Here is a 121896-nt window from a genome sequence, read left to right as displayed (position 1 = left end):
GGTAATTATAGACCGGTTAGTCTTACTTTGGTGGTTGGTAAATTGATGGAAAGGGTCCTTAGGGATGGGATTTACGACCATTTAGAAAGATGCGGATTAATCCGAGATAGTCAGCACGGATTCGTGAAGGGCAAGTCATGCCTCACAAATTTGATAGAATTTTTTGAGGAGGTAACTAAGTGTGTTGATGAAGGTAGGGCAGTTGATGTCATATACATGGATTTTAGTAAGGCGTTTGATAAGGTCCCCCATGGTCGGCTTATGATGAAAGTGAGGAGGTGTGGGATAGAGGGAAAGTTGGCCGATTGGATAGGTAACTGGCTGTCTGACCGAAAACAGAGGGTGGTGGTCGATGGAAAATTTTCGGATTGGAGGCAGGTTGCTAGCGGTGTGCCGCAGGGATCAGTGCTTGGTCCTCTGCTCTTTGTGATTTTTATTAATGACTTAGAGGAGGGGGCTGAAGGGTGGATCAGTAAATTTGCTGATGACACCAAGATTGGTGGAGTAGTGGATGAGGTGGAGGGGTGTTGTAGGCTGCAAAGAGACATAGATAGGATGCAAAGCTGGGCTGAAAAATGGCAAATGGAGTTTAACCCTGATAAATGTGAGGTGATTCATTTTGGTAGGACAAATTTAAATGTGGATTACAGGGTCAAAGGTAGGGTTCTGAAGACTGTGGAGGAACAGAGAGATCTTGGGGTCCATATCCACAGATCTCTAAAGGTTGCCACTCAAGTGGATAGAGCTGTGAAGAAGGCCTATAGTGTGTTAGCTTTTATTAACTGGGGGTTGGAGTTTAAGAGCCGTGGGGTTATGCTGCAACTGTACAGGACCTTGGTGAGACCACATTTGGAATATTGTGTGCAGTTCTGGTCACCTCACTATAAGAAGGATGTGGAAGCTCTGGAAAGAGTGCAGAGGAGATTTACCAGGATGCTGCCTGGTTTGGAGGGTAGGTCATATGAGGAAAGGTTGAGGGAGCTAGGGCTGTTCTCTCTGGAGCGGAGGAGGCTGAGGGGAGACTTAATAGAGGTGTATAAAATGATGAAGGGGATAGATAGAGTGAACGTTCAAAGACTATTTCCTCGGGTGGATGGAGCTATTACAAGGGGGCATAACTATAGGGTTCGTGGTGGGAGATACAGGACGGATATCAGAGGTAGGTTCTTTACGCAGAGAGTGGTTGGGGTGTGGAATGGACTGCCTGCAGTGATAGTGGAGTCAGACACTTTAGAAACATTTAAGCGGTTATTGGATAGGCACATGGAGCACACCAGGATGATAGGGAGTGGGATAGCTTGATCTTGGTTTCAGATAAAGCTCGGCACAACATCGTGGGCCGAAGGGCCTGTTCTGTGCTGTACTGTTCTATGTTCTCATTTCTCCTATTCCTATCCTCACTAGCAAGTGGCACTGGGAATAATCCTGAGACTATTGCTTTTGAAGTCCTGCTTTTTAATTTCTTTCCTAATTTCCTAAAATGTGCTTTCAGGACCACATCCCTTTTCCTACCTGTGTCTTTGGTACCAATGTGGACCATGACTTCCAGCTGTTCACCCTCTCCCAGAAGAATGTCCTGAGGCTCCTCTGTGACGTTCTTAACCCTGGCACCAGTGATCATGTCTCTGGAAAGAAAATGCCTATCTGTAACTAACCAATCTCCCATTCCTGTTCCTCTCTTCTTCCCTCTCCCATGCAGCTGATGCACCTGTGATGTCACAAACATGGCTCTGGCTGCACTCTGCTGAGGAATCATCACCCTCATCAGTGTCCAAATTGGAAAACTGGTTAACAAACAAGATCAACTTAAGGGACTCCTGTCACCTTTTAGATCAGCCCTTGCTCAAAATCTATTACATCTCTATCTGTCCCCAGTTCTGATGAAACATCCCAGATCGCAAACATTAATGGGTAAAACAATTAAAGAACAGTGGAGGATATTTAAAGAAACATTTAATGCAATACAGAACCAGATTATACCCCTGAGAAGGAAAACCTTCTCTTCATAGAAAAAAACACTTCTGGACAACTAAAGAGATAAGGTTCAGCAATAAACTAAAAGAAAGGGCTTACAAAAATGCAAAAAACAACACAGATGCTACAGAATGGGAAAGATACAAAGACCAGCAAAAGACCATTAAGCAGCTCATAAAAGTTACTAAAGGGATTACGCAAGGAGACTCGCAATGGACATCAAGATCAGTGAGACAGAATGTTACAGTTACATAAGAGTTAAGTGGGTGGTCAGGGGATATTTTGGTCCACTGAAGACTGAAAGTGGGGATATTGTCAATGACTATGGAAAATGGCCAACATGTTCGTTACTTTGCATCAGTAATTACAGCATAAAAGAAGGATAGCTTGCTGGAAGTCCTGAGGAAATTAATAGTGAATCGAGGACAGGAATTAAATACAATTCACTTCAAAGTAAAACATTGATCATGAGGGAATTAATGGATCCAAAGAGTGACAAATCCCCAGGACCTGTCACTCTGCTTTTTTAAGAAGGATGAAAGAGGAAAACCAGGCAATTACAGACCAGTTATCCTAACATCTGTGGTGGGGAAATTATTGGAGTCTATAATCAAGATAGAGTAATTGAACACCTCAAAAACGTTCAGTTAATCAGAGACAGCCAGCATGGATTCATGACAGGTAGGTCATGCCTAACAAATCTCACGGAATTTTTTAAAGAAGTGACCAAGGCAGTGAACAGGGGAATGTCTATGGATGCTGTTTATGTGGACTTCCAGGAGGCTTTTGCTAAAGTCCCACAACAAAGATTGTTAGCTAAAGTGGAAGCCCATGGAATTGAGAGAAATTACTGACAAGGCTGGGAAATTGGTTGAGTGACAGGCAACAGAATGTAGGGATAATGGGTAGGTACTCGAATTGAGGGATGTGACCAGCGCTGTGCCACAAAGATCTGTGTTAGGGCCTCAATTATTCACATTATTTATTAACAACTTAGATAATGGCATAGAGTCATATATCCAGATTTGCTGATGACACAAAGTTAGGCGGCATTGTGAACGGTGTAGATAATGGCATAAAATTACAAAAGAATATTGACAGACTCGGTGAATGAGCAAAACTGTGGCAGATGGATTTCAATCTAAGTGTGAGGTTATTGAATTTGGACCAAGAAAGGACAGGTCAGAGTACTTTTTGGATGGTATGAAGTTAAATCCATTAGATGTCCAAAGAGATTTGGGGGTTCAGGTGCATAGATCCTTAAAATGCTATGAACAGGTGCAGAAAATAATCAGGAAGGCTAATGGAATGCTGGCCTTTATATCCAGAGGACTGGAGTGTAAGGATGCAGAAATTATGCTCGTTAGACCCCACTTGGAGCACTGTGAGCAAATCTGGGCACCACAACCTAGGAAGGACATATTGGCCTTGGACGGAATGCATCAGAGGTTTACAAGAGTGCATCAGAGGTTTACAAGATTAGTTAAGAGGAGAGATTATACAAATTAGACTTGTTTTCTCTAGAATTTAGAAGGTTAAGGGGTGATCTGATCCATGTCTTCAAGATACTAACAGGAAAAGACAGGGTAGATAAAGATAAACTATTTTCTTTGTTGGAGATTCTAGAACTGAGGACTATAGTCTAAAAATTAGGGGCAGACAGTTCAGGAGAGATGTTAAGAAGCACTTCTACACACAAAGGGTGGTAGAGGTTTGGAACTCTTTTCCACAAAAGGCAGTTGATGCCAGATCAGTTGCTATCTTTAAATCTGTTTGTTAAGCAAAGGTATTAAGGGGTATGGGCTAAAGGCAGGTACATGAAGTTAGGCCACAGATCAGCCATGATCGTAAAGAATGGCAGAGCAGGCTCGAAGGGCCAAATGGCCTCCTCCTATCTTCTATGTTTCTATATGGGCTAAAGGCAGCTACATGGAGTTAGGCCACAGATCAACCATGATCTCATTAAATGGCACAACAGGCTCAATGGCCTTCTCCTGTTCTAATATTCTATGTTTTATAATGGACTTTAACATTTTCTCAATGACAGAAGTTAAGATGATTGGCCTATAACTACCTGTCTTTTGTTTCTCTCCCTTTTTGAATAAGGCAATTTGTTCTGGGACTTTTCCAGAATTTTAAGATTCTTGAAAGAAAGGTACGTGGCACAGTGGTTAGCACTGCTGCCTCACAGCGCCAGGACCTGGGTTCAGTTCCGGCCTCGGGTTGCTGACTGTGCGGAGTTTGCACGTTCTCTGTGTCTGCGTGGGTTTCCTCCGGGTGCTCCGGTTTCCTCCCACAGTCCAAAGATGTGCGAGTTAGGTGGATTGGCCATGATAAATTGTCCATTAGTGTCAGGGGGATCAGCAGGGTGAATATATGGGGTTACAGGGATTGGGCCTGGGTGGGATTGTTGTCAGTGCTGGCTCGATGGGCCGAATGGCCTCCTTCTGCACTGTAGGGATTCTATGATTACTACCAGTGCATTATCTCTGTAGCTACTTCCTTCCTTCAATATCTTAGGATGCAACCCATCAGGTCCAGAGGACTTACTGGCCTTTAGTTGCCCGAGTACTTTTTCTCTACTGATAGTTATTGCCTAACGTTCATTTTCAAATCCTCTCTGACCACAGGAGAGGTACCAGAGGACTGGAGGACAGCTAATGTGGTACCGTTATTCAAGAAGGGAAGTAAGGATAAACCGGGTAATTACCGGCCAGTGAGTTTAACATCAGTGGTAGGGAAATTATTGGAAAAATTCTGAGGGACAGAATCAATCTCCACTTGGAGAGACAAGGATATCAAGGATTGTCAGCATGCATTTATCAGGCAGAGATCACGTCTAACGAACTTAATTGAATTCTTTGAGGGGGTGACTAGGTGTATAGGTGAGGGCAATACATGGAGTTCATGCATTGATATGGACCCACATGGGAGACTGATCAAGAAGGTGAGAGCCCAGGGGATCCAGGGCAACTTGGCAAATTGGATTAAAATTGGTTTAGTGACAGGAGGCAGAGGGTGATGGTAGAAGGCTGTTTTTGTGACTGGAAGCCTGTGTCTAGTGGTGTATCATGATGTGGAGATGCCGGCGTTGGACTGGGGTAAACGCAGTAAGAAGTTTAACAACACCAGGTTAAAGTCCAACAGGTTTATTTGCTAGCAAAAGCCACTAGCTTTCGGAACCGGCTGTTCCTTCGTCAGGTGGGTGGGAGTTCTGATCACAAACAGGGCACAAAGACACAAACTCAATTTACATGAATAATGATTGGAATGTGAGTCTTTACAGCTAATCAAGTCTTAAAGGTACAGACATTGTGAGTGGAGGAGCATTAAGCACAGGTTAAAGAGATGTGTATTGTCTCCAGACAGGACAGCTAGTGAGATTTTGCACATCCAGGCAAGTTGTGGGAGTTACAGATAGTGTGACATGAACCCAAGATCCCGGTTGAGGCCGTCCTCATGTGTGCGGAACTTGGCTATCAGTTTCTGCTCAGCGACTCTGCGCTGTCGTGTATCGTGAAGGCCGCCTTGGAGAACGCTTACCTGAAGATCCATGGCTGAATGCCCGTGACTGCTGAAGTGCTCCCCCACAGGAAGAGAACAGTCTTGCCTGGTGATTGTCGAGCGGTGTTCATTCATCCGTTTGTCATAGTGTCTGCATGGTTTCCCCAATGTACCATGCCTTGGGACATCCTTTCCTGCAGCGTATCAGGTAGACAATGTTGGCCGAGTTGCAAGGGTAGGTACCGTGTACCTGGTAGATGGTGTTCTGACGTGAGATGATGGCATTCGTGTCGATGATCCGGCACGTCTTGCAGAGGTTGCTGTGGCAGGGTTGTGTGGTGTCGTGGTCACTGTTCTCCTGAAGGCTGGGTAGTTTGCTGCGGACAATGGTCTGTTTGAGGTTGTGCGGTTGTTTGAAGGCAAGAAGTGGGGGTGTGGGGATGGCCTTGGCGAGATGTTCGTCTTCATCAATGACATGTTGAAGGCTCCGGAGGAGATGCCGTAGCTTCTCCGCTCCGGGGAAGTACTGGACGACGAAGGGTACTCTGTCCGCCGTGTCCCGTGTTTGTCTTCTGAGGAGGTCGGTGCGGTTTTTCGCTGTGGCGCGTTGGAACTGTTGATCGATGAGTCGAGCGCCATATCCTGTTCTTGTGAGGGTATCTTTCAGCGTCTGGAGGTGTCTGTTGCGATCCTCCTCATCTGAGCAGATCCTGTGTATTCGGAGGGCTTGTCCGTAGGGGATGGCTTCTTTAACGCGTTTAGGGTGTATCTTCTAGTGGTGTATTGCAGAGATCGGTGCTGAGTCCCTTGCTGTTTGATTTGATTTGATTTGATTTATTATTGTCACATGTATTAACATACAGTGAAAAGTATTGTTTCTTGAGCGCTATACAGATAAAACATACCGTTCATAGAGAAGGAAACGAGAGAGTGCAGAATGTAGTGTAGAACGAGAGTAAAACATAGAATTAGATGGAATGCTGGGCACAGCTTGCAAGAAGTCGCCTCGCACCGGCGCCATCTTGGAATAATTTGCAGTGTACATTAACGATCTAGATGTGAATGTGGCGGTTATGATCAGTAAGTTCACAGATGACACAAAACTTGATGGTGTGGTAAATCGCGAGGCGGAAAGTCTTTGATTTCAGGATAGAAACATAGAAACTAGAAGCAGGAGGAGGCCATTCGGCCCTTCGAGCCTGCTCCGCCATTCATCTTGATCATGGCTGATCATCCAATTCAATATCCTGATCCCCCCTTACCCCATATCCCTTGATCCCTTTAGCCCCAAGAGCTATATCTAATTTATTTTTGAAATCAGACAATGTTTTGGCCTCAACTGCTTTCTATGGGAGTGAATTCCACACATTCACCACCCTCTGGGTGAAGAAATTTCTCCTCACCTCAGTTCTAAAAGGTTTACCCCTTATCCTCAAAATAAGACCCCTAGTTCTGGACTCCACCACCATTGGGAACATTCTTTCTGAATCTACCCTGTCTAACCCTGAGTGAGAGATCCCCTCTCATTCTTCTAAACTCCAGTGAATTTAATCCTAACTGATTTAGTCTCTCTTCATATAACAGACCAGCCATCCCAGGTATCATCCTGGTAAACCTTCGCCGCACTCCCTGTATAGCAAGGACATCCTTCCTCAGATAAGGACACCAAAACTGCACACAATGCTCCAGGTGTGGCCTCACGAACTCCCTTTACAATTGCAGCAAAACATCCCTATCCCTATACTCAAATCCTCTCGCTATGAAGGCCAACATACCATTTGCCTTCTTTACTGCCTGCTGCACCTGCATGCTTACTTTCAGCAGCTGATGCACGAGGACTCCAAGATCTCATTGAGTATCCACCTCTCTCAATTTACACCCATTCAAGTAATAATCTGTCTTCCTATTATTGCTACCAAAGTGGATAACCTCACATTTATCCACATTATACTGCATCTGCCATGCAGATGCCCACACACTCAGCCTGTCCAAATCATGCTGAAGCATCTCTGCATCCTCCTCACAACTCACCCTCCCACCCAACTTTGTATCATCTACAAATCTGGAGATAATACATTCAGTTCCCTCTTCCAAATCATTAATATATAATGTGAACATGTGAAGAATGATGTAGATAGTCTGGTCAGATGGGCAGAACAGGGACAAATGGAATTTAACCCTGAAAAGTATGAGGCGATGCATTTTGGGAGGACTAACAAGGCAAGGGAATACACAATGAATGGTGGGACACTAGGAAGTACAGAGGGACCTTGGTGTGCATGTCCAAATTTCATTGAAGGCAGCAAGACAGGTAGATAAGGTGGTTAAGAAGTGTTAACTCCAAGGTGTTTTGTGAAGTTAAGTCTAGACCCTCAGTTTTACATTTGATTTTGGGGTTGGTGAGCAGAAGGTGTTTCACTCCAGGTATGATTCAAGTGACCCACTAGGAAGCTTTTATCAAACAAAGTTTATTTAAGAACACAGTTAGAATATAACAAAAAGAATTAGCATAACTTTTACCAATTACAAGACTTAAACATGACAATACCATTCTTAACAGCTAGCTTTCTCTGTTATTCCAATTTAAAAGCAATACCCCTTAGGCATAAACCCTTCTTCAGGATTAGTTGACATTAAAACAAGTCTGCACACGTGATACTAGATTTCCAGCTGTTAACGTCTATGGACAGAGATCCAAACAGTTGTTTTCAAGAAAAGGATATATCCTCAAGACAGCAAAATAGAGACGTAAACCAAGTATCTAGCAGCTTCCAGTCTTCAGAGACAGGAAAGGATAAGTCTCTTTCTGCAGCTTCCAAAGCTGCATCTGAAAAACTAAGCTGGAATTCTATGAAAACATAACTGTCCCCAGTCATATGACCTGACCTGTTAACTATCCCAATCAAGCTCTACTCTGCAATCCCAGGGGAACATTAAAACAACAGTACACAAATGTCAGGCAATGACCATCACCAATAAGAGATGCTGTAACCATCGCCCCTTGATACTATCATTGAATCCCCCACTGTCAACATCCTCGGGGTTACCATTGACCAGAAACTGAACTGGACTCACCACATAAACACAGGGGCTATAAGAACAGGTCAGAGGCTAGGAATATTGTGGCAAGTAGCTCACCTCCTGACTCCCCAAAGCCTGTCCACCATCTACAAGGCACAAGCCAGAAGTGTGATGGAATATTTGTCACTTGCCAGGATGGGTGCAGCTCCAACAACACTCAAGAAGCTTGACACCATCCAGGACAAAGCAGCCCGCTTGATTGGCCCCACACTTACAAACATTCAATCCCTCCACCACCGACGCTCAGTGGCAGCAGTGTGTACTCTCTACAAGATGCACTAAAGCAATTCACCAAAGATCCTTAGACAGCACCTTCCAAACCCATGACCACTTCCATCTAGAAGGACAAGGACAGGAGATAGATGGGAACACCACAACCTGCAAGTTGCCATCTAAGCTACTCACCATCCTGACTTGGAAATATATCGCTGTTCCTTCACAGTGGCTGGGTCAAAATCCTGGAATTCCCTCCCTAATGGCATTATGGGTCAACCCACAGAACATGGACTGCGATTCAAGAAGGAACTCACCACTGCCTTGTCAAGGGAAACTAGGGATGGCAATAATTGCCCCTGCCAGTGATGCCCATGTCTCACGAATGAATAAAAAGAAAGAATGCTGCATTAGTTCAGATTAAAACAAACATGATGTCAATTATAGAGCTTCAGTAACAATAGAGGACACCGGCTGCAGACAAGACAGCTCCGACAAAACATCCTGCAAAGAAACATGATTAAAATACATTTCTTAAAGGCAAGTAACTTCACAGATGGCAAATCGGATACCTGGCTTTATTAGCTGAGGCATAGAATATAAGAACAGACAGGTATGTTGGGGCTGTATAAAACGCTCGTTGGGCCACAGCTGGAGTACTATATGGTCGCCACACTATAGGAAGGATGTGATTAAATTAGAAAGGATGCAGAGGAGATTCACCAGGATGTTGCCTGGGCTGCAGATGCTCAGCTTTGAAGAGAGGCTGGTTAGGCTGGGGTTGTCTTTCTTAGAGTAAGAAGGCTGAGGGGGGACTTGATTGAGGTGAACAAAATTATGAAGGACACAGATAGGGTAGATAGGAAGAAACTTTTCCCCTTAGAAGAGGTGTCAATAACCAGAGGCCATAGATTAAAAGTAAAGGAGCAGGAAATTTAAAGGGTATTTGAGGAAAATCTTTTTCACCCGAGGGTGGTGGGAATCTGCAACTCACTGCCTGAGGGGGTGCGAGAGGCGGGAACCCTCACAACATTTAAGATGCATTTAGATGAGTATCTGAAACACTGTCGCACATAAGACTACAAGCCAGGTGCTGACAAATGGAATTAATATAGATCAGTGCTCAATGGCTGGTACAGATTTGATGGACCGAACGGCCTCTTTCTGTGCTGTAAAGCTCTGAGCTGAGAGAACCCGAAACCTGTTGGACAATTGCAGAGGCCAACACTGCCACCCCCTGGGTCCAGCACCCCCTGAGCTGCAGTGACCACCCCCTGGGTCCCAGCACCCCCTGAGCTGCAGTGACCACCCCCTGGGTCCCAGCACCCCCTGAGCTGCAGTGACCACCCCCTGGGTCCCAGCACCCCCTGAGCTGCAGTGACCACCCCCTGGGTCCCAGCACCGGCCTGAGCTGCAGTGACCACCCCCTGGGTCCCAGCACCCCCTGAGCTGCAGTGACCACCCACTGGGTCCCAGCACCGGCCCGAGCTGCAGTGACCACCCCCTGGGTCCATCACCGGCCCGAACTGCAGTGACCACCCCCTGGGTCCCAGCACCCACTGAGCTGCAGTGACCACCCCCTGGGTCCCAGCACCCCCTGAGCTGCAGTGACCACCCACTGGGTCCATCACCGGCCCGAGCTGCAGTGACCACACCCTGGGTCCCAGCACCCCCTGAGCTGCAGTGACCACCCACTGGGTCCATCACCGGCCCGAGCTGCAGTGACCACACCCTGGGTCCCAGCACCGGCCCGAGCTGCAGTGACCACACCCTGGGTCCCAGCACCCACTGAGCTGCAGTGACCACACCCTGGGTCCCAGCACCGGCCTGAGCTGCAGTGACCACACCCTGGGTCCCAGCACCGGCCCGAGCTGCAGTGACCACACCCTGGGTCCCAGCACCCACTGAGCTGCAGTGACCACACCCTGGGTCCCAGCACCGGCCTGAGCTGCAGTGACCACACCCTGGGTCCCAGCACCGGCCTGAGCTGCAGTGACCACACCCTGGGTCCCAGCACCTCTGGGTCACACTGTCTTCAGTGGTTTGGTTTTGGGACAGACTGAGTCTCTCCCTCAGGATTGAAGAGATTGGGACTGGTTTGTTAAGCTGCTGCAGCCACAATGCACTCCCACAGCAAGGAGGCAGCAGCTCCTCCTGGCCGCATGGGGCGCTGATCCTGGTTCCCAGGGAAACGCTGAAGACCCGCCCACCCCGCTCCGATTGGCTATTCACTCCAACAGTCGATTGGTCCGTTTCCCTCGCTGTTTGGTGTTGGTCTCACTAATTGGTTACTCTGGGTCAGTTCCTCGCCCTTCTATTGGTCAGTTTTGCTGCGGTTTAGCTGTTTTCTCTTCCTCATTGGTCAGCCTGACTGCCTGTCAGCGGCTGGCACTCTGATTGGTTACTGTGACAGCGGTGCTCTCTGTGATTGGCCGGTTAGACTGTCGCTCAGCTCCTCTCTCTATCTGATTGGTCAATGGGAGCGGAGGGCGGGCTCTGCTTCAGAGCGGTTGGAGCGGGAACCGGAGCCGGGCCTTTGCTGTGGTTTCTCGGCCGGGGATGTGGGCGAGGCCGAGGCCGAGGCCCAGGTCGCAGGTGTGTGTGTCAGGCCCAAGCCGCCGCTGGTTGCTCGTCGCCATGTCGTGCCCCAGCTCTGGAGCCTCGGTGTCGGTATGAGCGGCTGAGCCTCTGCCCCATGGCCCAGGAGAAGATGGAGCTGGAGCTGTCGCTCCCCTCGGCTCCCAGCGACGGCGGTGGGCTCAGGAGGTCCAACAGCGCGCCCATGATCAACGGCCTGAGGTAGGCCCAGGGCCCGGGTCCTGCTGCTGTCGTTATGGAAACAGGGTAGCTCGGGTGCACAGCAAGATCCCACTCCATTGCTGAATCCAGGAGGACAATTGGAAAAGAGCGGGGGGGCTTCTCCCCTTTCCCCAGACCAATGTCAATCCCTCAACCAGTTGCACTAACATTAATGATCACATCCCTGTTTGTTGGTTCTTTCTGTGCACAAATTGGCTGCTGCATTTCCCACATTAAACAGTGACTGCACCTCAGATAATTCAGTTGCTGTGAAGTCAGGAGCGTCCAGGAGGGTTTCTTGAAACAGAATGTAAATAGGCCAACTGAGGAAGGAGCCATATTAGGCCTGGTATTGGGGAATGAGCCCGGCCAGGTGATTGAAGTTTCAGTAGGAGAGGATTTTGGGAACAGTGATCATAATTCCGTAAGTTTTAAGGTGCTTGTGGATAAGGACAAGAGTGGTCGTCGGGCGAAGGTGTTAAATTGGGGGAAGACTAACTACAACAACATTAGGCAAGATCTGGAGAGTGTAGATTGGGGGAGGCTGTTTGAGGGTAAATCAACATCTGACATGTGGGAGTCTTTGAAATATCATTTGATTGAAATTCAGGACTGGCATGTACCTGTGAAGATGAAGGATAAGTGTAGCAAGTATTGGGAATCCTGGATACCGAGGGATATTATGAGCCTTGTCAAAAAGAAAAAAGCATTTGTAAGGTCTAAAAGGCTTAGGACAGGTGAAGCTCTTGAAGAATATAAAGAACGAAGGAAGAAACTTAAGGAAGGAGTTAGGAGGACTAAAAGGAGTCATGAAAAGTCCTTGGCAAACAGGATTAAGGAAAATCCTAAGGCATTTTATAAGTATGTAAAGAGCAAGAAGGTAGCCAGGGAAAGGGCTGGTTCACTCAAAGTTAGTGGAGGGAACTTATGCTTGGAACCAGAGGAAATGGTCGAGATACTAAATGAATACTTTGCCTCAGTATTCACCAAAGAGAAGGGCTTGGTGGATGAGGAGTCTAGGGTAGTGTGTGTCGATATTCTGGGTCATGTCGATATTACAAAATAGGAGGTGTTGGGCATCTTAAAAAGCTTTAAAGTAGATAAGTCCCCAGGGCCTGATGAGATCTACCCCAGAGGGAGGCAAGGGCAGAAATTGCTGGGGCCTTGACAGAAATCTTTGTATCCTCATTGCCTACAGATGAAGTTCCAGAAGACTGGAGAATAGCCAATGTTGTTCCATTGTTTAAGAAGGGTCGCAGGGATAATCCAGGAAATTATAGTCCGGTGATCCTTGTGTCAGTGATAGGGAAATTATTGGAAAAGATTCTTAGGAACAGGATTTACTCACATTTGGAAACAAATGGACTTATTTGTGATAGACAGCATGGTTTTATGAAGGGGGGGGGGGGTCGTGCCTCACTAACTTGATCAAATTTTTCGAGGAAGTGAGGAAGATGATAGATGAGGGAAAGGCAGTGGATGTTGTATACATGGACTTCAGTAAAGCCTTTGACAAGGTACCTCATGGTAGACTGGGATGAAAGGTGAAGTCACACAGGATCAGAGGAGAGCTGGCAAGATGGATACAGAACTGGCTTGGCCATAGATGAGAGAGGGTAGCAGTAGAGGGGTGCTTTTCTGAATGGAAGGCTGTGACAAGTGGTGTTCCACAGGGATCAATTCTGGGACCTTTGTTGTTTGTAGTATATATAAATGATTTGAGGAAAATGTAGCTGGTCTGATTAGTAAGTTCGCAGACAACACAAAATTTGGTGGCGTTGCGGATAATGAAGAGGACTGTCAGAGGACACAGCAAGATATAGACCGGTTGGAGACTTGGGCAGAGAAATGGCAGATGGAGTTTAATTCGGACAAATGTGAGGTATTGCATTTTGGAAGGTCCAATGCATGCAGGAATTATACAGTAAAGGTAAAACCCTTAGGAGTATTGACATGCAGAGAGATCTGGGCGTACATGTCCACTGATCACTGAAAGTGGCAATGTAGGTGGATAAGGTAGTCAAGAAGGCATACGGCATGTTCGACTTCATCGGTTGGGGCATTGAGTACAAAAATTGGCAGGTCATGCTGCAGCTGTACAGAACCTTAGTTAGGCCTCATTTGGAATATTGTGTACAATTCTGGTCGCCACATGACCGGAAAGATGTGGATACTTTGGAGAGGGTATAGAAGAAATTTACCAGGATGTTGCCTGGTTTGGAGGGTGTTAGCTATGAGGAGAGGTTGGATAAACTTGGTTTGTTCTCACAACGGTGACGGAGGTTGAGGGGCGACCTGATAGAGGTCTACAAGATTATGAGTGGCATGGGACAGAGTGGATAGTCAGATGCTCTTTCCTAGAGTAGGAAAGTCAAGCACTAGGGGGCATAAATTTAAGGTGCGTGGGAAAAAGTTTAGAGGAGATGTGTGAGGCAAGGTTTTTACACAGAAGGTGGTGAATGTCTGGAACGCGCTGCCCGGGGAGGGGGTGGGAGCAGGTACGATAGTGGCATTTAAGGGGCAACTCGACAAATACATGAATAGGATGGGAATGGAAGGATATGGACTCCATAGGTGCATATGGTTTAGTTTAGGCAGGCATCATGATCGGTGCAGGCTTGGAGGGCTGAAGGGCCTGTTCCTGTGCTATATCGTTCTTTGTTATTCTAGAGATTGTGAAATATGCTTCTTATTTTCTCGATCTGATGGTTAACTTTTGTTTTACATAGAAACATAGAAAATAGAAACAAGAGTAGGTCCTTCGGCCCTTCAAACCTGCTCCGCCATTCATTATGATCATGGCTGATCATCAAATTCAATACCCTGATCCTGTCTTCCCCTTTGCTTTTGAACTTATCATGACCAACAGAAGGATAGATAATAAACCAACTGACCGTGGTCTTTGTGCACCTACCAATTACCCTAGTGGGGAGAGCCCAGAACAAGGGGGGGGGGGGTATTGCTTTCTTCAGTGTTCACTCCAGGGAGTTCACAGGGGATGGAAGTCTGAAACTCCTCCCTCAAAATGCTGGAGGTTAATTGAAAATTTCTAGCCTGTAATTTTTGTTTATTAAAAATATTAACCTGCTTCACATAACAGTAATTAGAAACAAATGACAAGGTTAACTTTAAAGAGGGGGTTAAAGGAGGAAGGAATTGGTGGAGAGGTTCAGGAAAAGAATTCCAAAGTATAGTGCCCTGGTTGTTGAAGGCAAGGTGGCCAATGTTGAAAAAGAGTTTGGTATGCACAAGAGGTCAAAATTGGAGGAGCACAAAAGTCTTGAAGTATTGTAGGTGTTGTCCAAATTGTGGAATTGTATCTAATGTTGGACATTATGTAAGTGCAAACTGGTTGGGTACAGCCAAAGGAAGACGCTGTTTGATATGATTCGCCATTCATTGAGACGTATGGTCTATATACCTGGCATCACAACAGCACTGAAGTTCATGCACCACATTACTCATTTGTGTGATAGACAGAACATCTCCTCCCATGCAGTATAGATTGTTGTTCCTTTTACTATTTGCATTCTTGCAAATTCTGTTCTGTTGCGTGCAAGGCAAATAGCTTCAATAGCATGTCTTGTTTCAGCATTCTAGTTTCAATTAATTTTTAAGGTTTTAAAGGGCGGCATTATGGCCCAGTGGTTAGCACTGCTGCCTCACAGCGCCAGGGATCCAGGTTCGATTCCCGGCTTGGGTCACTGTGGGGAGTTTGCACGTTCTCCCCGTGTCTGCGCGTTTCCTCCAGGTGCTCCGGTTTCCTCCCACAGTCTGAAAGGCGTGCTGGTTAGGGTGCATTGACCCAAACAGGCGCCGGAGTGTGGTGACTAGGGGAATTTCACACTAACTTCAGTAACTTCATTGCAGTGTTAATGTATCAGGTCCAGATAAAAGCTGGAAGAAGGACACTTTGCCTGAATGCACAAAGCATTCGGAACAAAGTAAATGAGTTGATGGCACGAATCAGCACAAATTGGTATGATCTAGTGGCCATTACAGAAACGTGGCGACAGGGTGACCAGGACTGGGAAATGAATATCCAGGGGTATCAGGCATTTAGGAAGGATAGACAGGATGGAAAAGGTGGTGGGGTAGCTCTGTTAATAAAGGATAATATCAGGGTAGTAGTGAGGGACGGCATAGGCTCTAAGGAGCAAAACGTGGAATCATTATGGGTGGAGATAAGGAATAATAGGGGGAGAAAGACACTAGTAGGCGTGGTCTATAGGCCCCCAAATAATAATGTTGAGGTGGGGAGGGTTATAAACAAACAAATAATGGATGCGTGCAAAAACGGAACGGCAATAATCATAGGGGATTTTAACCTGCATATTGATTGGCTGACTCAAGTTGGACGTGGTAGGATGGAGGAAGAGTTCTTAGAATGCTGTCGGGATAGTTTCCTTGAACAGTATGTTACAGAACCTACGAGGGAACGAGTTATCTTAGATCTGGTAATGTGTAACGAGACAGGTAGAATTAAGGATGTTCTTGTGAAGGACCCTCTTGGGTTGAGTGATCACAATATGGTCGAATTTCTGGTGCAGATGGAGGGGGAGAAAGTAGGGTCCCAAACCAATGTCCTCTGCTTGAACAGAGGGGAGTACGATAGGATGAGGGCTGAATTGGCGAGGGTGGACTGGGAGAGCAGACTGGTAGGTAGGACAGCTGAGGAACAATGGAGGATTTTGAAGGAGATCTTTTTCAGTACTCAGTAAAAATATATTCCGGTGATAAAGAAGGACTGTAAGAAAAGGGAGAGCCAGCCGTGGATAACAAAGGAAATAAAGGAGAGTATTAAATTAAAAACCGATGCGTACAGAGTGGCCAAAAATAGTGGAGACTTAGAAGATTGGGAAAGCTTTAAAAAACAACAAAGAACGACTAAGAAAGCGATAAAGAAAGGAAAGATAGATTATGAAACTAAACTTGCTCTAAACATAAAAAATAATAGTAAAAGTTTTTACAAATATATAAAAAGGAATAGAGTGGCTCGAGTGAATGTTGGACCCTTGGAGGGCGAGAGGGGGGATTTAATAGTGGAAAACGAGGAAATGGCTGAGACTTTAAATAGGTTTTTTGTGTCGGTCTTCACAGTGGAAAACACAAATAGTTTACCGAATATTAACGATCGAGTGTTGGTAAGAGGAGAGGTACTCAATACAATTATTGTTACTAGAGAGACAGTGCTTGGTAGACTAACGGGACTGAAGGTGGACAAGTCCCCTGGGCCCGGATGGAATGCATCCCAGGGTACTGAAAGAAATGTCAGACAGAGGTAATAGCGGATATGTTAGTGGTTATTTATCAAAATTCACTGGACTCTAGGGTAGTGCCAGCTGATTGGAAAACGGCTAATATTACGCCGCTGTTTAAAAAAGGAAGTAGACAAAAGGCGGGTAACTACAGGCTGGTTAGCTTAAGGTCTGTAGTTGGGAAAATGATGGAATCCATCATTAAAGAAGAAATAGCAGGCCATCTGGATAAGAATGGTTCGATCAAGCAGACGCAGCATGGATTCACGAGAGGAAAGTCGTGTTTGACGAACTTACTGAATTTTTATGAAGATGTGACTAGTGCGGTTGACGGAGGGGAACCGGTAGATGTGGTGTTTTTGGATTTCCAAAAGGCACTCGATAAGGTAGCACAGTGGTTAGCACTGCTGCTTCACAGCTCCAGGGACCTGGGTTCGAATCCCGGCTCGGGTCACTGTCTGTGTGGAGTTTGCACATTCTCCTCGTGCCTGCGTGGGTTTCCTCCGGGTGCTCCGGTTTCCTCCCACAGTCCAAAGATGTGCGGGTTAGGTTGATTGGCCATGCTAAAATTGCCCCTTAGTGTCCTGGGATGTGTAGATTGGAGGGATTAGTGGGTAAAATATGTAGGGATATGGGGGTAGGGCCTGGGTGGGACTGTGGTAGGTGCAGACTCGATGGGCCGAATGGCCTCTTTCTGTACTGTAGGGTTTCTATGAGGTGCCTCACAAAATGTTGCTGCGGAAGATTGGGGCACACGGAGTTGGGGGTAGGTGTTCGCGTGGATTGGGGACTGGCTATCCAACAGGAAGCAGAGAGTTGGAATAAATGGGTGCTTTTCTGGTTGGCAGATGGTGACTAGTGGCGTGCCGCAGGGATCGGTGCTGGGGCCTCAACTGTTCACTATTTACATAGATGATCTGGAGGAGGGGACTGAGTGTAGGGTAACAAAGTTTGCTGACGACACGAAGATAAGTGGGAAAGTGAATTGCGTGGAGGAAGTGGAAGGTCTGCAGTGAGATTTGAATAGGCTGAGTGAGTGGGCGAGGATCTGGCAGATGGAATATAACGTTGGCAAATGCGAGGTTATTCACTTTGGAAGAAATAATAGCAAATTGGATTATTATTTAAATGGAAAAAAATTACAACATGCTACTGTGCAAAGGGACCTGGGGGTCCTTGTGCATGAACAAAGAACAAAGAACAATACAGCACAGGAACAGGCCCTTCGGCCCTCCAAGCCCGCGCCGCTCCCTGGTCCAAACTAGACCATTCTTTTGTATCCCTCCATTCCCACTCTGTTCATGTGGCTATCTAGATAAGTCTTAAACGTTCCCAGTGTGTCCGCCTCCACCACCTTGCCCGGCAGCGCATTCCAGGCCCCCACCACCCTCTGTGTAAAATATGTCCTTATGATATCCGTGTTAAACCTCCCCCTCCTTGCCTTGAACCTATGACCCCTCGTGAACGTCACCACCGATCTGGAAAAAGCTTCCCACCGTTCACCCTATCTATGCCTTTCATAATTTTATACACCTCTATTAGGTCACCCCTCATCCTCCGTCTTTCCAGTGAGAACAACCCCAGTTTACCCAATCTCTCCTCATAACTAAGCCCTTCCATACCAGGCAACATCCTGGTAAACCTCCTCTGCACTCTCTCTAAAGCCTCCACGTCCTTCTGGTAGTGTGGCGACCAGAACTGGGCGCAGTATTCCAAATGTGGCCGAACCAACGTTCTATACAACTGCAACATCAGACCCCAACTTTTATACTCTGTGCCCCGTCCTATAAAGGCAAGCGTGCCATATGCCTTCTTCACCACCTTCTCCACCTGTGATGTCACCTTCAAGGATCTGTGGACTTGCACACCCAAGTCCCTCTGCGTATCTACACCCTTTATGGTTCTGCCATTTATCGTATAGCTCCCCCCTATGTTAGTTCTACCAAAATGCATCACTTCACATTTATCTGGATTGAACTCCATCTGCCATTTCTTTGCCCAAATTTCCAGCCTATCTATATCCTTCTGTAGCCTCTGACAATGTTCCTCACTACCTGCAAGTCCAGCCATTTTCGTGTTGTCCGCAAACTTACTGATCACCCCAATTACACCTTCTTCCAGATCGTTTATATAAATCACAAACAGCAGAGGTCCCACTACAGAGCCCTGCGGAACACCACTAGTCACAGGCATCCAGCCGGAAAAAGACCCTTCCACTACCATCCTCTGTCTTCTGTGACCAAGACAGTTCTCCACCCATCTAGCCACCTCCCCCTTTATCCCATGAGATCCAACCTTTTGCACCAACCTACCATGAGGGACGTTGTCAAACGCTTTACTAAAGTCCATATCGATGACATCCACGGCCCTTCCATCGCCAACCATTCTAGTCACTTCTTCAAAAAACTCCACCAGGTTAGTGAGGCAGGACCTCCCTCTCACAAAACCATGCTGACTATCGTTAATGAGTTTATTCCTTTCTAAATTCGCACACATCCTATCTCTAAGAATCCTCTCCAACAACTTCCCTACCACGGACGTCAAGCTCACTGGCCTATAATTACCCGGGTTATCCTTCCTACCATTCTTAAATAACGGGACCACATTTAGCTATCCTCCAATCCTCTGGGACCTCACCTGTGTCCAGTGACGAGACAAAGATTTGCGTCAGAGGCCCAGCGATTTCATCTCTCGTCTCCCTGAGCAGCCTGGGATAGATTCCATCAGGCCCTGGGGATTTGTCAGTCTTTATATTCCCTAAAAAACCTAACACTTCCTCCCTTGTAATGGAGATTTTCTCTAACGGGTCATCACTCCCCTCTGAGACACTCCCAGTCAACTCATCCCTCTCCTTTGTGAATACTGACGCAAAGTATTCATTTAGGATCTCCCCTACTTCTTTGGACTCTAAGCATAATTCCCCACTTTTGTCTCTGAGAGGTCCGATTTTTTCCTGACAACCCTTTTGTTCCTAACGTATGAATAAAATGCCTTGGGATTCTCCTTAATCCTGTCTGCCAAGGACATTTCGTGACCCCTTTTTGCCCTTCTAATTCCTCATTTGAGTTCTTTCCTACTTTCTTTGTACTCCTCCAGAGCTCCCTCCGTTTTTAGCTGCCTGGACCTAACGTACGCCACTCTTTTATTTTTGACCAATCCCTCAATTTCCCTGGTTATCCACGGTTCTCGAATCCTCCCCTTCCTATCCTTTTTTACAGGCACATGCCTATCCTGCAGCCCTAACAACTGTTCCTTAAAAGACTCCCTCATGCCAGATGTGGATTTACCCTCAAACAGCCTCTCCCAATCAACAGCTGCCAATTTCTGCCTAATCCCACTAAAGTTAGCCTTCCCCCAATCCAACACCTTACCCTTGGGACACCACTCATCCTTTTCCATCACTATCCTGAAGCTAACAGAATTGTGGTCACTATTTGCCACATGTTCCCCTACCGAAACTTTGAAGACCTGACCGGGCTCATTCCCCAGTACTAGGTCCAGTATAGCCCCCTCTCTAGTCGGGCTATCTACATATTGTTCCAAAGAACCTTCCTGTACGCATTTTACAAATGCCTCCCCTTTCAGACTCCCAGCCCCACGCGATTTCCAGTCTATACCAGGGAAATTGAAGTTTCCCACTACAACAACCCCATTATCTCCTGACATATCCGTTCTTCCACTTCCCTTGGGCTGTTGGGGGGCCTGTAGTATACCCCCAACATAGTGACTGCGCCCTTCCTGTTTCTGAGCTCCACCCACAGTGACTCGTTACACGACCCCTCTGAATTGTCCTCCCTCTGCACCGCTGTAATATGCTCTCTAACTAATACTGCTACTCCCCCACCTCTTTTGGCCCCTCCTCTGTCTCGCCTAAAACACTTGTACCCCGGAATATTCAGCTGCCAGTCCTGTCCCTCTTTCAACCAAGTCTCTCTCACCGCAACCACATCCAAATTCCTCGTGAGCATTAAGCCCCTAAGTTCGTCTGTCTTACCTGCTACGCTCCTTGCATTGGAGTAGATGTACTCCAGACCTCCAGGCCCAGTGAGGTCATCCTCCCCCAAAAACTCAGTCTGCAAGTACAACAGGTGATCAAGAAGGCAAATGGGATGTTGGCATTTATCGCGAGGGAGATAGAATATAAAAGCAGAGAAGTCTTGCTACATCTGTACAGGGCATTGGTGAGGCCGCAGCTGGAATACTGTGTGCAGTTTTGGTCCCCTTACTTGCGAAAGGATATATTGGCCTTGGAGGGAGTGCAAAGAAGGCTCACCAGGTTGATACCGGAGATGAGGGGTGTAGATTACGAGGGGAGATTGAGCAGATTAGGTTTGTACTCGTTAGAGTTTAGAAGGCTGAGGGGTGATCTTATAGAGGCATATAAGATAATGAAGGGGCTGGATAGGGTAGAAGTGGAGAGATTCTTTCTACTTAGAAAGGAAACCAGAACTAGAGGGCACAGCCTCAAAATAAAGGGGGGTCAGTTTAGGACAGAGTTGAGGAGGAACTTCTTCTCTCCGAGGGTGGTGAATCTCTGGAATTCTCTGCCCACTGAAGTGGTGGAGGCTACCTCATTGAATATGTTTAAGTCACGGATAGATGGATTCCTGATTGGTAGGGGAATTAAGGGTTATGGGGAGCAGGCGGGTAAGTGGAACTGATTCACTTCAGATCAGCCATGATCTTATTGAATGGCGGGGCAGGCTCGAGGGGCTAGATGGCCTACTCCTGCTCCTATTTCTTATGTTCTTATGTTCTTACTTGTGACAAATATGCTTCGACTTTATTATTATCATCACAAGTAGGTTTACATTAACACTGCAATGAAGTTACTGTGACAATCCCCTAGTCACCACACTCTGGCACCTGTTCGGGTACACTGAGGGAGAACTTAGTAGGGCCAATGCTCCTAACGTATTTCAGAATTTTCAAACTGCATCCTAATTCAATACTTTGTTCATTCATGAGGGTGGGTGAATTTTGGACTATTTCACTCCTCTCACTCTCTGGCTATTATTTGGTTGTGAGCAGTATGTGGATAAACTGGATTATTCTTGTAGCAGAGAAGATTAAAAGGAGAATTGGCAAAGGTGTTCAAATTCATAAAGGATTTTTATAAAGTAAATGAGCAGAAACTTTCGACTGGTAGGAGATGAAACAGATTTAAGTTAATTGGGGAAAAAAACAAAGGGATTTTGTTTTCTGCAGTGAGTTGTAATTTGGAATGTGGTGGAAGCAGATTCGAAAGGAACTTCAAAAGGTAATTATATAAATATTTGAAAGAGAATTTCAGGGCTGTGGGGAAAAAGTAGTCGAGCTGCACAGGCTCAGTGGGCCAAATGGCCTCTTAATGCTTTATAATTCTATGGATCCATATTTTGCAGTGCTGTGTGAGGGAGCAAAGTGCAAATGATTGTTTGTGGGATGATCATCTTCATTGCTTTCATTTTCAGTTCATCCATTTGATGTTTTAAAGTTCATGTCAAGTGTAGTTAAGAATAATGTGTGATTTTAAGGCAGTTTTTGAACTTTTGCATCTGATGTTTGTAACGAGCAGTGCATCATATGCTGTTTGTGATGTCAGAACTGCCAAATTGCTGTATTGTTATGCAGCACCAATCTGCTTGAATATAGTTTCACGTCTTTCACTGGAGGAAGATTCTGCGAAGTGCTTCAAATAATTGACTGCAAAATGAAAGCTGAACTCCAAAGGGAGTGAGTTACTGATAGTTTTGTCATAGCAGTGGGCTTAGGATTGGTTTTGAATGAGTGATGTGGAAGGGGTTTGAGGGCGGAGGGTTTTGGGAGGGTATTGCAGAAATGTAAAGGGAGTTTCGGGTGGCTGAGCCTAGAGCAGAGGATCAGGAGGTATTCAGGGCTGAGTAGACAAAGAGGTTTATGGTGAAGGAGTTTGGGACAGAGGGTGTTTAGGTGTAGCAGAGTTGAGGGGATGGGGGTTTAGGAAGGTAAACGGAGAAACCAGAAGCAGGAGTAGGCTGTTCGGCCCTTCGAGCTTGCTCCGCCATTCATTTTGAGCATGGCTGATCATCGAATTCAATATCCTGGTTTTCCCCCTTCCCTCCCCATATCCTTTGATCCCTTTAGCCTCAAGAGCTATATCTAATTTCTTCTTGAAATCAGACAACGTTTTGGCCTCAACTACATTCTGTGGTAGTGAATTCCACACATTCACCACCCTCCAGGTGAAGAAATTTCTCCTCACCTCAGTTCTAAAATGTTTACCCCTTATCCGCAAACTTTGACCTCTAGTTCTGGAGTCCCCCCACCATTGGGAACATTTTTTCTGAATCTACCCTCTCTAACCCTGTTGGAATTTTATAAGTTTCTATGTGATCCCCTTTCACTCTTCTAAACTCCAGTGAATATAATTCTAACCAATTTAGACTCTCCTATGACAGGCCTGCCATCCCAGAGATCAGCCTGGTAAACCTTCGCTGCACTCCCTGTATAGCAAGGACATCCTTCCTCAGATAAGGACACCAAAACTGCACACAATGCTCCAGGTATGGCTTCACCAACTCCCTATAGAATTGCAGTAAAACATCCTTATTCCTAAACTCAAATCATCTCGCTATGAAGGCTAACATACCATTTACCTTCTTGACTGCCTGCTGTACCTGCGCGCTTACTTTCAGCGACTGATGCATGAGGACACCAAGATCTCGCTGAGTATTTACTTCTCTAAGTTTACACCCATTCAAGTAATAATCTGTCTTCCTATTATTGCTACCAAAGTGGATAAACTCACATTTATCCCTGCGGAACTCCACTAGTCACTGACTGCCAATCAAAGAACAAAGAACAGTACAGCACAGGAAACAGGCCCTTCGGCCCTCCAAGCCTGTGCCGCTCCTTGGTCCAACTAGACCAATCGTTTGTATCCCTCCATTCCCAGGCTGCTCATGTGACTATCCAGGTAAGTCTTAAACGATGTCAGCGTGCCTGCCTCCACCACCCTACTTGGCAGCGCATTCCAGGCCCCCAACACCCTCTGTGTAAAAAACATCCCTCTAATATCTGAGTTATACTTCGCTCCTCTCACCTTGAGCCCGTGACCCCTCGTGAACGTCACTTCTGATCTGGGAAAAAGCTTCCCACCGTTCACTCTATCTATCCCCTTCATGATCTTGTACGCCTCTATTAGATCTCCCCTCATTCTCCGTCTTTCCAGGGAGAACAAGCCCAGTTTACCCAATCTCTCCTCATAGCTAAGACCCTCCATACCAGGCAACATCCTGGTAGACCTTCTCTGCACTCTCTCTAACGCCTCCACGTCCTTCTGGTAGTGCGGCGACCAGAACTGGACGCAGTACTCCAAATGTGGCCTAACCAGCGTTCTATACAGCTGCATCATCAGACTCCAGCTTTTATACTCTATACCCCGTCCTATAAAGGCAAGCATACCATATGCCTTCTTCACCACCTTCTCCACCTGTGTTGCCACCTTCAAGGATTTGTGGACTTGCACACCTAGGTCCCTCTGTGTTTCTATACTCCTGATGACTCTGCCATTTATTGTATAATTCCTCCCTCCATTATTTCTTCCAAAATGCATCACTTCGCATTTATCCGGATTAAACTCCATCTGCCACCTCTCCGCCCAATTTTCCAGCCTATCTATATCCTGCTGTATTGCCCGACAATGCTCTTCGCTATCCCCAAGTCCAGCCATCTTCGTGTCATCTGCAAACTTGCTGATTACACCAGTTACACCTTCTTCCAAATCATTTATATATATCACAAATAGCAGAGGTCCCAGTACAGAGCCCTGCGGAATACCACTGGTGACAGACCTCCAGCCGGAAAAAGACCCTTCGACCACTACCCTCTGTCTCCTATGGCCAAGCCAGTTCTCCACCCATCTAGCCACTTCTCCTTGTATCCCATGAGCCTTAACCTTCTTAACCAACCTGCCATGTGGGACTTTGTCAAATGCCTTACTGAAATCCATATAGACGACATCCACGGCCCTTCCTTCATCAACCGTTTTTGTCACTTCCTCAAAAAACTCCACCAAATTTGTAAGGCACGACCTCCCTCTTACAAAACCATGCTGTCTGTCACTAATGAGATTGTTCCGTTCTAAATGCACATACATCCTGTCTCTAAGAATACTCTCCAATAACCTCCCTCCCACGGACGTCAAGCTCACCGGCCTATAATTTCCTGGATTATCCTTGCTACCCTTCTTAAACAACGGGACCACATTTGCTATCCTCCAATCCTCAGGGACCTCATCCGTGTCCAAAGAAGCGACAAAGATTTCCGTCAGAGGCCCAGCAATTTCATCTCTCGTCTCCCTGAGCAGTCGAGGATAGATACCATCAGGCCCTGGGGCTTTGTCAGTTTTAATGTTCCCTAAAAAACCTAACATTTCCTCTCTTGTAATGGAGATTTTCTCTAACGGGTCAACACCTCCCTCCGAGACACTCCCGGTCAACACGTCCCTCTCCTTCGTGAATACCGATGCAAAGTATTCATTTAGGATCTCCCCTATTCCCTTGGGTTCTAAGCATAATTCCCCTCCTTTGTCCCTGAGAGGTCCGATTTTCTTCCTGACAACTCTTTTGTTCCTAACGTATGAATAGAATGCCTTAGGATTCTCCTTAATCCTGCCTGCCAAGAACATCTCGTGACCTCTTTTTGCCCTTCTAACTCCCCGTTTGAGTTCTTTCCTACTCTCTCTGTATTCCTCCAGAGCTCCATCTGTTTTCAGTTGCCTGGACTTAACGTACGTCTCCCTTTTCATTTTAATCAGATCCTCAATTTCCCTGGTTATCCACGGCTCTCGAATCCTACCTTTCCTATCTTTCCTTTTTACAGGCACATGCCTATCCTGCAGCCTTATCAATAGTTCCTTAAAAGACTCCCACATGCCAGACGCGGACTTACCCTCGAACATCCTCTCCCAATCAACATCCACCAATTCCTGCCTAAAAATCCGGCTATAGTTAGCCTTCCCCCAATTTAGCACCCTGCCCGTAGGACAGCACTCATCCTTGTCCATTACTATCCTAAAGTTAACAGAGTTGTGGTCACTATTTGCCACATGTTCCCCTACCGAAACTTTGACGACCTGACCGGGCTCATTTCCCAGAACTAGGTCCAGTATAGCCCCCTCTCTAGTCAGGCTATCTACATACTGTTCCAAAGAACCTTCCAGTACGCATTTTACAAATTCCTCCCCGTCCGGACCCCTAGCTCTAAGCACTTTCCAGTCTGTGCCAGGGAAATTAAAGTCCCCCACTACAACAACCCTATTTTTTCTGCACCTATCCAGAATCTCCTGACATATCCTTTCCTCCACTTCCCGTGGGCTGTTGGGTGGTCTGTAGTACACCCCCAGCATAGTGACTGCACCCTTCCTGTTTCTGAGTTCCACCCACAGCGACTCAGTACATGACCCCTCTAAGTTGTCTACCCTCTGCACCGCGGTAATATGCTCCTTAACTAATATCGCTACTCCCCCACCTTTTTTAGCCCCTCCTCTGTCTTGCCTAAAACACTTATACCCCGGAATATTCAGCTGCCAGTCCTGTCCTTTTAACCAAGTTTCTGTCACCGCAACCACATCCAAATTCCGCATAAGCATTAAGGCCCTAAGTTCGTCTGTTTTACCCATTACGCTCCTCGCATTGAAGCAGATGCACTCCAGACCTCCAGGCCCACTCAGGTCATCCTCCTCCAGAGTGCTCCTCTTCTTAGCTAGCCTTGCCCTGGCCCCCAGCTCAACCCCAGCCTCAGTATTTACTGACCTACTGTTTTGTTCCCCACCCCCCTGCCACACTAGTTTAAATCCTTTAAGTTTTAGTTTAAATCAGAACAAGACCCACTTATGCCAACTCTTTGCTTCCTATCTGCTAACCAGCTTTCTCTCCATCTCAAGACATTACCTGCAATCCCATGTGCTTTAACTTTACATAGTAGCCCGTAATGTGAGACCTTGTCGAAAGTCTAAATAAACCACATCCACAGGTTCTCCTCGGTCAACTCTACTAATTACATCCTCAAAGAATTCCAATAGATTCTTCAAGCATGATTTTCCCTTTGTAAATCCAGGCTTTGTCTGATTAAACCACTGCCTTCCAAATGCTGAGTTATGAAATCCTTTATCAAAGAGCGTTTGGACTGGCCTGCCTGAAGGTGCAGCTTCTGATGGCATGGGCATGGTGGGAGGGCACGTGCAAAAGTGGCTTTCGTCAAAGGAAGTGTTTCGGACGATAGTGCTGGAGACAGTTACAAAAATAATAAGAATTCAAACATGAGGTTGGGATTTTAAATTTGTCCCTTGCCAACTGAGGTTCATGAGGCTGGTTGGTGGGTGAATGTAACTTGGTCCTAAACAGAGGGAAGGCACATTGAGCAGGGGATGGTACTTTGCACAGGTTGGTATGGAACTGGTGATTTGGAAAGTTGATTCACATTCACATCTCTGGCTCAGGTTCTCTAAATAATTCAGCATAGTGGGGAAAATTCTATCTTTTTTTGGCATTTGATAAGGTACCTCAAAGATTATTGCAGAAGATATTTGATTTCATTTATTATTATTGTCACATGTATTAACATACAGTGAAAAGTATTGTTTCTTGCACGGTATACAGACAAAACGTACCGTTCATAGAGAAGGAAATGAGAGAGTGCAGAATGTAGTGTTACAGTCATAGCTAGGGTGTAGAGAAAGATCAACTTAATGCAATTAAGTCCATTCAAAAGTCTGACAGCAGCACGGAAGAAGCTGTTCTTGAGTTGGTTGGTACGTGATCTTAAACTTTTGTATCTTTTTCCCAAAGGAAGAAGGTAGAAGAGAGAATGTCCGGGGTACTTGGGGTCCTTAATTATGCTGGCTGCTTTGCTGAGGCAGTGGGAAGTGTAGACAGAGTCAATGGATGGGAGGATGGAATTGGAACTCAGTACGGGATAACATATTGGCATGGATAGAAGATTGGCTAGCTATTAGAAAACAGACAGTAGACAGAAATGAGTCATTTTCTGGTTGGCAGGATGTGGCAAGTTGTGTGCCACAGGGAACAGTGCTGGGACCTCAACATTTTACAATTGTGGGGTTATGGGGATAAGGCCTGGGTAAGATGCTCTGTCAGAGTCGGTGCAGGCTTGATGGGCTGAATGGCCTCCTTCTGCATTGTAGGGATTTTGATGAAGGGACCAAAATATGGTTTCTAAATTTACTGAATGCACAAAGATAGGGAGGAAAATAAAGTTGTGAGGAGGCCAACAAAGGGACATAGATCATTGGCCAGCAGGATTAAGGAAAATCCCAAGACTTTTTATACATGTATAAAGAGCAAGAGGGTAGCCAGGGAGAGGGTTGGCCCACTCAAGGACAGGGGAGGGAATCTGTTTGTGGAGCTGGAGGAAATTGGCACGGTATTAAATGAGTACTTTGCGTCAGTATTCACCAAAGGGAAGGACTTGATGAATGATGTGTCAGGGAAAGGGTGTGTAGATACTTTGAGTCATGTTGAGATCAAAAAGGAGGAGACATTAGGGGCCTTGAAAAGCATTAAGGTTGACAAGTCCCCAGGGCCTGATGGGATATACCCCAAAATACTGAGAACATAGAACATAGAACATAGAAAGCCACAGCACAAACAGGCCCTTCGGCCCACAAGTTGCGCCGATCACATCCCCACCTCTAGGCCTATCTATAGCCCTCAATCCCATTAAATCCCATGTACTCATCCAGAAGTCTCTTAAAAGACCCCAACGAGTTTGCCTCCACCACCACCGACGTCAGCCGATTCCACTCACCCACCACCCTCTGAGTGAAAAACTTACCCCTGACATCCCCCCTGTACCTACCCCCCAGCACCTTAAACCTGTGTCCTCTCGTAGCAACCATTTCAGCCCTTGGAAATAGCCTCTGAGAGTCCACCCTATCCAGACCCCTCAACATCTTGTAAACCTCTATCAGGTCACCTCTCATCCTTCGTCTCTCCAGGGAGAAGAGACCAAGCTCCCTCAACCTATCCTCATAAGGCATGCCCCCCAATCCAGGCAACATCCTTGTAAATCTCCTCTGCACCCTTTCAATGGCTTCAACATCTTTCCTGTAATGAGGTGACCAGAACTGCGCGCAGTACTCCAAGTGGGGTCTAACCAGGGTCCTATAAAGCTGCAGCATTATCTCCCGACTCCTAAACTCAATCCCTCGATTAATGAAGGCTAGTACGCCATACGCCTTCTTGACCGCATCCTCCACCTGCGAGGCCGATTTAAGAGTCCTATGGACCCGGACCCCAAGGTCCTTCTGATCCTCTACACTGCTAAGAATGGTACCCTTCATTTTATACTGCTGCTCCATCCCATTGGATCTGCCAAAATGGATCACTACACACTTATCCGGGTTGAAGTCCATCTGCCACTTCTCCGCCCAGTCTTGCATTCTATCTATGTCTCGCTGCAACTTCTGACATCCCTCCAAACTATCCACAACACCACCTACCTTGGTGTCGTCAGCAAACTTACCAACCCATCCCTCCACTTCCTCATCCAGGTCATTTATGAAAATGACAAACAGCAAGGGTCCCAGAACAGATCCCTGGGGCACTCCACTGGTCACTGACCTCCATGCAGAGAAAGACCCCTCCACAGCCACTCTCTGCCTTCTGCAGGCAAGCCAGTTCTGGATCCACAAGGCAACAGCCCCTTGGATCCCATGCCCTCTCACTTTCTCAAGAAGTCTTGCATGGGGGACCTTATCGAACGCTTTGCTGAAGTCCATATAGACCACATCCACCGCTCTTCCTTCGTCAATGTGCTTGGTCACATTTTCAAAGAACTCAACCAGGCTCGTAAGGCACGACCTGCCCCTGACAAAGCCGTGCTGACTACTTTTGATCATACTAAACTTCTCTAGATGATCATAAATCCTGTCTCTCAGGATCCTCTCCATCAACTTACCAACCACTGAGGTTAGACTCACCGGTCGGTAATTTCCCGGGCTGTCCCTGTTCCCTTTCTTGAATATAGGGACCACATCCGCAATCCTCCAATCCTCCGGAACCTCTCCCGTCTCCATCGACGATGCAAAGATCATCGCCAAAGGCTCCGCAATCTCCTCCCTCGCCTCCCACAGTAACCTGGGGTACATCCCATCCGGTCCCGGCGACTTACCAACCTTGATGCCATTCATTAGTTCCAACACATCCTCTTTCTTTATGTCCACATGCTCGATCCTTTCTGTCCACCGCAATCCAGCAGTACAACCACCCAGATCCCTTTCCACCGTGAATACCGAGGTAAAGTATTCATTAAGCAGCTCCGCCATTTCTAACGGTTCCGCACAAACTTTTCCCCCTTCACCTTTTAAGGGTCCTATGCCTTCACATCTCATCCTTTTACTCTTGACATATTTGTAGAAAGCCTTGGGATTCTCCTTAATCTTACCCGCCAAGGTCTTCTCATGACCCCTTCTCGCTCTCCTAATTTCCTTCTTAAGCTCCTTCCTACATCGCGTATACTCCTCTAAATCCTTAACACCTCCTAGCTCTCTGAACCTTCTGTACGCCTCTCTTTTCTTATTCACCAGGTTCATCACAACCTTCGTGCACCACGGTTCCCGTACCCTACCAACACCCCCCTGTCTCATCGGAACGTTGTCATGCAGAGCTCCAGACAAACATTCCTTGAAAATCCTCCACTTTCCTTCGGTACTTTTCCCCAAGAATGCCTCCTTCCAATTTACCCGTCTAATTTCCTCCCTGATGACACTGTATTTCCCTTTACTCCAGAGAAACACTTTCCTAGCCTGCCTGACCCTATCTCTTTCCAATGCTATCGTGAAGGAGATAGAATTATGATCGCTATCCCCAAGATGCTCACCCACCGAGAGATCCTCCACCTGTCCAGGTTCATTAGCCAGCACCAGATCAAGAACAGCCTCTCCTCTAGTAGGCTTATCCACATACTGTGTCAGGAAACTCTCCTGGACACACCTAACAAACTCCTCTCCATCCAAACCCCTAGAGAGGCAAGGGAGGAAATTGCTGGGGCCTTGAGAGAAATCTTTGTATCCTCATTGGCTACAGAGGAGGTCCCAGAGAATTGGAGAATAGCCAATGTTGTTCCTTTGTTTAAGAAGGGTAGCAAGGATAATCCAGGTAATTACTGAGCCTTAAATCAGTGGTAGGGAAACTATTGGAGAGCATTTTTTGAGACAGGATTTACTCCCACTTGGAAATAAGTGGACATATCAGTGAGAGGCATAGTGAGTATAATCAAGGACCCCATGCACCCTGGGCATACTCCCTTCCACCTCCTTCTGCCGGGAAAAAGACGCAAAAGCCTGAGGTCACGTAGCAACCGACTCAAGAACAGCTTCTTCCCTGCTGCCATCAGATTTTTGAATGAACCTACCTCGCACTAAGTTGATCTTTCTCTACATCCTAGCTATGACTGTAACACTACATTCTGCACCCTTTCCTTTCGTTCTCCCCGATGTACTCTATGAAACAGTGTGTTTTGTCTGCATAGTGCATAAGAAACAATACTGTATGCTAATACATGTGACAATAATAAATCAAATCAAAATGTTGATTTGGCTGTTGTGCTGACAGGTGATTGTGGTTCCATCCTGTTACGTGCAGGGTGGACGAACGTGCTCAGGATACTCTTTCTTGTTTAAGCTCTCGGAACTTGTAGATCTGTATAATTTACAGCATTGGTGGTCTTGACATCTGCCGCATTGAGGAGATTCAGGGCTGCACAGGCGTCTCTTATCAAGTGAGAAAAAGACTGGGTTACAGATGACGTAAATTAGCGCGAAGATTTGTTTTCCATCATTCCAAAGTAGTTCCAAAATCATGCCTATCACCGGAAGTCAGATTCCTCTCCGCCCATAGAGTGGTACATCTGTTGTTCGAAGCCAGATGTCTCTCAGCCATGGCACTTTGTGTGCCAAGGTCGTAACACTGACTCCTGTGTCTCATTCCAAAGCGAAATCCAAGATCTTTAATAATACCCAAGAAGCATGGCTTTCTGTTGCTTTGGTGTGCAGTCTCGGCCTCATGAATCATCTTTGGGTACTTTGTGTGTTGAGATGTCTTGGCCTTGCACAGTTTGCCGAAGGGACCATTCTGTTACGTTGAAAGTATTAGTGAAATTGCAGGACCTTGATGTCCACAACACTGGCGTGGTTGCTCTATGGGTCAGTTAGGTATTGCTTCCTTTGGCCTGGAGTGTCCCTGTTTCTGTGCTGACAACTAATTGGATTGTGGGGTTTCCTTTGTACTATGGTTTACTTTTGCCTCTTAAAGTACGCCCGTGCTGTACTGTTCAAACTGCCAAACTATCTGGATAGCTTTTTTGAGGATTGGATATTTTCAATTGCAGCATGTCTGAGTGTGTCATCTGCTGTCCCTGTGACTATTTAACCTTAATAACAGATTTTAGATCTTTTATTCACACTCTTCAGCCATCCATTCACACTCTTCAGCCATCCTGTACAGATTATTAGTAAATGAGACAACAGGTTCTCCTGGCTGCTGGATGTGTTTATTAAATTTAGCTCTTTCGAGGATTTTGTTACTCCTTATGTTCAAATAAACATCAAATGATTTTAGTACTTCACATTTAGCAGATGAGTCATTGATTTGCTGTCCAGCAATAATGTCACTTGCTGTAATGTGTTGAGCTTCTGTCTCTTTATTCAGACCTGAACGAATCAAATATCTAAGAAATCTTTTTCTCCAAGTTCGCAATCATCTGATAGATCTGCATCTTGGATAGGTCCAAATTGATCTGGAAGAGTGGATTTCTAATCCATGGTTAAAAAATTTTGAAGCATAAGTTTAGCTTTAAGAAGGTGCCGAAATTCAATTTTGGTGCTACCGTCCCTTTGGAAACAAAGGGTTCATCCACGCCCACCTACCCTTACAGGCTCCCGCTGCAATGGCACTTATGTTAAAATTATTAAAATATGGCTACTTGGATTGACTAGCCACAGACTTCTCCGTTTCAGCATTATGCTTCTGGAGTGTGAATGGGTAGAATGCTGGCCTATGCTGGTCTTCAAAGCTGATTGTTTAGTTTTTGTGAGAGGGAGGTCGTGCCTCACTAACCTGGTGGAGTTTTTTGAAGAAGTGACTAGAATGGTTGACGAGGGAAGGACCGTGGATGTTGTCTATATGGACTTTATGGTCGAAGGGTCTTTTTCCGGCTGGAGATCTGTGAACAGTGGTGTTCCGCAGTGCTCTGTACTGGGACCTCTGCTATTTGTGATATATATAAATGATTTGGAAGAAGGTGTAACTGGTCTAATCAGCAAGTTTGCGGATGACTCGAAGATGGCTGGACTTGCGGATAACGAAGAGCATTGTCAGGCAATACAGCAGGATATAGATAGGCTGGAAAATTGGGCGGAGAGGTGGCAGATGGAGTTTAATCCGGATAAATGCGAAGTGATGCATTTTGGAAGAAATAATGTAGGGAGGAGTTATACAATAATGGCAGAGTCATCAGGAGTATAGAAACACAGACGGACCTAGGTGCGCAAGTCCACAAATCCTTGAAGGTGGCAACACAGGTGGTGAAGAAGGCATATGGTATGCTTGCCTTTATAGGACGGGGTATAGAGTATAAAAGCTGGAGTCTGATGATGCAGCTGTATAGAACGCTGGTTAGGCCACATTTGGAGTACTGCGTCCAGTTCTGGTCGCCGCACTACCAGAAGGACGTGGAGGCGTTAGAGAGAGTGCAGAGAAGGTTTACCAGGATGTTGCCTGGTATGGAGGGTCTTAGCTATGAGGAGAGATTGGGTAAACTGGGGTTGTTCTCCCTGGAAAGACGGAGAATGAGGGGAGATCTAATAGAGGTGTACAAGATTATGATGGGGATAGATAGGGTGAACGGTGGGAAGCTTTTTCCCAGATCAGAAGTGACGTTCACGAGGGGTCACGGGCTCAAGGTGAGAGGGGCGAAGTATAACTCAGATATTAAAGGGATGTTTTTTACACAGAGGGTGTTGGGGGCCTGGAATGCGCTGCCAAGTAGGGTGGTGGAGGCAGGCACGCTGACATCGTTTAAGACTTACCTGGATAGTCACATGAGCAGCCTGGGAATGGAGGGATACAAACGATTGGTCTAGCTGGACCAAGGAGCGGCAAAGCTTGGAGGGCCGAAGGGCCTGTTTCCTGTGCTGTACTGTTCTTTGTTCTTTAGTAAAGCGTTTGACAAAGTCCCTCGTGGTAGGTTGGTGCAAAAGGTTGGATCTCATGGGATAAAGAGGGAAGTGGCTAGATGGGTGGAGAACTGGCTTGGTCACAGAAGACAGAGGGTGGTAGTGGAAGGGTCTTTTTCCGGCTGGATGCCTGTGACTAGTGGTGTTCCGCAGGGCTCTGTATTGAGACCTCTGCTGTTTGTGATTTATATAAACGATCTGGAAGAAGGTGTAACTGGGGTGATCAGTAAGTTTGCGGACGACATGAAATTGGCTGGACTTGCAGATAGTGAGGAACATTGTCAGAGGCTACAGAAGGATATAGATAGGCTGGAAATTTGGGCAAAGAAATGGCAGATGGAGTTCAATCCAGATAAATGCGAAGTGATGCATTTTGGTCGAACTAATGTAGGGGGAAGCTACACGATAAATGGCAGAACCATAAAGGGTGTAGATACGCAGAGGGACCTGGGTGTGCAAGTCTACAGATCCTTGAAGGTGACGTCACAGGTGGAGAAGGTAGTGAATAAGGCATATGGCATGCTTGCCTTTATAGGTCAGGGCATAGAGTATAAAAGTTGGGGTCTGATGTTGCAGATGTATAGAACATTGGTTTGGCCGTATTTGGAATACTGTGCCCAGTTCTGGTCGCCACATTACCAGAAGGACGTGGAGGCTTTAGAGAGAGTGCAGAGGAGGTTTACCAGGATGTTGCCTGGTATGGAAGGGCTTAGTTAGGAGAGATTGGGTAAACTGGGGTTGTTCTCACTGGAAAGACGGAGGATGAGGGGTGACCTAATAGAGGTGTATAAAATTATGAAAGACATAGAAAGGGTGAACGGTGGGAAGCTTTTTCCCAGATCGGTGGTGACGTTCACGAGGGGTCATAGGTTCAAGGTGAGGTGGGGGAGGTTTAACACGGATATCAGAAGGACGTATTTTACACAGAGGGTGGTGGGGGCCTGGAATGCGCTGCCGGGCAAGGTGGTGGAGGCGGACACACTGGGAACGTTTAAGACTTATCTAGATAGCCACATGAACAGAGTGGGAATGGAGAGATACAAAAGAATGGTCTAGTTTGGACCAGGGAGTGGCGCGGGCTTGGAGGGCCGAAGGGCCTGTTCCTGTGCTGTATTGTTCTTTGTTTCTTCTGAATCATTCATTTTACCCCTTTTTGGACCAAGCTCAGCCGCCACATGTTCAGGCATTGACTCAAGAACCTGTTTTTTCCAGCAAAGTTTTTAAATGGCAATTTCTGACCTTTGACCTATTTAAAAGATTCTCAGAACTTGTTTTATCTTGGAATTTTAAAGTTTTAGCTCACCCCTGCAAGGTCTGCTGACTCTGCGCTCTGGGAATTGAAGCTGGATTTCAGTGAGGAATTTTACATTTCTGCCTTCAGCTTCCAAACCTTTCTTTGGAGATTTTCCCTGACTGTTTTCCTCTGTGTTTCTGCTTCGAGCTTTTCTTCAGGTCAGAAGGCTTCATGGAATTTTTCTTATGCTCCTTGGGATTTCAGTTTTTCTCTTTATTTTTTGCAAGGTTTTGGGTTTTTTCAATTGCTGCCACCATTTTGTAGGGTGTTGAATACATTTGGTAGGTCTTTATGAAGTCTATGTAGTCTTAAGTAGGTTAGCTGTATGTATTTATTAACTACAAAAACTATGTACATACGTACAAGAAAGAGGCATCAGAGGTGGCTCAGAGGAGGTTTACTAGATTGTTACCTGAAATCAGTGGATTGTCTTCTGAGGAAATGTTGGACAGGCTGTGCTTGTTTTCACTGGAGTCTAGAAGAGCGAGGAATGACTTGAGTGAAGTATGTGAGGTCCTGAGTGGTCTTGACAAGGTGGATGCAGAAATGATGGGGACGATTCTCCCAAAAGTGCTGAATTGGTGGGAAAACTGGTCTCGATCATGACTGTTTTTTCAGTGCAACCTCAGACCCAAATCTCCGCACTCTGTGCAATGCCGAGGTCACAACTATTCACGCCAGAGTCTGACAGCTATGGAACTCTGCACATGCGCAGTGGCCCCGATCTGTCAGCCTCCCTTTTGCTGGCCAGCTCGATCACTTGCGGCCCCCACAGCAATTCCATGGCCAGGCCCTCTTTCCCCCCCCCCGGTCCCGGAGCGCCCTGATGCACAGCCCACCCCCCCAGCAGTGGTGATCCCTCCACCCCTCTCCCACCCCCTCAGACCCCCAGCCCGCCCCAATCGCTGGCCTTACTCGAACCCAGATTGATCCCCATGCAGAATGGCAGCGGGACCTCCCATCCCCACCAATCACCCCCTAGGCCCTGCCCACAATCGGCCCCACCCCCTTGGCACTGCCCAATGCCCGATGGTCAGTGCCAAGGTGCCCCCTTGGCATGGGTACTTTGCCCCTTGGGCAGTGCTGGGGGCACAGGCTGGCACTGCCAGGGTGCCCATGCCCAGGAGCACCACACCCCCACTCCAGATCCCCCGCTGGGCCCTGATTGCCCCCCCCCTTCGCTCCGGCGGGGTCTCCTGCTAGTTTCCTGAACGCGGGGCGCTATTCTAAACCCCGCCAGAGTGAAGTATTCCTGGTGGGGTGGGAGATGCTATCGGGCCCAGGCAAGTTCCGTGCCAGAAAGTATGCGGGTCGCGATGGGAGATTTGCCCCGATGTTTCTTCTTGTGGGTGAGTCCAGAATTGTTTTAAAAATAGGGGGCATTCTTTTCGGATAGAGATGAAGAGAAATCGTCTGAGAGTTATGCAACTTTGGAACTTTGCCTCAGGAGGCACTGGAGGCAGGGTCATTGAATATCTTGAGGCAGATGTAGCTAATCTTTTGATCTGCAAGGGAACCAAAGGTTATTAGGGTTAGACTGGAATCTGGAATTAGAAACAGATCAGCCATGATCTTATTGAATGTTGGAGCAGGCTTGAGGGGCTGAATAGTCTACTTCTATTTTGTATATTCATAACTAGGAGCTGTCGCCATTCATCACCATCTGGGCAATGCTGTATTCACTTAACCCAATATGTGCCAAACCATTATAAACTCTTTTCAATTCTTGGATGTGCCAACTCGCTGAAGGTAAGGAAAGATTGTTTGAATTCTGACCAAAATGGCCTTTTCTGGACGGCAGAATTTGGAGTGTTGCAAACACATCAGTTGTACAGGTTCTGCAATGGAAGTCAGCAGTGAGGAGACTACGGTAACTTGTGATAGAGGGCCCTGTAATTGATTGTCACATAAATAACCTTTTACATTTAGATTTGATAGTGAAGGAATGTTGGTACTTGTGGATTGTAGTGCATAAGGATGTCTTGTTACATTTCTGCCAGTTGACTCATGTCCTGTGGAGCTTTATCCTTGTATGGAGCTAAACTGCCTCGCCTTCATCTAAGTAAAAAGCATCTCCATGTACCGAAGTTTTTAGAACCAAATTTGATGCCTTTAATAGTCCTTAATTATGCTGGCTTTTCATTCAAATTACATTCTTGCAATCTGACTAATAGCCTGAGCTGGTTGTGATTTTTGTCAAGCTTCCTGCTATCACTGTTTTTAAATGCAGATTTATATTGGCAGAAAAAAATACCATAAGAATGTTGTGTACCATATTCGAGCTGAACTGAGTGAGAACATTGGTGTGGAAGTTCCTTTCCCTTGGCACTCCGAAACTGGCAGATAACAAGGTGCCTCACAGTTACAATGGCAGCAAAGAAGCTGTTCTTGAATCGGTTGGTACGTGACCTCAGACTTTTGTATCTTTTTCCTGACGGAAGAAGGTGGAAGAGAGAATGTCCAGGGTGTGTGTGGTGCTTAATTATGCTGGCTGCATTGCCGAGGCAGCAGGAAGTGTAGACAGAGTCGATGGATGGGAGGCTGGTTTGTGTGATGGACTGGGCTACATTCACAACCTTTTGTAGTTTCTTGTAGTCTTGGTCAGAACAGGAGCCATACCAAGCTGCGATACATCTGTAAAGGACGCTCTCTATGGCGCATCTGTCAAAATTGGTGAGAGTCGCAGTGGACATGCCAAATTTCTTTAGCCTCCTAAGGAAAGTAGAGGTGGTGGTGGGCTTTCTTAACTATAGTGTCGGCATGGGGGGACCAGGACAGGTTGTTGGTGATTTGGATATAGAACATAGAACATAGAAAGCCACAGCACAAACAGGCCCTTCGGCCCACAAGTTGCGCTGATCATATCCCTACCTCTAGGCCTATCTATAGCCCTCAATCCCATTAAATCCCATGTACTCATCCAGAAGTCTCTTAAAAGACCCCAACGAGTTTGCCTCCACCACCACCGATGTCAGCCGATTCCACTCACCCACCACCCTCTGAGTGAAAAACTTACCCCTGACATCTCCTCTGTACCTACCCCCCAGCACCTATCTAGAAACTTGAAGCACTCGACCATTTCCACTTCATTCCCAGTGATATAGACAGGGGCATGTCTCCACTACGCTTCCTGAAGTTGATGACTATCTCCTTCATTTCACTGACATTGAGGGAGAGATTATCGCACTATTTTACAAGATTCTCTATCTCTTTCCTGTGCTCCGTCTCATCATTGTTTAAGATCTGACCCACTACTGTGGTGTCATCAGCAAACATGAAAATGGAATTTGAGTGGAATTTCAATAATACTTGGATTTCAACAAGGCTTTGGATAAGTTCCCACATGGGAGACTGAAAGCGAAGATAAGAGCCCATGGGACCCAAGGAAATTTGGCAAATTGGATCCAGAGTTAACTGAGTGGCAAGAAGCAAGAGGCTCATGGTCGAGGGGTGTTTTTTGGACAGGAAGATTGTGTCCAGTGGGGTCCTGCAAGGATCAGTGTTGAGGCCCTTGCTGTTTGTAGTTTATATAAATGCTTTAGACTGGCCCAGATCGGGTACCCGGACGAGCACTCGGATCCTGTGCAAATCAACTGGCGGGGGATTCACAGACATCTTTTATCTCTCCTTACACCGATCTGTGGTCCCTACTTCAAGAACGTGGCCATCATCTCTGTACCAAAAAAAAGCCAGGCTGGGTGCCTTAATGACTATCCCCAGTGGCTCTGACATCCATCATTATGAAGTGCTTTGAAAGGTTCAACATGGCATGAATCAATTCCGGCCTCCCAGATTGCCTGGATCCACTACAATTCGCCTTTCGCACTACAAGTCCACAGCAGACACCTGGCCCTGCACTCAACCCTGGAACACCTGGATAACAGACACTTATGTCAGACTCCTATTTATTGACACAAAAACAGAAAAATGCTGGAAAACCTCAGCAGGTCTGACAGCATCTGTGCAGAGAGAATAGAGATGACGTTTCGAGTTTGGATGACCCTTCGTCAGAGCGGGGACCCTCTGTCAAAGCAACTGTCTCCATGGATGCTGTCAGACTTGCTAAGATTTTCCAGATTTTTCTGCTTTTGTTTCAGATTCCAGCATCTGCAGTATTTTGTCTATATCCTATTTATTGACCACAGCTCAGCCTTCAACACAATTATTTCTACGAAACTCATCTCCAAACTCCGTGGCCTAGGACTCTGCCCCTCCCTCTGAATTGGATCCTAGACTTCCTAACCCACGGGCTGATCAGTGGCAAATGGAATTCAATACAGATAAGTATGAGATGATGCACTTTGCAGGACAAATAACAGGGTTTAACCTAGATTGGCAGGGGGAGTTGGATCCTCAGTAGCAGGGAAGCAAATGAGGGTCTTACAGTCATAGAGGTTTACAGCATGGAAACAGGCCCTTCAGCCCAAATTGTCCATGCTGCCTCTTTTTTTTAACCCCTAAGCTAGTCCCAGTTGCCCGCATTTGGCCCGTATCCCTCTATACCCATCTTACCCATGTAACTGTCTAATTGCTTTTTAAAAGACTAAATTGTACCTGCCTCTACTACTACCTCATAGATTTATCATCATAGAAACCCTACAGTGCAGAAAGAGGCCATTTGGCCCATCGAGTCTGCACCGACCACAATCCCACCCAGGCCCTACTCCCATATCCCTACATATTTACCCGCTAATCCCTCTAACCTACACACCTCAGGACACTAAGGGGCAATCAACCTAACCCGCACATCTCTGGCAGCTTGTTCCAGACACTCCACCCTCTGTGTGAAAAAATTGCTCCTCTGGACCCTTTTGTATCTCTCCCCTCTCACCTTAAATCTATGCCCTCTAGTTTTAGACTCCCCTACCTTTGGGAAAAGATATTGACTATCTACCTTGTCTATGCCCCTCATTATTTTATAGACCTCTATAAGGTCACCCCTCAGCCTCCTACGCTCCAGAGAAAAAAGTCTCAGTCTAACCAGCCTCTCCTTATAACTCAAACCATCAAGTCCTGGTAGCATCCTAGTAAATCTTTTCTGCTCTCTTTCTAGTTTAATAATATCCTTTCTATAATAGGGTGACCAGAACTGTACACAGTATTCCAAGTGTGGCCTTACCAATGTCTTGTACAACATCAACAAGATGTCCCAACTCCTGTATTAGGATGCATAGGTTGTGGAAGGAAACTGCAGGGGATGGGCACAATTGAAATGTGGAGCTTGTTCAAGGAACAGCTACTGCGTGTCCTTGATGAGTATGTACCTGTCAGGCAGGGAGGAAGCAGACGTGTGAGGGAACCGTGGTTTACTAAAGAAGTTGAATCTCTTGTGAAGAGGAAGAAGGAAACTTATGTAAAGATGAGATGTGAAGGCTCAGTTAGGGCGCTTGAGAGTTACAAGTTAGCCAGGAAGGTCCTAAAGAGGGAGCTAAGAAGAGCCAGGAGGGGACATGAGAAGTCTTTGGCAGGTAGGATCAAGGAAAACCCTAAAGCTTTCTATAGGTATGTCAGGAGTAAAAGAATGACTAGGGTAAGATTAGGGCCAGTCAAGGACAGTAGTGGGAAGTTGTGCGTGGAGTCTGAAGAGATAGGAGAGGCACTAAATGAATATTTTTCATCAGTATTCACACAGGAAAAAGACAATGTTGTCAAGGAGAATACTGAGATACAGGCTATTAGACTAGACGGGATTGAGGTTAATAAGGAGGAGGTGTTAGCAATTCTGGAAAGTGTGAAAATAGATAAGTCCCCTGGGCCAGATGGGATTTATCCTAGGATTCTCTGGGAGGCCAGGGAGGAGATTGCAGAGCCTTTGGCTTTGATCTTTATGTTGTCATTGTCTACAGGAATAGTGCCAGAGGACTGGAGGATAGCAAATGTTGTCCCCTTGTTCAAGAAGGGGAGTAGAGACAACCCTGGTAATTATAGACAGTGAGCCTTACTTCTGTTGTGGGCAAAGTTTTGGAAAGGATTATAAGAGATAGGATTTATAATCATCTAGAAAGGAATAATTTGATTAGGGATAGTCAACACGGTTTTGTGAAGGGTAGGTCGTGCCTCACAAACCTTATTGAGTTATTTGAGAAGGTGACCAAAGAGGTGGATAAGGGTAAAGCAGTTGGTGTGGTGTATATGGATTTCAGTAAAGCATTTGATAAGGTTCCCCACGGTAAGCTATTGCAGAAAATACGGAGGCATGGGATTGAGGGTGATTTAGCGATTTGGATCAGAAATTGATCCAAGAAGACAGGGTGGTGTTTGATGGGAGATGTTCATCCTGGAGTTCAGTTCAGTTACTAGTGGTGTACTGCAAGGATCTGTTTTGGGGCCACTGCTGTTTGTCATTTTTATAAATGACCTGGATGAGGGCGTGGAAGGATGGGTTAGTAAATTTGTGGATGACACTAAAATCGGTGGAGCTGTGGATAGTGCGGAAGGTTATTGCAGGTTACAGAGGGACATAGATAAGCTGCAGAGCTGGGCTGAGAGGTGGCAAATGGAGTTTAATGCGGAAAAGTGTGAGGTGATTCACTTTGGAAGGAGTAACAGGAATACAGAGTACTGGGCTAATGGTAAGATACTTGGTAGTGTGGATGAACAGAGGGATCTGGGTGTCCATGTGCATAGATCCCTGAAAGTTGGCACCCAGGTTGATAGGGTTGTTAAGAAGGCATACGGAGTGTTAGCTTTTATTGGTAGAGGGATTGAGGTTCGGATCCAGGAGGTCATGTTGCAGCTGTACAAAACTCTGGTGCGGCCGCATTTGGAGTATTGCGTACAGTTCTGGTCGCCGCATTATAGGAAGGATGTGGAAGCATTGGAAAGGATGCAGAGGAGATTTACTAGGATGTTGCCTGGTATGGTGGGAAGGTCTTATGAGGAAAGGCTGAGGGACTTGAGGTTGTTTTCGTTAGAGAGAAGAAGGTTAAGAGGTGACTTAATAGAGGCATACAAGATGATCAGAGGATTAGATAGGGTGGATTGCGAGAGCCTTTTACTTCGGATGGTGATAGCTAGCACGAGGGGACATAGTTTTAAATTGAGGGGTGAGAGATATAGGACAGATGTCAGAGGTAGGTTCTTTACTCAGAGAGTAGTAAGGGCGTGGAATGCCCTGCCTGCAACAGTAGTGGACTTGTCAACATTAAGGGCATTTAAATGGCCATTGGATAAACATATGGATGATATTGGAATAGTGTAGGTTAGATGGGCTTTAGATTGGTTTCACTGGTCGGCGCAACATCGAGGGCCGAAGGGCCTGTACTGCGCTGTAATGTTCTATGTTCTATACCATTTCTATCTCTCATTCCTCTCTGATATCATATTTTCAACCACTCAGTTCCTGACTGCAAAGACCATGTGGAGTCAGTCTTCTCACTGCCCTTGCTCCAGCATTAGAATCCTTTCCTTTTGTGATCTCAGTGACCAAAACTGGGTACAGTGCTCAAGGTGTGGGCATTTGTAATTTGTGACTTTGACTTGTATCGTGTTGTGGCTGTGTAGTTTAATGTTCCATTGTCTTTATTGAATGCAGCTCTGTACTGGTTGGATGTGTTTGGTCTGAGGTGTTTATTTACTGTTTTATTATCATTATCAATTTTTGGGAAAACAGTTTCAGTAAGTAACCGGTTAGCATTTACACAACACCGGGTTAAAGTCCAACAGGTTTATCTAGTAGCACGAGCTTTCAGAGTGCTGCTCCTTCATCAGATGAAAGCTCGTGCTACCAAATAAACCGTAGAATCTTAGAAACCCTACAGCACAGAAAGAGGTAATTCGGCCCATCGAGTCTGCACCGACCACAATTCAACCCAGGCCCTCTCCCCATATCCTTACATATTTACCCACGCATCCCAGGACACTAAGGGCAATTTTTTAGCATGGCCAATCAACCTAACCCGCACATCTTTGGACTGTGGGAGGAAACTGGAGCACCCGGAGGAAACCCATGCAGACACGAGCAGACACAGACAGTGACCCAAGCCGGGAATCGAACCCAGGTCCCTGGAGCTGTGAAGCAGCAGTGCTAACCACTGTGCTACCGTGCCGCCCCAACCTGTTGGACTTTAATCTGGTGTTGTGAGACTTCTTATTGTGCCCACCCCAGTCCAATGCCGGCAACTCCACATCATGGTTGGCATTTAACCACACATGTCAACGATTTCATTTTAAGCAGATATGACACAGTGTTTTAAAAATCCTTTCTGTAAAGAATGATTAAGAAATGCGGAAACTTGAGCATGTTCTCTGAGGGTTAGTGTCTGATGTTAGTGGAAATCTCACTCAGATTATATTTCTGTTTGGCTGTTGTTTTATTTTAGTGACAACTCTCAGGTTTTTCAACCAGATGTCCTGCGCAATCGGAGGAACAGCACCACTGTCATGAACCGGCACAGTCAGGTAACGACAATGTGTGTGTGTGTGAGAGGACGTGTGTGTGTGAGAGGACGTGTGTGTGTGTGAGAGGACGTGTGTGTGTGAGAGGACGTGTGTGTGTGTGACGACGTGTGTGTGTGTGACGACGTGTGTGTGTGTGACGACGTGTGTGTGTGTGACGACGTGTGTGTGTGTGACGACGTGTGTGTGTGTGACGACGTGTGTGTGTGTGTGACGATGTGTGCGTGTGTGACGATGTGTGCGTGTGTGACGACGTGTGCGTGTGTGACGACGTGTGCGTGTGTGACGACGTGTGCGTGTGTGACGACGTGTGTGTGTGTGACGACGTGTGTGTGTGTGACGACGTGTGTGTGACGACGTGTGTGTGTGTGACGACGTGTGTGTGTGTGTGTGACGACGTGTGTGTGACGACGTGTGTGTGACGACGTGTGTGTGACGACGTGTGTGTGACGACGTGTGTGTGACGACGTGTGTGTGACGACGTGTGTGTGTGACGACGTGTGTGTGTGTGACGACGTGTGTGTGACGACGTGTGTGTGACGACGTGTGTGTGACGACGTGTGTGTGACGACGTGTGTGTGACGACGTGTGTGTGACGACGTGTGTGTGACGACGTGTGTGTGACGACGTGTGTGTGACGACGTGTGTGTGACGACGTGTGTGTGACGACGTGTGTGTGACGACGTGTGTGTGACGACGTGTGTGTGACGACGTGTGTGTGACGACGTGTGAGTGTGACGACGTGTGTGTGTGTGACGACGTGTGTGAGTGTGACGACGTGTGTGTGTGTGACGACGTGTGTGTGACGACGTGTGTGTGTGTGACGACGTGTGTGTGTGTGACGACGTGTGTGTGTGTGACGACGTGTGTGTGTGTGACGACGTGTGTGTGTGTGACGTGTGCGTGTGTGTGTGACGTGTGCGTGTGTGTGTGACGTGTGCGTGTGTGTGTGACGTGTGCGTGTGTGTGTGACGTGTGCGTGTGTGACGACGTGTGCGTGTGTGACGACGCGTGTGTCTGACGATGTTTGTGTGTGTGTGTAACGATGTGTGTGTGACGACGTGTGTGTGTGACGACGTGAGTGTGTGTGTGACGACGTGTGTGTGTGACGACGTGTGTGTGTGACGACGTGTGTGTGACGACGTGTGTGTGTGACGACGTGTGTGTGTGTGACGACGTGTGTGTGTGTGACGACGTGTGTGTGTGTGACGACGTGTGTGTGTGTGACGACGTGTGTGTGTGTGACGACGTGTGTGTGTGTGACGACGTGTGTGTGTGTGACGACGTGTGTGTGTGTGACGACGTGTGCGTGCGTGACGACGTGTGCGTGCGTGGCGACGTGTGCGCGCGTGACGACGTGTGCGCGCGTGGCGACGTGTGCGCGCGTGGCGACGTGTGCGCGCGTGACGACGTGCGCGTGCGTGACGACGTGCGCGTGCGTGACGACGTGTGTGTGACGACGTGCGTGTGTCTGACGACGTACGTGTGTGTGACACGACGTGTGTGTGTGACACGACGTGTGTGTGTGACACGACGTGTGTGTGTGACGACGTGTGTGTGTGTGTGACGACGTGTGTGTGTGTGTGACGACGTGTGTGTGTGTGTGACGACGTGTGTGTGTGTGTGACGACGTGTGTGTGTGTGACGACGTGTGTGTGTGTGTGACGACGTGTGTGTGTGTGTGACGACGTGTGTGTGTGACGACGTGTGTGTGTGTGTGACGACGTGTGTGTGTGTGTGACGACGTGTGTGTGTGTGTGACGACGTGTGTGTGTGACGACGTGTGTGTGTGTGTGACGACGTGTGTGTGTGTGTGACGACGTGTGTGTGTGTGTGTGACGACGTGTGTGTGTGTGTGTGACGACGTGTGTGTGTGTGTGACGACGTGTGTGTGACGACGTGTGTGTGTGTGACGACGTGTGTGTGTGTGTGACGACGTGTGTGTGTGTGACGACGTGTGTGTGTGTGACGACGTGTGTGTGTGTGTGACGACGTGTGTGTGTGTGTGACGACGTGTGTGTGTGTGTGACGACGTGTGTGTGTGTGTGACGACGTGTGTGTGTGTGTGACGACGTGTGTGTGTGTGTGACGACGTGTGTGTGTGTGTGTGACGACGTGTGTGTGTGTGTGACGACGTGTGTGTGTGTGTGACGACGTGTGTGTGTGTGTGACGACGTGTGTGTGTGTGTGACGACGTGTGTGTGTGTGACGACGTGTGTGTGTGTGACGACGTGTGTGTGTGTGTGTGACGACGTGTGTGTGTGTGTGACGACGTGTGTGTGTGTGTGTGACGACGTGTGTGTGTGTGTGTGACGACGTGTGTGTGTGTGTGACGACGTGTGTGTGTGTGTGTGTGACGACGTGTGTGTGTGTGTGACGACGTGTGTGTGTGTGTGACGACGTGTGTGTGACGACGTGTGTGTGTGTGTGTGACGACGTGTGTGTGTGTGTGTGACGACGTGTGTGTGTGTGACGACGTGTGTGTGTGTGTGTGACGACGTGTGTGTGTGTGTGTGACGACGTGTGTGTGTGTGTGACGACGTGTGTGTGTGTGTGACGACGTGTGTGTGTGTGTGTGTGACGGCGTGTGTGTGTGTGACGACGTGTGTGTGTGTGACGACGTGTGTGTGTGTGACGACGTGTGTGTGTGTGACGACGTGTGTGTGTGTGACGACGTGTGTGTGTGTGTGACGACGTGTGTGTGTGACGACGTGTGTGTGTGTGACGACGTGTGTGTGTGTGACGACGTGTGTGTGTGTGACGACGTGTGTGTGTGTGACGACGTGTGTGTGTGACACGACGTGTGTGTGTGTGACGACGTGTGTGTGTGACGACGTGTGTGTGTGACGACGTGTGTGTGTGACGACGTGTGTGTGTGTGTGTGACGACGTGTGTGTGTGTGTGTGTGACGACGTGTGTGTGTGTGTGTGTGACGACGTGTGTGTGTGTGACGACGTGTGTGTGTGTGTGTGTGTGTGTGTGACGACGTGTGTGTGTGTGTGTGACGACGTGTGTGTGTGTGTGTGTGACGACGTGTGTGTGTGTGTGTGTGACGACGTGTGTGTGTGTGTGACGACGTGTGTGTGTGTGTGACGACGTGTGTGTGTGTGTGACGACGTGTGTGTGTGTGACGACGTGTGTGTGTGTGTGACGACGTGTGTGTGTGTGTGACGACGTGTGTGTGTGTGTGACGACGTGTGTGTGTGTGTGACGACGTGTGTGTGTGTGTGACGACGTGTGTGTGTGTGTGACGACGTGTGTGTGTGTGTGACGACGTGTGTGTGTGTGTGTGACGACGTGTGTGTGTGTGTGACGACGTGTGTGTGTGTGTGACGACGTGTGTGTGTGTGTGACGACGTGTGTGTGTGTGTGTGACGACGTGTGTGTGTGACGACGTGTGTGTGTGACGACGTGTGTGTGTGTGTGACGACGTGTGTGTGTGTGTGACGACGTGTGTGTGTGTGTGACGACGTGTGTGTGTGTGTGTGTGTGTGTGACGACGTGTGTGTGTGTGTGACGACGTGTGTGTGTGTGTGACGACGTGTGTGTGTGTGTGTGACGACGTGTGTGTGTGTGTGTGACGACGTGTGTGTGTGTGTGTGACGACGTGTGTGTGTGTGACGACGTGTGTGTGTGTGACGACGTGTGTGTGTGTGTGTGTGACGACGTGTGTGTGTGTGTGTGACGACGTGTGTGTGTGTGTGTGACGACGTGTGTGTGTGTGTGTGACGACGTGTGTGTGTGTGTGTGACGACGTGTGTGTGTGTGTGACGACGTGTGTGTGTGTGTGACGACGTGTGTGTGTGTGTGACGACGTGTGTGTGTGTGACGACGTGTGTGTGTGTGACGACGTGTGTGTGTGTGTGTGACGACCTGTGTGTGTGTGTGACGACCTGTGTGTGTGTGTGACGACCTGTGTGTGTGTGTGACGACGTGTGTGTGTGTGACGACGTGTGTGTGTGTGACGACGTGTGTGTGTGACGACGTGTGTGTGTGTGACGACGTGTGTGTGTGACGACGTGTGTGTGTGTGACGACGTGTGTGTGTGTGACGACGTGTGTGTGTGTGACGACGTGTGTGTGTGTGACGACGTGTGTGTGTGTGACGACGTGTGTGTGTGTGACGACGTGTGTGTGTGTGACGACGTGTGTGTGACGACGTGTGTGTGTTTGACGACGTGTGTGTGTGTGACGACGTGTGTGTGTGTGACGACGTGTGTGTGTGTGACGACGTGTGCGTCTGCGTGACGACGTGTGCGTCTGTGTGACGACGTGTGCGTCTGTGTGACGACGTGTGCGTCTGTGTGACGACGTGTGCGTCTGTGTGACGACGTGTGCGTGTGTCTGGCGACGTGTGTGTGACGACGTGTGCGTGTGTGTGACGACGTGTGCGTGCGTGACGACGTGTGCGTGCGTGACGAATTGTGCGTGCGTGACGACGTGTGCGTGCGTGACGACGTGTGCGTGCGTGACGACGTGTGCGTGCGTGACGAATTGTGCGTGCGTGACGACGTGTGCGTGCGTGACGACGTGTGCGTGCGTGACGACGTGTGCGTGCGTGACGACGTGCGCGTGCGTGACGACGTGCGTGTGTGTGTGACGACGTGCGTGTGTGTGTGACGACGTGCGTGTGTGTGTGACGACGTGCGTGCGTGTGTGACGACGTGCGTGCGTGTGTGACGACGTGCGTGTGTGTGGCATGACGTACGTGTGTGTGACACGACGTGTGTGACGACGTGCGTGTGTGTGACGACGTGCGTGTGTGTGACGACGTGCGTGTGTGTGACGACGTGCGTGTGTGTGACGACGTGCGTGTGTGTGACGACGTGCGTGTGTGTGACGACGTGGGTGTGTGACGACGTGTGACGAGTGACGGCGTGTGTGTGAGTGACGGCGTGTGTGTGAGTGACGGCGTGTGTGTGAGTGACGGCGTGTGTGTGAGTGACGGCGTGTGTGTGAGTGACGGCGTGTGTGTGAGTGACGGCGTGTGTGTGAGTGACGGCGTGTGTGTGAGTGACGGCGTGTGTGTGAGTGACGGCGTGTGTGTGAGTGACGACGTGTGTGTGCGTGACGACGTGTGTGTGAGTGACGGCGTGTGTGTGAGTGACGACGTGTGCGCGTGCGTGACGACGTGTGTGCGACGACGTGTGTCCGTGTGTGATGACGTGTGTGTGACGACGTGTGTGTGTGTGTGACGACGTGTGTGTGTGTGTGACGACGTGTGTGTGTGTGACGACGTGTGTGTGTGTGACGACGTGTGTGTGTGACGACGTGTGTGTGTGACGGCGTGTGCGCGTGTGTGATGACGTGTGCGCGTGTGTGACGACGTGTGCGTGAAGACGTGTGCGTGTGTGTGAAGACGTGTGTGTGACGACGTGTGCGTGTGTGTGTGTGACGACGTGTGTGTGTGTGACGACGTGTGTGTGTGTGACGACGTGTGTGTGTGTGACGACGTGTGTGTGTGTGACGACGTGTGTGTGTGTGTGACGACGTGTGTGTGTGACGTGTGCGTGACGATGTGTGCGTGATGACGTGTGTGTGTGTGTGTGTGTGTGACGACGTGTGTGTGTGTGACGCCGTGTGTGTGACGCCGTGTGTGTGACGCCGTGTGTGTGACGCCGTGTGTGTGACGCCGTGTGTGTGACGCCGTGTGTGTGACGCCGTGTGTGTGACGCCGTGTGTGTGACGCCGTGTGTGTGACGCCGTGTGTGTGACGCCGTGTGTGTGACGCCGTGTGTGTGTGTGTGACGCCGTGTGTGTGACGCCGTGTGTGTGTGTGTGACGCCGTGTGTGTGTGTGTGACGCCGTGTGTGTGTGTGTGACGCCGTGTGTGTGTGTGTGTGACGACGTGTGTGTGTGTGTGACGACATGTGTGACGACGTGTGCGTGACGACGTGTGCGTGTGTGACGACGTGTGCGTGTGTGTGGGGCGACGTGTGTGACGACGTGTGTGTGTGTGTGTGTGTGTGACGACGTGTGTGTGTGACGACGTGTGAGTGCGTGTGTGATGACGTGTGTGAGTGTGTGTGACGACGTGTGTGTGTGTGTGACGACGTGTGTGTGACGACGTGTGCGTGACGGCGTGTGCGTGACGGCGTGTGCGTGACGGCGTGTGCGTGACGGCGTGTGCGTGACGGCGTGTGCGTGATGACGTGTGCGTGTGTGTGACGACGTGTGTGTATGTGTCTGACGGTCCTATTTCATATTCCAGCATCTGCAGTATTTTGCTTTATCTTTGCATTTATTAGTGTTTATCATTCTTTTGTTTTGTAGATTGTTCCTTCATCACCAGTTCGCATCCCCAGCAGCAGGCTGCATCAGATCAAACAGGTAATGCAGATGCGCGTGCGCTTATTGTCATTAAATTTGAGAGCAAAGGGAACCTTCAGTACAAAGGGTCATCTGGACTGAAACATCGGTTCTTTTCTCTCCTTACAGATGCTGCCAGACCTGCTGAAACTTTCTAGTATTTCCTGTTTTTATTTCAAAACTTTAACTCTTGCTTTATCTCTGTCCTTTTCCATGGTAATGATATCTGGTCGCCAGCTGTCACTTCACCCACTTGCCCTTCTTCGTTCCCATGACTAGGCCGAGAATTGCATGTGTTCTCATTGGGTTTGTTGCTAATTGGTTTAATGTTTTTCCTGGACACACTAAGCAGCGTTGTGAGGATGGGCAGCGGGAGAGAGCCTGGGTAAGAGAGAGCCTGGGTAAGAGAGAGCCTGGGTAGGAGAGAGCCTGGGTAGGAGAGAGCCTGGGTAGGAGAGAGCCTGGGTAAGAGAGAGCCTGGGTAAGAGAGAGCCTGGGTAAGAGAGAGCCTGGGTAGGAGAGAGCCTGGGTAGGAGAGAGCCTGGGTAAGAGAGAGCCTGGGTAAGAGAGAGCCTGGGTAAGAGAGAGCCTGGGTAAGAGAGAGCCTGGGTAAGAGAGAGCCTGGGTAGGAGAGAGCCTGGGTAAGAGAGAGCCTGGGTAAGAGAGAGCCTGGGTAAGAGAGAGCCTGGGTAAGAGAGAGCCTGGGTAGGAGAGAGCCTGGGTAAGAGAGAGCCTGGGTAAGAGAGAGCCTGGGTAAGAGAGAGCCTGGGTAAGAGAGAGCCTGGGTAAGAGAGAGCCTGGGTAGGAGAGAGCCTGGGTAAGAGAGAGCCTGGGTAGGAGAGAGCCTGGGTAGGAGAGAGCCTGGGTAAGAGAGAGCCTGGGTAGGAGAGAGCCTGGGTAAGAGAGAGCCTGGGTAGGAGAGAGCCTGGGTAAGAGAGAGCCTGGGTAAGAGAGAGCCTGGGTAAGAGAGAGCCTGGGTAAGAGAGAGCCTGGGTAAGAGAGAGCCTGGGTAAGAGAGAGCCTGGGTAGGAGAGAGCCTGGGTAGGAGAGAGCCTGGGTAAGAGAGAGCCTGGGTAAGAGAGAGCCTGGGTAAGAGAGAGCCTGGGTAAGAGAGAGCCTGGGTAGGAGAGAGCCTGGGTAAGAGAGAGCCTGGGTAAGAGAGAGCCTGGGTAAGAGAGAGCCTGGGTAAGAGAGAGCCTGGGTAGGAGAGAGCCTGGGTAAGAGAGAGCCTGGGTAAGAGAGAGCCTGGGTAAGAGAGAGCCTGGGTAGGAGAGAGCCTGGGTAAGAGAGAGCCTGGGTAGGAGAGAGCCTGGGTAGGAGAGAGCCTGGGTAAGAGAGAGCCTGGGTAAGAGAGAGCCTGGGTAAGAGAGAGCCTGGGTAAGAGAGAGCCTGGGTAGGAGAGAGCCTGGGTAGGAGAGAGCCTGGGTAAGAGAGAGCCTGGGTAAGAGAGAGCCTGGGTAGGAGAGAGCCTGGGTAAGAGAGAGCCTGGGTAGGAGAGAGCCTGGGTAAGAGAGAGCCTGGGTAGGAGAGAGCCTGCGTAGGAGAGAGCCTGGGTAAGAGAGAGCCTGGGTAAGAGAGAGCCTGGGTAAGAGAGAGCCTGGGTAAGAGAGAGCCTGGGTAAGAGAGAGCCTGGGTAGGAGAGAGCCTGGGTAAGAGAGAGCCTGGGTAAGAGAGAGCCTGGGTAGGAGAGAGCCTGGGTAAGAGAGAGCCTGGGTAGGAGAGAGCCTGGGTAAGAGAGAGCCTGGGTAAGAGAGAGCCTGGGTAAGAGAGAGCCTGGGTAAGAGAGAGCCTGGGTAGGAGAGAGCCTGGGTAAGAGAGAGCCTGGGTAGGAGAGAGCCTGGGTAAGAGAGAGCCTGGGTAGGAGAGAGCCTGGGTAAGAGACTCTGTCAGAGAGTTGGTGCAGACTCAATGGGCCAAATGCCCTCTTCTGCGTTATAGGGATTCTATAATTCTAATGATTGCATGACTTTTTCTCGCTCAGTATCCCTTAAATTTTTTTGAGTCCCAGATGATATTGGGATAGTTAAAGCCTCCTACTATTATTGCCCTCCTTTTCTCACAGGCAGAAATTTGCCTGCATATAGTTCTTCTGTCTTCCTTTCACTATTTGTGGGGTCTGTAGTATATTCTCAGTAATGTGACTGCCCCTTTTTTATTTCTAAACTCAACCCATAAAGCCTCGTTTGTTGACTGGTTTGAGTTTAGAAATACATAATCCCTTCTCACAACTGAAATTTATTCTTTAGCCATTAGTGCTACGCCCCCTCCTTTTTTATCTCCTACTCTATCATGTCTGAAGACTCTCTAACCAGGGATATTGAGCTGCCAATTTTGCCTCTCCTTTAGCTAGGTTTCCGTTATAGCAATGGCATTGTGCTAAAATGTGTTTATCTGTGCCCTTAACTCATCTGCCTTGTTTATAATACTCCTTGCATTGAAGTATAAACAGTTCAACCCCATCAATTTCTGGACACTTTACAAACTTTGCTTCTTCTGTAATTCCAAGTCTATCACTACACCTTCTACATCAGTAGCTAATGTTATACTTCCATTTTCCTGATCTGATTTTGACCTATCTGAGCCTATTCCTGGGATCACATATTCCCCAACGGAACTAGCAAAAGACCCCGCTCTGCCTGAGTGCAGCCCATCCAGTTTGTACAGGTCTCACCTTCCCCAGAACTGGTCCCAGTGCCTCAAGAATCTGAATCCCTTCCGATTACACCATCCTTCCAGCCATGCCTACCCTATTTAGTCTATCCTCTTATTCCTGCTCTTGCTTGCACATGGAACTGGGAGTAATCCTGAGATTACTACATTTGAAGTCCTGCATTTTAATTTATCTCCTAACTGCCTTTACTCAGCTTGCAGGTCCTCATCCCTTAGTTTACCTGAGTCATTGGTACCAATGTGTACCAGGGCCACTGGCTTTCCAATTCAACAACTCATTTTATAATAAACTAATAACTTTGCTGTTTCTTGAAGAAACTTGGTCTTCAGTTGGTCATTTTTAGATTGACCGCTTCAGAATGCCCTGCAGGTGCTCCGTGACATTCCTGGACCCTGGCACTGAGGAGCAAACATACCATCCTTGATTCACATTTGCGGCTACAGAAGTGTGTGCCTTCGACCCCAACTACTGAATCCCCTATCACTATAGCCCTGCTACTCGTTTTTCTCCCGCCCCTCTAGGCAGCAGAGCCACCCACGGTGCTGTGAACTTGGCTGCTGCTACTTCCCCTGAGAGGCCATCCCTCCAGCAGTATCCAAAGTGGTATATCTGTTTGAGGGGCGGAGGGCCACAAAGGTCTCCTGCACTCACTTCCTGAGTCTTTTCCTATTCCTGATGATCAGCCATTCCGTTTCTGCTTGTGGAATCCTCGCCTGCAGTGTGACCACCTTGCTAAACATGTTATCTACGACTTGCTCAGCATCTCGGATGGTCCACAGTGAGTCCGCCTGCAGCACCAGCTCTGAAATTCAGTTAAAACAAAGAAAATTACAGCACAGGAACAGGCCCTTCGGCCCTACTGACCATGCTACCCGACTGAACTAAGACCCCTACCCTTCCGGGGACCATATCCCTCTATTCTTATCTCATTCATGTACTTGTCCAGACATCCCTTAAAACTCACTATCATATCTGCTTCCACTACCTCCCTTGGCAGCGAGTTCCAGGCACGCACCACCCTCCGTGTAAAAAAAAACTTGCCTCGTATATCTCCTTTAAACCTTGCCCCTCGCATCTTAAACCTGTGTCCCCTAGTAATTGACTCATCCACCCTGGGAAAAAGCTTCTGACTATCCACTCTGTCCATGCCCCTCATAATCTTGTAGACTTCTATCAGGTCGCCCCTCAACCTCTGTCGTTCCAGTGAGAACAAACCAAGTTTCTCCAACCTCTCCTCATAGCTAATGCCCTCTATACCAGGCAACATCCTGGTAAATCTTTTCTGTACCCTCTCCAAAGCCTCCACATTCTTCTGGTGGTGTGGCGACCAGAATTGAACACTATATTCCAAGTGCGGCCTAACTAAGGTTTTATAAAGCTGCAACATGACTTCCCAATTTTTAAACTCAATGCCCCAACCAATAAAGGCAAGCATGCCGCATACCTTCTTGATTACCTTCTCCACCTGCGTTGCCACTTTCAGTGACCTGTGTACCTGTACACCCAGATCCCTTTGCCTATCAATATTCTTAAGAGTTCTGCCATTTACTGTATATTTCCTACTTGTATTAGACCTTCCAAAATGCATTACCTCACATTTGTCTGGATTAAACTCCATCTGCCATCTCTCCGCCCAAGTCTCCAACTGATCTATATCCTGCTGTATCCTCTGACAGTCCTCATCACTATCCGCAAATCCACCAACCTTTGTGTCGTCCGCAAACTTACTAATCAAATCAGTTACATTTTCCTCCAAATCCTTTATATATATTACAAACAGCAAAGGTCCCAGCACTGATCCCTGAGGAACGCCACTTGTCACAGCCCTCCATTCAGAAACGACCCTTCCACTGCTACCTGATGTCTTCTATAATCGAGCCAGTTCTGCATCCATCTTGCCAGCTCACCTCTGATCCTGTGCGACTTCACCTTCTGCACCAGTCTGCCATGAGGGACCTTGTCAAAGGCCTTACTGAAGTCCATGTAGACAATGTCCACTGCCCTACCCTCATCAATCACCTTTGTCGCTTCCTCGAAAAACTTGATCATGTAAGCTAGAAGCTGCATTTGGCGCATCTCCTGCACGCCCAGGAGAAGAATATAATGGGTCTGAAATCTCCTGCCATGATGTCCCTCTCCGTTAAGCTAATTACTCCCTTAAAAAAAATTACATCGGCTAGGGGCCTTATTTACATTAGCCAGGAACATTGTTTCTTGTCAAACACTTCCATTATAATTGTGCAGTATTATTCTATACTTGTTTTATTTAATCCCAACCTCAGTATTAAGCAATGAATTACTTTAATAGATTGAAAATACTCACCAGGGCTTACTCATCAATCTGCTGCTTTTGTTGGTCCCATGTCACTTTCTGAACTCCACACCCAAAACAATATCCTTCAGGAGTGCGGTGCAATACTCCACAGGTATTTCCAGCTAGCTTCACAGCCAAGTATGAGCTTTCCCGATCCATGTCAAAATGACCACTTGACCAAGAAACAGCAAAATTATTAGTTTATTATAAAATGAGTCTTGTTGAATAGGAAAGCAAAGCTTATTAGCAAACAGTATGGAATATGAAAGTACACTAATTATTCTTTTGAAATACCCTAAGTCATATACAAACATTCTCAAAAATAATAAATAAAAATAGAGGAATTCTGCAATGATTAGAAGTCAGTGGTTCAAAGGGAAAAAGGATAGATTCCGAGGATGGCGGAACTGATGTATGAGAAGAGATTGACTGGGTTAGGGTTGTTTTCACTGGAGTTCAGACGAATGAAGGGGAATCTCATAGAGACTTATAAAATTCTAACAAGACTATACAGGGTAGATGCAGAGAGGATGTCCCCGATGGTGGGGGGGTGTACAAAATCAGGAGTCACAGTCTGAGGATTCGGGGTAGAACATTTAGGACGGAGATGAGGAGACATTGCTTCACCCAAAGAGTGTTGAGCCTGTGGAATTCATTACCACAGGAAATAGTTGATGCCAAAACATTGAATGTATTAAAGAGGCGGCTGGATATAGCACTTGGGCGAATGGGATCAAAGGTTATGGGGAGAAAGCAGGATTAGGCTATTGAGTTGGACGATCAGCCGTGATCGTGATGAATGGTGGAGCAGGCTCGAAGGGCCAAATGGCCTCCTCTGCTTCTATTTTCTATGTTTCTCCATGTATATAGGCTAGAGCCCTCGAGGTAGGGTCTGGGTTACATGGTTGATCTGTCAGTCAGCACTGATCCGCAAAACAGTCGATGGCTTTTGCACTACCTTTCAGGTGCCCTTATTGACACACCTCGTCACCTCCTCGAAAATTCAATTAAATTTGTTAGACCAGCAGGACAGATTCACATACGATGGAATTTTTTATGCAACTTTGTGAAGCCTGAAGTGTGATTATACATGCTCAAAACTGCAGACTGCCCTGTATAAAATGGTTACTTTATTACAGATTTTGTTTGCTATCCTGCCCCATTCACCATTGTTATTATCCTGGCTGCAAGTATACCAAAATTGACTCCAATGCTTGGATTTTTCTTTGACTAGGAAGAAGGAATGGATCTCATGAACAGAGAGACAGCTCATGAGAGGTAAGGTCGGAGCAATATTTCTTCAGAATCAAAGTCTGAACCTTTGGCGCCATTAGTCAGTTTACAACTGTATTTTTGGATATTCTAACTGGCCTTTATTTTAAAAAGTTTTACTTAGAGCAACTGTGATGTAAGGGAAGGTGTTTTACAAGTGGCATATATTGTTGAATTAGTACTTTGCTATTGCTCTGTTTTGTATTTTCACATTTGCTGTAGAATGTATTTATTACTGCCTCTGGACATCAATTAATAGTCTCTGGACTTTCCATGTTAATTATGAATTTGTGTTTTAAACAGGGGAGTACAGGCAGCAATGCAGATGAGTGTTTCATGGGAAGAGAGCTTGAACCTGGTGAGTGATCAATGTACATGAAGAGAAATGTCCTTAGTTATTCAACTCTTATAGGTGGTTCTAACCACAGCTGATTCCAGTTCTCTGATGGAGTGATGTGCTCCTTGAGAAAGTTTTCGCTTCAGTATCTGTAAAATCTCCAATTGTGATCAGATATGGCAGGAAAAAAACCTTCAAGCACTTCTTACTTCAATCTCTTGGAATAAATTGACCAATAAATCCAGACCACATGATTTCGTCATGGACACAGCTTTGTGAGCACTGTCCGATAAAAGTGGCTCTCAAACTCCTAACAAATGTAAACTAAGTGGATGTACGACCTAAAAAATATGTACAGTGTACAATTTAGAAACCTACAGTGCAGAAGGAGGCCATTCGGCCCCTTGAGCCTGCACCGACAACAATCCCACCCAAGCCCTATCCCCTTAACTCCAAGTATTTACGCCACTAATCCCCCTGACACTAAGGGGCAATTTAGCATGGCCAATCAACTTAATTTGTCAGTGAAGAAACTGATTGTACTTGTGTATCTCACTGAGGTGATAATAGAACAGAGAACAAAGAAAATTACAGCACAGGAACAGGCCCTTCGGCCTTCCAAGCCTGCACCGACCATGCTGCCCGACTGAACTAAAACCCCCTACCCTTCTGGGGACCATATCCCTCTATTCCCATCCTATTCATGTACTTGTCAAGACGCCCCTTAAAAGTCACTATCGAATCCGCTTCCACTGCCTCCCCCGGCAACAAGTTCCAGGCACCCATTGCTCTCTGTGTAAAAAATCTGCCTCATGCATCTCCTTTAAAACTTGCCCCTCGCACCTTAAACCTATGCACCCTAGTAATTGACTCTTCCACCCTGGGAAAAAGCTTCTGACTATCCACACTGTCCATGCCTCTCATAGTTTTGTAGACTTCTATCAGGTCTCCCCTCAACCTCCGTCGCTCCAGTGAGAACAAACCAAGTTTCTCCAACCTCTCCTCATAGCTAATGCCCTCCATTCCAGGCAACATCCTGGTAAATCTTTTCTGTACCCTCTCCAAAGCCTCCACATCCTTCTGGTAGTGTGGCGACCAAAATTGAACACTAAATTCCAAGTGTGGCCTAACTAAGGTTCCATAAAGCAGCAACATGACTTCCCAATTTTTAAACTCAATACGCCAGCCGATGAAGGCAAGCTTGCCGTATGCCTTCTTGACTACCTTCTCCACCTGCGTTGCCACTTTCAGTGACCTGTGTACCTGTACACCCAGATCCCTTTGCCTATCAATACTCTTAAGGGTTCTGCCATTTACTGTATATTTTCTATCTGTATTAGACCTTCCAAAATGCATTACCTCACATTTGTCCGGATTAAGCTCCATCTGCCATCTCCGCCCAAGTCTCCAACTGATCTATATCTTGCTGTATCCTCTGATGGTCCTCATCGCTATCCGCAAATCCACCAACCTTTGTGTCGTCCGCAAACTTATTAATCAATCCAGTTACATTTTCCTCCAAATCATTTATATATATTACAAACAGCAATAATGTAACTGTACTCTGTTACCTGTGTACCTCACTGAGGAGACAGTTGTAGCAACCCCTGTGTTCTCCATGCAATCTGTTGAAGATGATAGATTTGCTATATTTTCTTTAAACTGCTTGTGAGAAGGCTGTGAATTGGACAGAATGTTAGTTTCAATGAGTGCTGTTACTGCATTATATTGTATTATAGAGAGCATGTATGTGCTGCAACCTAATTACTGCCATCTCATCCAAGTAGAATATTGAACTGTGTTCGAACCTGCTCTTTGCTAGAGTAATTGAGAATGAGTGTTGTTCTGTTCACCCAGAGTGACAATGACCTGGATAAATCTGCCTCGCCAAAGCGTATTGACTTCATTCCAGTCTCACCAGCTCCTTCACCAACCAGAGGAATCGGGAAGGTAGGAGTCATTACACAAGTAACTTGTTCTGGTCAGAAAGAGAAAGTATTTTAATTTTTCAAAGAGTGAACCTAGCTTGTCTAATGGGAAGTCATTGTGAAGAAACCAACTCGAGCAGGAGTTTGATGTCATATGGATAATACTGATTTCAATGCTCCTGCTATTTGCATCCCAATTACTGTACAGAAATCGGAGTTTGGAGGGGAATTGAGGCAATGGGGTAGAGCAGGGTGGGGAAGTTGGGGTGGATGGGAGGGTGATAGGGTGATGTGGGCAATGGGGGTGGCAGGGGCTGAGTCAGGCAATGGGAGTGAGTCAGAACAGTTATTGGAATATTAAGGAACTGTTATTAATTGAGAATAGCAGTGCATTTGTAAAGTGATAATCTGATCCAGCAGACTGAGCATGGTTTCATAGTGGGGATTATTATTTAAATGGAGAGAGACTGCAGAAAACTGTAGCACAAAGGGACTTTGGGGTCCTTGTTCATGAAATCCAGAAAATTAGCATATAGGTGTGGAAGCTAATAGGGAAGGCAAATGAAAAGCTGGCTTTTATTTCAAGGGGGCTGCAGTCTAAAAGTAAAGAGATGTTGCTGCAACTGTACAAAGTACCAGTGAGGCCACATTTAGAATACTGTGTACAGTTTTGGCCCCCGTATGTAAGGAAAGATACATTATCTTTGGAGACAGTACAGAGGAGGTTTACTAGGGTATGGAGAGGCTGCCATGAGGAAAGATTAAACACAAGACATGATTGTGGCGAACTGTGGCGACTAGGGGAATTTCACAGTAACTTCATTGCAGTGTTAATATAAACCTTACTTGTGACTAATAAATAAACTTGACTTTTTTTACTTGCATGGGGTTATGGGGATAGGGCCCGGATGGGACAGTTGTCGGTGCAGGCTAGATGGGCCAAATGGCCTCCTTCTGCACTGTAGGGATTCCATGATATCCTGATAGTGCCTTGGGATCTGTTATGTCCAGCTGATGGTAGACCTGTCAGCTGAATGATGGTTCATTTGACAATGCGATATTCGTTCAGTATACAATGGATAGTTGGCTTCGATGATAGAACATAGAACATTACAGCGCAGTACAGGCCCTTCGGCCCTTGATGTTGCGCCAACTAGTGAAACCAATCTAAAGCCCATCTAACCTACACTATTCCAATATCATCCATATGTTTATCCAATGACCATTTAAATGCCCTTAATGTTGGCGAGTCCACTACTGCTGCAGGTAGGGCATTCCACGCCCTTACTACTCTCTGAGTAAAGAACCTACCTCTGACATCTGTCCTATATCTATCACCCCTCAATTTAAAGCTATGTCCCCTCATGCTGGTTATCACCATCCGAGGAAAAAGGCTCTCACTATCCACCCTATCTAATCCTCTGATCATCTTGTATGCCTCTATTAAGTCACCTCTTAACCTTCTTCTCTCTAACGAAAACAACCTCAAGCCCCTCAGCCTTTCCTCATATGATTTTCCCACCATACCAGGCAACATCCTGGTAAATCTCCCCTGCTCCCTTTCCAATGCTTCCACATCCTTCCTATAATGCGGCGACCAGAACTGTACGCAGTACTGCAGAGTTTTTTGTACAGCTGCAACATGACCTCCTGGCTCCGAAACTCAATCCCTCTACCAATAAAAGCTAACACTCCGTACGCCTTCTTAACAACCCTGTCAACCTGAGTGCCAACTTTCAGGGATCTATGCACATGGACACCCAGATCCCTCTGCTCATCCACACTACCAAGTATCTTGCCATTCGCCCAGTACTCTGTAATCCTGTTACTCCTTCCAAAGTGAATCACCTCACACTTTTCCGCATTTAACTCCATTTGCCACCTCTTAGCCCAGCTTTGCAGCTTATCTATGTCCCTCTGTAACCTGCAACAACCTTCCGCACTGTCCACAACTCTACGACTTTAGTGTCATCCGCAAATTTACTAACCCATCCTTCTACACCCTCATCCAGGTCATTTATAAAAATGACAAACAGCAGTGGCCCCAAAACAGATCCTTGCGGTACACCGCTAGTAACTGAACTCCAGGATGAACATTTCCCATCAACCACCACCCTCTGTCTTCTTACAGCTAGCCAATTCCTGATCCAAACCGCTAAATCACCCTCAATCCCATGCCTCCGTATTTTCTGCAATAGCTTACTGTGGGGAGCGTTATCAAACGCTTTATTGAAATCCATATACACCACATCAACTGCTTTGCCCTCATCCACCTCTTTGGTCACCTTCTCAAAGAACTCAATAAGGTTTGTGAGGCACAACCTACCCTTCACAAAACCGTGCTGACTATCCCTAATCAAATTATTCCTTTCCAGATTATTATAAATCCTATCTCTTATAATCCTTTCCAAAACTTTGCCCACAACAGAAATAAGGCTCACCGGTCTATAATTACCAGGGTTGTCCCTACTCCCCTTCTTGAACAAGGGGACAACATTTGCTATCCTCCAGTCTTCTGGCACTATTCCTGTAGACAATGACGACATAAAGATCAAAGCCAAAGCCAACTCCTCCCTCATCCCTTTATAGTCTCCTTTGTTTAAGCAATGGGATGGGATGATACCTACTATACCATGGCTGACAACATCAGACAGTGTTTTACTGCTGATTGGTTCTGAACGTATTCATATCCAGGCAACTAGACTATTGAGAATTCGGGAAACTCCTGTACCAGTTGGAGAGCTGTTTTCTCTTGACGACTTGTTCTGTGATGAAGTACCTGCTGATTGCAAATAATTCAGTTTGATATAAAGAAATCCAGCTTAAATCTTGAGCTCTCTTCACCTGCTGCTTTAGCTTAACCTCCCCTATTCTTTAAATATAGTTAAGTCTCTTCACGTGCACACACAACAGCTTTCCTACTTGCTGCTGACAGGTCATGAATTTCTGTTCCAGATATTGACTACTTGTTATTTTTCCCTCTCCAGCAATGCTTCTCACCTTCCTTGCAGATTTTTGTGAGTAGCAATGGGCTCCCTCCAAGCCCCACCCCCAGCCCAACAAGGAGGTTTGCCACGTAAGTGCTATTTTAGAATTGTGTTGTGTTGGAAATGTTTTTTGATGTGTAGGGAATGCAATGTTGCCTGAACTGTATTTTGGTGGTTTTTAAAAAATATTTCACTGACTACAGTAAACTCCTGTCGTTCGTGATCCCTCTATTGTGAAGTTGCTTATTCTCGTGAATGTATTTGTACATGTGGCCCCTAAACAACTTGCAGTTTAGAATATTGAATGCTCACCTTTCCTACACGGGAAGGGCGCACTGTGCAGGCACCAACTCTGCGTATGCGCTGAGAATGTGTACTGAGAAAGCACTGACACTGTGCATGGGCAAGTTTGCCATTCGTGCTTTTGCACATAGCAAGAAGTCGTAGAAAGTCCTGCAAATGGTGGGAGTTTACTGTGTCTAGATGTGGACATTGCTGACAAGACTAACATTTATTGCCTGTTCCCTCAGGGTGAAGATGACTGTTAGAAACACTAAATTGCAGTGTAAAGGCAACATAAATAGACTTGGCACTCAAAAGGGAGTTGGACTATTAACTGAAAAGGAAGAAGTTGCAGGTTTATGGGGAGAAGACAGGAGAATGACACTGAGCTGAATGGTCACTTGCACTGAAACGACTCTGTGATTCTGTCTCTGGGTGACCAGAGTGGTTATTGCTGTTTGTAGTGGGCTTTCCTCTGGTTCACTGACTCATAGAACATAGAACAGTACAGCACAGAACAGGCCCTTTGGCCCACAATGTTGTGCCGAGCTTTATCTGAAACCAAGATCAAGCTATCCCACTCCCTATCATCCTGGTGTGCTCCATGTGCCTATCCAATAACCGCTTAAATGTTCCTAAAGTGTCTGACTCCACTATCACTGCAGGCAGTCCATTCCACACCCCAACCACTCTCTGCGTGAAGAACCTACCTCTGATATCCTTCCTATATCTCCCACCACGAACCCTATAGTTATGCCCCCTTGTAATAGCTCCATCCACCCGAGGAAATAGTCTTTGAACGTTCACTCGATCTATCCCCTTCATCATTTTATAAACCTCTATTAAGTCTCCCCTCAGCCTCCTCCGCTGCAGAGAGAACAGCCCTAGCTGCCTCAACCTTTCCTCATAAGACCTACCCTCCAAACCAGGCAGCATCCTGGTAAATCTCCTCTGCACTCTTTCCAGCGCTTCCACATCCTTCTTATAGTAAGGTGACCAGAACTGCACGCAATATTCCAAATGTGGTCTCACCAAGGTCCTGTACAGTTGCAGCATAACCCCACGGCTCTTAAACTCCAACCCCCTGTTAATAAAAGCTAACACACTATAGGCCTTCTTCACAGCTCTATCCACTTGAGTGGCAACCTTTAGAGATCTGTGGATATGGACCCCAAGATCTCGCTGTTCCTCCACAGTCTTCAGAATCCTACCTTTGACCCTGTAATCCATATTTAAATTAGTCCCACCAAAATGAATCACCTCACATTTATCAAGGTTAAACTCCATTTGCCGTTTTTCAGCCCAGCTTTGCATCCTATCTATGTCTCTTTGCAGCCTACAACAGCCCTCCACCTCATCCACTACTCCACCAATCTTGGTGTCATCAGCAAATTTACTGATCCACCCTTCAGCCCCCTCCTCTAAGTCATTAATAAAATTCACAAAGAGCAGAGGACCAAGCACTGATCCCTGTGGCACTCCACTAGCAACCTGCCTCCAGTCCGAAAATTTTCCATCCACCACCACCCTCTGTCTTTGATCAGATAGCCAGTTACCTATCCAATCGGCCAACTTTCCCTCTATCCCACACCTCCTTACTTTCATCATAAGCCGACCATGGGGGACCTTATCAAACGCCTTACTAAAATCCATGTATATGACATCAACTGCCCTACCTTCATCAACACACTTAGTTACCTCCTCAAAAAATTCTATCAAATTTGTGAGGCACGACTTGCCCTTCACGAATCCGTGCTGACTATCCCGGATTAATCCGCATCTTTCTAAATGGTCGTAAATCCCATCCCTAAGGACCTTTTCCATCAATTTACCAACCACCGAAGTAAGACTAACCGGTCTATAATTACCAGGGTCATTTCTATTCCCTTTCTTAAGCAGAGGAACAACATTTGGCACTCTCCAGTCCTCTGGCACCATCCCCGTGGACAGTGAGGACCCAAAGATCAAAGCCAAAGGCTCTGCAATCTCACCCCTTGCCTCCCAAAGAATCCTAGGATATATTTCATCAGGCCCAGGGGACTTATCAACCTTCAGTTTATTCAAAACTGCCAGTACATCCTCCCTCCGAACATCTATTTCCACCAGCCTATTAGCCTGTAACACCTTCTCTTCCTCAAAAACATGGCCCCTCTCCTTGGTGAACACTGAAGAAAAGTATTCATTCATCACCTCGCCTATCTCTACTGACTCCATACACAAGTTCCCACTACTGTCCTTGACCGGCCCTAACCTCACCCTGGTCATTCTTTTATTCCTCACATCAGAGTAAAAAGTCTTGGGGTTTTCCTTGATCCAACCCGCCAAAGACTTCTCATGTCCCCATCTAGCTCTCTTAAGCCCCTTTTTCAGCTCATTCCTTGCTAACTTGTAACCCTCAATTTACAGAGAAAAACTATGAGAAAAAAACAGGAAGACTTGGGGGGTAAGATTAGTAAGTTTGTGGATGGCATAAAGGTTGGACGGATGGTTAACAGTGAGGTTACAGGAAGATATAGATGGAATGGTCAAATGGGCAGATAAGTGGCAGATGGAATTTAACCCTTTGGAAGGAGTAATTTGACAAGAAAATACTCAATGAATGGTAGGACACTAGGAGGTTCTGTGGAACAAGGGATGTTTGTCCACGGATCTCTGAAGACATATGTGCATTTAGAGATGCAAGGACTGATGAGGGACAGTCAGCATGGCTCAGTAAGTGGAAAATCATGTCTCATAAATTTGATTGAGCTTTTTGAAGGGGTAACCAAGAAGGTAGATGAGGGCAGTGCAGTTGATGTTGTCTACATGGACTAAAATCCATGTATATGACATCAACTGCCCTACCTTCATCAACACACTTAGTTACCTCCTCAAAAAATTCAATCAAATTTGTGAGGCACGACTTGCCCTTCACGAATCCGTGCTGACTATCCCGGATTAATCCGCATCTTTCTAAATGGTCGTAAATCCCATCCCTAAGGACCTTTTCCATCAATTTACCAACCACCGAAGTAAGACTAACCGGTCTATAATTACCAGGGTCATTTCTATTCCCTTTCTTAAGCAGAGGAACAACATTTGGCACTCTCCAGTCCTTTGACAATGTACCGCATGGTAGGTTGTTGCATGAGGTTAAATCTCACGGGATCCAGAGTGAGGTATCTAAATGGAATCAAATTGGCTTCTTGACAGAAGCCAGAGGGTGGTTGTAGAGGGTTATTTTTCAAACTGGAGGCCTGTGACCAGCGGTGTGCCTCAGGGATCAGTGCTGGGTCCACTGTTATTTGTCATTTATATTAATGATTTGGATGAGAATATAGGAGGCATGGTTAGTAAGTTTGCAGATGACACCAAGATTGGTGGCATAGTGGACAGTGAAGAAAATTATCTCCAATTGCAAAGGGATCTTGATCAATTGGGCCAGTGGGCTGACGAATGGCAGATGGAGTTTAATTTAGACAAATGCGAGGTCATGCATTTTGGTAGATTGAACCAGGGCAGGACTTATTCAGTTAATCGTACGGTGTTATTCAGTTAATCGTAGGGGAACATGTGGCAAATAGTGACCACAACTCTGTTAACTTTAGGATAGTAATGGACAAGGATGAGTGCTGTCCTACGGGCAGGGTGCTAAATTGGGGGAAGGCTAACTATAGCCAGATTAGGCAGGAATTGGTGGATGTTGATTGTGAGAGGATGTTCAAGGGTAAGTCCGCGTCTGGCATGTGGGAGTCTTTTAAGGAACTATTGATAAGGCTGCAGGATAGGCATGTGCCTGTAAAAAGGAAAGATAGGAAAGGTAGGATTCGAGAGCCGTGGATAACCAGGGAAATTGAGGATCTGATTAAAATGAAAAGGGAGGCGTACGTTAAGTCCAGGCAACTGAAAACAGATGGAGCTCTGGAGGAACTCAAACGGGGAGTTAGAAGGGCAAAAAGAGGTCACGAGATGTTCTTGGCAGGCAGGATTAAGGAGAATCCTAAGGCATTCTATTCATACGTTAGGAACAAAAGAGTTGTCAGGGAGAAAATCGGACCTCTCAGGGACAAAGGAGGGGAATTATGCTTAGAACCCAAGGGAATAGGGGAGATCCTAAATGAATACTTTGCATCGGTATTCACGAAGGAGAGGGGCGTGTTAACCGGGAGTGTCTCGGAGGGAGGTGTTGACCCGTTAGAGAAAATCTCCATTACAAGAGAGGAAGTGTTAGGTTTTTTAGGGAACATTAAAACTGACAAAGCCCCAGGGCCTGATGGCATCTATCCTCGACTGCTCAGGGAGACGAGAGATGAAATTGCTGGGCCTCTGACGGAAATCTTTGTCGCTTCTTTGGACACGGGTGAGGTCCCTGAGGATTGGAGGATAGCGAATGTGGTCCCGTTGTTTAAGAAGGGTAGCAGGGATAATCCAGGAAGTTATAGGCCGGTGAACTTGACGTCCGTGGTAGGGAAGTTGTTGGAGAGGATTCTTAGAGACAGGATGTATGTGCATTTAGAACGGAACAATCTCATTAGTGACAGACAGCATGGTTTTGTAAGAGGGAGGTCGTGCCTTACAAATTTGGTGGAGTTTTTTGAGGAAGTGACAAAAACGGTTGATGAAGGAAGGGCCGTGGATGTCATCTATATGGATTTCAGTAAGGCATTTGACAAAGTCCCACATGGCAGGTTGGTTAAGAAGGTTAAGGCTCATGGGATACAAGGAGAAGTGGCTAGATGGGTGGAGAACTGGCTTGGCCATAGGAGACAGAGGGTAGTGGTCGAAGGGTCTTTTTCCGGCTGGAGGTCTGTCACCAGTGGTGTTCCGCAGGGCTCTGTACTGGGGCCTCTGCTATTTGTGATATATATAAATGATTTGGAAGAAGGTGTAACTGGTGTTATCAGCAAGTTTGCGGATGACATGAAGATGGCTGGACTTGCGGATAGGGAAGAGCATTGTCGGGCAATACAGCAGGATATAAATAGGCTGGAAAATTGGGCGGAGAGGTGGCAGATGGAGTTTAATCCGGATAAATGCGAAGTGATGCATTTTGGAAGAAATAATGGAGGGAGGAGTTATACAATAAATGGCAGAGTCATCAGGAGTATAGAAACACAGAGGGACCTAGGTGTGCAAGTCCACAAATCCTTGAAGGTGGCAACACAGGTGGAGAAGGTGGTGAAGAAGGCATATGGTATGCTTGCCTTTATAGGACGGGGTATAGAGTATAAAAGCTGGAGTCTGATGATGCAACTGTATAGAACGCTGGTTAGGCCACATTTGGAGTACTGTGTCCAGTTCTGGTCGCCGCACTACCAGAAGGACGTGGAGGCGTTAGAGTGCAGAGTAGGTTTACCAGGATGTTGCCTGGTATGGAGGGTCTTAGCTATGAGGAGAGATTGGGTAAACTGGGGTTGTTCTCCTTGGAAAGATGGAGAATGAGGGAAGATCTAATAGAGATGTACAGGATCATGAAGGGAATAGATAGGGTGAACGGTGGGAAGCTTTTTCCCAGATCAGAAGTGACGTTCACGAGGGGTCACGGGCTCAAGGTGAGAGGGGCGAAGTATAACTCAGATATCAGAGGGATGTTTTTTACACAGAGGGTGGTGGGGGCCTGGAATGCGCTGCCAAGTACGGTGGTGGAGGCAGGCACGCTGACATCGTTTAAGACTTACCTGGATAGTCACATGAGCAGCCTGGGAATGGAGGGATACAAACGATTGGTCTAGTTGGACCAAGGAGCGGCACAGGCTTGGAGGGCCGAAGGGCCTGTTTCCTGTGCTGTACTGTTCTTTGTTCTTTGTGTTGGGGAGAGTTAAGGGGTACGTGTTCATAGCTCCTTGAATGTGGAGTCACAGGTGGACAGAGTGGTGAAGAAGGCATTCGGCATGCTTGGTTTCATCGGTCAGAACATTGAATACAGGAGTTGGAATGTCTTGTTGAAGTTGTACAAGACATTGCTAAGGCCACACTTGAAATACTGTGTGCAATTCTGGTCACATTATAGAAAGGATATAATTAAACTAGAAAGAGTACAGAAAAGATTTACTAGGATGCTACCAGGACTTGATGGATTGAGTTATAAGGAGAGGCTGGATAGACTGGAACTTTTTTCTCTGGAAGGTAAAAGGCTGAGGGGTGATCTTATAGAGGTTTATAAAATAATGAGGGGCACAGATCAGCTAGATAGTCAATATCTTTTCCCAAATGTAGGGGAATCTAAAACTAGAGGGCATAGGTTTAAGGTGAGAGTGGAGAGATACAAAAGTGTCCAGCGGGGCAATTGTTTCACACAGAGGGTTGTGAGTGTCTGGAACAAGCTGCCAGAGGTAGTAGTAGAGGCGGGTCCAATTTTGTCTTTTAAAAAGCATTTAGATAGTTACATGGATAAGATGGGTATTGAGGGATATGGGCCAAATGCGGGCAATTGGGATGAGCTTAGGGGTTTTAAAAAAAAACTGCGGCATGGACAAGTTGGGCCGAAGGGCCTGTTTCCATGCTGTAGACCTCTATGACTCTATGTTAATTGGGTGGTGAAAAAGGCATATGGGACACTTGCCTTTATCAATTGAGGCAAAGATTACAAAGGGAAGTCATGTTGGAGTTGTATAGAACTTTGGTGAGGCCACAGCTGAAGTACTGTGTGCAGTTCTGGTCGCCACATTATGGGAAGGATGTAATTGCATTGGAGGAGATTCACCAGGATGCTGCCTGGATGGATCATTTAAGTTATGGAGAGAGGTTGGATAGGCTTGGGTTATTTTCGTTGGAGCAGTGAAGATCGAGGGGCGACCTGATCGAGGTGTACAAGTTATGAGAAACATGGACAGAGTGGATAAGGAACAGCTTCCCCTTAGTTGAAGGGTCAGTCATGAGGAGACATAGGTTCAAGGTGAGGGCCAGGGGGTTTAGGGAGGGATTTGAGGAAAACATTTTTTACCCAGAGGGTGGTGATGATCTGGAATGCTCTGCTTGGGAGGGTAGTAAAGGCGGGTTGCCTCACATCCTTTAAAAAGTACCTGGATGAGCACTTGGGACATCATAACATTCAAGAATATGGGCGAAGTGCAGATAAATGGGATTAGGTGGGAGGTCAGGTTTTTCTTGTGTGTTGGTGCAGACTCGATGGGCCGAAGGGCCTGTTCTGAGCTGTGTGATTCTATGTTGCAATTGTACAGGTTCTTAGTGAGGTCTCACCTGGAATACTGCGTGTAGTTTTGGTCCCCTTACCTAAAAAAGGATATTGTAACATTGGAGGCAATTCAAAATAGATTCATCAGGCTAATTGCTGGGATGCCATGGTTGTCCTATCTAGGTTAACACTACTGCCTCACAGCGCCAGGGACCCGCGTTCAATTCTGGCCTTGGGTCACTGTTTGTGTGGAGTTTGCATATGTTTGGGGGATTAGTAGGGTAAATATGTGGGGTTGCGTGGTAAGCCTGGGTATGAGTCGGTGCAGACTTGATGGGCCGAATACCCTCTTTCTGCACTGTGGCGATTCTATGATGAAGAGAGATTGAATAGTCTGGCTCTGTATTCCTTGGAGTTTAGAAGAGTGAGGGGTGACTTTATTTAAACAAATAAGATCCTGAGGGAGCTTGATAGCGCAGATAGTGAGATGTTTTCACTAGTGGGAGAGTCCCGTACAAGGGGACAGAGCTACAAGGTAAAGGGCTGGTCATTTAAAACTGAGGTGCATAGAAATTTCTTCTCTCAGAGGGCGGTGAATCTCTGGAATTCTCTGCCCCATTGGGTGGTGAAGGCTGGATCATTAGAAGTATTTTCACAGTAACTTCATTGCAGTGTGAATGTAAACCTACTTGTGACTCATAAATAAACTTTAAAATTTTATTTAAAGTGGAGGTGGATAAATATTTGATAGATCGAGGAATAGAGGACTATGGGGAAATGTCACAGGAAAGGATTTGAGGCCGGATATCGATCAGCTATGAGTCATAGAGGTTTACAGCATGGAAACAGGCCCTTTGGCCCAACTTGTCCATGCCGCCATTTTTTTTAAACCCCTCAGCTAATCTATGACTGTATTGAATGGCAGGGCAGGCTGGCAGGGCCTGATGGCCACTCCTGCTTCTATTTCTTGTGTTGGGAGAGGCAGTCAGGAGATTGAAAACAGTGTGAGTGGATAGACAGTTGTAAGATTGAAAACAGCATTCGAGCAGTTGGGAATTGGTAACAGCGCAAGCGGAGAAACAGTCGGGGGGATTGAAGAAAAAAACAGCGTGAGTGGAGAGGCTGTCTGCAGAATGAAAACAGGATGAGGGAAGAAATGGTCATGGAGTTGTACAGTGCAGAAAAGGCCTATCGGCCCATCTAGTTTATTCCTCCCTTTACTCTGCCCTTCATCATTATTCCCTGTTTTCTTAGACAATTTTGTATCCAAGTTACCACTGTCCCATTAATCCATGGTTTAAAAAAAAAATTGTTAACAAGCCTCTTATCTGATATTTTGTCAAACACATACCGAGCATCAAGTGCGCCACCCCCCTCAGCCCTCTTTATAACTTCATCAAAGATTTCAATAGTCAGACACTATTTGCCTTTAAAAATCTGCTCTGATTTTCATTTACTTGCCCTTACTTTTGAAATGGCAATTAGTTTAGTCTTGGACTCCAGTCCCTCAAAGTTTCTCCCACTGCCATTGGACTGACTGGTTTCTATTTGCTGGGTTTATCCATCCCTACTTTTGAACATAGAGTCATAGAGGTTTACAGCATGGAAACAGGTCCTTCGGCCCAACTGTCCATGCCGCCCTTTTTTTTTAAAACCCCTAAGCTAATTCCAATTGCCTGCATTTGGCCCATATCCCTCGATACCCATCGTACCCATGTAACTACCTAAATGCTTTTTAAAAGATAAAATTGTATGCGCCTCTACTACTACCTCTGGCAGCTTGTTCCAGACACTCACCACACTCTGTGTGAAAAAATTGCCCCTCTGGACACTTTTGTATCTCTCCCGTCTCACCGTAAACCTATGCGCTCTAGTTTTAGACTCCCCTACCTTTGGGAAAAGATATTGACTATCTACCTTGTCTATGCCCCTCATTATTTTATAGACCTCTATAAGGTCACCCCTCAGCCTCCTACGCTCCAGAGAAAAAAGTCCCAGTCTATTCAGCCTCTCCTTATAACTCAATCCACCGAGTCCCGGTCGCATCCTAGTAAATCTTTTCTGCACTCTTTCTAGTTTAATAACATCCTTTCTATAATAGGATGAGCAGAATTACACACAGTACTCCAAGTGTGGCCTTATCAATGTCTTGTACAACTTCACTAAGACATCCCAACTCCTGTATTCAATGTTCTGACCGATGAAACCAAGCATGCCGAATGCCTTCTTCACCACTCTGTCCACCTGTGACTCCACTTTCAAGGAGCTATGAACATGTACCCCTAGATCTCCCTAGAAACCCTAAATTTACCAGGATGTTGCCTGGTATGGAGGGTCTTGGCTATGAAGAGAGATTGGGTAAACTGGGCTTGTCCTCCCTGGAACGACGGAGAATGAGGGGAGACCTAATAGAGGTGTACAAAATTATGAAGGGTATAGATAGGGTGAACAGTGGGAAGCTTTTTCCCAGGTCGGAGGTGACGATCACGAGGGGTCACGGGCTCAAGGTGAGAGGGGCGAGGTATAACTCAGATATCAGAGGGACGTTTTTTACACAGAGAGTGGTGGGGGCCTGGAATGCGCTTCCAAGTAGGGTGGTGGAGGCAGACACGCTGGCATCGTTTAAGACTTACCTGGATAGTCACATGAGCAGTCTGGGAATAGAACATAGAACATAGAAAGCCACAGCACAAACAGGCCCTTCGGCCCACAAGTTGCGCCGATCACATCCCCACCTCTAGGCCTATCTATAGCCCTCAATCCCATTAAATCCCATGTACTCATCCAGAAGTCTCTTAAAAGACCCCAACGAGTTTGCCTCCACCACCACCGACGTCAGCCGATTCCACTCACCCACCACCCTCTGAGTGAAAAACTTACCCCTGACATCTCCTCTGTACCTACCCCCCAGCACCTTAAACCTGTGTCCTCTCGTAGCAACCATTTCAGCCCTTGGAAATAGCCTCTGGGAGTCTACCCTATCCAGACCTCTCAACATCTTGTAAACCTCTATCAGGTCACCTCTCATCCTTCGTCTCTCCAGGGAGAAGAGACCAAGCTCCCTCAACCTATCCTCATAAGGCATGCCCCCCAATCCAGGCAACATCCTTGTAAATCTCCTCTGCACCCTTTCAATGGCTTCAACATCTTTCCTGTAATGAGGTGACCAGAACTGCGCGCAGTACTCCAAGTGGGGTCTAACCAGGGTCCTATAAAGCTGCAGCATTATCTCCCGACTCCTAAACTCAATCCCTCGATTAATGAAGGCCAGTACGCCGTACGCCTTCTTGACCGCATCCTCCACTTGCGAGGCCGATTTAAGAGTCCTATGGACCCGGACCCCAAGGTCCTTCTGATCCTCTACACTGCTAAGAATGGTACCCTTCATATTATACTGCTGCTTCATCCCATTGGATCTGCCAAAATGGATCACCACACACTTATCCGGGTTGAAGTCCATCTGCCACAATGGAGGGATACAAACGAATGGTCTAGTTGGACCAAGGAGCGGCACAGGCTTAGAGGGCCGAAAGGCCTGTTTCCTGTGCCGTACTGTTCTTTGTTCTTTGTTCTGTAACTCTCCCCAATGCCCTACCATTGAACCAGGGCAGGACTTACTCAGTTAATCTACCAAAATGCATCACCTCGCATTTGTCTAAATTAAACTCCATCTGCCATTCGTCAGCCTACTGGCCCAGTTGATCAAGATCCTATTGCAATTGGAGATAACTTTCTTCAATGTCCACTATGCCACCAATCTTGGTGTCATCTGCAAACTTACTAACCATGCCCCCTGTATTCTCATCCAAATCATTAATATAAATGACAAATAACAGTGGGCCCAGCACTGATCCCTGAGGCACACTGCTGGTCACAGGCCTCCAGTTTGAAAAACAACTCTCTACAACCACCCTCTGGCTTCTGAGGAGTGTTATGGTAAGGTTATATAAGGCATTGGTGAGGCCGAATTTACAGTATTGTGTACAGTTTTGGTCACCTAGTTACAGGAAGGATGTAAATAAGGTTGAAAGAGTGCAGAGAAGGTTCACAAGGATGTTGCCGGGACTTGAGAAGCTGAGTTACAGAGAGAGATTGAATAGGTTGGGACTTTATTCCCTGGAGCGTAGAAGATTGAGGGGAGATTTGATAGAGGTGTATAAGATTTTGATGGGTATAGATAGAGTGAATGCAAGCAGACTTTTTCCACTGAGGCTAGGGGAGAAAAAAACCAGAGGGCATGGGTTAAGGGTGAAAGGAGAAAAGTTTAAAGGGAATATTAGGGGGGGCTTCTTCACGCAGAGAGTGGTGGGAATGTGGAATGAGCTGCCGGATAAAGTGGTAAATGCGGGGTCACTTTTAACATTTAAGAAAAACTTGGATGGGTTCATGGATGAGAGGAGTGTGGAGGGATTTGGTCCAAGTGCAGGCCAATGTACCAAAGGCACTCTTTACGACCCTATCCACCTGTGACGTCACTTTTAGGGAATTCTGTACCCGTATTCCCAGATCCCTCTGTTCAACTGCACTCTTCAGAGTCCTACCATTTACCCTGTACGTTCTACTTTGGTTTGTCCTTCCAAAGTGCAATATCTCACACTTGTCTGCGTTAAATTCCATTTGCCATTTTTCTAGTTGGTCCAAATCCCTCTGCAAGCTTTGAAAACCTTCCTCACTGTCCACTACACCTCCAATCTTTGTATCATCAGCAAACTTGCTGATCCAATTTACCACATTATCATCCAGATCATTGATATAGAAGACAAACAACAATGGACCCAACACCGATCCCTGCGGCACACCACTAGTCACAGGCCTCCACTCAGAGAAGCAATCCTCCACAACCACTCTCTGGCTTCTTCCATTGAGCCAGTGCCTAATCCAATTTACTACCTCCCCATGTATACTTAGCGATTGAACCTTCCTAACTAACCTCCCATGAGGGACCTTGTCAAAGGCCTTGCTGAAATCCAGGTAGACAACATCCATCGCCTTCCCTTCATCCACCTTCCTGGTAACCTCCTCGAAAAACTCTAATAGATTGGTCAAACATGACCTACCACGCACAAAGCCATGTTGACTCTCCCTAATAAGTCCCTGTCTATCCAAATATTTGTAGATCCTATCCCTTATCACACCTTCCAATAACTTGCCCACCACCGACGTCAAACTTACTGGCCAATAATTTCCCGGATTTCTTTTGGAACCTTTTTTAAACAATAACCATAACCTTTAATTCCCTTATTGATCAGAAATCTATCTACCTGTGACTTAACATTATTTAACGAAGTAGCCTCCACTGCTTCAAGGGGCAGAGAATTCCAGAGATTCACTACCCTCTGAGAGAAGAAGTTCCTCCTCAACTCTGTCCTAAACGGACTCCCCCTTATTTTGAGGCTGTGTCCTCTAGTTCTTGTTTCCTTTCTAAGTGGAAAGAATCTCTCTGCCTCTACCCTGTCGAGCCCCTTCATTATCTTATATGTCTCTATAAGATCTCCCCCCAGCCTTCTAAACTCCAACGAGTACAGGCCCAATCTACTCAATCTCTCCTCATAAGCTAACCCCCTCATCTCCGGTATCAACCTGGTGAACCTTCTCTGTACTCCCTCCAAGGCCAATACATCCTTTCGCAAATAAGGGGACCAAAATTGCACACAGCACTCCAGTTGCGGCCTCACCAGTACCTTGTACAATTGCAGCAAGACCTCCCTGCTTTTATACTCCATCCCCTTCGCGATAAAGGCCAACATTGCATTTGCCTTCTTGATCACCTGCTGCACCTGCAAACTGAGTTTTTGCAAACTTGGTTTTGTTCCTGCCATTGGTTAAGAAAGGAATTTTGAAATTGTTGACGAGAGTTTTATTAATGTCCATTGTGATTCCAGTAGGAGGAGCCAGAGCCCGATCAACTGTATCAGACCGAGTGCACTGGGGCCTTTGAAAAGAAAAGGTAACCACATAATCAACCAAATATCATTTTTACTTTTAAACAAGATGATCGTATTAAATGGGCAGCACGGTGGCACAGTGGTTAGCACTGCTGTCTCACAGCTCCAGGGACCCAGGTTCAATTCCTGGCCTTGGGTCACTGTCTGTGTGGTGTCTGCACGTTCTCCCCGTGTCTGCGTGGGTTTCCTCCGGGTGCTCTGGTTTCCTCCCACAGTCCAAAAGACGTGCTAGTTAGGCGGATTGGCCATGCTAAATTCTCCCTCGGTGTACCTGAACAGGCGCCGGAGTGTGGCGACTAGGGGATTTTCACAGTAACGTCATTGCAGTGTTAATGTAAGCCTACTTGTGACACTAATAAACTTTAAACTTTGTTCTATCAAGGTGCCATGAAAAGTACAATTATCGTTTCTGGGTTAAAAAGTCACGGGTTCAAACCCCACTCCCAACACCTAGGTTTGGAATCCAATCGGACACCTTCATAGAATCCCTACAGTGCCCATCGAGTCTGCACCAGCCACAATCCCACCCTGGCCCTATTCCCATAACCCCATGCATTTACCCTAGCTAGTCCCCCTGATACTAAGGGGCAATGTAGCATGGCCAATCCACCTAACCCACACTTCTTTGAACTGTGGGAGGAAACCGGAGCACCCGGAGGAAACCCACGCAGACATGGGGAGAACCTGCAAACTTTACACAGACTGTGACCCAAGCCGAGAATTGATCCCGGGTCCCTGGCACTGTGAGGCAGCAGTGCTAACTATTGTGCCACCTTTTGAGGAAAGTCTTTTGATTTGATAGGTTGAATGAAGCAGATGCAATGGGACCAGTGAAGAGCAACTTCCTGGTCAGCATTTATTCTTCGACTGACAGCAGAAAAATCCATTAAATAATCCTTTCTTTCATTACTGTTTTGCGGGATCTCACTATGTGCAAACCTGAGTGCCAAATCTTCAAAATAATTCAATGAGTTGTCTTGGTGAGGTGCAAAGAGCACATACAAATAATGCAAACACAGAACTCAAATGATGAAGCAGTCTGTGTCCACAAGCAACAAGACCCAGATAGCATTCAGCCTTGGGCTGATAACTGGCAAGTAGCATTCGTGCTACAGAACTTCCAGACATTTCCAGTGAGAGTAAACATAGGAGTAGGCCATTCAGCCCATCGATCCTGCAACACCATTTAATATGTTGATGGCTGATTATCCACTTCAATGCCTTTTTTCCCACACTACCCCCATACCCCTTTGTCACTGGTATTTAGAAACCTGTCAAGCTCTGCTTTAAACGTATTCAAACACTGAGAAACTAGAATCATAGAATCACACAGCGCAGAAGAGGCCCTTCGGTCCATCCAGTCCGCACCAACACATTAGAAACACCTGAACTCCCACATAATCCCATCTGCCAGCACTTGGCCCATAGCCCTGAATGTTAAGATGTGCCAAGTGCTCATCCAGATACTTTTTAATGAATGTGAGGCAACCCACTCCCACCACCCTCCCAGGCAGCGCAATCCAGACCGTCACCACCCTCTGGGTAAAAAAGCTTTTCCTCACAACTCCCCTAAACCTCCTGCCCCTCACCTTGAACCTATGTCCCCTTGTGACTGACCCTTCAACTAAGGGGAATAGCTGCTCCTTATCCACTCTGTCCATGTTTCTCATAATCTTGAACACCTCGATCAGGTCGCCCCTCAGTCTTTCCTGCTCCAATGAAAACAACCAAACCTATCCATCCTCTCTTCATAACTTAAATGTTCCATCCCAGGCAGCATCCTGGTGAATCTCCTCTGCAACTCCTCCAGTGCAATCATATCCTTCCGATAATGTGGTGACCAGACCTGCACACAGTGCTCCAGCTGTGGCTAGTGATACACTCTCTTGTCAAATTACTCCTTTCAAAGTGAATCACCTCACACTTTTCAGGGTTAAATTTCATCTGCCACTTATCTGCCCATTTGACCATTCTGTCAATATCTTCTTGTAGCCCAAGACACTCAACCTCGCTGTTAACCACAAGGCCAATCTTTGTGTCATCCAGAAGCAGGAGGAGGCCATTCAGCCCTTTGAGCCTGCTGCGCCATTTATTTTGATCATGGCTGATCATCCAATTCAATATCCTGAACCTGTGTTCTCCCCCTGAGCTTCCACAGCCTCTGGTAGAGAATTCTAAAGATTAACAACCCTCTGAGTAAAAACATTTCCCCTCATCTTGGTCCTATGTGGCTTCCTCCTTACTTTGAAATTTTGTTCCCAGTTCCTAGAATCCCCAACCAGGGGAGACATCTTACCAGCAGCTATAATAGTGGACAGTATTGGGAGGGGATTGACATTGCTCTCTGTAGTGAGAGTCTTGAGACTGTATGCCTGCACAATGCAGGGTTCAGGATACCTGCTCAGAGATGGACAGGAACTTGCAGTGGGAGAGGGAGGATCCAGTAGTCCTGATTCGTCTAGGTACCAATGATATAGGTGAACGAGGAAAGACAGTCTAGGTAGTCAGTATGAGCAGTTTGGCACCAAATTAAACAGAACCGCAAAAGTATTAATCTCTGGATTATTACCTGAGCCACATCCAAATTAGCATAGGGCAAATAAGACTAGAGGTGAATGAGTGCCTCAAAGACTAGTATGGGAGAAGAGATTGCTGGTTTGTGGGGCACAGGCATCAGTGCTGGGGAAAGTGGAATCTGATTTAATTTGACTTAATTTGATTTATTATTGTCACATGTACTAGTATACAGTGAAAAGTATTGTTTCTTGCATGCTATATAGACAAAGCACACCGTACATAGGGAAGGAAACGAGAGTGCAGAATGTAGTGTTACAGTCATAGCTAGGGTGGAGAGAAATATCAACTGAGTGTGAGGTAGGTCCATTCAAAAGTCTGACAGCAGCAGGGAAGAAGCTGTTTTTGAGTTGGTTGGTACGTGACCTCAGACTTTTCTATCTTTTTCCCGAAGGAAGAAGGTGGAAGAGAGAATGTCCGGGGTGCGTGGGGTCCTTGATTATGCTGGCTGCTTTGCTGAGGCAGCGGGAAGTGTAGACAGAGTCAATGGATGGGAGGCTGGTTTGAGTGATGGACTGGGCTTCATTCATGACCCTTTATAGTTTCTTGTGGTCTTGGTCAGGAGCAAGAACCGTACCAAGCTGTGATACAACCAGAAAGAATGATTTCTATGGTGCATCTGTAGAAGTTGGTGAGAGTCATAGCCGACATGTCAAATTTCCTTAGTCTCCTGATGAAAATAGAGGCATTGGTGCGTTTTCTTAACTATAGTGTCAGCATGGAGGGGCCAGGACAGGTTGTTGGTGATCTGGACACTTAAAGGCTTGAAGGTCTCGACCCTTTCTACTTTGTCCCCATTGATGTAGACAGGGGCATGTTCTCCTCTACGCTTCCTGAAGTTGATGACTATTTCCTTTGTTTTGTTGACATTGAGGGAGACATTATTGTCGCTGCACCAGTTCACCAGATTCTCTATCTCATTCCTGTACTCTGTCTCATTATTGTTTGAGATCTGACCCACTACGGTGGTGTCGTCAGCAAACTTGAAAATCGAATTGAAGGGGAATTTGGCCGCACAGTCATAGGTGTATCAGGAGTATAGTAGGGGGCTGAGAACACAGCCTTGTGGGGCACCGATGTTGAGGAGGTGTTGTTGCCTATCATTACTGATTGTGGTCTGTGTGTTTGGAAGTTCAGAATCCAGTCACAAAGGGAGGAGCCGAGCCCCAGGCCACGGGAGTTTGGAGATGAGTCTCTATTATTATTATCTCTTCGGACTCCATGCACAACTAAAAAAAAAGAAAGAAGAGATAGGAGAGGTGATGCATGAATACTTTTCTTCAGTGTTCACCAAGGAGAGGGGCCATGTTTTTGAGGATGAGTGTGAGATACAGGCTGATAGGCTAGAGGAGGTAGATGTTCTGAGGGAAGATGTATTAGCAATTTTGAAAAGCCTGAGGGTCGATAAGTCCCCTGGGCCAGATGGGATATATCCTAGGATTCTTTGGGAGGCAAGGGATGAGATTGCAGAGCCTTTGGCTTTGATCTTTGGGTCCTCACAGTCCACAGGGATAGTGCCAGAGGACTGGAGAGTGGCGAATGTTGTTCCTCTGTTCAAGAAAGGAAATAGGAATGACCCTGGCAATTATGGGCCGGTTAGTCTTTCTTCAGTGGTCGATAAGTTAATGGAAAAGGTCCTGAGGGATAGAATTTATGACCATTTGGAAAGATGCAGCTTAATCCGGGATAGTCAACACGGATTTGTGAAGGGGAAGTCTTGCCTCACAAATTTGATTGAATTCTTTGAGGAGGTAACTAAGTGTGTAGATGAAGGTAGAGCAGTTGATGTCATATACATGGATTTTAGCGTTTGATAAGGTTCCCCATGGTCGGCTCATGAAGAAAGTAAGGAAGTGTGGGATAGAGGGAAATTTGGCTGATTGGATAAATAACTGGCTATCTCATAGAAGACAGAGGGTGGTGGTGGATGGAAAATTTTCAGACTGGGGACCAGTTACCAGCGGTGTACCACAGGGATCAGTGCTGGGTCCTCTGCTATTTGTGATTTTTATCAATGACTTGGAGGAGGGGGCTGAAGGGTGGATCAGTAAATTTGCTGATGACACCAAGATTGGTGTAGTGAGTGAGGTGGAGGGCTGTTGTAGGCTGCAAAGAGACATTGATAGGATGCAGAGCTGGGCCGAAAAATGGCAGATGGAATTTAACCCTGATAAGTGCGAGGTGATTCATTTTGGGAGGACAAATTTAAATGCGGATTACAGGGTCAACGGCAGGGTTCTGAGGAATGTGGAGGAACAGAGAGATCTTGGGGTTCATATCCAGATCTCTGAAGGTTTCCACTCAAGTGGATAGAGCCGTGAAGAAGGCCTATAGTGTGTTAGCGTTTATTAACAGGGGGTTTGAGTTTAAGAGCCGTGGGGTTATGCTGCAACTCTACAGGACCTTGGTGAGACCACATTTGGAATATTGTGTGCAGTTCTGGTCACCTCACTATAAGAAGGACGTGGAAGCATTGGAAAGAGTGCAAAGGAGATTTACCAGGATGCTGCCTGGTTTGGAGGGTAGGTCTTATGAGGAAAGGTTGAGGGAGCTAGGGCTTTTCTCTTTAGAGCGATGATCATCTCTCTTTATTAAACTAATAGAGGATGAGAGGCGACTTAATAGAGGTTTATAAGATGATGAGGGGGATAGATAAAGTGGACGTTCAGAGACTATTTCCTTGGGTGGATGTAGCTGTTACTAGGGGGCATAACTATAAGGTTCATGGTGGGAGATATAGGAGGGATGTCCGAGGTAGGTTCTTTACTCAGAGAGTGGTTGGGGTGTGGAATGGACTGCCTGCTGTGATAGTGGAGTCGGACACTTTAGGAACTTTCAAGTGGTTATTGGATAGGCACATGGAGCACACCAGGATGATAGGGAGTGGGATAGCTTGATCTTGGTTTCGGACAAATATCGGCACAACATCGAGGGCCGAAGGCCTGTTCTGTGCTGTACTGTTCTATGTTCTGTGTTCTATTATTGTATTATTGGGATGGTCTACACCTGAGTGTGCTGAAACCAGTGCTTTTTCGAGCTGCAAAACTAGGGAGGTAGAGAGGGGTCAAATGTGGTAAAACAAAGATTAGAGACAAGGAAAGCGAGAAAGACATTAATAGAACATTGCAGCACAGAAACAGGCCTAATATGAGAAATGATAAACAAACAGTGGCAGGAAAGGACAGAAGAATACAAATCTGAGAATAAATCAGCAGATCAGGCTAGAGATTACAAAAAGCATAAGAGGATAAAACTTAAGGCTCTGTATCTCAATTCAAAAGTTTTCAATACAAAACAGATTGTTTATCTCAATTTACACGAATAGCCATTACAGGGACATGATAGTAGGATGATGTGCATCACCTGTATATTAAAAGGTGGGTGATTTTTCGGAAGGACAGGAAGCTGGGAAAATGTGGAAGGGTGTCTTTGTTAATTAAAGATTACATTAGTTTAATAAAGAGAGATGATCAAATCAAGATATGGCAGTGGTTTGGATACAGATCAGGAATGATAAAGCTGAGAAATAACTTGGGTAGGACAGAAATAATGGGAGCTTTTCAAAAGGGCCGGTCAGAGGCTGGGAATTCTTTGGAGAGAACTCACTTCCTGACTCCCCAAAGCCTGTCCACCATCTACAAGGCACAAGTCAGGAGATGAAATACTTTCCATCTGCAGCTCCAACAACACTTAAGAAAAACGCCATCCAGGGCAAAGCAACCCACTTGATTGGTATCCCATCCACAAACATTCAGTCCCTCCACACTGACGGCATGGTGACAGTGTGTACCATTTGCTGGATACAGTGCAGCAATTTATTGTTCAACAACTCCCAAACCCGTGACCTCTCTCGCCTAGAAAGGCAAAGGTCGCAGACGCATGGGAATATTACCACATGCAAGTTGCCCTCCAAGGCGCACACCATCCCGACTTGGAACTATGTCACCGTTCCTTCACTGTCGCTGGATCAAAATCCTGGAACTGCACTCCTAACAGCACTGTGGGTGTACCTACATCACATGGACTGTTGTGGTTCCTCCTCAGAGGGAATTCAGGATGGGTAAAAATTCTCACTTTACCAGCAATGCTAACATCCCGAGAGGGTTTTTTAAAAAGTAGCCTTTCATTCACGCTGCAATTGTGGCTTGTCACATTGCATCTTCCTACATTGGCCCATTGAAAAACAAAACTTGCAGTTACAGTTTTTCTTTGTTTGAAGTTGTGGTTCCTGAAAAATGCAATTTTAAATGAAACCACTTTAAGCAAATCAGTTTTTCCCATTACAACTAAAATGTTATAACTTGAAATACTATATATTAATAGATGTCTACATTCATATATTAATCTTTAAAATAAAACAAATTTGAAAATATAGAAGAAATACAGAATTAATGTAAAGTAAATTGCACTCGCCAGCTCCATCCTGTGGCAGATGTTAGCCAGTGCAGCAAGCAGCTGAAGAAACTCCAGGGCATCAGAGTAGGAGTGGGGGTAAAGGTGACACCCTCTCCCCTCCCCCCTCCCTCCCACGCTGGAAGCAGGCACCAGGGTCTTGGACTACTGTACTTTGCAAGAGGACAACATAACAGGTCTCTAGCAGTGGTGCACTGATTCCATCAGTGCTGGGAAATGGCAGCAAACCATGTGTCTTCATATTACACGCCACAGTATTAAATGGCTTTTATATCTCTAGTTTATAACCAATGTTACAGCAAAACAACATTGACTGAGTCAGTGTTACGCAGAGGCCTGCAGCATCATTGTGATGTCAGCACATCCCAATGCCAATGATGTCCTTTTGAAGTGCAGTTGCTGTTACAATGTAGGAAATGGAGCAGCCAGTTTGCACAAAGTAAACTCCCATACAAAGCAATCTGATAATCACCAGATAATCTGTTTTGCGGATGTTGATTGAGGGATAAATATTGGGCAGGACACAAGGAAGAACTCCCCTGCTCTTCACTGAAATGTTGCTAAGGTAGTGCTGCACCCACCTTGTAGGGCAGGTGGGGTCTGGGTTTAACAGCGTAGCTGACTGCTGGCATCTCCAACACTGCTTCTCAGTGCTGCCCTGGGAATATCAGCCTGGACTTTTCCCTCCAGTTTCTGGAGGTCTTGAACTCTTAATTTTCTGATTCAGGTGAGAGTGCTACCCACTAAGCCATAACCAACACTATTTTGCAGGAAAAAACAATGTCTGCAGCTCCAATGATTAATCTTTATTTGCAATTCCAGGTGAGATGGAATCTGAAAGCCAACCAAAGCGACTTTTCCAAGGAACCACAAACATGCTGTCCTCGGATTCCTCACAATTGCCAGAACTTGGCACCTGGTGAGCAGCCAGCTCAGTAACTTCACTCTGTATAGTACTCACTGTTCCTGAACCTCTTTCAGAATGTACTACTTTTCTCTGCAGGTTTACGTGAGAATGAGCTTTGATGAGTTAATCTGTCTCCCTCAGTGATATCTCTGTGTCTTCAAACCACACTCAATAACAGGACAAATTGTACCTGTGTTCTGTAATTCCTGTCAAACAGCTCACAAGTGTGTACACAAGTGAACGTGTATATGAATTACTGCAGCTGTACATCGTCTGCTGCACGCACACTCACTCACTCACTCTCACACACACTCAACACACACACAACACACACACACAAGAACATGGGGGAAGATGTGAGCATTTATTGCCCATCCTTAATTGCCCCTTGAGAAGGTGGTGATGAGCTGCATTCTTGAACCGCTGCAGTCCCTGTGGTGTAGGTACACCCACAGTGCTGTTAGAAAGATGGTTCCAGCGACAGTGAAGTAACAGCGATATATTTCCAAGTCAGGATCATAGAATCACACAGTGCAGAAGAAGCCCTTCGGCCCATCAAGACTGCACTGACGTGTGAGAAACACCCGTCCTACCTACCCAATCCCATCTACCAGCACTTGGCCCATAGCTTTGAATGTTATGTTGTGCCAAGTGCTCATCCAGGTACTTTATAAAGGATGTGAGGCAACCTGCCTCTACCACCCTCCCAGGCAGTGCATTCCAGACCGTCACCACCTTCTGGGTAAAAATGTTTTTCCTCACATCCCCCCTAAACCTCCTGCCCCTCACTTTGAACCTATGCCCCCTCGTAACTGACCCTTCAACTAAGGGGAACAGCTGTTCCTTATCTACTCTGTCCATGTACCTCATAATCTTGTACACGTTGACCAGTTTGCTCCTCAGTCTTCTCTGCTCCAACGAAAACAACCCAAGCCTATCCAACCTCTCTTCATAACTTAAATGTTCCATCCCAGGCAGCATCCTGGTGAATCTCCTCTGCACCCTCTCCAGTACAATCACATCCTTCTGTGGTGTGGTGACCAGAACTGCACACAATACTCTAGCTGTGGCCTCACCAAAGTTCTATACAACTCCAACATGGCAATTCCCCTGGTGAGTGACTTGAAGGGGAACTTGACGGTGGTCATTGAAGTTTAAAGTTTATTTATTAGTGTCACAAGTAGGCTTACATTAACACTGCAATGAAGTTACTGTGATAATCCCCTAGTCGCCACACTCCGGCGCCTGTTCAGGTACACTGAGGGAGAATTTAGCCTGGCCAATCAACCTAACCAGCACGTCTTTCCGACTGTGGTAGGAAACTGGAGCACCCGGAGGAAACCCATGCTGACACGGGGTGAACGTACAAACTTCGCACAAACAGTGACCCAAGTCGGAAATCGAGCCTGGACCCTGGCGCTGTGAGACAGCAGTGCTAGCCGCCGTGCCACCCCATTCTCATGTATCTGTTGCCCTTGCCTTTCTAGGTCAGGCCAGTCAACAGGTTCCATTTGACCCACCAATCAATATTCAAAATACATGTAAGCGGAAGTGATAGTGTTTCAGGAGCTGTTCCTCCACTCAGCTTGTTTCTCTCCTGTGTATTCACTAATGAGTTTATCGGCAGAAAAATGTAGGACAGAGACAGTCTGTGATTGGAGGAGCAGCAAGCAGTGGGAAGCTGAGGTGGGGGAGTAGCGATATTAGTTAGGCAACATATTACAGAGGGTGGACAATTTAGAGCGGTCATGTAATGAGTCGCTGAGGGTGGAGCTCAGGAACAGGAAGGGTGCAGTCACTATGCTGGGGGCATACTACAGGCCACCCAACAGCCCACGGGAAGTGGAGGAACGGATATGTCAGGAGATTCTGGATACGTGCAGAAAAAATAGGGCTGTTGTAGTGGGAGACTTCAATTTCCCTGGTATAGACTGGAAAGTGCTTAAGGCTGGGGGTCTGGATGGGGAGAATTTGTAAAATGCGTACTGGAAGGTTCTTTGGAACAGTATGTAGATAGCCCAACTAGAGAGGGGGCTATACTGGATCTAGTTCTGGGAAATGAGCCCGGTCAGGTCGTCAAAGTTTCGGTAGGGGAACATGTGGCAAATAGTGACCACAACTCTGTTAACTTTAGGATAGTAATGGACAAGGACGAGTGTTGTCCTAAGGGTAGGGTGCTAAATTGGGGGAAGGCTAACTATAGCCGGATTAAGCAGGAATTGGTGGATGTTGATTGGGAGAGGCTGTTCGGGGGTAAGTCCAAGTCTGGCATGTGGGAGTCTTTTAAGGAACAGTTGATAAGGCTGCAGGACAGGCATGTGCCTGTAAAAAGGAAGGATAGGAAAGGTAGGATTCGAGAGCCGTGGATAACCAGGGAAATTGAGGATCTGATCAAAAAGAAAAAAGAGGCGTACATTAGGTCCAGGCAACTGAAAACAGATGCAGCTCTGGAGGAATACAGAGAGAGTAGGAAAGAACTCAAACGGGGAGTTAGAAGGGCAAAAAGAGGTCACGAAATGTTCTTGGCAGACAGGATTAAGGAGGATCCTAAGGCATTTTATTCATATGTTAGGAACAAAAGAGTTGTCAGGGAAAAAGTCAGACCTCTCAGGGACAAAGGAGGGGAATTATGCTTAGAACCCAAGGGAATAGGGGAGATCCTAAATGAATACTTTGCATCGGTATTCACAAAGGAGAGGGACTTGTTGACTGGCAGTGTCTCAGAGGGAGGTGTTGACCCGTTAGAGAGAATCTCCATTACAAGGGAGGAAGTGTTAGGTTTTTTAGGTCACATTAAAACTGACAAATCCCCAGGGCCTGATGGCATCTATCCTCGACTGCTCAGAGAGACGAGAGATGTAATTGCTGGGCCTCTGACTGAAATCTTTGTCTCTTCATTGGACACAGGTGAGGTCCCTGAGGATTGGAGGATAGCGAATGCCGGACCGTTATTTAAGAAGGGTAGCAGGGATAACCCGGGTAATTATAGGCCAGTGAGCTTGACGTCCGTAGTAGGGAAGTTGTTGGAGAGGATTCTTAGAGACAGGATGTATGTGCATTTAGAATGGAACAATCTCATTAGTGACAGACAGCATGGTTTTGTAAGAGGGAGGTCGTGCCTTACAAATTTGGTGGAGTTTTTTGAGAAAGTGACAAAAACGGTTGACGAAGGAAGGGCCGTGGATGTCGTCTATATGGATTTCAGTAAGGCATTTGACAAAGTCCCTCATGGCAGGTTGGTTAAGAAGGTTAAGGCTCATGGGATACAAGGAGAGGTGGCTAGATGGGTAGAGAACGGGCTTGGCCACAGGAGACAGAGGGTAGTGGTCGAAGGGTCTTTTTCCGGCTGGAGGTCTGTGACCAGTGGTGTTCTGCAGGGCTCTGTACTGGGACCTCTGCTATTTGTGATATATATAAATGATTTGGAAGAAGGTGTAACTGGTGTTATCAGCAAATTTGCAGATGACACGAAGATGGCTGGACTTGCGGATAGCGATGAACATTGTCGGAGAATACAGCAGGATAATAGATAGGCTGGAAAATTGGGCGGAGAAATGGCAGATGGAATTTAATCTGGATAAATGCGAAGTGATGCATTTTGGAAGAAATAATGTAGGGAGGAGTTATACAATAAATGGCAGAGCCATCAAGAGTATAGAAACACAGAGGGACCTAGGTGTGCAAGTCCACAAATCCTTGAAGGTGGCAGCACAAGCGGAGAAGGTGGTGAAGAAGGCATATGGTATGCTTGCCTTTATAGGACGGGGTATAGAGTATAAAAGCTGGAGTCTGATGTTGCAGCTGTATAGAACGCTGGTTAGGCCACATTTGGAGTACTGCGCCCAGTTCTGGTCGCCGCACTACCAGACGGACGTGGAGGCTTTAGAGAGAGTGCAGAGAAGGTTTACCAGGATGTTGCCTGGTATGGAGGGTCTTAGCCAAGAGGAGAGATTGGGTAAACTGGGGTTGTTCTCCCTGGAAGACGGAGAATGAGGGGAGACCTAATAGAGGTGTACAAAATTATGAAGGGTATAGTTAGGGTGAACAGTGGGAAGCTTTTTCCCAGGTCGGAGGTGACGATCACGAGGGGTCACGGGCTCAAGGTGAGAGGGGCGAGGTATAACTCAGATATCAGAGGGATGTGTTTTACACAGAGTGTGTTGGGAGCCTGGAATGCGCTGCCAAGTAGGGTGGTGGAGGCAGACACGCTGGCATCGTTTAAGACTTACCTGGATAGTCACATGAGCAGTCTGGGAATGGAGGGATACAAACGAATGGTCTAGTTGGACCAATGAGTGGCACAGGCTTGGAGGGCCGAAAGGCCTGTTTCCTGTGCTGTACTGTTCTTTGTTCTTGGCAGTGTTCAGCCTGAGGAGCAGAGTGGCAGCATCAAGTCTGAAAGCGGTAGGGAGGTTGTAAGCCGTGAGTGCACGGAGTGTGCCTGTCTGACTGGGGAAAGGGGCAGTGTCAGAGACTAAGAAGAAATGGATCTGCCGATTGGGGGAGGAAGAGGCTGCGTGGCAGCATTTAACTGCCGGGGATGTATCACTTGAACAAATCCTGGATTATTCTGTCAATTTTCTGTAATTTCTGAATTGAAATTTCAGAGTTACAGGAAATTCTTTTCATTTCCAAATCGCTGCTGTGTTTCTTTTTACATGTGGACATTCGAATTAGGAGCAGGAGTAGGTCATTTGCCCCATAGAGCCTGCTCTGCCATTCAATTAATCACAGAATTGTTACAGCACAGAATGAGTCCATTCAGCCCATCATGTTTGCACTGACTCTTCAAATAAACATTATTACTCAGTGCCATTCCCCTGCCTTTTGCCTATACACCTGACATTGTTTCTATTATCACCTAAGGTAGTCTTTTTCGGGTGGGTCACGGGATGTTGAAAAATGGGTTGGCAAAAATGATCCCAAAGATTGGCTTAAATTCTCACTGCAGTATCCTGTATGACCGCGTGAGGAAAGAACAAACAGGTCAGTGCAGTCTGTACATGCACTTTGTCACTAATTCTCTTTCCCTTTCTAGTAAGCCGTTTGTATATATGGATTGTTTGTTACGTGGAACAGAGGACCAGAGATAACAATCGGGTGGCACAGTGGTTAGCACTGCTGCCTCACAGCGCCAGGGACCCGGGTTCGATTCCCGGGGGCACGGTGGCACAGTGGTTAGCACTGCTGCCTCACAGCGCCAGGGACCCGGGTTCGATTCCCGGGGGCACGGTGACACAGTGGTTAGCACTGCTGCCTCACAGCGCCAGGGACCCAGGTTCGATTCCCGGGGGCACGGTGGCACAGTGGTTGGCACTGCTGCCTCACAGCGCCAGGGACCCAGGTTCGATTCCCGGGGGCACGGTGGCACAGTGGTTGGCACTGCTGCCTCACAGCGCCAGGGACCCGGGTTCGATTCCCGGGGGCACGGTGACACAGTGGTTAGCACTGCTGCCTCACAGCGCCAGGGACCCAGGTTCGATTCCCGGGGGCACGGTGCCACAGTGGTTAGCACTGCTGCCTCACAGCGCCAGGGACCCAGGTTCGATTCCCGGGGGCACGGTGCCACAGTGGTTAGCATTGCTGCCTCACAGCGCCAGGGACCCGGGTTCGATTCCCGGGGGCACGGTGGCACAGTGGTTAGCACTGCTGCCTCACAGCGCCAGGGACCCAGGTTCGATTCCCGGGGGCACGGTGGCACAGTGGTTGGCACTGCTGCCTCACAGCGCCAGGGACCCGGGTTCGATTCCCGGGGGCACGGTGACACAGTGGTTAGCACTGCTGCCTCACAGCGCCAGGGACCCAGGTTCGATTCCCGGGGGCACGGTGCCACAGTGGTTAGCATTGCTGCCTCACAGCGCCAGGGACCCGGGTTCGATTCCCGGGGGCACGGTGGCACAGTGGTTAGCACTGCTGCCTCACAGCGCCAGGGACCCAGGTTCGATTCCCGGGGGCACGGTGCCACAGTGGTTAGCATTGCTGCCTCACAGCGCCAGGGACCCGGGTTCGATTCCCGGGGGCACGGTGGCACAGTGGTTAGCATTGCTGCCTCACAGCGCCAGGGACCCGGGTTCGATTCCCGGGGGCACGGCGGCACAGTGGTTAGCACTGCTGCCTCACAGCACCAGGGACCCGGGCTCGATTCCCAGGGGCACGGTGACACAGTGGTTAGCACTGCTGCCTCACAGCGCCAGGGACCCAGGTTCGATTCCCGGGGGCACGGTGACACAGTGGTTAGCACTGCTGCCTCACAGCGCCAGGGACCCAGGTTCGATTCCCGGGGGCACGGTGCCACAGTGGTTAGCATTGCTGCCTCACAGCGCCAGGGACCCGGGTTCGATTCCCGGGGGCACGGTGGCACAGTGGTTAGCACTGCTGTCTCACAGCGCCAGGGACCCGGGTTCGATTCCCGGGGGCACGGCGGCACAGTGGTTAGCACTGCTGCCTCACAGCGCCAGGGACCCGGGTTCGATTCCCGGGGGCACGGCGGCACAGTGGTTAGCGCTGCTGCCTCACAGCACCAGGGACCCGGGCTCGATTCCCGGGGGCACGGTGACACAGTGGTTAGCACTGCTGCCTCACAGCGCCAGGGACCCGGGTTCGATTTCTGGCTTGGAATTTGTGTGGTGTTTACACATTCTCCCCGTATCTGTGTGGGTTTCCTCCCACACTACAAAGAACTGCAGATTAGGTGGATTCCCCGTACTAAATCGCCGCTTAGAGTCCAAAAATGTGCAGGTTAGGTGGATTAGCCATGGGAAGTGTGGGGTTACAGGGATAGGGCGGGGAAGATGGCCTGGGTAAGTTACTCTGTCAGAGATTTGGTGAGGACTAGATGGGCCAAATGGCCTCTTATGCACTGTAGGGATTCTGTGATATGTTTTATAATAAGTGAATGTGGCATTGGTCACTGGAAAATAGTTTGAAAAACACTGATCTAATGCCTCGATTGAAGCTGCCTCCACCACACTCCCAGGCAGAACATTCCAGACCCTGAACCACTCGCTGGGTGAAAAAAGTTTTTCTCACATCACATTTGTTTCTTTTGCAAATCACTTTAAATCTGTGTCCCTTCATTCACGATCCTTTCACCAGTGGGAACGGTTTATTCATAGAGTCAGAGAGGTTTACAGCATGGAAACAGGCCCTTCGGCCCAACTTGTCCATGCTGCCCAGTTTTTAACCACTAAACTAGTCCCAATTGCCCGCATTTGCTCCATATCCCTCTATACCCATCGTACCCATGTAACTGTCTAAACGCTTTTTAAAAGACAAAATTGTACCCGCCTCTACTACTACCTCTGGCAGCTTGTTCCAGACACTTACCACCCTCCATGTGGAAAAAATGCCCCTCTGGACCCTTTTGTAGCTCTCCCTTCTCACCTTAAACCGATGCTCTCTAGTTTTAGACTCCCCTACCTTTGGGAAAAGATGTTGACTATCTAGCTGATCTATGCCCCTCATTATTTTATAGACTTCTATAAGATCACCCCTAAACCTTCTACGCTCCAGGGAAAAAAGTCCCAGTCTTTCCAGCCTCTCCTTTTAACTCAAACCATCAAGTCCCAGTAACATCCTAGTAATTCTTTTCAGCACTCGTTCTAGCTTAGTAATATCCTTTCTATAATAGGGTGACCAGAACTGTACACAGTATTCCAAGTGTGGCCTTACTAATGTCATATGCAACTTCAACAAGATGTCCCAACTCTTGTATTCAATGTTCTGACCAATGATAGTTTCTCCCTATCTATTCTGTCCAGCCCCCTCATGATTTTGAACATCTCTATCAAATCTCTTCTTAGCCGCCTTCTCTCCAAGGAGAACAGTCCCAACCTCCCCGATCTATCCTCGTGACTGAAATTTCTCATCCCTGGAACCATTCTGGTAAACCTCTTCTGCACTCTCTCCAATGCGTTCACAACCTCCCTGCAGCATGGCGCCCAGAACTGTACACAATATTCCAACTAAGGTTTAACTAGTGTCTAGTATAAGTTCAGCATAATCATCTTCCTCCTGTACTCTATGGTCCAACAAATATGGCCCACCACCAAAATAGACCCCATCAGTCTTGCAGAGGACACAGAGGAATTCATCAGGTGAATGAGGCTGCGGGAGTTCTTCCACAAACCCAAGAGGCCACAGCGAACACAATGAGACAGCCAATGAACCGGAGCAGCGACCGAAGAGGAAAGAGTCGAATTGGACTCCTCCGGAAGGCCGCTGCCCTCGACTGATGGCATGTATGCCCAAGCCATCAGGAGGTGCGTCAATGCCAGATTCATCAGCCGCACTCACAAGACAGCCCCGAACGTCACCCAAGCACAACGCAACGTCACCCAAGCACAACGCAACGCCATCCGTGCTCTCAAGACCAATCGCAACATTGTCATCAAACCAGCAGACAAAGGAGGGGCCATCGTCATACTGAACAGAACGGATTACTGCAAAGAAGTGCACCGACAACTGAAGAACGAGGAACACTACAGACGGTTATCCGCAGGTCTGACCAAAGAACACACCCGTCAACTCAACAGACTGATCAAGACCTTTGATCCGGACCTTCAGAGCACCCTCCGTGCTCTCGTCCCACGTACTCCCTGCGTTGGAGATCTCTACTGCCTCCCGAAGATACACAAGGCAAACACACCCGGCCATCCCATCGTATCAGGCAATGGGACCCTGTGTGAGAACCTCTCCGGCTATGTCGAGGGCATCCTGAAACCCATTGTACAAAGAACCCCCAGCTTTTGTCACGACACTACGGACTTCCTACAGAAACTCAGCACACATGGAGCAGTTGAACCAGGAGCACTCCTCGTCACAAGGGATGTCTCGGCACTCTACACCAGCACCCCCCAACGACGATGGCATTGCTGCAACTGCCTCAGTACTCAACGCCGACAACTGCCAATCTCCGGATGCAATTTTACAAGTCATCCATTTCATCCTGGAACACAATGTCTTCACCTTCAACAACCAGTTCTTCATCCAGACACACGGAACAGCCATGGGGACCAAATTCGCACCTCAATATGCCAACATCTTCATGCACAAGTTCGAACAAGACCTCTTCACCGCACAGGAACCTCAACCGATGCTATACACTAGATACATCGATGACATTTTCTTCCTTTGGAGTCATGGTGAACAATCACTGAAACAACTCTATGATGACGTCAACAAGTTCCATCCCACCATCAGACTCACCATAGACTACTCTCCGGAATCGGTTGCATTCTTGGACACACGCATCTCCATCAAGGACGGTTACCTCAGCACTTCACTCTACCGCAAGCCCACGGATAACCTCACGATGCTCCACTTCTCCAGCTTCCACCCTAAACACGTTAAAGAAGCCATCCCCTGTGGACAAGCCCTCCGTATACACAGGATCTGCTCGGATGAGGAGGATCGCAACAGACACCTCCAGACGCTGAAAGATGCCCTCATAAGAACAAGATATGGCGCTCGACTCATCGATCGACAGTTCCGATGCGCCACAGCGAAAAACCGCACCAACCTCCTCAGAAGACGAACACGGGACACGGTGGACAGAGTACCCTTCGTCGTCCAGTACTTCCCCGTAGCGGAGAAGCTACGACATCTTCTCCGGAGCCTTCAACATATCATCGATGAAGATGAACATCTCGCCAAGGCCATCCCCACACCCCCATTTCTTGCCTTCAAACAACCGCACAACCACAAACAGACCATTGTCCGCAGCAAACTACCCAGCCTTCAGGAGAACAGTGACCATGACACCACACAACCCTGCCACAGCAACCTCTGCAAGACATGCCGGATCATCGACACAGATGCCATCATCTCACGTGAGAACACCATCCACCAGGTACACGGTACATACTCTTGCAACTCGGCCAACGTTGTCTACCTGATACGCTGCAGGAAAGGATGTCCCGAGGCATGGTACATTGGGGAGACCATGCAGATGCTACGACAACGGATGAATGAACACCGTTCGACAATCACCAGGCAAGACTGTTCTCTTCCTGTTGGGGAGCACTTCAGCGGTCACAGGCATTCAGCCTCTGATCTTCGGGTAAGTGTTCTCCAAGGCAGCCTTCACGACACACGACAGCGCAGAATCGCTGAGCAGAAACTGATAGCCAAGTTCCGCACACATGCGGACGGCCTCAACCGGGATCTTGGGTTCATGTCACACTATCTGTAACCCCCACGACTTGCCTTGGCTTGCAAAATCTCACTAACTGTCCTGTCTGGAGACAATACACATCTCTTTAACCTGGGCTTAACCCTCTCTCCACTCCCACTTAATTACCTGTAAAGATTCGCATTCCAACCATTATTCTGTAAATTGAGTTTGTGTCTTTAAATGCCCTGTTTGTGAACAGAACTCCCACTCACCTGATGAAGGAGCAGCGCTCCGAAGCTTGTGGCTTGTGCTACCAAATAAACCTGTTGGACTTTAATCTGGTGTTGTGAGACTTCTTATCCAACAAATAAAGCCCAGAATACGATGTGTTTTATTAACTGCTCTCTCCACCTGTCCTGCCACCTTCAATGATCTCTGCATAGATACACCCAGCTCCCCCTGCTCCTGTACCCCTTTATTTATATCGTCTCATAGCTAAACTGACCCCTCATGATTTTTGAGCCTGCTCCGCCATTCATTTTGATCATGGCTGATCATCAAATTCAATATCCTGACCCTCCCTACCCCCCATATCCCTTGATCCCTTTAGCCCCTAGAGCTATATCATAGAAATCATAGAAACCCTACAGTACAGAAAGAGGCCATTCGGCCCATCGAGTCTGCACCGACCACAATCCCACCCAGGCCCTAGCCCCATATCCCTACATATTTACCCACTAATCCCGTTCGATAAGGTGCCTCACAAAAGGTTGCTGCAGAAGATTGGGGTACACGGAGTTAGGGGTAAGGTGTTGGCGTGGATTGGCTATCTAACAGGAAGCAGAGAGTTGGGATAAATGGGTGCTTTTCTGGTTGGCAGTTGGTGACCAGTGGCGTGCCGCAGGGATCGGTGCTGGGGCCTCAATTGTTTACCAATTACATAGATGATCTGGAGGAGGGGACTGAATGTAGGGTATTCATGTTTGCTGATGACACGAAGGTGAGTGGAAAAGCGAATTGCGCGGAGGACGCGGAAAGTCTGCAGAGAGATTTGGATAGGCTGAGCGAGTGGGCGAGGATCTGGCAGATGGAATATAACGTTAGCAGATGTGAGGTTATCCACTTTGGAAGAAATAATAGTAAATTGGAATATTATTTAAATGGAGAAAAATTACATCGTGCGACTGTGCAGAGGGACCTGGGGGTCCTTGTGCACGAATCGCAAAAACTCAGTCTGCAGGTGCAGCAGGTGATCAGGTACCATCATGTTATCTATGGTGTAGGTCAAATGTACTTTCCAGGCTTCTGTTTTATGAGCCTCCAATCTAATCTTTATCGCGAGGGGGATAGAATATAAAAGCAGGGAGGTCTTGCTGCAACTGTACAAGGCACTGGTGAGGCTGCAACTGGAGTACTGTGTGCAGTTTTGGTCCCCTTATTTGCGAAAGGATATATTGGCCTTGGAGGGAGTGCAGAGAAGGTTCACCAGGTTGATACCGGAGATGAGGGGTGTAGCTTATGAGGAGAGATTAAACAGATTGGGTCTGTACTCGTTGGAGTTTAGAAGGATGAGGGGTGATCTTATAGAGACATATAAGATAATGAAGGGGCTGGATAGGGTAGAGGTGGAGAGATTCTTTCCACTTAGAAGGGAAACCAGAACTAGAGGGCACAGCCTCAAAATAAGAGGGGGCCGGTTCAGAACAGAGTTGAGGAGGAACTTCTTCTCTCAGAGGGTAGTGAATCTCTGGAATTCTCTGCCCATTGAAGTGGTGGAGGCTTCCTCGTTGAATATGTTTAAATCACGGGTAGATAGTTTTCTGATCGATAAGGGAATTAGGGGATATGGGGAGCAGGCGGGTAAGTGGAACTGATTCGCTTCAGATCAGCCATGATCTTGTTGAATGGTGGGGCAGGCTCGAAGGGCCAGATGGCCTACTCCTGCTCCTATTTCTTATGTCCTTATGTTCTAATCCCTCTAACCTACACATCTCAGGACACTAAGGGCAATTTAGAATGGCCAATCAACCTAACCCGCACATCTTTGGACTGTGGGAGGAAACCGGAGCACCTGGAGGAAACCCACGCAGACACGAGGAGAATGTGCAAACTATATCTAATTTCTTCTTGAAATCAGACAATGTTTTGGCCTCAACTACTTTCTGTGGTAGTGAATTCCACACATTCACCACCCTCTGGGTGAAGAAATTTCTCCTCACCTCGGTCCTAAAAGGTTTACCCCTTATCCTCAATCTGTGACCCCTAGTTCTGGATTCCCCCACTATCAAAGAACAATACAGCACAGGAACAGGCCCTTCGGCCCTCCAAGCCCACCTCGCTCCCTGGTCCAAACTAGACCATTCTTTTGTATCTCTCCATTCCCACTCCGTTCATGTGGCTATCTAGATAAGTCTTAAACGTTCCCAGTGTGTCCGCCTCCACCACCTTGCCCGGCAGCGCATTCCAGGCCCCCACCACCCTCTGTGTAAAATATGTCTTTCTGATATCCGTGTTAAACCTCCCCCCCCCCCCCTCACCTTGAACCTATGACCCCTCGTGAACGTCACCACTGATCTGGGAAAAAGTTTCCCACCGTTCACCCGATCTATGCCTTTCATAATTTTATACACCTCTATTAGGTCACCCCTCATCCTCCGTCTTTCCAGTGTGAACAAACCCAGTTTACCCAATCTCTCCTCATAACTAAGCCCTTCCATATCAGGCAACATCCTGGTAAACCTCCTCTGCACTCTCTCTAAAGCCTCCACGTCCTTCTGGTAGTGTGGCGAGCAGAACTGGGTGCAGTATTCGAAATGCATCGGGAACATTCTTTCTGAATCTACTCTGTCTAACCCTGTTAGAATTTTATAAGTTTCTCTGAGATCCTCTCTCACTCTTCTGAACTCCAGTGAATATAATCCTAACCGACTTAGTCTCTCCTCATATGGCAGACTGCCATCCCAGGAATCAGCCTGGTAAACCTTTGCTGTACTCCCTCTATAGCAAGGACATCCTTCCTCAGATAAGGGCCTTCCTATTTTTGCTACCATTTATCCACATATCCTGCATCTGCCATGCAGATGCCCACACACTCAGCCTGTCCAAATCACGCTGAATGAATCAAAACCCATTTCTCCTACACCAGTCTTTGAGGCCACATATTTAGCTCCCTAATCTTATTTACATTACACTGGTTTCCTTGTTGCTCAAGTAGTAATCCAGAGATTTGTTATCTTTGAATCCCTGATTTTTAATTTAGCCCCTAGTTGCTCATACTCCCTCAGCAGACCCTCTTTCCTTGTTCTACCAAGGTCATTGGTACCCATGTGGATCATGACCACTGGATCCTCCCCCCTCCCACTGCAAGTTCCTCTCCTGTCCAGAGTCGATGTTCCGAACCTTGGCACTGGGCGGGTAACCCATTCGTCTGCATTCTCGCTTTCAGCTGCAGAGAACCGTGTCTATCCCTCTGATAATATTGGCCATACTGCGTTCCGATTTCCTATGTCCACTTCAGTAGTTTACTGTATCATGGTGCCAAGGTCAGTTCACATATCCATTTGGCAGCCCTTGCTTTTGTCCATACAGGCTGCAAGGACCTTGAGCCTGTTGGACAAATGCAAAGGCTGAGGTTCCTCCACTTTTACCTTCTGGTTCCCCATATCTGCCTCACTCCTGGCCTTGAGCACTGACCAAATCAGAAGTTCCTGTCTCCTGAAGTAAAGCATCTGTGTAACTCTCGCATCGTAGTGTCTGCAGCTCGGCCTCCAGCTCTCTGAGCCAAAGTTCCTGAAGCCGCAGATGTTTTCCCTGGATCACAGTGGCCTCCAGCAGCTCCCACATCCTGCGGTCACATCTCCTGCCTGTTATTGTTTTTTAACCAAAAATGGGACGCTGACATTGCTGGCTAAGTCAGCGTTTATTGCCCATCCATAATTGATCCTGAGTAGGTGGTTGTGTGCTGCCTCTTAAACCACCATAGGTACATCCACAGTGCTGTTAGAAAGCAGTTCCAGGATTTTGACCCAGCGACAGTGAATAATAGTGATATATTATGGAGAGGCAATGGCCTAGTGGTATTATCATTAATAATACCACTAGTATTATTAACTCAGTTAATGTTGGAGGACCCAGGTTCAAATCCCACCACGGCAGATGGTGGAATTTCAATTCAATTAATATCTGGAATTAATAGTCCACTGATGACCACGAAACCATTGTCGATGATTGGAAAAGCCCATCTGGTTCATTAATGTCCTTTAGGGAAGGAAATCTGCCATCCTTACCTGGTCTGGCCTACATGTGACTCCAGAGCCACAGCAATGTGGTTGACACAACTGCCCTCCAATGCAACTAGGGATGGGCAATAAATGCTGGCCGGCCAGCCAGCGACGCGCATGCCCCACAAATGAATAAAAAAACTATTTCCAAGTCAGGAAGGTGTATGCCTAGATAGGAACTTGCAGGTGGTAGTGTCCCCATGTATTTGCTGCCCTTGTCCTGGGTGATAGTGACAATGGGTTTGGAAAGTGCTGTTGGAGGAATTGCAGCAGTACAGCTTTTAGATGGTACACAATTAAAGAAATTAGCACAGACAGAGAGGAGGTTCTGAGTGGTCTGGCAGGCTTAAAAGTAGATAAATCTCCAGGGCCGGATGAAATGTATCCCAGGTTGTTGAGTGAAGTGAGGGAGGAAATAGCAGGGACGCTGGCAATAATTTTCAATTCATCTCTGGCCACAGGAGAGGTGCCGGAGGACTAGAGGGCAGCCAATATGGTACCATTATTCAAGAAGGGAGAAAGGAATAAAGGAGGAAACTACAGGCCAGTCAGTCTAACCTCAATGATGGGGAAACTACTTGAAGCAATTCTGAGAAACAGAATTATTCAGCATTTGGAGAGGCAGGGATTAATCAAGAACAGTCAGCATGGTTTTGTTAAACGGAGGTCATGTCTGACCAACTTGATTGAATTTTTAGAAGAGGTGACCAGGTGAGTAGATGAGGGCAATGCATTTGACGTTGTCTACTTGGACTTCAGCGAGGCTTTCGATGAGGTCCCACATGGGAGACTGATAGCAAAGGTAAGAGCCCATGGGATCCAAGGAAATTTGGCAAATTGGATCCAGAATTGGCAGAGCCGCAGGAAGCAGAGGGTAACAGTTAACCGGTGTTTTTCAGAATGGAAGACTGTGTCCAATGAGGTCCCGAAGGGATCGACATTGGGGCCTTTGTGGTTTCTGATTTAGACTAGAATGTAGGAGGGTTGATTTGTAAGTTTGCGGATGATAAGAAAATTGGTAGAGTGGTAAATAGTGAGGAGGATAGCCTTAAGATTATAGGATGATGTAGATGTGCTGGTCAAATGGACTGGTCAGTGGCAAATGGAATTCAATTTGGATCAGTGTGAGGTGATGCAGTGGGCAGGACGAATAAGACAAGGGAATACACGATGAGCGTTAGGACCCTGGGAAGTACCAACGATTAGACGGTGCTTGGCATCCATGTACACCAGTCCCTTAAAGTAGCAGGACAGGTGAATCAAGTGGTTAAGAAGGTGTATGGTATACTTGCCTTTATTAGCCGAGGCACAGAGATTAAGAGCAGGGGGTTTATCATCCTAAATCTTACAATACAATGATCAGTGTCTTCTAAATGTTTTCCCACTGACACTTGATCTATTTGACCAGCTCCTTTGCAAGAACCAGGTTTAACAGTGCATCCTTTCTTGTTGGATCAGACGAGTCCTGCTGTAGGAAACTGTCCTGAACACTATCTGGGAACATTTGGTCCTCTCTGCCCTTTATGCCTCCACTGATCCAGCCTACATTTGGGTATTGGACTAAAATGGATAACAATTAAACAATTCTGCAATGAGACTGGTTGATTTGTAACGACTAATCTTCTGTTTTTGTGATTGATAACTGTTTTTGATTTTTCAGTGCGATTCGGAGCGGTGATCTGTTTCTCAGTCTGTCAGCAGACTGCCTTGATGGCAGCAGCAGCAATGGTAGTTCAAGTCAGGATTCACCAGCAAAGTCTTGTACAGTAAGAGAGTCTCCAGTGACGACATCTGATTCCTGCTCATCTTTCACTGCGGGAGCTGGACTTTCACCAAAATGACCCTCCCTCTTTGGAAGGAACGTTGGAAGTGGGGAGAATTTGGGAACAGAGTCTACATCAATTAGAAGCTGGTGTAAAACGTGTGGTGCCATTAATATATGTAATTGTGTAGAAGAATGTCAGTGTTAATGAACTGGTTGTAGTAATTCTGAGGAATATTTTCTCCCTTTTTAATTTTTTCCCTTGAAATTGTCATTTACTTTTTGCACCAACACTTGGAATCTGAAAAATTCTGAAATGTCACCTGCCAGAATCATAAATGTTTGGCTTTGACGTTTACTTTCACAGCAGATTCTAAGTGCAGCAGCACAGGTTTGTCCTTTTCAGATCCTTTTGAGCTTTAATTTCTCTGAATAGCACTAAACAGAAATGGTTCTCGACTTGAATTTATTTTTAATCTGTTGTTGAATAGATTTTTGTGCTTGGCTTAAATGAGCGCAAATGTTAATAGCAAACAAAGCAACCTCAAGTTGGCTGCTGGTATCTTTGCTGTAATGGAAGAGTTGGGAGCATGGATTGATGGCTCTCGTGACTTCCATTAGTCCTTTGTACAGATTCAGTTACTTTAGTTATTTCTTTATTGAATGATTGTTGCAGAAGCACCTTTTACAGAGTCTCGCAGTTACCTGTAATATCAGGCACCTGTGGAGTGTTCATAGCTATTAACAAACATGTGCATAGTGTAACATACCAGAAGAAAGGAGACATTTGCCTAATTTAATATTGTATTTCATAACTGCATCACAGCATGGCTTGTGTGTATAATCCATAGATCCCTATAAACAGTTTCACAAGCTTCTGGGGAAATAAATTATTAGTTACATAGAACTCTTTGTTATTTTCCCATAAACTTGATTTCTTTTGTTTTATTAACTTTTTATTGCCATGTATAGTGATAGAGTGCTGTATAAACACATTACTTTGCTTTGTGTGGAATTATCAGTGGATTTACACCTGACTTACCTGAAATCTCCTGCTTTATCAATATCCTTATTTTCCCATCTTTGTGCAAAAAAGAAAATCAGGCTTTAGAACAAAGGGGAACTTATGAGCATTTGGTTCTGGAATACTGTATGGAATGAAAATTTATATTGTGTGTGTATATATATATATACATATATATAAAAGTTCTGTAACATCACTTTCCTCTGCATTTGTGAAAATCTGTCAGTAAGTGGTTAATTAACTGCAGAATGTTGATTTGTCACAAAACTTGATAATGTCGAGCTGCTGTTGTGTAAACTCTACTTGTTATCCATCGGTGTTCCAGACATTTCTGTCTTCAGTGAGAATTACTAGAGGGGTGTTGCTGACACAAAATCTGCAAATTGCAATTTATCACACAATGTAGATAATATTCTGAGCCAACCCAAGGATTATTACAATTGAATCCTGTGATCGCAAGTCATTGAAGAAATTAAAAGTAAATTAGTAAAAAGTACAAATATTAGCTGCACAGGTAGATAAACGGATGACTGAGGGTCAAGGGGGCTTACAGGGATTTCAATTCTAGTCTTCTCAACTAGTCATCCTGAGAGCAGCTTTCCCTCCATTGCTGCCACACTGCCAGTGCTTTTGCTGTCGCCCTTGGGATTGGGAGTTCAGTCCAAAGCTGAACCCTTGAGGCCCAGAGCTGCCCGAGAGCATCCTGCAAGGCCATCTGCTATATCCTCTAGTGATCATTAACCCAGCATTGCTGCAGCCACTGAGGTAACACAGGAGGGAGCACTAGGATAGGGAAATGAACATGCACTAAAGTAATGCACAAGGGTGAGTAGTTATATTTTCTGTAAATTATAACTATTGGATGAGGTGCTGGAATTTATGTTTATACTGGTGGGGATGAGGGAAACATACAGGGAAGGAATGCAAAGTCACGGTGATTGGGAACTGGAAAGGGTGCCAATAATAGCAGAAAATCAGGGGGAACAGAGCGAGGTACTCTCACTAGAAAAAAATACTAGGAAAGCTAAGGGGATTAAAGACTGAAGTTTCCAGGATTTGATGTCCTGCATAGTAGGGTCTTAAAAGAAGTGGCTGCAGAGATCTCTAGATTCTAGAAAGGTTCCAGCAGATTAGAAAACCACAAATGCAACACCTCTGTTCAAGAAAGGCAGGAAACGAAGTCAGTTAGTTTAATGTCATTGAAAATGCTGCAATCCATTGTTAAGGAAGTAATAGCAGGACGTTCCGAAAATCAAAATACAATCAGGCAGAGTCAACATGATTTTATGAAAGGGAAATCATGTTTTGCAAATGTATTAGAGTTCTTTAATTATGTAAAAGGTGGCTAATGGGGAACCTGTAAATATAGAGTATTTGGATTTCCAAAAGGCATTTGATAAAAGGTTACTGCAGAAGATAGTAGCTTCTGGTGTTAGTGGGTATATATTAGCGGGGAAAGGATTGACTAGCTGGAAACGGAGTTGGAATGAATGGGGTTATTTACAGGTTGACAAACTAGTGCGGTGTCACAGTAGCTGTGCTGGGTCTATTATTTACAATCTGAATTAATGACTTGAATGAAGGGACTGACTATTGTAGCCAAATGTGCTAATGATACAAAGATAATAAAGGAAATTGTGAGGAAGATACAAAGTGTGCAAAGGGATTAGGGATAAATTGAGTGAGCAAAAAATTAGATGGAGTATGATGTGGGAAAATGTGAGGTTGTCCACTTTGGTAGAAAAAAATATAACGGCAGAATATTATTTACAAGTAGAGGCATTACAAAATACTGTGGTACAGAGGGATCTGAATGTTATATATAAAACAGAAAAAGTTAACATGTAGGCACAGCAAGTCATTAAAGTGGCAAATAGCCTGGCATATATGAAAGAGATGTGACTGCCAGAATAGCGATATTGTGCTTTGTGTGATCACAAACAAGTTGCATATTGAGGGAGTGGTATCCTTGGGTAAATTAGGTTGCTGGTGTATGAGCAAATAATGGCACCTTACACTAGGGGTTGGATGTAGGTTAAATTAAGAGGGCACTTTGAATAAACCAAGCTTGTTTTCTCCCTCGGGTTTAGGGTTCACTTGTTCTAGTTTCTTAACATTACAGACAGCTGGAATAGTTGGGAGTGTGATTCTGCAAAACACGAGTGGTTCATTTTAACAGTAGGTTTCTTTTTATTAAAAGTTGATTCATTCACAAATATTTTCAACACACCACTTACTTTGCAATCAAACAAAACCAATTCTCGGAGTTAATTTAACTTGCCGAAGCTGTCTGGTACTGCAAGTGATAAATTTATCCTACAACTTCAGAGTTGCTTTGATTTTCCCCTTTGTGTTTAGACTAAAAACAAAGTTTTTGTTCTTTAGAAGGGTCCTGTTTTTATATTAATGAGATTGCTGAGATCTCCACCTTGTGGTGATGTTGGGTGATGCAAGTCGATCAAATTAGCAAGTGTTTTTTCCATCCATTTCAAGGTCAAACGTTCATAGTTTTACCTTGACTGAATTTACAACGTGAAGGCCTGAATGGCAGCTGATGTAAAAGGTTGGGTTTATTCTGGACAAATTCATAATATGGAGCAGGAGATCATGGGTGACATTGGCATTTCCCTATAATTTATGTTGCATATTCCAATGCACTCCTGCCTGGCCTCCCATAATCTATATTTCATAAACATTAAGGCATCCAAAACTCTTTTACCAATGTCTTACCTTGCACCAAGTCCTGTTCACCTATCACAGACCCACATTGGTCAAGCAATGCCTTAATTTTAAAATTCTCATCCTTGTTTTCAAATCCCTCCTTATCTCTGAAACCAACTCCAATCCTGCACCCCTAAAATACTACATTCCTCTAATTCTGGTGTTCCCTAATTTAATCCTCTCTGCAAATGGCAGCTGCACCTTCAGGAATCCCCTCCTTTCACCTCTCTGCCTCTTGATTTTGCTTTCCTCCCTTAAAAGTTATATGACCGAGCTTTTGGTTATTTGACTTAACATCTTATGTGGTTCTGTGTTGTAGATTTTGCATTGCTCCTGGGAAACAATGTTTTATTATGTAAATACAAACATATGAATTAGGAGTAGGCCATTCAGCCCTTTGAGCCTGCTCTGCCATTCAGTAAGATTATGGCTGATTGGTTTGTGATCTCCCCTCCACACCCCGTCTATTCCCGAATACCTTTGATTCCCTTGTTCGTCAAGAATTTATCCACCTCTGCCTTAAAAATACTTGACCCGGCCTCCTCCACTCTGGGGGGAAAAAGACTCATGACCTGCAGAGAAAAACATTTCTAAGTACAAGTTGTCCCCTAACCATGGTTTTGGTACTTGGGCCCCTAAATCTCTGCTCACCTACAATTCCTAGATACCATTTAGAAAATACTTTGATCTAAAGTTGAAGTGGATGACCTCACACCGAACACCACCTACCAATTTAGAAACTTGTATCCTATTCTTTCATCCGAGTCACTTATGAAAAGCTGAAAGCCGGAGGAGGTAATGAACATTAACCAAGCTTTGGTCAGGTTAGTACCAGATGCAGACTATTTATTAACACCTTCTGCAAATGACCACTGTCGTCATAGAAACCTTGGTGGTTGAGGATCCAGTATATTAGGTAGAAATGAGAGTCTGTATATATTTAATTGCTCATTAACTGCATGAACTTCATCTGTTGTTTTAATTTAACAATTATTTGGCTCTGTCCATGTAGAATAATGGAATCATGTGCATTGTATAACCGACAATGTGAGGGCCATGCACTAGTTACCCACGTAAGTTAAAGGAGTCAGAAATTGTAAAGTGTCATTCTCACAATGGAAAAAACAGCAAATGTTAAAATCTGTTCTCAAAAATAACTTTATTAAAATGTTTAAATAAATTGTATAAATCATGATGTAAACATTTACAAATTGTCATACTGGTACTGCTTTTTAAAAACATAAATGACCTTTAAACACATAAAATCTGCAGAATGTAAGTTTACACAGCACATTTCACTGGCAGAGGCAGTGTCCCAGTGCTTGTAGTTTCCCCCTCATTTATTTCCAGTGGTCACAATCTGCTTGCTGTTTCCAGAAGTTTAAATACAATTTAACTCACATTCAGTAATTCAGCATTTTAATAAGTTTCTTTGCAGAAGACCTGACAATTGTTTTAAACAATTTATTTTTTAAATACATTTATTGTTTTGTGGAGAAGCCTTCAACAACGCAGCAACCTTGGCATTCAGGTAATTTCTGTTTGACACAATCCGCTGCCCAGCTCCAAGAGAGCAGTTAAAAGTTTAGATACAGACCCGTGCAGGAAAACGGACAAACAATTCTTCAACTCCATCCTCAACACACAGGGCAGTGGGGAAAGGGGAAGATGACACTGGTTACAAACTAATCATTTCATTTATTACCCTGTTTTTTTCGCTTTACTTGATGTGCTGCTCGCTACAATATAATTCTGTTGGCAGTATTAACCAAGCCCTCATACCTCAACCAAGTGGCCATACTGTGCGTGTTCAAACAGTTGATATGCTATTTGACTATGGAAGGCAGTTGCTCCTGCTACTTTGAATCCAGCTTTCCCTTAGGGCTCTGTAGATTCAGACCCCTGGCCCCCAATGATTTTTGTAGTTGAGGGGGTCTGATACCCCATTGTTAAATCTAAAGTAAAGGACTGCTGCTCAGTGTGGGGAGAAAGGAGAGCAGATCCAACCACTGTGGGCAGCACTGGTCAATGTGAATGCCATTCACTGATGTATACAACTGTATGACCCTAAGAAGGGGGAAGGGGTGGGGATGGATGACCCCTCCAGTAACTGTGCTATGTTCTAGATCATTGCTGAGCTTCACCAACTTGGAAGGCAGCTCCTGCAACAATTCAGAACCTCCTGAGACTATCATCGAGGCAGACATGTCTGCACCCAAGCCTCTGGCTACCGAAGCTATTAGCATATGTCGTGCACTGACCTAATCTTATATTTAGAACTGGCTTTCACAAAACTAACTGCACATTAAACCTAATCTCAAAATCAGCTAACTAAGGTGGAACTATTGCAACAACCTATGAGGAAAATTAATGTTCCCTTTAAAACACCTACTGTTTGCACTTGTATATGTGGTAGGGCTGCCGGCTGTGTGAACTTGTCAGTCCCAATGTCTGCTTCCAAAAGGAGGAAACCACAAAGCATTTTACAGCAATTGAAGTAACTCTGAAGTATTAGTCACTCCTGTAATGAAGGAACTGCTGCAGTCAGTTCCTGCAGACATATTCCCACAAGAAGCAGTGTGATAAATGACCAGTTCATCAGTTTTTGCTGGGGCCGATTCAGGAACAAACAATAGGGAAACGACCTTGCTCGACTGGAATTGAGCTATCCACCTCAACAGTTCAACATTCAAATTGAAAACAGATCCTCTGACAGTGCAGCACTCCCTCAGTACTGACCATCTGACAGTGCGGCACTCCCTCAGTACTGACCCCTCTGACAGTGCGGCACTCCCTCAGTACTGACCCTCTGACAGTGCGGCACTCCCTCAGTACTGACCCTCTGACAGTGCGGCACTCCCTCAACACTGCACTGAGTGCCACTTTGGATAACGTACTCAAGTCTTTGGGCTGTGGCTTGAATCCATGACCTTTTGATTCAGAGGGGACCATTCTGCCCACTGAGCCACAACTGGCATTGTGGATTAAAGTAGAAATTTAGGCTTTTTGAAAACCATCCGAATTGAAGTTTGACAAGTGCACTTGTTGAAATAAAAACAAAATCTGGAATTAAAGATTCGCTAGAATCTGTGGAGAGAAGGGACAGGTTACAGTTTTGTGTGTGTACCCATTGCCCCAATTGCATACAGTGCTTTGCACTGCTGAAGGGCTTGTTATTAAGTCAGTTTTATCACGGTACACTAAACTGGATATCACCAATTCCTGGCACTATTCCAGGTGCAGTTCATGGATACTCACTGGCTTTGCTCAAGGGACCAAAGCTTTTCCTCGGGATCTCACCTGTCATGGAGCACACATGATTGCATAGCAAAGCTGAACAAGGAGTAAAAAGTAACAAATGTTGTATTTAATAAAGGTTCTATGCAGATGTGAAACCGTTTATCCAAACTGTTCAGAGCAATTAAAACAAAGAAAGCTTATTGACTTGGTGTTTTGAGACAACGAGACTGCAGTTTTATGTCTGGCGATCTCGTCCCAAAGTCTTGCGTAAACAATAAAATGCACAAAGTTTGATAAATCCATGCTGCTTGCTCTTGCCAGCTGCTTTCAGATTCTGAAAACGGTATTACAGCACCCTAGAGGACCAGCCTGTGCCCAGAGTAACAAGTGGATCAGTCCCCACTCTCCCTCCTTCATTTCATTTTTTCATGTTCGCAGGATTACCATGGTCACAAGACCTGAAATAAAGAAGATTCTGTTTGTTTGGGAATATGCATTTATACAGAACGCCCAATGTCTTCAGGACATCTCAAAGGCCTGTGCATCCAATGAAATATTTTTTACTATTACTATTTACTATTTGTGGTTCACAAAAGAGGTGGAATGTCTTGTGAAAAGGAAGAGGGAAGCTTATGTAGGGATGAGGAAACAAGGTTCAGATGGCTCGACTGAGGGTTACAAGTTAGCAAGGAACGAGCTGAAAAAGGGGCTGAGGAGAGCTAGGAGGGGACATGAGAAGTCCTTGGCGGGTCGGATCAAGGAAAACCCCAAGGCTTATGTGAGGAATAAAAGAATGACCAGGGTGAGGTTAGGGCCGGTCAAGGACAGTGGTGGGAACTTGTGTATGAAATCAGTAGAGATAGGCGAGGTGATGAATGAATACTTTTCTTCAGTGTTCACCAAGGAGAGGGGCCATGTTTTTCAGGAAGAGAAGGTGTTACAGGCTAATAGGCTGGAGGAAATAGATGTTCGGAGGGAGGATGTATTGGCAGTTTTGAATAAACTGAAGGTCGATAAGTCCCCTGGGCCTGATGAAATGTATCCTAGGATTCTTTGGGAGGCGAGGGATGAGATTGCAGAGCCTTTGGCTTTGATCTTTGGGTCCTCACTGTCCACGGGGATGGTGCCAGAGGACTGGAGAGTGGCAAATGTTGTTCCTCTGTTTAAGAAAGGGAATAGAAATGACCCTGGTAATTATAGACCGGTTAGTCTGACTTCGGTGGTTGGTAAATTGATGGAAAAGGTCCTTAGGGATGGGATTTACGACCATTTAGAAAGATGCGGATTAATCCGGGATAGTCAGCACGGATTTGTGAAGGGCAAATCGTGCCTCACAAATTTGATAGAATTTTTTGAGGAGGTAACTAGGTGTGTTGATGAAGGTAGGGCGGTTGATGTCATATACATGGATTTTAGTAAGGCGTTTGATAAGGTCCCCCATGGTCGGCTTATGATGAAAGTAAGGAGGTGTGGGATAGAGGGAAAGTTGGCCGATTGGATAGGTAACTGGCTATCTGATCGAAGACAGAGGGTGGTGGTGGATGGAAAATTTTCGGACTGGAGGCAGGTTGCTAGCGGAGTGCCGCAGGGATCGGTGCTTGGTCCTCTGCTCTGTGATTTTTATTAATGACTTAGAGGAGGGGGCTGAAGGGTGGATCAGTAAATTTGCTGATGACACCAAGATTGGTGGAGTAGTGGATGAGGTGGAGGGGTGTTGTAGGCTGCAAAGAGACATAGATAGGATGCAAAGCTGGGCTGAAAAATGGCAAATGGAGTTTAACCCTGATAAATGTGAGGTGATTCATTTTGGTAGGACTAATTTAAATGTGGATTACAGGGTCAAAGGTAGGGTTCTGAAGACTGTGGAGGAACAGAGAGATCTTGGGGTCCATATCCACAGATCTCTGAAGGTTGCCACTCAAGTGGATAGAGCTGTGAAGAAGGCATATAGTGTGTTAGCTTTTATTAACAGGGGGTTGGAGTTTAAGAGCCGTGGGGTTATGCTGCAACTGTACAGGACCTTGGTGAGACCGCATTTGGAATATTGCGTGCAGTTCTGGTCACCTCACTATAAGAAGGATGTGGAAGCGCTGGAAAGAGTGCAGAGGAGATTTACCAGGATGCTGCCTGGTTTGGAGTGTCGGTCTTATGAGGAAAGGTTGAGGGAGCTGGGGCTGTTCTCTCTGGAGCGGAGGAGATTGAGGGGAGACTTAATAGAGGTTTATAAAATGATGAAGGGGATAGATCGAGTGAACGTTCAAAGACTATTTCCTCGGGTGGATGGAGCTATTACGAGGGGGCATAACTATAGGGTTCATGGTGGGAGATATAGGAAGGATATCAGAGGTAGGTTCTTCACGCAGAGAGTGGTTGGGGTGTGGAATGGACTGCCTGCAGTGATAGTGGAGTCAGACACTTTAGGAACATTTAAGCGGTTATTGGATAGGCACATGGAGCACACCAGGATGGTAGGGAGTGGGATAGCTTGATCTTGGTTTCAGATGAAGGTCGGCACAACATCGTGGGCCGAAGGGCCTGTTCTGTGCTGTACTGTTCTATGTTCTATTAGTCACTTATTTAGGAAAACCTGTACACAGCAAGATTCCACAATCAGCTAATGAATCAACTGACCACAACCTGTCTTGCTGCTGCTTGGGGAGAAAATGTTCTGGAAGCAGAAGGAACACTACCTCTCCCTGAATGTGGACAGGGAGACCAGGCCTCCCTTCAATAACTCATATGAAAGAAAACACAGACAGGAATGGATTGAACTCCACAGGGAGATTAAAGAGCAGCCACACTTTCTCATTCCCTTCTGTTTGAGATGAAATATGCTAACTGATCAGTTTGATTTGCGGTGATCAAATGTTGAGAATTCTCTGTGGCAACGTGTGGGACAGGACCCGTAACTAAAGCAACTCAAAGAGATATTAGTAAAGCAAAATACTACAGACACAGATGTCGGGAATCTGAAATTGATACAGAATGTTGGAAATATTCAGCAGTTCTACCCTGGTAGATGTCTCAAAACTGACCTGGTTCACAGTTTATTTCATCCTTCACCTCATTTAGCGCTTTAAAACATAGAACATAGAAAAACTACAGCACAAACAGGCCCTTCAGCCCACAGGTTGCGCCGGTCATGTCCCTACCTAGGCCTATATATAGGCTTACCTATAACCCTCAATCCTATTAAGTCCCATGTACTCATCCAGAAGTCTCTTAAATGACCCTATCAAGTTTGCCTCCACCACCACTGACGGCAGCCGATTCCACTCACCCACCACCCTCTGAGTGAAAAACTTACCCCTGACATCTCCTCAGTACCTACTCCCCAGCACTTTAAACCTGTGTCCTCTTGTAGCAGCCATTACAGCCCTGGGAAATAGCTTCTGAGAATCCACCCGATCTATACCTCTCAACATCTTGTACACCTCTATCAAGTCACCTTTCATCCTTTGTCTCTCCAAGGAGAAAAGACCGAGCTCCCTCAACCTATCCTCATAAGGCATGCCAACCAATCCAGGCAACATCCTTGTAAATCTTCTCTGCAGCCTTTCAATAATTTCTACATCCTTCCTGTAATGAGGCGACCAAAACTGAGCACAGTACTCCAAGTGGGGTCTGACAAGGGTCTTATAAAGCTGCATCATTATCTCCCGCCTCCTAAACTCAATCCCTCGATTGATGAAAGCCAGCACACCATACGCCTTCTTAATCACCTCCTCTACCTGTGAGGCCAATTTAAGAGTCCTATGGACCCGGACCCCAAGGTCCTTCTAATCCTCTACAGTGCTAAGAGTCTTACCCTTGATATTATATTCCTTCATCCCATTTGACCTGCCAAAATGGACCACTACACATTTATCCAGGTTGAAGTCCATCTGCCACTTCTCCGCCCAGTCTTGCATCCTATCTATGTCACGCTGCAGCTTCTGACATCCCTCCAAACTATCCACAACACCACCAACCTTCGTGTCGTCGGCAAACTTACCAACCTATCCCTCCACTTCCTCATGCAGGTCATTTATGAAAATGACAAACAGCAAGGGTCCCAGAACAGATCTCTGGGGCACTCCACTGGTGACCGAACTCCATTCAGAAAAAGACCCATCGACAACCACTCTCTGCCTTCTGCAGGCAAGATGTGGAGATGCCGGCGTTGGACTGGGGTAAGCACAGTAAGAAGTCTCACAACACCAGGTTAAAGTCCAACAGGTTTATTTGGTAGCAAATACCATAAGCTTTCGGAGCGCTGCCCCTTCGTCAGATGGAGTGGATATCTGTTCTCCAACAGTGCACAGAGACACAGAAATCAAGTTACAGAATACTAATTAGAATGCAAATCTCTACAGCCAGGCAGGTCTTAAAGGTACAGATAATGTGGGTGGAGGGAGCATTCAACACAGGTTAAAGAGATGTGTATTGTCTCCAGACAGAACAGCTAGTGAGATTCTGCAAGATCAGGGGGTAAGCGGTGGGGGTTACTGATAATGTGACATAAATCCAACATCCCGGTTTAGGCCGACCTCATGTGTGCGGAACTTGGCTATCAGTTTCTGCTCAGCGACTCTGCGCTGTCGTGTGTCATAAAGGCCGCCTTGGAGAACGCTTACCTGAAGATCCAAGGCTGAATGCCCGTGACTGCTGAAGTGCTCCCCAACAGGAAGAGAACAGTCTTGCCTGGTGATTGTCGAGCGGTGTTCATTCATCCGTTGTTGTAGCGTCTGCATGGTTTCCCCAATGTACCATGCCTCGGGACATCCTTTCCTGCAGCGTATCAGGTAGACAACGTTGGCCGAGTTGCAAGAGTATGTACCGTGTACCTGGTAGATGGTGTTCTCACGTGAGATGATGGCATCCGTGTCGATGATCCGGCACGTCTTGCAGAGGTTGCTGTGGCAGGGTTGTGTGGTGTCATGGTCACTGTTCTCCTGAAGGCTGGGTAGTTTGCTGCGGACAATGGTCTGTTTGAGGTTGCGTGGTTGTTTGAAGGCAAGAAGTGGGGGTGTGGGGATGGCCTTGGCGAGATGTTTGTCTTCAGCAATGACATGTTGAAGGCTCCGGAGGAGATGCCGTAGCTTCTCCGCTCCGGGGAAGTACTGGACAACGAAGGGTACTCTGTCCACTGTGTCCCGTGTTTGTCTTCTGAGGAGGTTGGTGCGGTTTTTCGCTGTGGCGCGTAGGAACTGTTGATCGATGAGTCGAGTGCCATATCCTGTTCTTATGAGGGCATCTTTCAGCGTCTGGAGGTGTCTGTTGCGATCCTCCTCATCCGAGCAGATCCTGTGTATTCGGAGGGCTTGTCCGTAGGGGATGGCTTCTTTAACGTGTTTAGGGTGGAAGCTGGAGAAGTGGAGCATCGTGAGGTTATCCGTGGGCTTGCGGTACAGTGAGGTGCTGAGGTGACCGTCCTTAATGGAGATGCGTGTGTCCAAGAATGCAACCAATTCCGGAGAGTAGTCTATGGTGAGTCTGATGGTGGGATGGAACTTGTTGGTGTCATCATAGAGTTGTTCCAGTGATTGCTCACCATGACTCCAAAGGAAGAAAATGTCATTGATGTATCTAGTGTATAGCATCGGTTGAAGGTCCAAGGCGGTCTTCACGACACACGACAGCGCAGAGTCGCTGAGCAGGAACTGATAGCCAAGTTCCGCACACATGAGGACGGCCTAAACCGGGATGTTGGATTTATGTCAGATTATCAGTAACCCCCACCGCTTACCCCCTGATCTTGCAGAATCTTACTTGCTGTTCTGTCTGGAGACAATACACATCTCTTTAACCTGTGTTTAATGTTCCCTCCATCCACATTATCTGTACCTTTAAGACCTGGCTGGCTGTAGAGATTTGCATTCTAATTAGAATTCTGTAACTTGATTTCTGTGTCTCTGTGCACTGTTGGAGAACAGATATCCACTCCATCTGACGAAGGGGCAGCGCTCCGAAAGCTTATGGTATTTGCTACCAAATAAACCTGTTGGACTTTAACCTGGTGTTGTGAGACTTCTTACTGTTCTGCAGGCAAGCCAGTTCTGGATCCACAAGGCAACAGCCCCTTGGATCCCATGCCCTCTCACTTTCTCGAGAAGTCTTGCATGGGGGACCTTATCGAACGCCTTGCTGAAGTCCATGTAAACCACATCTACCACTTTTCCTTCGTCAATGTGTTTAGTCACATTTTCAAAGAACTCCACCAGGCTCATAAGGCACGATTTGCCTTTGACAAAGCCGTGCTGACTACTTTTGAGCATACTAAATGTCTCTAAATGTTCATAAATCCTGTCCCTCAGGATCTTCTCCATCAACTTACCAACCACTGAGGTTAGACTCACCGGTCGGTAATTTCCTGGGCTATCCCTATTCCCTTTAAGAACAAAACAGCACAGGAACAGGCCTTTCGGCCCTCCAAGCCCGTGCCGCTCCCTGGTCCAAACTAGACCATTCTTTTGTATCCCTCCATTCCCACTCCGTTCATATGGCTGTCTAGATAAGTCTTAAACATTCCCAGTGTGTCCGCCTCCACCACCTTGCCTGGCAGCGCATTCCAGGCCCCCACCACCCTCTGTGTAAAATATGTCCCACTGATATCTGTGTTAAACCTCCCCCCCTTCACCTTGAACCTATGACCCCTCGTGAACGTCACCACCAACCTGGGGAAAAGCTTCCCACCGTTCACCCTATCTATGCTTTTCATACCTTTCTTGAATAAAGGAACCACATCCGCAATCCTCCAATCTCCGGAACCTCTCCCGTCTCCATCGACGACACAAAGATCATCGCCAGAGGCTCTGCAATCTATTCCCTCACCTCCCACAGTAACCTGAGGTACATCCCATCCGGTCCCGGCGACTTATCTATCTTGATGCTATTCAAAATTTCCAACACATCCTCTTTCTTAATGTCGACAAACTCAATCTTCTCAATCCGCCGCAATCCTGTAGTACAACCACCAGCTTCTTTTTCCACCGTGAATACCGAGGTAAAGTATTCGTTAAGCACCTCTGCTATTTATTCCGGTTCCGTACAGACTACAGGAAGGGTGCAGTCACTATGGTGGGGGTGTACTACAGACCACCCAACAGCCCACGGGAAGTGGAGGAAAGGATATGTCAGGAGATTCTGGATAGGTGCAGAAAAAATAGGGTTGTTGTAGTGGGGGACTTTAATTTCCCTGGCACAGACTGGAAAGTGCTTAGAGCTGGGGGTCCGGACGGGGAGGAATTTGTAAAATGCGTACTGGAAGGTTCTTTGGAACAGTATGTAGATAGCCCGACTGGAGAGGGGGCTATACTGGACCTAGTTCTGGGAAATGAGCCCGGTCAGGTCGTCAAAGTTTCGGTAGGGGAACATGTGGCAAATAGTGACCACAACTCTGTTAACTTTAGGATAGTAATGGACAAGGATGAGTGCTGTCCTACGGGCAGGGTGCTAAATTGGGGGAAGGCTAACTATAGCCGGATTAGGCAGGAATTGGTGGATGTTGATTGGGAGAGGATGTTCAAGGGTAAGTCCGCGTCTGGCATGTGGGAGTCTTTTAAGGAACTATTGATAAGGCTGCAGGATAGGCATGTGCCTGTAAAAAGGAAAGATAGGAAAGGTAGGATTCGAGAGCCGTGGATAACCAGGGAAATTGAGGATCTGATTAAAATGAAAAGGGAGGCGTACGTTAAGTCCAGGCAACTGAAAACAGATGGAGCTCTGGAGGAATACAGAGAGAGTAGGAAAGAACTCAAACGGGGAGTTAGAAGGGCAAAAAGAGGTCACGAGATGTTCTTGGCAGGCAGGATTAAGGAGAATCCTAAGGCATTCTATTCATACATTAGGAACAAAAGAGTTGTCAGGGAGAAAATCGGACCTTTCAGGGACAAAGGAGGGGAATTATGCTTAGAACCCAAGGGAATAGGGGAGATCCTAAATGAATACTTTGCATCGGTATTCACGAAGGAGAGGGGCGTGTTAACCGGGAGTGTCTCGGAGGGAGGTGTTGACCCGTTAGAGAAAATCTCCATTACAAGAGAGGAAGTGTTAGGTTTTTTAGGGAACATTAAAACTGACAAAGCCCCAGGGCCTGATGGCATCTATCCTCGACTGCTCAGGGAGACGAGAGATGAAATTGCTGGGCCTCTGACGGAAATCTTTGTCGCTTCTTTGGACACGGGTGAGGTCCCTGAGGATTGGAGGAGAGCGAATGTGGTCCCGTTGTTTAAGAAGGGTAGCAGGGATAACCCAGGAAATTATAGGCCGGTGAGCTTGACGTCCGTGGTGGGGAAGTTGTTGGAGAGGATTCTTAGAGACAGGATGTATGTGCATTTAGAACGGAACAATCTCATTAGTGACAGACAGCATGGTTTTGTAAGAGGGAGGTTGTGCCTTACAAATTTGGAGTTTTTTGAGGAAGTGACAAAAACGGTTGATGAAGGAAGGGCCGTGGATGTCGTCTATATGGATTTCAGTAAGGCATTTGACAAAGTCCCACATGGCAGGTTGGTTAAGAAGGTTAAGGCTCATGGGATACAAGGAGAACTGGCTTGGCCATAGGAGACAGAGGGTAGTGGTCGAAGGGTCATTTTCCGGCTGGAGGTCTGTGACCAGTGGTGTTCCGCAGGGCTCTGTACTGGGGCCTCTGCTATTTGCGATATATATAAATGATTTGGAAGAAGGTGTAACTGGTGTAATCAGCAAGTTTGCGGATGACACGAAGATGGCTGGACTTGCGGATAGCGAAGAGCATTGTCGGGCAATACAGCAGGATATAGATAGGCTGGAAAATTGGGCGGAGAGGTGGCAGATGGAGTTTAATCCGGATAAATGCGAAGTGATGCATTTTGGAAGAAATAATGTAGGGAGGAGTTATACAATAAATGGCAGAGTCATCAGGAGTATAGAAACACAGAGGGACCTAGGTGTGCAAGTCCACAAATCCTTGAAGGTGGCAACACAGGTGGAGAAGGTGGTGAAGAAGGCATATGGTATGCTTGCCTTTATAGGACGGGGTATAGAGTATAAAAGCTAGAGTCTGATGATGCAGCTGTATAGAACGCTGGTTAGGCCACATTTGGAGTACTGCGTCCAGTTCTGGTCGCCGCACTACCAGAAAGACGTGGAGGCGTTAGAGAGAGCGCAGAGAAGGTTTACCAGGATGTTGCCTGGTATGGAGGGTCTTAGCTATGAGGAGAGATTGGGTAAACTGGGGCTGTTCTCCCTGGAAAGATGGAGAATGAGGGGAGACCTAATAGAGGTGTACAAGATTATGAAGGGGATAGATAGGGTGAACAGTGGGAAGCTTTTTCTCAGGTCGGAGGTGACGATCACGAGGGGTCACGGGCTCAAGGTGAGAGGGGCGAAGTATAACTCAGATATTAGAGGGATGTTTTTTACACAGAGGGTGTTGGGGGCCTGGAATATGCTGCCAAGTAGGGTGGTGGAGGCAGGCACGCTGACATCGTTTAAGACTTACCTGGATAGTCACATGAGCAGCCTGGGAATGGAGGGATACAAACGATTGGTCTAGTTGGACCAAGGAGCGGCACAGGCTTGGAGGGTCGAAGGGCCTGTTTCCTGTGCTGTACTGTTCTTTGTTCTCACCGTCACATTTTATAGGTCCTATTCCTTCACATCTCATCCTTTTACTCTTCACATATTTATAGAACGCCTTAGGGTTCTCCTTAATCTTACCTGCCAAGGCCTTCTCGTGACCCCTTCTGGCTCTCCTAATTTCCTTCTTAAGTCCCTTCCGACAAGGCGTATACTCATCGAGATCCCCATCATCGCCTAGCTCTCTGAACCTATTGTACGCTTTCCTTTTCCTTTTAGAAACATAGAAAACTACAGCACAAAACAGGCCCTTCGGCCCACAAGTTGTGCCGAACATATCCCTACCTTTTAGACCTACCTACAACCCTCCATCCTATTAAGTCCCATGTACTCATCCAGGAGTCTCTTAAAAGACCCTATTGAGTTTGCCTCCACCACCACTGACGAAAGCCGATTCCACTCGCCCACCACCTGCGTGAAAAACTTCCCCCTAACATTTCCCCTGTACCTACCCCCCAGCACCTTAAACCTGTGTCCTCTCGTAGCAGCCATTTCCACCCTGGGAAAAAGCCTCAGAGTCCACCCGATCTATGCCTCTCAACATCTTATATACCTCTATTAGGTCTCCTCTCATCCTACGTCTCTCCAAGGAGAAAAGACCGAGCTCCCTCAGCCTATCCTCATAAGGCATGCCACTCAATCCAGGCAACATCCTTGTAAATCTCCTCTGCACCCTTTCAATCATTTCCACATCCTTCCTGTAATGAGGCGACCAGAACTGAGCACAGTACTCCAAGTGGGGTCTGACGAGGGTCTTATATAGCTGCATCATTATCCCCGGACTCCTAAACTCAATCTCTTGATTGATAAAGGCCAGCATACGCCTTCTTAACCACCTCCTCCACCTGCGGGACCGATTTCAGAGTCCTATGGACCCGGACCCCAAGCTCCTTCTGATCCTCTACAGTACTAAGAGTCTTTCCCTTTATATTGTACTCCTATATAAATGACAAATAACAGTGGACCCAGCACCGATCCCTGAGGCACACCGCTGGTCACAGGCCTCCAGTTTGAAAAACAACCTCTACAACCACCCTCTGGCTTCTGTCATCAAGCCAATTTTGTATCAATTTAGCCACCTCATCCTGGGTCCCGTGAGATTTAACCTTATGCGGTACCTTGTCAAAGGCCTTGCTAAAGTCCATGTAGACAACATCAACTGCACTGCCCTCATCCACCTTCTTGGTTACCCCTTCAAAAAACTCAATCAAATTTGAGACATGATTTTCCACTCACAAAGCCATGCTGACTGTCTCTAATCAGTCCTTGTGTCTCTAAATGCCTGTAGATCCTGTCTTTCAAAATACCTTCCAACAACATACCCCCCACAGATGTGAGGTTCACTGGCCTGTAGTTTCCTGGCTTTTTCCTGTAGCCCTTTTTAAACATTTGCCACCCTCCAATCTTCAGGTAACTCACCTGTAACTAACGATGATTCAAATGTCTCTGCTAGGGGACCCGCAATTTCCTCCCTAGCCTCCCACAATGTCCTGGGATTCACTTAATCAGGTCCCGGGGTTTTATCTACCTTGATGCGCTTTAAGACTTCCAGCACCTCCTTCTCTGTAATATGTACACTCCTCAAGACATCAGTCTTTATTTCCCCAAGTTCCCTCATATCCATGCTTTTCTCAACAGTAAATACTGATGAGAAATATTCATTTAGGATCTCTTGTGGATCCGGACGTAGATTACCTTGTTGATCCTGAAGAGGCTCTCTCCTTTGTTACTCTTTTGCCCTTTATGTATTTGTAGAAGCTCTTTGGATTCTCCTTTGCCTTATCTGCCAACACAATCTCGTGTCCCCTTTTTGCCCTCCTGATTTCTCTCTTAACTCTACTCCTATACCCCCTAGGATTCACTTGATCCCAGCTGCCTATGCATGTCATGTGCCTCCTTCTTCTTCTTCTTGACCAGGGCCTCAATATCCCGAGTCATCCAGGGTTCCCTACTTCTACCAGCCTTGCTCTTCACTCTAAGAGGAATGTGTTTACCCTGAACCCTGGTTAACACACTTTTGATTAGATTGCTGTTTTGCCATAAGTTTGCAGGGAATACAGGCATTTCGAAACATGTTCCTTTCACAACAGGTCTAAAAAGATGCCCAGTTGAACTGAGATGGGCCAAATGACCTCTTTGCACTGCAAAATTCTAAGACATGTCATGAAAAGCAAATGTAATAAAACCCACTGTGCAGGGTATTGCATAATCACTGAAATTGCAATGGTGGTCAATGCTGTAAGTGTTTACAGCATCACAGCAGATAAACATTTCCAGATGAAATCAATATCCTCAATATAAAGAAAAGTGGCAGTAACATATATTACATTTCTGTATTGCCAGAGTTTCAGTTATTGAAACAACGGCTATTCATGTTTACTCAGGGAATGATTAAGAAATGTAGAGCCATAGATGTAGGAGCCTCCTCAATGGAATCCCTGACTTTAAACACTGTCTCAGTGTCATTCAGCACTCGATTCAATGCTTAATGTACTTACCTAAAACATAAGCAGCAACTAATTTCTGATTGACACTCAAGTGGAGGTAGACAGGCACCAGAGATTCTGCTTCTCCAAGTGTTGGTAACATTAATGCTACAATGCAGATGATTCCCAGGAAGACAGTAAGTAAACTCGGTCCCGAAGAAGCAGTTCTGGATTCTGAAAATTAATGAGATGTTCTCGAGTGATGTACAGAGTAATCCGTTCAAGAGCTATTATTTAAACTCAAGAGACAGAAAGAGATAAAGCATTAACTTTTAGCTAGGACCTCAATCTTTTCATTGCAAAATGTGCCAGTTGGGTCTAAAATGGTTTCCTACCCACCTATGTCAGATAATTGGTATATTGCACAAACTCAATGTTTAAAGTCCCCACTGTTTTTATTGAAGCGCTGTGCTGATACAGCAAAAAGCCAAAGGTGCACTTACACATTACTCTCCTGATGTTCAGCTGCTGAGTCCAGACAAGTGTTAACTAACAATACAGATGCCTCAAAGTAGCTGATATAGAGACGCGATTGCTAAGCTCAATTCCATGACTCCTGCACACAAGGCAATGTCAGGCAAGGGCCAGACCTGCGCAGCTGTTGTGTCCTGTAGTCAAATACTGTTGTCCGAGACTCAGCCATGAAGTCACTTATGTGAAGCACAGGACAGCTGCGAGTGGCAGTGGAGCAGCACCCAGAGGGAAATGGCAGGAATTGAAAGCCTATAGCCAGTGATATTTATCATCAGCTGTGGACATTAATCACTTAAGTTGGACAGAGTTCCTGGAAAGAACAAGCAGTAATGATAGCTTCCAAAAACATCACTAAGGTAATTTTTATGGAACAATCTAAATACAAGTCCCAGAAATCTGATGGTGTACACCCATTTTTCAGCTAGGTAACAGGTAGCTGAGCCTCCGATGTGCAGCAATCGTTGTGAGCTGTTAGAATTCTGTCCACCATATTTGTAAAGGCAGAAAATAAGAGACATACAGGGCTCGGAAGATATCAGTTACCGGAGTATAGGAACAGGAGAAGTCATTTCACCCCTTAAACCGATTCTATTATCCAGTGAATTCATACCTGACCTGCGGCCAAATTTCATGTTTCCACTATTCCATATCCCTTAATACCTTTGGTTAACCAAAAGCTATCAATCTCCAAATTAAAACTTGCAAAGCTAACACTGTTTGCGGAAGAAAGTTTCAAACTTCTATCAACATTTTCATTTAAATGTTTCCTAGGATCATTTGATTTATTATTGTCACATGTATTGGGATACAGTGAAAAGTACTGTTTCTTGCGCCATGTACAGACAAAGCATACCATTCATAGAGAAGGAAAAGAGAAGGAAAGGAATGTGCAGAGTGTAGTGTTACAGTCATAGCTAGGGTGTAGCGAAAGATCAGCTTAATATAAGGTAGGCCCATTCAAAAGTCTGACGGCAGCAGGGAAGAAACTGTTTTTGAGTCGGTTGGTATGTGACTTCAGACTTTTGTATCTTTTCCCCAACAGAATAAGGTGGGAGAGAGAATGTCCGGAGTGTGTGGGATCCTTAATTATGCTGGCTGCTTTGCCGAGGTAGCGGGAAGTGTAGACAGAGTCAATGGATGGGAGGCTGGTTTGCGTGATGGATTGGGCTACACTCGTGACCTTTTGTAGTTCTTTGCGGTCTTGGACAGAGTAGGAGCCATACCAAGCTGTGATACAACCAGAAAGAATGCTTTCTATGGTGCATCTGTAAAGGTTGGTGAGAGTCGTAGTGGACATACCAAATTTCCTTAGTCTTCTGAGAAAGTAGAGGCTTTGGAGGGCTTTCTTAACTATAGTGTCAGCATGGGGGGACCAGGACAGGTTGTTGGTGATCTGGACACCTAGAAAACTCAAGGATTATAGAATGCTTCCAGCACAGAAGGGGCCATTCAGCCCATTTTGTCTGCTGACTCTCTTTTAAAGCAACTTAGCTAGTCCCACTATCTCGACCCTTCTGCTAGCCGTGGACCTTTTCCCTTCTCTGGTGCTTACCTAATCTCCTTGTGAAACCCTCCACCACATTCTCAGGCAGTGCAGTCACTGTGTAAACTTTTCTTCATGCCATTTTTGGTTTTTTGTCAATCACTTTAAATCGGCATTTCTCTGATTGTCAATCCTTTTGCCAATGGAAACTTTCTCTCTATTGACTCCATCCACAGTCCCCATACTTCTGAACACCTCAGAGAATCAGAGAACCCCTACAGTGCAGAAGGTCATTTGGCCCATCGGATCTGCACCGACTCATCATCTTACCCAGGCCTACATTAAGAGACAATTTAGCATGGCCAATTCATCTAATCTGCACATCTTTCGACTGTGAGAGGAAACTGGAGCACCCGGAGGAAATCCACGCAGACACGGGGAGAACGTGCAGACTCCACACAGACAGTGACCCAAGCTGGGAATTGAACCCGAATCCCTGACGCTATGAAGCAGCAGTGCTGGCCATTGGCCACCGTGCTGCCCTAAACCTCTACCAACTCTCTTCTCAACCATCTCTTCTCAAAGTTGAACAACCCCAGCTTCTCCAACCTATCCATGGTACTGAAGTTTATAATTCCTGGAACTATTCTTGTGAACCCTCTTTGCACCCTCTTTAATGCTTCTTTCACATCCCTCCCAATGTGTGATGCTCAGAACTGGACATAATACTCCAGTTGAGGCCAAACTAGTGTTTTTGGCAGTTCATCATAACCTCTTGCTTTTGTACTCTGTGCCACTATATATAAAGCCAAGGATCCTGTATATCTTTGTGACCACTTTCTCAATCTGTCCTGCCACAATTTGTGCACATTTACACTCAGTTCCCTCTGCTCCTGCACTCCCCCTTTGGAATTGTATCCTTTATTTTATATCATCTCTCATTCAACGTACAAATCTTCACACTTCTCATGAGGCATAGAGCCACTTACCATACAAGAGGCCAATCAGCGCATAGAATCAGCCCATACTAGCTCTCTGCAGAGGAATCCATTCACTCCCATTATCCCACTTTATCCCTGTAGCCCTGAAAGTTTTATTCCCATCCAACTTCCTTTTGAAATAATTGTTCATCCCTGCTTCTACCTTGTCAGCAGTGAGTTCAAGATCATTACCACCCACTGCATAAAAGAATTATTCGACACATATGATGATGAAACTATAAAAGACACGGATGAGGCCACAACTGGAGTATTGTGTGCAGCTCTGGTCACCACAATACAGGAAGGACATAATTGTTCTGGAGAAGGTGCAGAGAAGATTTACTAAAATGTTGTCAGGGCTGGAGAATTGCAGCTATGAAGAGAGGTTAAAGAGGTTGGGGTTGTTATCCTTGGAACAAAAAAGATTGAGGGGTGACATGATCAAGGTGTACAACATTGTGAGGGGTAGAGATAGTTTCTCTTGGCAGAGAGTTCAAAAACCAGGGGTCATAAGTGGTAGAAAGAGTAGAGGGAACTTGAGGAAAAACCTTTACATGCAGAGGGTGGTGGGTGTCTGGAATTCGCTGCCTAAATTGGTGGTGGAGGCAGAGACCTTAAACTACCTGGATCTGCACCTCAAGTGCTGTAAGCAACAGGACTATGGGTCGTATGCAGGAAGATGGACTCGGAAAGGGTACCGGGGTGTCTTTGGATCAGCATGGACAAGATGGGCCAAATGGCCTCCTCCTGTGCAGCATCACTTCCATGATTCCATGGTTCCTATTACATCTCTAGCTCAAAACCTCAAATCTGTGTTCCCTATTCCTTGTATCATTAGCTAATGGAGGAGCTAATGGAAGAATATCAGAGGTAGGTTCTTTACGCAGAGAGTGGTTGGGATGTGGAATGGACTGCCTGCAGTGATAGTGGAGTCAGACACTT

At 46.6% G+C, this 121896-nt stretch overlaps 2 protein-coding genes across 17 annotated transcripts in view; one reads left to right on the top strand and one right to left on the bottom strand.

Moving 5' to 3' along the window:
- The first annotated feature begins 11258 nt into the window (after window positions 1-11258).
- pabir2 (PABIR family member 2) lies at window positions 11259-100166 on the top strand. Of its 4 annotated transcripts, none has more exons than XM_078211959.1 (10): window positions 11259-11571; window positions 43663-43741; window positions 50011-50067; window positions 56266-56309; window positions 56607-56661; window positions 58498-58590; window positions 61556-61644; window positions 74834-74898; window positions 82706-82802; window positions 98845-100166. In XM_078211959.1, exons 1-10 carry the CDS (start codon window positions 11468-11470, stop codon window positions 99023-99025), a joined length of 864 nt encoding a protein of 287 aa, XP_078068085.1. In that variant the 5' UTR covers window positions 11259-11467; the 3' UTR covers window positions 99026-100166. The 4 variants fall into 4 exon arrangements, with proteins under 4 accessions (XP_078068085.1, XP_078068088.1, XP_078068087.1 ...); XM_078211962.1 differs by having other exon boundaries at window positions 11282-11571; window positions 61580-61644; window positions 74837-74898; XM_078211961.1 differs by having other exon boundaries at window positions 11282-11571; window positions 61580-61644.
- Window positions 100167-103831: 3665 nt separating this feature from the next.
- mospd1 (motile sperm domain containing 1) overlaps window positions 103832-121896 on the bottom strand; it is a 50514-nt gene continuing 32449 nt past the window's right edge. For 7 of the 13 annotated variants that reach the window (XM_078211964.1, XM_078211966.1, XM_078211965.1 and 4 more), the window contains 2 exons: window positions 118030-118191; window positions 103832-106389 (listed from right to left, as the gene is read on the bottom strand). In XM_078211964.1, coding sequence (XP_078068090.1) covers window positions 106358-106389; window positions 118030-118191 — 194 coding nt within the window. In that variant the 3' untranslated portion in view covers window positions 103832-106357. The remainder of the gene's footprint in view (window positions 106390-118029; window positions 118192-121896) is intronic. The other 6 variants (XM_078211972.1, XM_078211974.1, XM_078211975.1 and 3 more) reach the window with 1 other exon arrangement.

The sequence above is a fragment of the Mustelus asterias genome, chromosome 4, assembly GCF_964213995.1.
Source record: "Mustelus asterias chromosome 4, sMusAst1.hap1.1, whole genome shotgun sequence".
NCBI lineage: Eukaryota > Metazoa > Chordata > Chondrichthyes > Carcharhiniformes > Triakidae > Mustelus > Mustelus asterias.
The sequence above is the reverse complement of the archived record's forward strand: the minus strand, read 5'-3'. Positions and strand labels throughout refer to the sequence as shown.

Excerpts from the sequence above, each read along its gene's own strand:
- pabir2 (XM_078211959.1), top strand. The coding sequence starts at position 11,468 with ATGGCCCAGGAGAAGATGGAGCTGGAGCTGTCGCTCCCCTCGGCTCCC. Across the intron at positions 43,742-50,010 it reads TCATGAACCGGCACAGTCAG|ATTGTTCCTTCATCACCAGT; the intron begins GTAACGACAATG and ends TTTGTTTTGTAG. Across the intron at positions 56,310-56,606 it reads AGAGAGACAGCTCATGAGAG|GGGAGTACAGGCAGCAATGC; the intron begins GTAAGGTCGGAG and ends TGTTTTAAACAG.